The following is a 144,179-nucleotide window of genomic DNA, read 5'->3' on the forward strand; positions in this document are numbered from 1 at the left end:
CCTCCGCTGGGTTCATATTCTTTATCTGATCGATTTTAATATGGATTTGGCAGAAGTCTGGGGCTCGCCATCTGCTCCCATACTCTCAGTGGTCACAAAGAACAGCTGGGTGGCTGCTGCGAGTTCTGTGAGATGGGCTGTAAGAATAAGTGACCGCAAAACGGCTTTTTCATGATCTGTGCAGAAAACTGTGCGACGTGCGTGCCCGATTCCAGCGTCATTAGCTGCCCGTCCGGAGAAATGGATAAGAGAGGCTCCGAGTGATAATTATTACTGGTTTACATAAGCATCTGCTTGGGCCTGAATGCCTGCGGCACTGAGGCTCATCTCTCTGCATAGCAATTCAATATTATGGAAATATACAGTATACTATACTAAGGTTTTACTTAAGGCTCATACACTAGACGATCTTTATGAATGATAACAATATCGTTCAACGATATATCGTTCAAATCGTCCAGTACCGTGTGTATGAACTGAACAATGAATGATGTGCACTCCAGCGGGTCATTAATGATATCCCCAGTCGTCTGTACACGCAGCTCCATCTGAGGATATCGTTAACGATGCCATGTTGCCGAATGCTCCCCTCCCCACCGCCTGGCTACTAAATTCGCCCGACACAGTGCAGTTACTACCCGCTACTACATCCACCTATCCACCTGACACTGCGCAGTTACTATCAGCTACTACATCCACCTGACACTGCGCAGTTACTATCGGCTACTACATCCGCCTGACACTGCGCAGTTACTATCAGCTACTAAATCCACCTGACACTGCGCAGTTACTATCAGCTACTACATCCACCTGACACTGCGCAGTTACTATCGGCTACTACATCCGCCTGACACTGCGCAGTTACTACCGACTATTACATCCACCTGACACTGCGCAGTTACTATCAGCTATTACATCCACCTGATACTACACAGTTACTATCAGCTACTACATCCACCTCTCACTGCGCAGTTACTATCAGCTATTACATCCACCTGACACTGCGCAGTTACTATCAACTACTACATCCACCTAACACAGCGCAGTTACTACCGGCTATTACATCCACCTGACACTGCGCAGTTACTATCGGCTACTACATCCACCTGACACTGCGCAGTTACTATCAGCTACTACATCCACCTAACACTGCGCAGTTACTATCAGCTACTACATCCACCTGACACTGCGCAGTTACTATCAGCTACTACATCCACCTGACACTGCGCAGTTACTATCAGCTACTACCTCCACCTGACACTGCGCAGTTACTATCAGCTACTACATCCACCTGACACTGCGCAGTTACTATCAGCTACTACATCCACCTGACACTGCGCAGTTACTATCAGCTACTACATCCACCTGACAATGCGCAGTTACTATCAGCTACTACATCCACCTGACACTGCGCAGTTACTATCAGCTACTACATCCACCTGACACTGCGCAGTTACTATCAGCTACTACATCCACCTGACACTGCGCAGTTACTATCAGCTACTACATCCACCTGACACTGCGCAGTTACTATCAGCTACTACATCCACCTGACACTGCGCAGTTACTATCAGCTACTACATCCACCTGACAATGCGCATTTACTATCAGCTACTACATCCACCTGACACTGCGCAGTTACTATCAGCTACTACATCCACCTGACACTGCGCAGTTACTATCAGCTACTACATCCACCTGACAATGCGCATTTACTATCAGCTACTACATCCACCTGACACTGCGCAGTCACTATCAGCTATTACATCCACCTGACACTGCGCAGTCACTATCAGCTACTACATCCACCTGACACTGCGCAGTTACTATCAGCTACTACATCCACCTGACACTGCGCAGTTACTATCAGCTACTACATCCACCTGACACTGCGCAGTTACTATCAGCTATTACATCCACCTGACACTGCGCAGTTACTATCAGCTATTACATCCACCTGACACTGCGCAGTTACTATCAGCTATTACATCCACCTGACACTGCGCAGTTACTATCAGCTATTACATCCACCTGACACTGCGCAGATACTATCAGCTATTACATCCGCCGGAGTCCTGACACTGAGCAGTTACTATCAGCTATTACATCCACCTGACACTGCGCAGTTACTATCAGCTATTACATCCGCCGGAGTCCTGACACTGAGCAGTTACTACCGCCTATTGCTGTTACATTGGTCAATTTCACTTTTTGACATTTAATTTCCACATTCTATAAACTCTGAATTATGAGTGGTTCGGTTATACTCGGTTATGTTCGGATCTGAACAACTGCATCTTATTGGCTATCCGAATCTCACATGTTTTGGATAGCCAATGAGAAAAATCCAAACTAATTTGGCAAAAAACCTCGTAGAACCGAACTGCTCATCTTTTCTGTAGATATTTTACTGGCAAATATATAGTCATATTACACTGGCATGCTATGTTACCTCAGGAGATCCATGCCCTCTGCTCCCTGCCCATGGTGGTTCCACATTAACAGGGGGGCGACCTTTCCTCTATCTGTGCTGCAATATATCTCTGAGGATAAACTGCCTGGAGCCCTACATGTACATACTGTATGTATGTGTATGTATAGTATAGTATGTGTATATATATTAGGGATGTGCAGGCTCGGATCTACTCGGATCTCAAAACGGCATTTTATTGGCTATCGCCTATCGTGTTTTGGATAGCCAATATAATAAATCCGAATTTGCGGTAAAGTGGCGATAAGAACCAAGCAAATCCGAGTAAATCCGAGCCTGCACATGCCTAATATATATATATATATATATATATATATATATATATATATATATATATATATATATGCATAGTGTAGTATTTGTTTATATATATGTATGTGTACGTATGCATACTGTAGTATGTGTTTATATATATGTATGTGTACATATGCATAGTATAGTATGTGTGTATAGTGTATATATGTTTGTGTAAGCATGCATGCTTGCGTGTGTGTGTAATATACAAACATATATATATATATGTGTGTGCATGTACAGTACAATACAGTACAGTATGTATGTATGGTATATATTGTCGAAGCTGAATAATTGGCTGAGACAAGTTCAGTTTAAAATGTAATCGCGGCGACGCCATCTTGCGACTGGCCGCAAGACGCCATCTTGAAAATTAGATCGCAAGACGCCATTTTAGATAAACTCACATTTTAGTACATGAGGCAATGATACTATTAGCACCATGCGATTGCATTTTTCACCATTTCTCATACACACATTAATACGCACAATTGCGCTGTTAACTAGTCGCATATTAGCGAATGCATAGGACTTTGTATGAAACCGCTGTTTTATTAGCTTTATGCGCACGCATCTGCCCCAAGTTAACTAGCGTCCTTATATCAAACCCTCAATACCCACACAATACATATTCACACATAAGGTTCAATAAGCTTTAAAGTGTATGATTTAAGTTGGTTCAGTTAGTTTAAATGCTGAGAAATAAAGGTATTTGAAAACTAAGGTATTATACATGCTAAAAAAGTCGTGTTTGGTCTTGTACTGATGCGTACTCTTTTTACAGTATTCCAGTGTTATCGGTGGGGAGGTCGCATCATGCAAACTCAAGTTATGGATCGCAGAGCCTACAAGCAACAAAATGTATATTTCATGAACAACTGTTAGAATGTTGCAGGGGGCGTGAAGAGGAAGATCCCCAGCTGTTAGAGGCAGGGAGAGTCTATTTGAACCAGCCTGTTAAATGTGTTGTAACAGATGCTTCTCCCCTGGGAACCAATGACATCAGCAACAAACTTCCCTATTGTCCTGTTTATTCTGGGGGGGGTATAAATATGTGTGCATGAACGGTGGTTCTCAGTCTTCGTGCTGAACGCTGTATGACTAGGGGTCCCTTGCTGATGCCTATCTCCGGGTCCGGAAGCGCCTGCGTATGTATACTGTACTTGGGTCTGTATAATTTTCCTTTTGCGCATAAATTGTATCGAGATCAATTGCGTGTAACTGTCTGAACTTTTACCTGAATAACACTTGTGCTTTGGAACCACAGATTCCACGTCTAAGTCTTTATTTATGGAATGACTGCGTACGCAAATTAGCGTCATCCTTAGAAGCTATAGGCAGTATATTAGAAGGTATAGGCAGGACATTAGAAGGTATAGGAAGGTGTGTATAGAGGTTCTGATCCAGTACCGTTAATATGTGTGCATATGCATATGTTGTATGGTATGTACTGTATGTGTGCATATGCATATGTTGTATGGTATGTACTGTATGTGCGCATATGTTGCATGGTATATATTGTCGAAGCTGGATAATTGGCTGAGACAAGATCAACTTAAAATTGGATCGCAGCGACACCATCTTGCGACTGGCCGCAAGACGCCATCTTGGAAATGAGAATGCAAGATGCCATTTTGCGAATGGCCGCCTAAGCGCCATTTTAGATAAACTCACACTTGTGGCGATATTACTATTAGCATCATGCAATTGCATCTTACACCATTTCTTATACACACATTAATATGCACAATAGCGCTGTTAACTAGTCGCATATTAGCGAATGCATAAGATTTTGTATGAAAAACGCTAAATATTAGCTTCATGCACACGCATCTGCCCCAAGTTAACTAGCGCCTTTATATCAAACCCCACATACTCACACATTACATATTCACATACAAGGTTCCATAAGCTTTAAGGTATAAGATTCAAGTATGCACATTTATTATAATCGTTAGGAAATAAAGATTATTTCGTAACTAAGGTTTTATACATGATAAGTAAGCCATGTTTGGTATTGTACTGATGCGTACTCTCTCAACAGTATTCCGGTAATATCGTTGGAGAGATCGCATCATGCATACAGAACTTATGGACCGCAGAGACTCCAAGCAACAAAATGTACATTATATGAACAACTGTTAGGATTTGAATGAGGCGGGAAACCAGAGACCACCAGTTGTTAGAGCCTGGATTGTGTCTATTTGAACCAACCTGTTAAATGCCTTGTAACATATGCCCTCTCCTTTAGGACCAATGGTATTAGCAACAAACTTCTCTATTGTGTTGTTTATTTCTGGGGGGTATAAATATGTGTGCTCTGACCCTGGATTCCTAGTCTTATTGCTGAATGCTGATATATGGGGGTTTCTTGCTGATGCCTACATCTGGACCAGAGAGCGCTGCGTATGTATAACTGTACTTGGGTCTGTATAATTTCTTTGTGCTAAAGATTATATGAGGATCATAGCATGTAACTGCTGTACTTTTACTTGAATAATACTTTGTGCTTTTGAACCACAGGTTCTAGGTCTGGAGTCTTTATTTAGTGTATGACTGCGTACGCTAAATAGCGTCATCCTTAGAGGTTTATAGGAAGGATATTAGAAGGTATAGGCAGGGGTATTCATATGGTTCAAAGGCAGTATTGTTAGTTGGGGGCTCGTAGTGAAGTCACTTACCTACTCACACGGCACTTACGGTAATCGATTTCTCACCAAAGGGTGGAGTGGCCACATGCAGGGTTTACCTGCAACTGCTCGGTGCTGAGAGATCGCTACCCGTTTTCGTGTGAGCCAGGGACGCTGACTAGAATCCAGGGACAACAGAGTAAAAAGTTTGTTTTCCTTTGTTGATAGAACCTAACATTTAAAGGGGTGCCGCAGTATTGAACACGCGGCTGAGTCGCAGTTTTGCGCACAGTAAAGACGCACTTTTGTGTACGCAGCTAAAGGTTGTCATACGGTTGTGTGGTAGTCGCATTATTGTGTATGCGACTGGTCGCACAATAGCGTATACGTACTTCCGGTTGTGCTGCCACGTGTTTAAACAAAGCCGTTGAGGTTTACATTCTTTTCAATTGTTGTCAATATCTGGGTTAACATGTATTTTTCTGCGCAGGAAAAAAGTGTGTAACAGTGAGTATTTGTTGGTAGGGGTAACTTGTTCCCTAAAGTTAGAGGTACCGTATGACCTTTAAGGGCTAAGTGCTTGCCGCTCGGTAAGCAGCTTACCGTTCTATAAACAGTAGCAGGTGTACATGTTGTCTTTGTTGTAGAGAGGTGTGTGGAAGTAGCCGACTTAAACTGCCATAGGTGTGGAAGTTGCCTTCTTAAATCTTATCTGGGTGTGTGGAGTAGCTTTCTTCAAATATTCACAGGTGTGTGGGCGCGGCCGTTTAAATCGTCCACAGGTAAGTGAAAGTATCTTGATTGTCTTTCACCAGTTTAAATCTTTATTGAAAAACGTAGGAGTTTTCTCAGAGTGGGGGCCATGATAACAATAGAGATGTCAGACAATGATGTGCTGCTAATGGAAGCGCCTTTTGGATCGGCCCGTCGTATTATGCATACTAAGTATGGTACTTATGCGATAAGGTATTGTGATGTATGGTTTAAAATGACGATGAAGAGTGTTAGACTGTTTCCCAGAATTGGTAGTTTTGATAAGGATGTATTAGATAATGTTCGGGATCACATCAGTTTGATGCGCTCCAGAGAGAAAAAAGGTAAAATATTATGAAGGTTTAAAGTTGTGGCAGTATGAAGGGGATGCATGGCTTAAAAATGCGCAAGTGACGCAAACTAGCATTGCGAGCGCATTGCCAGAGAATACATCCGCGATGCTGAATTGCGATGCGGGCGAGCCGCAAAATGGCGTGCACGTGCAGCAAGGTAGCGTTGCTGAAGGTATTGCCAGCAGTTCACGCGCACCACCCCCACCTTATGTGGATGGGGGTGCAAGTACAGTTATCAAAAATACCCCTAAAAATGTAACAAACAATTTATACCCTCTCTTAAGCAACTATAAAGAAAATGTTCATGATGTGGATTATGAGCCTATTGTAATGTCTGCCATTTCCCATGCTGTACAAATGGTAGATGCTACGCCACGACAATCACGAGTGGTGCCGCCATCTCCATCGGTAACAGCAAGGGAAGTGCTAACACCCTCTGCACCCGTAGAGGAAGTTGTCAATACCATACGTAGCAGCAACAGATTAAACCCCCAGCCAGGTAACAAGGTCAAAGGTAGCAGCGCTACCGGTCTGCATCCCATTCGGACAATAACTGTTCCGAATGGAAATGCAGATGCGAACGGTGTAGTGCCCACTAGGGAAGTGGTAATAAATTGTCCTTGGACAAGAGCAGAACTAAATTCCATCATAAATGATTTCCCCAATCCCAAAAAGGAACTAGCCAAATGTCAGAGATTTTTGAGGAATTTGGGTAGTTCTCATGAGCCAACTAATAAAGATTGGCGGGTGGTGTTAAGGGCCTGTCTACCACGCAATATCGACGTGACAAAATTTATCACAGATTGTGTATTGGATGGTGACGTTCCCTAAACGGACCAAGTAAACCAAGGTAACATTTCCCGCATTGTAACTCAATTGGGTATATATTTTCCGGTAGTAGTTAACTGGAACAAAATTTTCACCATAAAGCAAAAGGAGAGTGAATCTGCAGAAGAGTATTGCGACCGGGCTCTGCAGGCTATCACCCAGTACACTGGGATAGAAGATATTAAAGATAGCACTCACCACAGGGGAATGATAGTCACGGTACTCATGGACGGTCTTAAGGAAAACTTAAAGACTCGGGTTCAGACCTCACAACCTGGCTGGAGGGGATTCACAATAGATACACTCATAGAATCTGCCATAGAACATGATAAAAACATCTCAAAGAAGAGACAGACCCAGAGCGAAAAACTAATGGCTGTCAGTATTCAAGCTCTGGAATGACGGTAACATCACAGCCAACAGACACACTTGCATCTACACACACACACCTACACCTGAACAGTTATATGTCCTCACTAATCCCACGCAACAGCAAACACAGCTCTATTCTACTAACCCTACACAACCACAGGTCCCACACTACTCACAAACTTCATATCCCCCACAATACCCTTATCCTCCATATCCCTACCCATATCCACCACCTTTTCCCCCTGCTCAAACCTCACAACAACCCGTGTCTTCATCCGATCCACGAATATGTTTTAATTGTAGCCAGCCAGGACATTTAAGTAGAACCTGTAGAGTAAAAAGGGTAGGACCCCCAAACCAGAGAGTACCTGGATATCCCATAAGGGATATGCACAGAGACCAGCAAATATCCAGCAAGCACCAGCTCCAATTGTGGCCGTTAATGCTTTATTGGAGAATGGTAGCCAACGCTAGGGGTCAGGTCATACCTGTAGTCTACAGATAGTCAGGTTAACGGGAAGTACTAGGGAAGAACCGGTCATGATGGTTGATGTAGCTGGTACTGAATATCCTTTTCTTGTAGACACAGGGGCGACCAGGTCAGTGATAACATCTCACGTTAATTTACAGGTGACCAACGAGACAGTACCAACAATGGGTGTAACAGGTAAAGTGCAACATTATCCTTTAACAAAGTCCACAGAGGTTACTATTGGGCCGTTGCATACCAGGCATTCTTTCCTTCTGGCTTCTGCGGCTCCTACTAACCTGCTAGGTAGAGATTTGTTATGTAAGATGGGATGTGTCATATATTGCACCCCTGATGGTGTATTTCTAGATATCCCAGAGAGAGTTGCGCACGAGGTGCGGGATATGTTGGACACTCCCCAAAGGATAATGGGGGTCATTCAGACCCGGTCGTTAGCGCCGATGCGCTCGGACTGGGTCGATGGCCCCCCACAGAGCATGCGCACGACGGCGCCGGCATCTCTGACCATCGCGACCATCATCGGAGCGGTCATTAGAGCTGTGGGTGTTAACCCACAGCCTAACGACCGCAACAGAGGCGGGCGGTCAGGATGCAAGTGGCCGCCCAGTTTCTGAGCGACCGCTTGCATCCTCCGACCACCTCTGAATGAGGCCCAATGTATCACTCTACCAGTTTAAATGAAAATCCATCTCAGGTAGATCAAATGTTGTCCCAAATTCGAGATTCCCTTTTTACTAAGGATGGACAGGACACTGGATTAATGGCAAACGTAAGCCCCGTAATGGTAAATTTAAAAGGCGGTAGGCAAGCTCCAAAAATTCCCCAGTACCCACTAAAACAGGAGGTAGAATTAGGGTTTTTTCAAGTAATTGAGCGATTATTGCAACAGGAAATTTTAGTTCGTACAGCTAGTGTAGCCAACAGTCCCATCTTTCCGGTGAAGAAGAGTGGTGGGAGGGGTTACAGGCTGGTACAGGACCATAGAGGTGTTAATAAGGTAGTAGAGCGCCAATTCCCCGTAGTGCCAAATCCAGCTGTCATTCTTATGCAGATCCCTCCAAACGCAACCCATTTCATTGACCTCTGTTCTGCTTTCCTCTCTGTGCCTCTCCACCCTGACTGTCAATATCTATTCGCATTTACATACAGAGGTGTGCAATATACATGGACATGGTTGCCCCAAGGTTTCATAGACAGCCCGTTTTCCCAGGCATTGCACGACTGTTTACAATCTTTTCAACCTGCAAATGGATCTGTTCTAATTCAATATGTGGACGATTTATTGCTGTGTTCTAATTCGTTTATGTCATGTTTGAATGATACTAAACTTTTGTTGCTTCATCTCTCGCATACAGGACACAAGGTGGCTAAGGACAAACTACAGCCGTGCCAATCCAGAGTAAAATATTTGGGACACTGCCTAACCCAGGGGTTAAGACATCTCACAAATGATAGAATCCAGGCCATACAGAACATGACACTGCCGCAGAATCAACAGCAAATTCGTACCTTCTTGGGAATGTGTGGATACTGTAGAATGTGGATCCCAGGTTTTTCTATTTTGGCCTTGCCTTTACAGAACTTAGGACCTCATTCAGAGTCGGTCGAAGTGGCCGCACGGTCGTACGCCACCGATGTTCGCTATACTGCGCATGCTTACAGTTCGCAATGCGCGTGCGCAAACTAGCCGCTACGATCAGAAAATTCTCTTTCCTTGAACACAGCCAGGTCGGTAGTTTGAGTGACAGAATGAGGCGTTTGTGGGTGGTAACAGGGGAAGGTGCTTGAAAATGGGGGAGTGGAGATCCGAACACAGGCGTGCCTAATTATGCGGACGGCATTTTGTGGGAGTGCATACGGTTTATGGGAGTGCATAATTAACAAAGTAGCATCATGGCACATGTGTTATAGGAGGTTTTTACACTGACGTGATCGTAGAGCTTAAGAGAGGGTATGGTCAACCTTAAGCTCTACGACCAGTTTCGATGGTTGCCGAAGGTCTCAATTAATCCTTATATGCCCGGAGATGATGTGCAATGTGTACGAGAAGGGGGCATATTTTTTTGTCTTCCGACCGCTTCCTCCCCTTGGTCGGCCAACTACCGATCCGAACTTAGGGACGCAACTTGCGAGGGAATCATTTGCATATCCGGCCCCTTTTTGCGTATGACCGTGCGGCCGCTTCGACTGACTCTGAATGAGGTCCTTAATCTTTTCCTCAAAGCCTGGTCGTGTCATACACACAGAGGAATCAGAGCAGGCCTTCCTTAATCTTAAGGATAGTCTGACCAAAGCACCTGCATTGGGAATACCTGATTATGAAAAACCTTTTAATTTGTATTGTACGGAAGCCGATGGTTGTGCTGCAGGTGTCCTTACACAAAAACATGGTGATGCTAGTAGGCCCGTAGCATACTACAGTTTCCAATTGGACACTGTGGCAGGATCACTCCCCACCTGTTTGAGAAGTGTAGCAGCTTCTTTATTGGTGAGTAAAAGTGAGGACATAGTATTGGGTCATGATATGATTGTATACACTCCCCATGCTGTATCTGCTCTGCTGAACTCTGCTCAAACCAGACACGTCTCTTCGGCTAGGTCTACCAAATGGGAACTAGCTCCAATCGCACCTGCAAACATCACTGTTAAACGTTGCAGCACGCTGAACCCAGCAACGTATTTACCATATGTACAACATGATGTACAAAGGGTGGAAGGAGGCAAGTTGCTGGCGGAGGGTGAGTTCAGCGGACATAATGATAAACACGATTGTATGGAATATCTGAATCAGATCTTTACTGCTAGACCTGACATACACGACACACCTTTAGAGAATGTAGATGTGACTTTCTACACGGATGGGAGTTGTCATAGACAAACAGACACAGGTGAATTATGTACAGGTTATGCTGTTGTAAATGACACAGACATCATAGAAGCCAAACCTCTTGGTCCTCCTCACTCAGCCCAAGTGGCAGAGTTAGTAGCACTAACTAGAGCGTGTGAACTGGCAGCAGGCAAATCTGCTAACATTTACACTGACTCGAGGTACACGTTTGGGGTGGTGCACGATTTCGGGACTCTATGGCGTCTGAGAAATTTTATGACAGCAGCAGGCACACCAGTTGCACATTCCCGACACATAAAACATCTTTTAGAAGCAATCCAACTGCCCAAAGCGGTGGCAGTAATCAAGTGTAAAGCCCATACATGTGAGGATGACCCAGTGTCACTGGGCAACAACAGAGCCGATGAAGCTGCAAAATGGGCAGCAGGGTTAAAAATGTTTTCTCCCACTGAAAAAATTATGTCTTTCCAAACAATTGATATGCTGAAATTAATTGAGATGCAAAATTTGTGTTCAATTCAGGAAAAGTCCATTTGGAAGTCCATGGGATGTGGGCAAGAGTCCTCCGGGCTCTGGAGGGACGGACAAGGTAAGCCAGTAGCCCCCAAGGCATATTACCCCAGCCTGGCTGAGGCAGCACACGGTCTGACTCATCTGGGAAAACAAGGTATGTGCAAGTTGGAGAGAGCATACTGGTGCACACCAGGTTTTTCTTCACAAGCAGAAAAGACAGCAATGTCCTGTCTGACCTGCTTGAGGAAGAACATAGGGAAAGCGATCCCTACCGAACCGTCCCACATCCCACCAACTGATGGACCTTTCCAGGTGATACAAATTGATTTCATCCAATTACCACCCTGCAGGAATCTTAAGTATGTATTAGTGTGCACTGATGTATTTCTAATTGGGTTGAGGCCTACCCAGCGGCCACTAATACTGCCAAGAAAATAGTTCAGGAATTTGTATGCAGATACGGTATCCCTAAAATCATCGAGAGTGACAGGGGTACTCATTTCACAGGTGATGTTTTTCAAAATATGTGTAAGCTGATGGGTATTAATAGTCGACTTCACACCCCCTACCGACCGCAAGCCAGTGCCAAAGTAGAGAGGATGAACGGGACTATTAAAAATAAGTTAAGTAAAATCATGGCAGAGACTGGACTAGGATGGCCAGAAGCATTACCGTTGGTCCTGCATAGTATAAGGACCACTGCCAGACCCCCTCTAAATCTGTCTCCCTTTGAAATACAGTTCGGTAGATAACCTCATTTGATTATAAGTCCACAGGAAGACTTGAAAGGTAACAACGAGGTAACTGTAAGGTATCTTATATCAATGAGTAAGCAGTTAAAACAACAGCAGCAGAAACTGAAATTGTTGTCCAATGATATTCCTGAAACTAACTGTCATGGTGTTGAACCAGGAGAATATGTTATGATCAGAAATTTCTTTCATTCAGGTTGTTTGACTGATCGGTGGAAAGGTCCGTACCAGGTGCTGCTGACAAGTACTACATCTTTGAAGGTGGCTGAGAGAGATACCTGGGTCCATTCCACTCACTGCAAAAAGGTCAACCAACCAGTGGAGAAACGAGTCGGTGACAAGGCTGATAGCGTGAACCTGTCGCTCGTGAGCTTGTTCCGGGCGGATTGAAAAGGTCGTAGTGAGATACCTGAACTAAAAGAAATCTGCAGGTCTTGTTGTGGCAATGGACAGGCCTGCTGTGTTCATTTTCATATTCTCTTTTAGAGTGTTCACCATCCTGGTCGGTTCAGGAATGTCCGGTTTCTGTGAAGGGGGACCGATTGTGGAGAGGGGAGTTGATGGCAGTGCTGATGGAGTGGAGTCAGAAGGAGTGCTATGCCAATCAGGGGAGTGTCTGACCAATCTTAGTACTGTTATTGTTAAGACAGCTGTTATTCCGGATACTTGGGGACGGTGTGGAGGTTTATCGTCTGAAGATTCCTGTATTTGTGAGCTTTGTGGGTCCCTAGTTGATGAGAATTGTATCCAACGGTGCCAGCCTAAATATAACCCATACTGGGGTGGGTATCCTTTAGAGGATTATCATAGCATGGTAGGCAAAGTGTTAAATCAAACTGATTGCTGGGTGTGTTCACATGTGCCACAGGGACAGCATAATGTAGGGTTGGTGCCATTTCCGCTGAATATCACGGAAATTTTAGAATTACAGAAAGGGAAAACATTGGATGGAAAATTCCTCTCATCCAAACCACCTCATTTCAAACTCTATCAATTCCAAGTAGATTGATCACTTTTGTGTTTAAACATAACCAACCCCAATAAACCCGGGAGTTGGGAAGTGACAGGGAATAATCAGACGATGACCTTCTCACGAAGAACTGATAATGATTCCATAAACCATGATCTGTTACGCTCAATTAAATCTAGTGGGAGACATTTTAGGTACCGGTATGCATTGAGTTCCACCAAAGAAATTATTGGTAAGGTGCCAGATGGTTATTTTGCTAAAATAATACAGCCAGAAACTTGCATGCACCAGATGAAAGACCCAGAAATAGGATTGTTTGCAAGGGCAATGTGCTTAATGATAATGATGCACACCATTCCTTATGTTCTCCCTGATAATGTATATTTTATATGTGGAGGAAAAGCGTATAAGTGGCTCTCCCCGAGTTCCGAAGGTTTGTGTTACCTGAGAAGAGTAGTCCCAGAAGTTATGGCCCTCACACATGTTGAAATGCTTGGTATACATAAAAACACACTGTCACCATATCTTCACACGCAATATGAACACAGAGGCAAACGAAATATGATACCTGGTGACGTGCACAAAGCCACTCAGTTAATTAGTGAGACAACTGGCTTTCAAGTTTTAGTCGCATTGGATCCCACCAGGATCGCTCGGGGTACATTAAACTTTAGATATATTCAGGAACTTGCTAAATTGATAGATAATATCACTGAGATGTACGATGACACATTCAGGTATACAGGGAGAGAATTGCAAGCGTACAAGAAAGAACTGGTGCAACACAGGCTAGTGTTAAATTATTTAACTGCTGTTACTGGAGGGTACTGCGTAACTTTGGCCACCCAATTTGAAGTCAAATGTTGCACCTATGTCACCAATGATACCAGCGACCTCAAGGAGGTGATAGACCGAAAGATGGATGAAATTCTGCAGCTGAAATGGGAATTTCGTAGGAACCATAATGCTTCAGTGGCTGAAGTAGAGGAGAAGATAGAAGGATGGGTTTCATGGCTGAATCCAGTGAAATGGTTCTCAGGTCTAGGGGAATGGGTCCAGGAAGTGACCGCCAGCATAGGCAAATTCTTAATCCTTATACTGATTGTCATCATAATAATTGCCATATGTGTCCGGTGTGTTCCTATTGTGTTGAAGTGTGGCAATTGTAAAAATAGAGTAAAACGAAAGAACGAAATTATGATGGTGGTCAGTATGAATACTGAGGTAAATATAGAACTATATAGATTGTAAGCTTGCGAGCAGGGCCTTCCTACCTATATATCTGTCTGTTATTACCCAGTTTTGTTCTATTAATGTTTACAATTGTAAAGCGCAACGGAATATGCTGCGCTATATAAGAAACTGTTAATAAATAAATAAATAAACTGCATTACAACCCTGAACTAGGAAATACCATCATTTAATGTATTATATTTAGACCTGCATAGAATGTATTATTGAAATGTTATTTTAAAACACCTCAGATAATGTAAAGTCTCAAATTTCCCCTTCAAGACTGCCTTTATAGGACTGGTGTATCCCCACACCTTTCACATGATCTTCCAAGATCCGCGGTGTGCGTATAATAGTAGTTTTATGTCCCCACTCAGAGACACATTATTGATGGATTAAGAACCACCTTGTGCCATCCCATAATAACACTAAATAGTATATAAATGTAAGCCTAAATTATATTTTAAAAATAAGATTGTGATAGCATGTTGTTCGCTATCAAAGGGTGGACTGTCGAAGCTGGATAATTGGCTGAGACAAGATCAGTTTAAAATTGGATCGCTGCGACGCCATCTTGCGACTGGCTGCAAGACGCCATCTTGGAAATGAGATCGCAAGACGCCATTTTGCGAATGGCCGCCTAAGCGCCATTTTAGATAAACTCACACTTTAGTACATGTGGCGATATTACTATTAGCATCATGCGATTGCATCTTACACCATTTCTCATACACACATTAATATGCACAATAGCGCTGTTAACTAGTTGCATATTAGCGAATGCATAAGATTCTGTATGAAAAACGCCAAATATTAGCTTCATGCACACGCATCTGCCCCAAGTTAACTAGCGTCTTTACATCAAACCCCACACACTCACACATTTCATATTCACATACAAGGTTCCATAAGCTTTAAGGTATAAGATTCAAGTATGCACATTTATTATAATCGTTAGGAAATAAAGATTATTTCATAACTAAGGTTTTATACGTGATAAGTAAGCCATGTTTGGTATTGTACTGATGCGTACTCTGTCAACAGTATTCCGGTAATATCGATGGAGAGATCGCATCATGCATACAGAAGTTATGGACCGCAGAGACTTCAAGCAACAAAATGTACATTATATGAACTGTTAGGATTTGCATGAGGCGGGAAACAGAGACCACCAGTTGTTAGAGGCTGGATTGTGTCTATTTGAACCAACCTGTTAAATGCCTTGTAACATATGCCCTCTCCTTTAGGACCAATGGTATTAGCAACAAACTTCTCTATTGTGTTGTTTATTTCTGGGGGGTATAAATATGTGTGCTCTGACCCTGGGTTCCTAGTCTTCTTGCTGAATGATGATAGACGAGGGGTTTCTTGCTGATGCCTAAATCTGGTCCAGAGCGCTGCGTATGTATAACTGTACTTGGGTCTGTATAATTCCTTTGTGCTAAAGATTATATGAGGATCATAGCGTGTAACTGCTATACTTTTACTAGAATAATACTTTGTGCTTTGGAACCACAGGTTCTAGGTCTGGAGTCTTTATTTACTGTATGACTGCGTACGCAAAATAGCGTCATCCTTAGAGGTTTATAGGAAGGATATTAGAAGATATAGGCAGGGGTATTCATATGGTTCAAAGGCAGTATCGTTAATATATGTACTGTATGTGTGTATATGCATATGCTGTATGGTATATATGTGTACTGTATGTGTGTATATGTATATGCTGTATGGTATATATGTGTACTGTATGTGTGTATATGTATATGCTGTATGGTATATATGTGTACTGTATGTGTGTATGCATATGCTGTACGGTATACATGTGTACTGTATGTATGTATATGCTGTATGGTATATATGTGTACTGTATGTGTGTATATGCATATGCTGTATGGTATATATGTGTACTGTATGTGTATATATGTATATGCTGTATGGTATATATGTGTACTGTATGTGTGTATGCTTATGCTGTACGGTATACATGTGTACTGTATGTATGTATATGCTGTATGGTATATATGTGTACTGTATGTGTGTATATGTATATGCTGTATGGTATATATGTGTACTGTATGAGTGTATATGTATATGCTGTATGGTATATATGTGTACTGTATGTATGCATATGCTGTATAGTATATATGTGTACTGTATGAGTGTATATGTATATGCTGTATGGTATATATGTGTACTATATGTGTGTGTATGCATATGCTGTATGGCATATATGTGTACTGTATATGTGTGTGTATGCATATGCTGTATGGTATTTATGTGTACTGTATGTGTGTTTAAGCATATTCTGTATGGTATATATGTGTACTGTATGTGTGTATATGCATATGCTGTATGGTATATATGTGTACTGTATGTGTGTATATGCATATTCTGTATGGTATATGTGTATACTGTATGTGTGTATATGCTGTATGGTATATATGTGTACTGTATGTGTGTATATTGTCGAAGCTGGTTTAGTGGCTGAGACAGAATCAGTGTAAAATTAGCTTGGAGCGATGCCATCTTGCGAATGGGTACCAGACTCCATCTTAAAAATAAGAATCTGCAAGACGCCATTTTGCGACCAGCGCCATTTTAAGTTACAACTCACGAGCTAAGTACAGATGGCAATGTTTTTGATAATCTTTTTAGAAGCCATGACAGGCCCATTCTGGGGACAACCTTGCATAGAGAAATACCAAAACAAACACAGTATTAGTTAGCAACTAGAAAAACAGCTTCCTGAGAAAAGGAATTAGAAAAACACAATACACCAGAAACTGTGGGTGTTTTTGCATGTAAATGGAGAGACTCCACATGTGGACAGGTGTAGCTGTGGCAATTGTAATATGGCCCAGACACTTGAATTAAATCTGCTCTTTTAAACTCACTGTCAGACAGGCTGGCACCAGCAGGGTGGGGGTCTCCACCCTGTTTGAGAGTGAAGCTCACTGCCCATAGCACATTTGCATTGCAGTTTGAAAATGTTAGTAAGAAATGATATATATATATTAAATCCATCATAAATAGAATCACATGATGCACATTAGCGAATGCACAATATCCTGCATGCGAACGCTGTTTATTAGCTGCATGCGTACACATCTGCCCCAAATCAGATAACCCTAACTAACCTCTTTTCCCAAACCCCTAATACTTACATAATGCACACTCACATAAAAGGTTCCATAACTTTTTAAGTATAAGATCCAAGATTTATTCATTTATTACAAATGCTGTGAAATAAAGGCTATTTTGGTATCTAAGGTTTAATACGTGATAAGTAAGCCATGTTTGGTATTATACTGATCTGCACTTTCTCAACAGCTTTCCGGTATCATCGGTGTGAAGATCGCAACATGCATTCTCAACTTATGGACCGTAGAGATATAAAGCACCAAAATGTATTTTGTGAAACTAACAGCTTAGATTTGCAGGGGGAATAGAGGAGACAATAGGCTGTTGGAGGCTGACCTGTGTCCATTTGAATCAACCTGTTAAATATCCTGTAACAGATGCACCCGCACTGGGAACCAATGGGATCATCAACAAACCTCTCTATTGTGTTGTCTGTTTCTGTAAGGGTATAAATGTGTGTGTTGTGACCCCAGTCTGGAGTCTTCTTGCTGATTGCTGATTGCCGGAGGTTTGTGAGCTGGTGAGAAGGTGGACGAAATCAACTGGAAAACAAAGGGTACTTTGCTGCCCCCTAGCGGTTGAAACGTAGTCAAAAAGGGATTTCTGCGTGGGAGCAGCTTTTCTCCCATAGGTGTGTGGAGGCGTCTTGAGGTCCTCCATAGGGTTCGTGGATACGTCCTTTCTCAAAGGCGTCCACAGGTAAGTGAAAGTATCTTGATTGTCTTTCACCAGTTTAAAGTTTTATTGAAAAATGTATGAGTTGTCCCAAGATGGGAGCCACGCAAACAATAGAGATGTTAGACAATGATGTGCTGCTAATGGAAGCGCCGCTTGGATCAGCCCGTCGTATTATGCATACTAAGTACGGTGCTTATGCAATAAGGTATTGTGACGTATGGTTTAAAATAACGATGAAGAGTGTTAGACCGTTTCCCAGAATTGGTAGTTTTGATAAAGATGTATTGGAAAATGTCCGAGACCACATCAGTCTGATGCGTTCTCAAGGGAAAAAGGTAAAATATTATGAATGTTTAAAATTGTGGCAGCATGAAGGGGATGCGTGGCTTAAAAATGTGCAAACGACGCAAACTAGCGTTGCGAACGCATTGCCAGCAAATACACCCGTGGTGCTGGATTGCAATGCGTGCGAGCCGCAAAATGGTGTGCACGTGCGGCAAGGTAGCATTGCGGAAGGTATTGCCAGCAGTTCACATGCACCACCACCACCTTTTTTTTTTTTTTTTTACAATTTCTTTTATTGAGACACTGCACATAAATACAATCAGATACATCATAATAACAATCACGTGATATGTAAATATACATAAAGTACATTAGACATATAGATCATATTTGTTATGAGCATAATATAGTAACAGTGTGGCTATCAGGGAAGAAAAGAAAAACCAAAAAACAAATCAAAAACCACATAGACGTATATATAGCTCATGATAACAGTTCTCCATCATATAAACACTGCATCTGTCCTTGTTATCAGAACACATTTTATATCAGATAATATTTAACACTTTCATCATCTGACTAATACTACCAAAAACCAGTAAATAATACTATATCAAAAACAAAAACAAAAAGAGCTCTCTTCCGTTCTCCCCCCCCCCACCCCCAAAGGACCCCCCACCGTCCGTGCCTGATGAAAGCACATTAGGTCGTGGCAGAATTGATGTCTATTGGCGCATTATTTCCAACAGTCTGGAGTAAAAACCAAGATGTATCCTTTACACTACAATATATTTGGCGCCGCACGTCAAGGGATAATGTGGATATATATGATTCCCACATATCAAAAAATGTCTCCACTTTCTTTTCCTTCTCCAAGACTACCTCTACCCAATCCATTCGAAATATATTATATAACTTTGTCTTAAATAACACAAAAGATGGGGAGGAGGTCGAAATCCACTCCTGCAATAATGTTTTACGAGCAGCCGCGCTAATTGCCAATAACGGTTTTCTGCTTCCTTTACTAGCTCTTGTGTCTGTAGGTATAATGCCAAAAATAGCCCACTCTGGAATGAAAGGGACATAATTGAGTAAAGCTGACTCCGCATATCGTTTGATCCGTAACCAAAATCCTCTAACTATTGGGCACGACCAAAAGCAATGATATAAGTCCGCATTATCTTCTCCGCACCTATAACAGGAATGAGAAGCCGAACGTCCCATTAAAAAACTTCTATGCGGAGACAAATAAGCTCTGTGAAAAATATTTAAAAACATCTCCACATATATTGTTGATGTTAAAGATTTACAGGAATAATTAAGGGCAGTCAATAACTCTTCCGTTGTATACAGAGGAAATTTTTGAACCCACTGCGAAAGTCCCCTAGCATTGGACGCGTGATCCAAAGATATTTTAAAATACTGATAGTAATTAGAGATAGCTTTCTTGAGTATTGGAGGCCTGGAAAGAAGGTCATCTACTGGATTATTCCAATCTTCCGCCACAAACACCTGTATTACTGAGTTGATATAATGCTGTGCCTGTAGGAATGCCACGGGGAATCCCAACAAAGCATTATACTTTTCTACAGCTTCTCTAAAAAACAAAACCCGACACGCTTCTTTATCTACCAAACAGCCTATTCTCTGAATGCCGCCCACTCGCCATATTGTGAATGGATATGTCGCCTGTCCCGATTGAAAGTGTGGATTTCTTACTAGAGGAAGAAATAATGATTTGTGCGAGTTAAGGCCCGCCTCTTGTCTTATCATGTGCCATACCCGTTTAGTATTCCATAATAATGGATTATTTTTAATTGCAATTGGTAGCTCCTGGTCTCGGGAGTGAAGAAACGTAATCAAATCGCCCTGATCTAAAAATTCTCGCTCAAGTGAGGTATTGGCATAATTCTCTGATCCATTTATCCAATCCGACAAATAACGGATCATAGCTGCTTTATTATATAATCTGATGTCTGGAAAGCTTATTCCTCCATTCAATTTGGTTTGTTGTAATTTTAACAAACTAATCTTAGGCCGCTTGCCATTCCATATAAAGGACTTAAATATCTTATTTAATAGACGCAGATCCTTTACTGTAATGAGCAAAGGTAGGATTTGAAGCGCCATGCCCCCCTGCTCTGTAAGCCCGACAGCTCCCTCCTGGAAGGAGGGAGCTAAATGTCGGCAAGTCTGTTTTATGTGTGTGTATACACAGAGCCATAACTAGACTTTTTGGTGCCCTGTGCCAGAGAGAGCATTGGTGCCCCCCCCCACACATTTTTTAAATAGGGACATAATATAGTGCACCTGAGAGAGGGCCATGGCCTCATGGGGAAGGGCCAGGGAAGAGATAGGGGAGGCCAGGAGATGCTGGGGATAAATAGGGACATAATATAGTGCACCTGAGAGAGGGCCATGGCCTCATGGGGAAGGGCCAGGGAAGAGATAGGGGAGGCCAGGAGATGCTGGGGATAAATAGGGACATAATATAGTGCACCTGAGAGAGGGCCATGGCCTCATGGGGAAGGGCCAGGGAAGAGATAGGGGAGGCCAGGAGATGCTGGGGATAAATAGGGACATAATATAGTGCACCTGAGAGAGGGCCATGGCCTCATGGGGAAGGGCCAGGGAAGAGATAGGGGAGGCCAGGAGATGCTGGGGATAAAAGAAGAGGAAGCTACAAGTGAGAGTGATAATAAACAGGAAAATTAACAGGCCCAAACAGCGCCCCCTGCCCTGCGGTGCCCTGTGCCATGGCACAGGTCACACTACCCTAGTTGCGGGCCTTTGGGCCTGATTCAGAGCCGGACGCTCTGACCAGAGCGCTCGCTCTGAATCAGTGCCCTCCTACCTGAAAATGGAGCGGCCTCCTGGCCGCTCGCATAGCTGTGAGTTACCACCCACAGCATATGCGAGCGTCCATGATGATGGACGCGATGGTCAAGACCATCGCGACCATCGGGCTTGCGATGAGACCCTGCGGTAGGGTCTCGGTGACCGCAAGCCCTGGAGTGATTTTGGCTCTATCAGAGCCAAAATCACTCCCACTGACATCACTAGTGATGTCAGTGGGGCCGGACCCAGACGGTAGGCGTTCCCATGGGAACGCCTCCGTCTGGCAGCCACGCCCCCAGCACGCCCACCAAAGGGGGCGTGATGTCAGTCACCATCGACAGCACGCCCCCTTTGGTGCGAGACCAGGAGCGACAGCTTGGCTGGCGCTGTCCGGGTCTCGCGCATGCGCCCGACGGAGCTCCCTTGGGGTAACATCGCATTGGGGTAACATCGACCCGCTTGCGAGCGTCCTGCGCTCGCAAGCGGGTCTGAATGACCCCCTGTGTACACAGGGCGTAACTTACGGCCCTGTGTATATACAATATGTGTACTACTGGTTGTGTCTTGTGTGTGTATATACAATATTTGGAATGGTTATGTGTGTATATACAATATGTGTACTACTGGTTGTGGCTTGTGTGTGTATATACAATATGTGTACTGGTTGTGTGTGTACATACAATATGTGTACTACTGGTTGTGTCTTGTGTGTGTATATACAATATGTGGACTGGTTGTGTGTGTATATACAATATGTGTACTACTGGTTCTGTCTTGCGAGCCTCGTTGTGTCTTGTGTGTGCATATACAATATGTGTACTGTATGTGTGTGTATACAATATGTGTACTGGTTGTGTGTGTATATACAATATGTGTACAACTGGTTGTGTCTTGCGAGCCTCTATGTGTCTTGTGTGTGTGTATATACAATATGTGTACTGTATGTGTGTGTGTATACAATATGTGTACTGTATGTGTGTATATATGTGTACTGTACACACTGTGTATATACAATATGTGTACTGTATGTGTGTGTATATACAATATGTGTACTCTATGTGTGTATATATGTGTACTGTATGTGTGTGTGTGTATATGCAATATGTGTACTGTATGTGTGTGTATATACAATATGTGTACTGTATGTGTGTATATATGTGCACTGTATGTGTGTGTGTATATACAATATGTGTACTGTATGTGAGTGTATATACAATATGTGTACTACTGGTTGTGTCTTGTGTGTGTATATACAATATGTGTACTGTATGTGTGTGTATATACAATATGTGTACTCTATGTGTGTATATATGTGTGTGTGTGTATATACAATATGTGTACTGTATGTGTGTGTATATACAATATGTGTACTGTATGTGTGTATATATGTGTACTGTATGTGTGTGTATATACAATCTGTGTACTGTATGTGTGTATATATTGTGATAGGATCACTGGTAAAGTGGTCTGTGGCAGGTACATTTGTCCCAGATTCCTGTCTTTTGTGTTTTAAACCCCCAGGAGAAAGTCTGCAGTGTAGCAGGCTTGAGTTTCGGCTTTTTGAAAAGCCGGTTTGGGACCTGGGGGTTGTGGGTGAGAGGAGAGGGAGGGCTCCACCCACGGCCACTCCAGGTTTTGGTTCTCGCAGCCTGGTAACAGGCTTGTTAGTTTTCCACCTGAGAGTGGCCAATATAAGCCTAGTGTGTTTAGGGCTGAATGTCTCACCTGGGAGAGCAGGCAGGGAGTTTGCTCAGAGACACTTGGAAAACCTATCTGTGAGTACTGTGCTGTGCTTTGTTGCTGGCGAGGGCATTAGGCCCTGCCAGGTTCTGGTAGTGAGGGAACTACCTGTGAAGTTAGTGCCCCGACAGGGCTAGGATTTATGTTTATGTTTTCTTTATGTTATTTCTGACATTGTACAATAAAGACTGGCGCCGACCAGCTTGTACTTGCATCCAGACTGGTGTGCTGCTTCCCTGCTGCTGTGTGTGTGTGTAAGGAAGGAGTCCTCTACCCAGGAGAGGGACCCCCTAACCTAACTGTGTCACAATATGGTGGAGAATGCGGGCACCCACACACACTGAAGTTGCAGCGAGAGGAAAACTTTCCATTTAAAAATTAAAGGGACAGACGCCCAATTTGTGAGTGTGGAAATAACACTGTGTCCTTGGAGTCCCATAGAGGAGGCGTCAGCCAATGCTCAGAGAGGCAAGGTTCAGCTTCCAACCTACACCCCAGGACAAAATGGAGGACATTATTAAGGCCTTGCTTCAAGCTACAGCAGCTCAGCAGGAGACAAACAAAATTCAGCAGGAATCTAACAGACTTCAACAGGTCGCCATCGAGGAAACCCGCCAGGCCTTAGCTGAAAACCGCCAGGCCTTAGCGGAAAACAGCCAGGCCATAAAGGAGGTGGTACAACACCTGGTCGCCCGGCCCAGAGATGTTAATACTGGTCCTCCCACCACCACTCACTCCGTACGAGCCAGTCACTTCCTCCAAAATATGACTTTGGGCGATGATGTGGAGGCCTATCTCGCCGCATTTGAAAGAACGGCCGAAAGGGAGAGTTGGCCCCAGGAGCAGTGGGCAAGTCTGGTGGCACCTTTTTTGTCTGGGGAGCCACAAAAAGCATATTTTTCGACTTATGCCTGGCTGATGCCAAGGACTATAAAAAACTAAAACAGGAGGTCCTAACTCGCTTGGGAGTCACCACCTTTGTTCGTGCCCAACGGGTCCACCGCTGGGAGTTCCATAAGGACAAGCCTCCACGTTCACAGATGCATGACCTCGTCCATCTGTCCTCAAAATGGCTACAGCCCAAGACGCTGACGGGACCACAGATCGTGGAAAGGGTCGGGATGGACCGGTACCTGCGATCGTTACCTGTGACTCTGCGCAAGTGGGTGAGCCATGCAGACCCTAAGTCCGTGGACCAGTTGGTCGAGCTGGTGGAGAGGTACGTGGCGGCTGAGGAGCTGATGAGTATGCCCCACCGAGCCCCGATGATGCACCGGCGAACTCCCAGAGACACTGGTAAGACTGTTCCAGGTGAGAAGGGTGCTGGGCGGTGGAATGTACCTAAGACTGAGGGTGTAGAATCTGGAGACAGGCCTGCCAGGCCGGGAAGGTTCTTGCCCCGTAAACGACTAGACATTAATATGACTCAGTGTTTCCGATGTGGTGGCTTCGGCCATATTGCCGCTAATTGTGCACTTACAACTGAACCTATGCAATATGATACTGCTCATGTCTACCGCAGGGGGTCTTTCTTTGCACAGATAGCCTGTACGGCTGACCGGCAGGCTGAGACTGATAAGCACATGTGTGTACTCACTGCAGATGGCAACCGAGTAGAGGCACTGTTAGACTCTGGTAGCTTGGTGACACTTATAAAAGCTGAGCTGGTGAACCCCTTGAGGCGTACAGGGAAAACTGTTGGTGTGACCTGCATACATGGGGATACTCGATATTATGTTACGGCCGAGGTGAACATCGAGACACCATGTGGCTCTGCTATAGTTTCTGTGGGTTTGGTGCATGGTCTGGTGTACGATGCAATATTGGGGAGAGACATTGCTCACTTCTGGAAGTTGTGGGAAAGCCGTTTTGTTCCAGAGGTGAACAACCCCGATCCATTTGAGAAGGTTGTCGATGTAGTGGAGGAGGGAGTTTCTTCTGAGTCAGAGTTATTCCCTTTTTCTACTATGGTTGGCGAACTAGAGAATGCGGAACGTGACGGTGGCCCGCCAACTGATGTGCCTCCCATTGAGGTGGGAAGTGTTGTTGGACCAGGTGATCGTCTGCCTGATTTAGAGGTCAGAAGAGAGGTCTTTGCTGTGGAGCAGTTGAATGACCCTTCTTTGGTAAAAGCCAGGGAGAATGTAAAAGTAGTTGATGGTAAACCCGTAGACCCTGATAGTCCTTTGTCCTATCCCCACATGGCAATGTGTCAGGACTTGTTATATCAGGTGACTAAGAAGGGGGAAGATGTTGTGGAACAACTAATAGTTCCCAAAGCCTACAGAAGAACAGTGTTGGATCTGGCCCATGGTCATATAACGGCAGGCCATCTAGGGGTAGAGAAAACCACTGAGCGAATAATGCAGAGGTTTTTCTGGCCCGGGCTTCATAAAGAGGTATCTGACTTTTGCGCATCCTGCCCTGAGTGTCAGTATCATGCTCCCAGGCCACATTTTAAGGGTCCACTAGTTCCATTGCCTATCATAGAGGTGCCATTTGAAAGAATAGCGATGGATTTGGTTGGACCCTTAATGAAGTCTGCCAGGGGACACCAGTATATTCTGGTCATAATGGATTACGCTACCAGGTACCCGGAAGCGATCCCGTTGCGCAATACGTCAACCAAGACCATTGCCAGAGAGCTAGGAGATACTAACTGACCAGGGTACACCGTTTATGTCCAAAGTCATGAAAGAGTTATGCCGCCTGTTCAAAATCGAACAGTTAAGAACTTCGGTTTATCACCCCCAAACCGATGGGCTGGTCGAGAGGTTTAATAAGACGTTAAAACACATGCTTAGGAAAGTGGTCGACAAGGATGGTAGGGATTGGGACTACTTATTGCCGTATTTATTGTTGGCCATAAGAGAAGTTCCCCAGTCCTCCACTGGGTTTTCACCCTTCGACTTGTTGTATGGGAGACACCCAAGGGGGTTACTAGACATTACCAAAGAGACATGGGAGGGGCAGTCTAGTCCTTACAAAACGGTGATTGAGTATGTTTCTCAAATGCAGGAGAGAATTGCTGCGGTAGTGCCGATAGTGAGAGAGCACCTGGAACAGGCTCAACAGGCACAGCAGAGGGTATACAACCGCAATGCTCGGTTACGCAGCTTTGCTCCTGGGGACAGAGTGTTAGTATTGGTTCCCACTGTGGAAAATAAACTTTTGGCTAAATGGCAAGGGCCCTTTGAAATCTTAGAAAGAGTGGGGCAGGTCAATTACAAAGTTTACCAGCCGGGGAAAAGAAAGCCGGAACAGATATACCATATAAATCTGTTAAAGCCCTGGAAAGATAGAACGGTACTGTCGGCCGTCCGAGACCCTCCAGTAAGTCCAGGGCCCTTAGTTCCCGAAGTGACAGTGGCAAAAACCCTGTCGGCAATTCAACAACAAGAGGTCAAGGAGTTTCTGATTAGAAATAAGGTGCTGTTCTCTGACGTACCTGGGAAAACCTCGGTCATTAAACATGACATCATCACTGACCCAGGGGTTAAAGTTAATCTAAAGCCCTATAGGTTACCAGAAGCACAAAGAGAATCGGTGTCGAAAGAAATTAAAAATTTGCTAGAGTTAGGGGTTATTGAAGAATCACATAGTGAATGGTCAAGTCCCATTGTGTTAATTCCAAAGCCCGACGGGAGTGTGCGTTTCTGCAATGACTTCCGAAAGTTGAACAGTGTTTCAAAATTCGATGCCTACCCGATGCCAAGAGTGGATGAATTGATTGAGAGACTAGGGACGGCAAGGTATTTAACCACTCTTGACCTAACCAAAGGGTATTGGCAAGTACCGTTAACCGAGAGCGCCAAACAAAAGACAGCTTTTTCAGCGCCAGAGGGCTTGTTTCAGTACAAGATGTTGCCCTTCGGGCTACATGGGGCACCTGCTACCTTCCAAAGAATGATGGACAGGATTCTAAGGCCCCATAGACGGTATGCGGCTGCTTATCTGCATGACGTGGTCGTTCATAGTCCTGATTGGCAGTCTCACTTACCCAGGGTACAAGCAGTGTTGGACTCCATCTATAAGGCAGGTTTGACAGCCAACCCAAAAAAGTGTTGTCTAGGCATGGAGGAAGTAAAATATCTGGGATACACCATTGGCAGAGGCCTGATAAAGTCTCAGCTCAATAAAGTTGATGCCATACAAAACTGGCCACGGCCTCTGAATAAGAAGCAGGTGAGAGCCTTCTTGGGAATTACGGGGTACTACAGGAGGTTTATACCCAACTTTGCCACCATGGCAGTCCCACTGACTGACCTGACCAAAGGCAAACAAAAAGTCATGGTAGAATGGAGTCCTGAGGCAGAGAAAGCTTTTCAGGAGTTGAAAGTAGCGTTGTGTTCCCAACCAGTCCTGATGACTCCTAATTTTGAAAGGGAATTCATAGTACAAACCGATGCATCAGAAGTAGGTATAGGAGCGGTCCTGTCCCAGAACAAGGAGGGTGAGGAACACCCTATTTTCTATCTTAGCAGAAAGTTGAATGTACATGAGAGAAACTATGCCACAGTGGAGAAGGAGGCGTTGGCCATAAAGTGGGCGTTAGAGGCTCTCAGGAACTACTTGGTCGGAAGAAAGTTCAAATTGATCACTGACCATGCCCCTCTGAAGTGGATGTCTGAAAATAAGGACAGTAATGCGAGAATTACAAGATGGTTCTTTAGTGTTCATTCTAGCACCCTGCACCTGTCACAATCCGTGCAGTTCCTCTTTTCTGCCTGGGGTGTCACTATTTGCTCTGATGCTTCTAGAACACTCTGATCTGTATTACACCAGTGTGATTCAATAGCAGAGTGAGCTAGTAGCATCAGAGAAGAGAGCGACACCTCAGGCAGGAAAGAGGAACTGCACAGGTTGTGACAGGTGCAGGGTGCTAGAATGAACACTAGTTCTTGGCGTTACAAACTTTTAAATTTTCAGTGGAACACAGGCCAGGAAGCCAGCTGGCCAATGCTGACGCGTTGTCACGCGTTCATTGTTTGGGGGCTTCAGTTGTTCCGCCCCACAGGTCGAAACAAAGGGGGGGGATATGTGATAAGATCACTGGTAAAGTGGTCTGTGGCAGGTACATTTGTCCCAGATTCCTGTCTTTTGTGTTTTAAACCCCCAGGAGAAAGTCTGCAGTGTAGCAGGCTTGAGTTTCGGCTTTTTGAAAAGCCGGTTTGGGACCTGGGGGTTGTGGGTGAGAGGAGAGGGAGGGCTCCACCCACGGCCACTCCAGGTTTTGGTTCTCGCAGCCTGGTAACAGGCTTGTTAGTTTTCCACTTGAGAGTGGCCAATATAAGCCTAGTGTGTTTAGGGCTGAGTGTCTCACCTGGGAGAGCAGGCAGGGAGTTTGCTCAGAGACACTTGAAAAACCTATTTGTGAGTACTGTGCTGTGCTTTGTTGCTGGCGAGGGCATTAGGCCCTGCCAGGTTCTGGTAGTGAGGGAACTACCTGTGAAGTTAGTGCCCCGACAGGGCTAGGATTTATGTTTATGTTTTCTTTATGTTATTTCTGACATTGTACAATAAAGACTGGCGCCGACCAGCTTGTACTTGCATCCAGACTGGTGTGCTGCTTCCCTGCTGCTGTGTGTGTGTGTGTAAGGAAGGAGTCCTCTACCCAGGAGAGGGACCCCCTAACCTAACTGTGTCACAATATGTGTACTGTATGTGTGTGTATATACAATATGTGTACTGTATGTGTGTGTATATACAATATGTGTACTGTATGTGTGTATATATGTGTACTGTATGTGTGTGTATATTCAATATGTGTACTGTATGTGTGTGTATATACAATATGTGTACTGTATGTGTGTATATATGTGTACTGTATGTGTGTGTATATACAATATGTGTACTGTATGTGAGTGTATATACAATATGTGTACTACTGGTTGTGTCTTGTGTGTGTATATACAATATGTGTATTGGTTGTGTGTGTATATGCAATATGTATACTACTGGTTGTGTCTTGTGTGTGTATATACAATATATATACTACTGGTTGTGTCGTGTGTGTATATACAATATGTGTACTGTATGTGTGTGTATATACAATATGTGTACTGTATGTGTGTATATATGTGTACTGTATGTGTGTGTATATACAATATGTGTACTGTATGTGTGTATATATGTGTACTGTATGTGTGTGTGTATATACAATATGTGTACTGTATGTGTGTATATATGTGTACTGTATGTGTGTGTATATACAATATGTGTACTGTATGTGTGTGTATATGTGTATTGTATGTGTGTGTATATACAATATGTGTACTGTATGTGTGTGTATATACAATATGTGTACTGTATGTGTGTGTATATGTGTATTGTATGTGTGTGTATATACAATATGTGTACTGTATGTGTGTGTATATGTGTATTGTATGTGTGTGTATATACAATATGTGTACTGTATGTGTGTGTATATACAATATGTGTACTGTATGTGTGTATATATGTGTACTGTATGTGTGTGTATATACAATATGTGTACTGTATGTGTGTATATGTGTACTGTATGTGTGTGTATATACAATATGTGTACTGTATGTGTGTGTATATACAATATGTGTACTGTATGTGTGTATATATGTGTACTGTATGTGTGTGTGTATATACAATATGTGTACTGTATGTGTGTATATATGTGTACTGTATGTGTGTGTATATACAATATGTGTACTGTATGTGTGTGTATATGTGTATTGTATGTGTGTGTATATACAATATGTGTACTGTATGTGTGTGTATATACAATATGTGTACTGTATGTGTGTGTATATGTGTATTGTATGTGTGTGTATATACAATATGTGTACTGTATGTGTGTGTATATGTGTATTGTATGTGTGTGTATATACAATATGTGTACTGTATGTGTGTGTATATACAATATGTGTACTGTATGTGTGTATATATGTGTACTGTATGTGTGTGTATATACAATATGTGTACTGTATGTGTGTATATGTGTACTGTATGTGTGTGTATATACAATATGTGTACTGTATGTGTGTGTATATACAATATGTGTACTGTATGTGTGTATATATGTGTACTGTATGTGTGTGTGTATATACAATATGTGTACTGTATGTGTGTATATATGTGTACTGTATGTGTGTGTATATACAATATGTGTACTGTATGTGTGTGTATATGTGTATTGTATGTGTGTGTATATACAATATGTGTACTGTATGTGTGTGTATATACAATATGTGTACTGTATGTGTGTGTATATGTGTATTGTATGTGTGTGTATATACAATATGTGTACTGTATGTGTGTGTATATGTGTATTGTATGTGTGTGTATATACAATATGTGTACTGTATGTGTGTGTATATACAATATGTGTACTGTATGTGTGTGACAGTGTGTATATGTGTACTGTATGTGTATACAGTAGGTAGCGGGTCTGTGCTGTGTGAGAGGTGTAATTCCCGGCAGCCGGCACTAGGTGGCAGCACGGAGCACACACACTGATACTATCTGCATTAGGCTGAGCCAGTCCTGAGGTGTTTTGCTGCTCGCCGCGCCCCGTACTCCAGCGGCAGCTGCTCCGGTAGTTACACTTTGTACCGGCTCTGGCCGTTCATTCTCCCTGGACGGTCTGTCTTCTCACTGACCACCCAGCATGGCCTCCAGCAGCTCTATCCAGATCCCCCGCCGCCTGCCCCTGCTGCTCACCCAGGACGGGGTGCTGCTGCCCGGTTCCAGCATACGCTGCAGTGTGGACTCTCCCGGGAACATGGAGCTGGTGCGGAGCCGCTTGCTGCGGGGGACCACCCTGAAGAGCACCATCATCGGGGTCATCCCCAATACCAGGGACCCGACCTCTGACAGCGAGGATATGCCCACCATGCACAGGTGTGACAGTCCCTGGTGCTAACCCCCTGCTGGGACCTGTCCCCGGTGCTGACCCCCCCTGCTGGGACCTGTCCCCGGTGCTGACCCCCCCTGCTGGGACCTGTCCCCGGTGCTGACCCCCCTGCTGGGACCTGTCCCCGGTGCTGACCCCCCCTGCTGGGACCTGTCCCCGGTGCTGACCCCCCCTGCTGGGACCTGTCCCCGGTGCTGACCCCCCCCCCCCTGCTGGGACCTGTCCCCGGTGCTGACCCCCCCTGCTGGGACCTGTCCCCGGTGCTGACCCCCCTGCTGGGACCTGTCCCCGGTGCTGACCCCCCCTGCTGGGACCTGTCCCCGGTGCTGACCCCCCCTGCTGGGACCTGTCCCCGGTGCTGACCCCCCCTGCTGGGACCTGTCCCCGGTGCTGACCCCCCCTGCTGGGACCTGTCCCCGGTGCTGACCCCCCCTGCTGGGACCTGTCCCCGGTGCTGACCCCCCCTGCTGGGACCTGTCCCCGGTGCTGACCCCCCCTGCTGGGACCTGTCCCCGGTGCTGACCCCCCCCTGCTGGGACCTGTCCCCGGTGCTGACCCCCCCCTGCTGGGACCTGTCCCCGGTGCTGACCTCCCCCTGCTGGGACCTGTCCCCGGTGCTGACCCCCCCCTGCTGGGACCTGTCCCCGGTGCTGACCCCCCCCTGCTGGGACCTGTCCCCGGTGCTGACCCCCCCCTGCTGGGACCTGTCCCCGGTGCTGACCCCCCCCTGCTGGGACCTGTCCCCGGTGCTGACCCCCCCCTGCTGGGACCTGTCCCCGGTGCTGACCCCCCCCTGCTGGGACCTGTCCCCGGTGCTGACCCCCCCCTGCTGGGACCTGTCCCCGCTGCTGACCCCCTGCTGGGACCTGTCCCCGCTGCTGACCCCCTGCTGGGACCTGTCCCCGCTGCTGACCACCTGCTGGGACCTGTCCCCGCTGCTGACCACCTGCTGGGACCTGTCCCCACTGCTGACCCCCTGCTGGGACCTGTCCCCGGTGCTGACCCCCCCCTGCTGGGACCTGTCCCCGCTGCTATCTCTCAGCCCAGTACCAACATCAAAAAATGCCATGTCTATCATTTATACCAGTGGCCGTGCATGCACAATGTGTGTCTGTACATTCACATCCAGCTGTAACATGACCAATCCCAGCAGGGTTAGGACTAGACTATACAGCGCAGATGGACCTGTGACGTCACACCCACGTGACCCGGCCTGAAAGGGGGAGGGGCGGGGATGCTAACGGGGGACCAAAAGTGTCCCCTTGCGGGCTTGCTGCGCTCGTCACGCTTTGGGCACGGTGGCTCGCTGCGCTCGCCACAAGTATTTATTCCCCCTCTATGCCCTAGTGGATGGTAATGCAGGAGCGGTCCAGCTTCCTGCAGCGGTTACGTGGTGGATACGTCACAGAGGTCCTTTCTCCAAATAGGAAATAGCAGCAACCATCCCAGCAGTGATAGAGCCGGGGATGGTCCTAGTGCCAGTGGTGATATCTCAGTGACTGTTACATGAGTTCTTGCAATGAAAGGTCATATAGGAACTTGCTCAGTATTTGGGTCCTGCACTGCCCCTTGTGTGTAATAATGGAGCCATTGGTTGGGTGGAGGGGGTTAATAAGTTAGTACTTTGTGATGGCATTTATACATTTTAGGAGTGTTCGCTGCTAAGTACTGCCCGGGCACATGAATAATTATAATTATGCACCCACATGCAAACGCCAGTTTTCTGCTGGGCAGAATTATTTAAATAAAAGGGGAGGGAGGGGGTCGTCAGTCCAATCTTTCAATGGACACTTTCCGAAAAGTTTTCATACAGGCGAGCTAATTTCAAGGCACAAGTGTGTAACATTCAAAGGTCAGCCCCAATCTGCTGGTAAACTGGTTGCTGTGGATTATAGCCCCTTTTGTGGCACTGGTTGCTCTGCACCATGTCCATAAATGTTCCCCATTGTGTTCAGGCTGCAAGTCCTATTCCTTAAGGATGACCGTATATGCACACATCAGGGCTTGTACACGCATGATTCCTCGCATTAGCTGAATGGATACTCTTACGGTAGTAAATCGGGCTTCCGCGGCTGCCTCCAGCCCAGCCATTGTGCATGTGAGTGTAATGTGCGCTATACGTCACTGATATTTCCCTTACTGACCGGCGTAGCATAGCACCACCTTCAGGTGTGATTTTGTTTTCCAATGCTTCCCCTTTTATATCTTCCATCCATAATAACTACACTATGTAGGTAAAAGTGATTGGACACCCCCTGTTTCAGCTGGCTTTGCCTGGGTCCACTAGCTGTAATGCGCGGTCACATTAACTCTGAGAAGTATAGAGATGTTCTCGATAACTCTGTGCTTCCTACATTGCGGCAGTTCTACGGAAACATCTAATGTATTTATCAGGACGACAATGCCACCTGTCATGTTTCTAGGGCGACGCTGGACTGGTATACAGAAAATACGGTATAGCGAATGGACTGGCCAGCTCAGAGTCCAGATCTTAACCCCACTGAGATTCTCTGGGAAGAATTGGAGTGATGGTGTTTTCTAGGCCGACTCGACCTTCTTCAGTATCACAGTTGGTCACTGTACTAATGGCAAAACATACCGCCGGCTGCTGTCCAGGAACTTGTGGACAGTTTACCAAGAAGGGGGTCTGCACGTGGTGACCTACAAAGTACTGACAGCAGTAACATCTCCCTGATCTATTTGCTGTCAGTGTCCAATCACTTGTCTATGTAGTGTATTATAGATGCCCCCCACACACACACACACGCACATTCTGAAGTCTTCTCTTGCCATTCGTATCTATATCGGCCTTTGGACTGTTATTTTCACCCTTACACCTGTACTTATCAGGTATAGAGGTTACTGGGGCAGAATGTGCCTTTATCAATGTAGAAATCAGGCTATAGGTCGTGTTATCTGCTGTTCAAGACCATATTCCAGTTATTTTATAGGGACACCATCATCAGTAAAAGTGATACGTATTTAAACATGTACAGTAGTTTTATGTGCGTGTATGTATGATATATAATATACAAAGTGAATAGAAGTAAGCAAGTTATGTTAGAACAAGATAATTACAATACTTTTAATAAATGACAGGATATAGGATCTCCAGAATAGACCTTTTGTAACCAGCCCATTGGACAGAGGGGGTTTAAATTGGAGCCGTGCTTGCAGAGAGGTAAAGCATTGTCTGTACTAAAGACTGCAGGATACTAGATTAGGGAATATGCCCCCATATACCGGTCGCATTGTTCCTCTTGCTCAGGAATTAGCGCTGTGGGTACTGACCTAGGTCCATCTTCTTTTAGAATCATCATCTGCCTTTGACAAACTTTTCTATGGAGCGGATTAAACATTGGAAACTCAAAAACAATTCCATTTTCCGCGTACGTGTTTGAGAAAGAGGGGTACAGCGAGTCTGTTCTTACATGCGAGTGACCTTCCTGCGCTGTGTATATATTGCAGCACTAGGGTCAGAATTAGGCAGATGATGCTGATGCGTGGGGCGCAGGACGGCCACGGGACACCCGCCAAGCTTTCGGCAAACTCCTCTTTGCTGCGAGTTCCCTGCGCTGTCACCAGCAGTACGTAAGAAAGCAGTAATGTGGGATCACGTGGCTGGCACATCTGGAGGCGTCTGAGGATTGGCCGCTAAAAGAAATGTCGTTATTAGTCCGTCTTCCAGATTAACACCTTTATTGTGCAATAGGTGTAAATGAATATAGAATTATTCCATCGCTGCCAGCCCGGATAGTGCGATCTTTTCTGCTTCTATAATGTCAGACGTGATAAAGTGCTACTAGTGAGTGCAGCAAGCAATTGGGCATCGGGGGATATATTTACTGAAAGGCGGATTTTCAAAGCTGTCGATCGTCGGAGGTTATTTCCGCAGTATGATAATAAGTGGAAATCAGACGTGTTTTGCATTTAATATTATTGCCATTTTAAAGTCTGCACCCAAATCCGCCTGCAGTCGTTGCCGTCGCCTAGAACACCATTTTTTTTCTCCCCTTGAGTCTTGCAGTGCCTGCCCCCAGTGTATTGCTGATAGGTCCCTAGTAAGTGTTAGATCTGCCTATGTATGTACTTATGGATCTCTTCTCTGTAGGATTGGAACAGCAGCTCTGGCCGTGCAGGTTGTTGGGAGTAACTGGCCTAAACCCCACTACACCCTGCTGGTGACCGGCCTGTGCCGATTTCAGATTGTGGAGATCCTGACGGAGCGGCCTTATCCCATAGCGGAGGTGGAGCAGCTGGATCGCCTGGAGGAACTCAGCAGGAAAACCGAATTCAAGGAGGCGCTGGGCGAACTTTCCGAGCAGTTCTACAATTACGCGGTGCAGGTAGGTGCTGCGCAGAGGAGGAAGGTGTCACCTCGTGCCCCTTGTACCGCCTTCCACATGGGACCATTCATTTTACTGTATTACAAAAAAATAAACATATTTCTGCCCTTATGCAAAGCTCGGTAGATAGGCGACCACCGGTGACGTGATCCGGCCGTTCCGCACACGCTCTCGTCCCCGATTCGTCCAGCCTTGGGCATATTACCGGCTGAGGACTTAGGCACTGATTCAGAGCCGGACGCTCTGACCAGAGCGCTCGCTCTGAATCAGGGCCCACCTCCATAAATACGAGCGTCCAGGAGCATCCTCCTGGACACTCATATAGCTGTGGGTCACCATCCACAGCATATACGAGCGTGCAGTATGATGCCATCGCGACCATCGCCACTGCGAGCAGAAGCCTGCGGTTGAGTTTTTCAACCGCAGGGCCAGGAGTGATTTTGGCTCTATCAGAGCCAAAATCACTCCCACTGACATCACTAGTGATGTCAGTGGGGCCGGCTTCTGACGGTAGGCGTTCCCTTGGGAACGCCTCCGTCTGGCAGGCACGCCCACCAAAGGGGGCATGCTGTCAATCAACATCGACAGCACGCCCCCTTTGATCAGACACAACGAGCGAAGGAAAGTCCTTCGCTCGTCGCGTCTCGCGCACGACGGAGCTCCCTCCGTCGTGCGCATGCGCAGTGCACAACATCGACCCACTTGCGAGCGGACAGCCGCTCGCAAGTGGGTCTGAATCCAGGCCCTTAGACTCTGCATTCAGCAATATATCGGCAATACCTTTCTAAATTGTACAAATGAGTAATATTGGTACATCTGGCATATCTCATACAAAGGTTCTCACACCAGTTACTGATCGTATGACAGTATAATATTTACTTATCTTCCCTGAGACGGATCATGTGCACTATACATAACAGGAGTGTAAATATCCCACAGGTTGGAGGGCACTCACCATTGCAGCAGCAGACCTGGTAGATCATAGCTGTGGCTTCTTGCAACACTTATCTACCTTGACAAAGGTCTGTCATCAGTCCGAAACATCGGAACATGTGCTATAACACTGGTGGTATGTAACAAATAAAGGATATTTTTATTGCTGCAATGGTGAGTGCCTCCAGCCTATAATTTTGCATTTGTGAACCTCAAATTGTGGTTGCACCCCAGTCTGCTGGACATGCTGCTGTGAGTGCGTGCTTTATATGGAATATATAGGTATAGCAAATCCAAACAGCGGCACTCGAATGAAAAGTACAGTAACCAGCAGGTAAAATAGCTCCAACGTTTCGGAGTCCTTCTTTAATACTCCATCTTCAAGGATATAATACAATAATACAAAATAATACATGCAACACTTACTTATATAACACCAGCACCACACCTCGTGTAGACGCGGTCTCCGGGAATCAACCGCTTACGGCCCAGCGGCGCCCCCATATGACGTCACTGTCCAGTTCTTGTTGTCACGGAAACCAACTATAAACAAATCGCATACATGGCTAAGAAGGCTGCAAGGCGTAAACCACATAATAAATAAAAACATTACATGTACAAAGACAGAGCTTACAGCTTTTTTACATTTTGTAATAAACAAATCCAACAGGCAATTCGCTGTTATACGAATAGTATCAGGATCCATGCAGATAGATGTTATTGATCTATATAGTATATAAATACTACTCAATCACATATCTCCAATTATATGAATTATCATTCCGTAGGTTTATACCCAAAAATGTTGTCCAAATCTAATAGAACAAGATTATACATACAGACATAATTAAATAAATGTGCTAGTTCCCACTAAGGTCCGCAGATCACATAAAGCAGTGTAATCCCAAATACTCATTAAGTCCCCTTGGTGCTTGTGTGCCCAATCTATAAATCCATCTGGATTCACACTGTAACAGTAATAATCGATCACCACCTCTCTTAAGCTTGGGGATATGATCAATAATAGTATAGCGCATAGCTGCTACACTGTGTCCTGCTTGACTAAAGTGTCGCGCCACTGGTTGGTCACTACTGCCCGATGTAATGGCAGCACGGATGGCCGATCGGTGTACTGCCATTCTCTCCCCGAGCGTCCTATCCGTCTTACCTACATAGGCCAAACCACATGGACATGTGAGTAAGTACACTATGTAATTTGCAGTACATGTAACACGATGCTTAATGCTATCCCTCTTCCCACTGAATGGGTGACTGAAACTGTCACCTGTGTTAAGATATCTGCTTGTTAGACAGTTCAAACCTCTAAAACACCCGTTTTTGGGACGTAGAAAGTGACCTCCCGTCTCAATGCTACATTGAGAGACATCGGTGTTAACCAGCCAATCTCCTATGTTACGTCCTCGTGTGTAACAAGGCAATATCCTGGTGTCACCTAACCGTAACGCCTGGTCTGATGTTACTATCGGCCAATGTTTTCTAATAGCTTTTTCGATGGCTCCGCTATGGTTATTATAATGTTTGACCCAGGGTATCTGGTTACCCTGCTGGTGATCATCCATAGCATTAGATAACAACAATTGTTCTCTAGTTTGTTTTAGAGCTTTACTCATGGCAGATTCTAAGGTTGGCAGAGCATAGCCACATTCCAAAAATTTTTGTTTGATAATATTCATATGTGCACGTGCCTCCATATCATCACTACAAATGCGTCTAGCCCTAATAAATTGGGAGTATGGTAAACCCAATTTAGAAGGCCAAGGATGAAAACTATCAAAGTGAAGAATAGAATTCCTGTCTGTAGTCTTGGTAAACAAACTAGTAGTAATTCTCCCATTTTGAATTCTGACCTGAACATCCAAATAATTAACGCTCTCTGAACTTGCACAAAATGAAAATTTCACAGGACTATCAGAAACATTATGCGATACCAGGTACTCGCTCAAATCATTCTGTGGGCTCTTCCAGATTAGAAATATATCGTCTATGTATCTGACAAAAAAATGGATCCTGTCAGACAACGTAGACGATCCAAAGAAAATGTCCTCCTCCATCATAAACATGTACGCATTTGCGTACGATGGGGCCACATTGGAACCCATCGCACAGCCCACCAGTTGTAAATAGATACTATCATCAAATAGGAAGAAATTATGCGTGAGAATCAGTTCCAATAAATCAATAACCAATTGTACATCCGGCCCCACATAAACCTCACTTGAGGAAATTCATGTACGTACTGCTCTAAGGCCATCCTCAGTGGGGATAATAGTGTAAAGGCTATTGATGTCAATGCTGTACAAAGTGCAATTGGTTGGTAACACTCCCATTTCATTGATTTTATTCAAAAACATGGTAGTATCCAATAAAAATCTAGAATGATTTTTAACACATGGCTGAAGCAAAGAATCAAGGTAAACAGATGTCGCCTGGAAAAATGACCCCCGGGCAGAAATAATGGGTCTCCCCGGGGGGTTGTCCAGACATTTATGCACCTTGGGCACCGTATACATGATAGGTAAAATTGGATAGTCAGGAATTAGTGCCGTACTTAATTCTTTAGAGATTCTGATTCTCTCCGTCAACATTTGTTGAAACGACATAGTGGGATCTATATCCAATTTACGATAAACCTGTGTGTTATGTTCTGGGTTGTTTGTGGACCCGGGGTGGTAGCAAGAGCGATCACAGAAGCAGATTGGAAAATAAAACTAGGATTTTTAATAAGTGCTTGAGTAGACATATAATGTGGCAGTAAATAAAAAGTCCAGGAATATATAAATGTGCACAAGAGTTCTGTGGTGGGAGTAAAAGGGTTAATGTCCAAGTAGAAACAATTAGAGCTGTGCAGGTAGTGGACTGAAAATAATCAAGCCAGGTATGCAGGTAGTGAACTGAAAATAATCAAGCCAGGTATGCAGGTAGTGAACTGAAGCGCAGGATGTCAGCAGGCTCAGGCAAGGGTGATGGAGGAAGCGGGATAGTCCAGTGGGAGCTAGGAGCTGACAGGCAGACTGGCAGACAGCGAATTTACAGGAACAGGATAAGCACAGAGAACTCCCTCTCAGCTAGGCTGAGATACACTTTGCACTGGCAAAGAAGGAAGGCACTGACCCTTCCTAAATACCCCATTCCGTGCTGTTACTGGCCGGAGGGAACATGTGACTCACCAGGATTGGCTAGCCGCATCACATGGCCAGAAGGCAAGATGGCGGCGCCCATGCCAAACGGAATGGAGACGCCGCCAGGCCTTACCAGCGCAGAGTGACAACAGGCCCGCACAACAACGCGCGCAGCCAAAGCCCCCCGCCAGACACCAGCTCCGCCACCAGACAGTCCGCCCCACAATGACCTCACAGGTATCACTCGCCTAGCGCCATGCTGAAATACCCTGGGCGTGACACTGTGTATTGGACAGTTGCCTCATAATCTCTGACTTATACTGAGTGAGATCCTGTAACACTATTGCGCCCCCCTTATCTGCGGGGCGTATGATGATGATAGAATTAGATGCCAGACTTTTAAGGGCCTTCCACTCACCTAAGGTGAAATTACTATGTTTATAAGGGGTATACATCTCGAGTGCAAGCATCCCTATCTACCATACGCACAAAAGTTTTTATGGCAGCATTACTAGAGGGAGGATCAAATTGTGATTTAGCCATAACTTTCTTTAATTGAATTGTTATATCAGAAGCCTGATGTTTGACGGAAGGAGGTGGGGATTTGGAACCATGAAAAAATTCATGCAGTTTTAATTTGCGATATAATTGATATTTTTCCACTTCCCGGCGCAGTCCGTCAAACTTGGTGCTAGGTACAAACATAAGACCCCAATTCAAAACTGCCTTTTCACAATCAGTAAGCACATGACTAGACAGATTAAAGATTATCGGTATAAAATATACACACAAAATAGACATATGTGCTTATCTAAGCAGTATCTCTATATATGTCTATTTTGTATGTCTATTATTAAATTGTGATATATATTTTTTTCATACATATATACTGTGTGTATCATGTTTTGTTGGTTGAATTGCACATTTTACTAATTATTGCACAGATATACGTCAGTCGCTCATCACCTAATACACTTATATATATATATATATGAAAAGCACTAATCCACGGCACTCACCATTCCTAGATTTGGGGTGCAACATGGTATGTGACCACATTGTTTAAATAGAAATCACAGGGGCTATGCACTCACCATAATAACTAATAATAATAATAAAAAAACATAGGAATGGTGAGTGCCGTGGATTAGTGCTTTTTGTTTATTTTGATTAATTTTTATAATCATTTTTGTGATCACATTTTCTTATGCACCCCTATTAACTAGTTATCTAACTTGTGTCCGCTGTTTTCCTAGGTGCTTTGCAACAGGTGTGCTTGGCAACTGTCTCACGTTTAAAAGCAAAGTTGCTGTGAGTTTTAAACCTTGATAGTATACCCTGAGGGTAACACTAATGTGATGGCTATGTCCATGTTATAATCCTGAGCAATACAGTAGGGACTTGCAGTAAAGTGGGGTCCCGTGACGATGGGCTGCAAGCTTAAATGCATTGATCAATTCATGAACTAAAACCCCACTGTTTATTATTATTATTAGTTATTATGGTGAGTGCAGAGCCCCTGTGATTTATTTATTTATTTATTTATTTTTTTATATATATATATATATATATATATATATATATATATATAATTTTAGTGTGTGTTCATTCTAGGTGCAGTGTGGGGCCGGACGGTGCAGAGGGCACTCTTGTGCACCCAAAAAGGGGGCGTAGCCATGAGAAGAGGTGCATGTCTTTAGACGCACCCCATTTTGATCACTCTTGGGGGTATGCCCAGCACTTGCGGACATGATGGGCTGCCCCCAAGCTCTCCTTTCACTGTGAGCGATGCACCGCAATTTCCCCCACCCCCGTGGGACTCTTCGGCCCGAGTGCGGGGACGGCACCCGGCAGATTGTTTTAGCGGGGTGCTGCTATAAGGAGCAGGGAGCATTCTGCCATTTTGAAAGCTTGCCCTACTGTAGTGCTGTGCAAGCCCTCTCCTGATCTGTCCTGTCTCCGGTACGGAAGTGAGAGCTGTTGGCGGCGCTTGTCCAACCTCAGGTCATTCCTTATGGGATTATTATATAAATTATACTTGATTCACCTTTTTTTCCAGTACAGAGTGGTTTTTGTTTGTTTTTCCTGTATGTGGCCTTTGCACCCCTGTCTGCCTTTTTACTTTCCTCCATACTGCTCCACGTTTTTGGTTGTGGATAATATTGTGACATCGTTAGTGCATGATTGTATCATTAGTGTCTGTGATGTGCAAGTATGGGGAATAACAGAAGTGTTTGTAAACTGTAGATGTGTTATATGCTGGAATTCTCTGGAAGTGACATCACTGACACTGGTGGGAGGGGTCAGGTCAGACCACCTGATGACATCATATTAATTCTCTCGCTCTCTCTCGCTTTTATTTTTATCCTTTCTTTACCCTCTCCACTACACACTCTCTCTCTCTCCCCTTCCCCCCCCATTGCCTGACTCTCTCCTGTTTATCGCTGACTCTGGTAGGAGGGGCCAGAGGTCAGACCAACTGTCTTTGTGATGACACAACTTTTAGCAGCTTTCGATTTTATTATATAGATAAATGTCAGTGCTCGCTAGCAGGATTTCAGCATCATTTTGGGACTGATTTTATTTTTATTTTTTATTTTTTTTAGCTGGTTGACATGTTGGATAATTCTGTGCCTGCCGTCGTTAAACTGAAGCGGTTATTGAATAATCTTCCCAGAGAACTACTGCCTGACGTTCTGACGTCCATAATTCGGACAACCAATGAGGAAAAACTACAGGTAAGGACTGAAGACTATTTCTCTGTAAATACAGCACCCCTGGGGGGTCGATGTTTCGAGCAGTGAAAAGCATTAAGGAGTGACGAAGTTGCTCATGTGATGTACTGGCTGGTTTGTACAGTGCTGCACCACTAGCACCAGGTTCAGGTGTGTTCGGATTGCTTCGGTGGCCGATTTCCCCTGTTCAGATAGGACACACCGTGACAGAGAGGCAAGCCTGAATTCCCCTTTTGCAGACACAATGACCAGTCAGGAGGGAAGGTGCAACGCAATTTTATTATTTGTTAATAATTAACAACAAATGACAGGAGATATTTACCATTTACAGATGGAATGAAATTAATTACACTATTCAATGACAAGGTATTTATTTATTACCTCCCCGTCATCAACCGGTGACCCCAGCTGGCAAGCAATGTGACACCAACAAGAACCACAATTCCTGCAGAACTTTACTTTACCATAAAAACAAATGAGAGACCTAAATATGAAACCTGCTGGTCTTGCTTGAATCAATGGTGCGCCGGCAGTCTATAGCTGTGAAATACAGTCTGTGTTAACACTCCCTTTTTGCTGAGAAAAACGTGGGAAAACACCTGCAGGTTGGATAGGTTCTTGTAGTGCACCAGCTGTAACAACAAATAGTCTATGCAAAATAATTAGCTGCAAGCAGGGTTATGCACCTGCCGGTTGGATAGGTTCTTGTAGTGCGCCAGCTGTAACAACAAATAGTCTATGCAAAATAATTAGCTGCAAGCAGGGTTATGCACCTGCAGGTTGGATAGGTTCTTTTTGTGCACCAGCTGTACCAGCAAATAGCCCTTGAGCCTTGAGAAAATAGGGACAACAGTCTTCCTAATAGCCTATGCCACAAATTACTATCACCAGAATTGCCAGCCGGGGTTACACAGGACTAAATAAACAAGCAATATACATTATATCAGCATGAATGGACTTTGAAATGGTTACCGGGCCAAATAGTGTATAAGAAACAATTTACATCAACACCAATATGGGTAAATACTCAAACATTTCATGCAAGCAAAATATTAATCAGCATTGACAATAATAACACAGCAAGCAGTGAACAGCTTTACAGAGTATTATAACAGATAAAGGGCCACGGAGGGCCACTATCATTCCTTTAGCCAACACATGAATCAAACAGTAAACAGAGCCATATACATATCACATGGCATTACATTTACTTTAAAGCTAGACATAAAATACTTTGTACATCACCCGGACATGAGCCGACACCCATAAGGCACGTCCCCTCCTGGACATGAGCCAGAGGTTCACAGGAAAGAAAATGACCACCAATACAATATTTGGGGAAAAGAGGGGATGACCTATCTTTTACTTCCCCCCTATTTCATCACTACACACACACTTTACCTAATTTAAAACACTATGACCCCTTTCTACACCCAGTTGTGTGAGAGACTAACCCCCCTGGTCCCAGGTTTTACACACAACCTAGTCTCCCAGCCTAATCATGGTTAGCCACAAGGTAAAGGATAATGTAATAGACCCAGGGGACTCAGATAGGATAGGTGTACAGAGGGGCAGGGCCTTAATGGAGGGAAGATAGGAGCTATGGAGGGACAGAGTATAGGAAGGTTCTGCTATGATCTCACCCCTGGCAGTGGCTGTTCAGCCTCCTCCGATGTCAAGGGCAACTCCGGGATGCACAGCACCGCACCAGAGCTCCCAGCTGCAGACTCCGGGATGCACAGCACCGCACCAGAGCCCCCAGCTGCAGACTCCGGGATGCACAGCACCGCACCAGAGCTCCCAGCTGCAGACTCCGGGATGCACAGCACCGCACCAGAGCTCCCAGCTGCAGACTCCGGGATGCACAGCACCGCACCAGAGCTCCCAGCTGCAGACTCCGGGATGCACAGCACCTCACCAGAGCTCCCAGCTGCAGACTCCGGGATGCACAGCACCGCACCAGAGCTCCCAGCTGCAGACTCCGGGATGCACAGCACCGCACCAGAGGTCCCAGCTGCAGACTCCGGGATGCACAGCACCGCACCAGAGGTCCCAGCTGCAGACTCCGGGATGCACAGCACCGCACCAGAGCTCCCAGCTGCAGACTCCGGGATGCACAGCACCGCACCAGAGCTCCCAGCTGCAGACTCCGGGATGCACAGCACCGCACCAGAGCTCCCAGCTGCAGACCTCCGGCAGGTATTTTACAAGGAGCAACAAGTGCAAAATCCCTTTCCACAGGGGCTCTGTCCAGCAAACACAGCAGCAGGAGGGGTCCTGAAGCACTCTTCCTCTGGGGCTGTCTTTTCTTCTGCCCGTGCGGGTGCCAGCAGGATTTTCGTCACTGGCGGGACCTTTTCCTCAGCTGGGGCTTCATCTGCAACAATCGAGCGATGAGACCTCCTTCCCAGGCAGCTCCTCTTCTCTCCCAGCATGCGCAGATTTACAAATGTGGCTCCTCCTGATAACAGGCACTTAGGAAGGCAGTCCTTTATTCAGAGGGGGCTTCTTCCAAAGCAGGGTGCTCTATGCAAATCTCCAGGCAAGCTTCCTCCAGGGACTCACATCCAGCATCAAAGCACCTCCCCTGGCAGATTGGATCGGTAACCTTCCGGGCTAATGTGAACTCTGGTAATTGTAATCCAGGGCAAACATAAAAGTTATAGCATCCTTATTTTTACAGCTCCAAGGACACTCCACAGCAACTCATTACAGACAGCACACCAGGTGCAGTATTTTAATCCAGGATAAATGAGAGGGGTTACTGCACCCCTATTTGTACAGATCCAGGGACACTCCACAGCAACTCATTACAGACAGCATACCAGGTGCAGTATTTGTAATCCAGGGTAAATGAGAGGGGTTACTGCACCCCTATTTGTACAGATCCAGGGACACTCCACAGCAACTCATTACAGACAGCACCAGGTGCAGTATTTGTAATCCAGGGTAAATGAGAGGGGTTACTGCACCCCTATTTGTACAGATCCAGGGACACTCCACAGGAACTCCTTACAGACAGCACCAGGTGCAGTATTTGTAATCCAGGGTAAATGAGAGTGGTTACTGCTCCCCTATTTGTACAGATCCAGGGACACTCCACAGCAACTCATTACAGACAGCACCAGGTGCAGTATTTGTAATCCAGGGTAAATGAGAGGGGTTACTGCACCCCTATTTGTACAGATCCAGGGACACTCCACAGAAGCACCTCACAGACAATCCTTTTACAGAAATTGTTCCCCAGACTCTTTCTACAGAAATTGTTCCCCAGACTTTTTCTACAGAAATTGTTCCCCAGACTTTCTACAGAAATTGTTCCCCAGACTCTTTCTACAGAAATTGTTCCCCAGACTCTTTCTACAGAAATTGTTCCCCAGACTCTTTCTACAGAAATTGTTCCCCAGACTCTTTCTACAGAAATTGTTCCCCAGACTCTTTCTACAGAAATTGTTCCCCAGACTCTTTCTACAGAAATTGTTCCCCAGACTCTTTCTACAGAAATTGTTCCCCAGACTCTTTCTACAGAAATTGTTCCCCAGACTCTTTCTACAGAGATTGTTCCCCAGACTCTTTCTACAGAGATTCTTCCCCAGACTCTTTCTACAGAGATTCTTCCCCAGACTCTTTCTACAGAGATTCTTCCCCAGACTCTTTCTACAGAGATTCTTCCCCAGACTCTTTCTACAGAGATTCTTCCCCAGACTCTTTCTACAGAGATTCTTCCCCAGACTCTTTCTACAGAGATTCTTCCCCAGACTCTTTCTACAGAGATTCTTCCCCAGACTCTTTCTACAGAGATTCTTCCCCAGACTCTTTCTACAGAGATTCTTCCCCAGACTCTTTCTACAGAGATTCTTCCCCAGACTCTTTCTACAGAGATTCTTCCCCAGACTCTTTCTACAGAGATTCAGGCCGCCTACAGGGATCTCTGCCTGGACACCCAGGCTACCAATCAATGGGGCAGGATTTTCCCTCCTAAAATGGGTCGCTGACCAAGGGGCACTTTCTACCTTCCTGTCTGCACATGCTCAGTGTGGTTCAGGGAGAGCAAGGTCAGACAAAGGCCCTCATTCAGAGCCGTACGCTCTGAGCAGAGCGCACGCTCTGAATGAGGGCCGGGCTCCATTTTCATGGAGCGTCCTCCTGGACGCTCGTATAGCTGTGGGTCACCACCCACAGGCTATACGAGCGTGCTTTGTGATGGCCGCGATGGTCGAGACCATCGCGACCATCGAAATTGCGAGCCGGAGCCTGCGGTTGAGGTTTTCAACCGCAAGCTCCGGAGTGATTTTGGCTCTATCAGAGCCAAAATCACTCCCACTGACATCACTAGTGATGTCAGTGGGCCGGCTTCTGACGGGAGGCGTTCCCGTGGGAACGCCCCCGTCAGGGAGGCACGCCCCCGGCACGCCCACCAAAGGGGGCGTGCTGTCAATCAACATTGACAGCACGCCCCCTTTGATCGGACACAACGAGCGAAGGACTTTCCTTCGCTCGTCGCGTCTGGCGCATGCGCACGACGGAGCTCCCTCCGTCGTGCGCATGCTCAGTCCATAATATCGACCCACTTGCGAGCGGACAGCCGCTCGCGAGTGGGTCTGAATCAGGCCCAAAGTTCACTGTACTATGTGAATGGGGCTGTTAACTCTATATATAAAAAAAATTGGGGGACCCCTATTTGGGAACAAACTTGGGTACCACACTCATATCGACCAATCAGCTTTGAGGTAACATTTATCAAGTACATTTTATAAATGATAGGTAGAAGCTGATTTGTTGCTATAGGTGATTTCTTCTCCACTGTTTTCACTGCTTGATACATCCTGGTCCTTACAGCTCCGTCCTCGCTTACTCCGTATGTGCTGTATAACGCCACCCTCACTATAAATATTGTCTGCCTGGTTGTCTTATTATAAATACGGATTATTGTTCATTTTACATTGATAGATTTGCTTTACGTGTCAGTACGTACAAATGAATGTCAAGGCGGCGCCAACAGGTGTCCAACCTCTGCGACCAGAGGAGAACTAGTGCATTTCCCAACTAAACCCAAAGGGAATGGATTTGAAAACAGGAGAAGTGTCTCCGGCGCTGAGACGGGAACTTTATAGATCAAAGCTTCATTGTGACACTTCCGCTATGCACAACTAGTCCCGTACTCTCCATAAATGGGAGGCGAGCAATATAGGACTGTTACAGGAGCATCAGCACTTTAGCTATAAGTGGTCACACACCCTCTTACACACACATGACATTTGGCAAACGAGGGATGACCCAACAAAAAATGGTAGTCAATGATCAAATGATTTTTTTAGATTAGTGAAATCAGCGCCCCCTGGGTGCTTCCCCACAGTCCCCCTGGGCACCTTCCCCACCGTCCCCCTGGGCGCCTTCCCCACAGTCCCCCTGGGCACCTTCCCCACAGTCCCCCTGGGCGCCTTCCCCACAGTCCCCCTGGGCGCCTTCCCCACAGTCCCCCTGGGCGCCTTCCCCACAGTCCCCCTGGGCGCCTTCCCCACAGTCCCCCCGGGCGCCTTCCCCACAGACCCCCCGGGCGCCTTCCCCACAGTCCCCCCGGGCGCCTTCCCCACATATATAGGCTCAATAGTTAATTGAATAATGATGGACGTATAAATGATTGCAGAGAAATGTTACATAAACATGTAATTAGTACCAGAACCCATGTTCAAAAGTTTAGTACAACCAGTATATAAAGTTGAAAAACAAATTGAGATATAAATTACAACATTAATGTTTAATGAAGGAGAGAGTAGAGGGGGGGGGGGAAACATAATAAAATCAGGACTATATAGGCTCAATGGTTCACTTAACAATTCAGGAAGTTTAAATGATTGCAGAGAAATGTCACATAAACATGGAACTAGTACCAGAATTCATATTACACAGTTAGTGAAACCAGGATGACCGATGGCAGAGCTCTCTCCGCGGGCGCCTCTGGCCGATGGCAGAGCTCTCTCCGCGGGCGCCTCTGGCCGATGGCAGAGCTCTCTCCGCGGGCGCCTCTGGCCGATGGCAGAGCTCTCTCCGCGGGCGCCTCTGGCCGATGGCAGAGCCCTCTCCGCGGGCGCCTCTGGCCGATGGCAGAGCCCTCTCCGCGGGCGCCTCTGGCCGATGGCAGAGCCCTCTCCGCGGGCGCCTCTGGCCGATGGCAGAGCCCTCTCCGCGGGCGCCCCTGGCCGATGGCAGAGCCCTCTCCGCGGGCGCCCCTGGCCGATGGCAGAGCCCTCTCCGCGGGCGCCCCTGGCCGATGGCAGAGCCCTCTCCGCGGGCGCCCCTGGCCGATGGCAGAGCTCTCTCCGCGGGCGCCCCTGGCCGATGGCAGAGCCCTCTCCGCGGGCGCCCCTGGCCGATGGCAGAGCCCTCTCCGCGGGCGCCTCTGGCCGATGGCAGAGCCCTCTCCGCGGGCGCCCCTGGCCGATGGCAGAGCCCTCTCCGCGGGCGCCCCTGGCCGATGGCAGAGCCCTCTCCGCGGGCGCCCCTGGCCGATGGCAGAGCCCTCTCCGCGGGCGCCCCTGGCCGATGGCAGAGCCCTCTCCGCGGGCGCCCCTGGCCGATGGCAGAGCCCTCTCCGCGGGCGCCCCTGGCCGATGGCAGAGCCCTCTCCGCGGGCGCCCCTGGCCGATGGCAGAGCCCTCTCCGCGGGCGCCCCTGGCCGATGGCAGAGCCCTCTCCGCGGGCGCCCCTGGCCGATGGCAGAGCCCTCTCCGCGGGCGCCTCTGGCCGATGGCAGAGCTCTCTCCGCGGGCGCCCCTGGCCGATGGCAGAGCTCTCTCCGCGGGCGCCCCTGGCCGATGGCAGAGCTCTCTCCGCGGGCGCCCCTGGCCGATGGCAGAGCTCTCTCCGCGGGCGCCCCTGGCCGATGGCAGAGCTCTCTCCGCGGGCGCCCCTGGCCGATGGCAGAGCTCTCTCCGCGGGCGCCTCTGGCCGATGGCAGAGCTCTCTCCACGGGCACCTCTGACCGCTGTTCTCTCCTGTGTTTGTTCTTCTCAGATTCTGGACGCTATCGGGCTGGAGGAAAGGTTTAAAGTGACCATCCCACTGTTACTGAGGCAGATCGAAGGGTTAAAGCTGCTACACAAAACCCGGAACCCCAAACAAGACGATGACAAAAGGGTATGTCAGTGCCACCAGCATGGATCCTCAGACTCTTGTGTTACTTGTGATACTTTTGTATATACATTAGGTCAAGAAATGGGGAAATCGTGTGACTTGCGTGATCTAATATGAAGTAACCTTGTTTCTAGTTTAAATGTCATAGACTTCATAATCACTGGGATATCACTGCTTCTCCATGAACGGTTATGCTCCGAGAACATGGCTGCCCCCTGGGTGTAGTGTCCAGATTCTATAACATTTAAAGGAAAAATGTTTTTTTTTTTTTTTTTTAGTATTTTAGTTTCAAATCTTCCAATTACATTGTAAAGGTCTATTTTGATATGCTGGATATACTCTCTAGTATAGTGTGTGTATATAGCATTTACCTTTCCTGTAGATGCTGGCGGGAGGCTTGGTAACGCATTTCTCTGACCCTACCTGCACATCACAAACCTGACGCCATCGGATGTGGTTACGGCTGTTTTGCATCACTGGTGACTTCTGTCTGCGCTCGTGGAAATGAAGAATCGCTGTGATAAGCGCTAGATACGCTCTTTAGCAGCATGTGTCTAGCAACTGTCTTAGGCTGGGGGTTATACAGTCAGGTGCATAAATATTGGGACATTGACAGAATTTTCATATTTTGGCCTCTATTCACCACCACAATGGCTTTGAAATGAAACAAACAAGATGTGCTTTACCTGCAGACTTTCAGATTTAATTTGAGGGTAATTACATCCAAATCAGGTGAACGGTGTAGGAATTACAACGGTTTCTATATGTGCCTCCCACTTTTTAAGGGGCCAAAAGTAATGGGACAAACTAAACAATCCTAAATCTAACTTTCACTTTTTAATACTTTGTTGCAAATCCTTTGCAGGCAATTACAGCCTGAAGTCTGGAACGCATAGACATCACCAGACGCTGGGTTTCATCCCTGGTGATGCTCCGCCAGGCCTCTACTGCAAATGTCTTCAGTTCCTGCTAATTGCATATTGTATATTGAAATGAGGCCACAGGGACCCACCTGCATCATGGAGACCGATGTGATGCTTTACAGCACACTCTGATATCTTGTTAAACCTTTTACACTCACCAGTATGACCATTGCCAGGCTCCTTTTCAAATGGTCTCCACTCGTAGATGCCCTGTAAGCGCTAAGTTTCCACCTTCTCTCCTAGGTGGTGGCCATTCGCCCCCTCAGGCGGCTCGGCGGGATCTCCGGCAAAGCGTTTCCTCTGGAGAGCGCAGAGGATGATGACGATGACTCGGATGATATGATTATGCTGGAGAGGAAGATCAAGTCCTGTAACATGCCCGAGCCGGCGCTGAAGGTCTGCCTAAAGGAGATGAAGAGGTGAGGCGCCCGCGTGGCGTTTTATCATCGGTTCTTTGACCATCCGTCTGTCCTCAGTATGACGTGTTCTCCTCTCCTCCTGCAGGCTGAAGAAAATGCCACAGTCAATGCCCGAGTACGCCTTAACCAGGAACTACCTGGAGCTGATGTCTGAGCTGCCGTGGAATAAAAGTACTACAGGTAATCGCTAGAGCAAAGCATGCTGGGAATTGTAGTCAAACAGCAGCTGTAGATACCAAGCAAGGAGATTGTGGGGCGCTGGTAGAGAGACTTTGAGCCTGAGAAGAGAGGGCTAGTAAGACAGCAGTCAGAGAGAGCACATGTAGGCTGTGGGAATCGGTATGATTTACCGCTGGACCCATGCCCGGCGGTTGGAATCCCGACAGTGGCATTCCGGCAGAGAAGGAATGAAATCCCGATCGTCCAAGATAAGTATCGTCTAACCTAATTCTACCCCCTAACCCTCCCTTAGAGGTGCCTAAATCTAACCCCCGCGTGCCTAACCCAAATCGCCCCTCTAAGTGCCTAAACCTAACCCCCCCCCCCTTCCCCGCCGCCTAACCCTGAGTCCCCTCCCGGGGGGGTGCCTATCCCCAAGTCTCCCCCCCCCCCCCCCCCCCAGGAACTATAAACCTAACCACCCCCCCCCCCCCCACCTGGCTATCCGCGCTCGGCGCCCGGCGTACCTTGGATCGGGATGCCGGGCGCCCCTCTCTTGGCGTCGGTCTAGATGTAGATGCCTGTCATTTAACCCTCGCCGGGATTAAGCAGTCAGGATTATGTCCGCCGGCTTCCCGACTGCATACCAGGCAGCGATGGGGAGAGCTGTACGTCAGGAGGATCAACGCTGGGGAGTGGGATCGGAGGGGAGGCACAGGAAATCCAAAGAGAAGTGATGTACGAAATTAGAAGGTCAAGGCTGTGGAGCTCAACTAAAGCTGCCGGAGGCACAATACACAGAATGTCCCAATATTCCAACATATAAACTATATATAGAGAAGGTGGTAACGTGCCCGACGCGCTAAGTGAAGGTAATAGGTTAAATACTTTCCTTTGTGAGTTTTTTTGTTTCAATGCAGCTGACAACAGATTAAAAGAAAAAGTCAACGTTGGTCCCAGATACACCCTGAATGTCTCGCTGACCGATGTTCACTGGAAGGGGGTATTTTGTAGAGGAAGCATGCGGCAGTGTCCCTATGCGTTTCGAGCTGTAGTCCAACTCCTTTTTTTTTTTTTTTTATCAAGGCAGTCTGGGCCTGCGGCTGTTCAGCTGTGTGTAACTTGTAGTTCCCCGGACAGAGCGGCTCAGATTACAGAAGTGTTTTGATTTGTGTTAAAATTTTGGGTTTTTAGTTAAAAAAATAAATAAATAAATGTAGCGATGAGATTGTATTCTACAGCTGCTACGATACAGGCGTGTCCTCATTCACCTGGACGCTTGGCGTGACTTAGACGCTCCGCCACGGGTAGCATTTCCCAGACCCCCGTACTTTTTTTGATAAATGTTGTGGCTTAGTCGCATCATAGCTGCATACAAAGTCACTCACGGTGTAAAAGACACACTAGGTTAGCATTTCTGTCACAAATTGGTATAAAGTCAAAGAATAAATATAAAAATACGTGGCGCAAGGCATGGCGCAGTTGCCTGTCTCTTTTTACCCAGATTAGCGCCCAAGGGCCTTATTCACAGATGGACGCTTCAGCAACAGCCATTGCGTCCTTGTTCGCAGCGGCCATGTCGCATCTATTTGGCGTGATTTGAGCAAAGGTCTATGTGGACACATCTGTACGTGTTTGTACTGCTCACACGTGCGCGTGGGCGACCGCGTCTGCTTCCCACGGTGGTGAGGTCTGTGAACGCCAGGAGACGACTGCTTGTCTGGGTGTTCTGTGAAAGCTTATTCCGTACTGTCAGTGGGCTCATTGGCGCTTGCTCCTCGCTGTTCTTACAATGCATACCACGTGAGAAATTATTCCGTATTCCGAACTTGCCGTCCAGCTATCTTGTGTCAGCCATCGGAGCAGTTGTTATTTCAGGAACGTGCCCGGCTCTGGCAGTCCTGTAACTCAGCATGAACTTCGGACTGAGACAATGTCTGCTTCCCATGGGAAACCTGCTGGGCCCGCGCATTCTCAGATGACTGTAGCAAGACGCAGTGCAAATGTTCCAAGATAATGCTGACATTGTCTTTCTAATACTGACTTGATATTATCCAGTATTTAGACACATTTCGCTTGCATGTAAACACCTTATTTTTGGCAATAATGTCAGTATATAAGTTAAAACTGATTTGAGAGCATTCACAGTGCGAACCTAACCTGTAGCCGATCAGAGCTTTAGTGCATTCACAGGACCAAACTCATTTGTAGCCAATCAGAAATTTAGAATATTAACAGCGGTACACCAACCTGTAGCCAATCAGAGCATTAGAGCATTCACAGTACACCAGTCTGTAGCCAATCAGCTTTAGAGCATTCCCAGGAGTAGACCGACATGTAACCAGTTAGAGCAGGGCTCTTCAACCTTTAAGACAGTGTGGGCCACATTAAAAAATTCAGCGGAGCCCGAGGGCCACTAAGCTATACTGCGGTATTTAGACTCTGCCCCCTCCTCACACGATTATGTCCCTTAAATGCCCCCTCCTACAATTTTAATTAGGTCACAGAACGAGCCCCTCCTCCCACAATTATAATTATGTCCCATAACTGTCCCTCCTCCTCCTACCTTAATTGTTCTCATTGGATTGCGGGACACAACCGTTCACCCTACTTACCTTATAACCAGCGCTGCTGAAATCACCAGGTAAATGGCGCCAACTCCATTTCCCTAGAATTATGCACAGTAGACTCTGGCACAGTACAGGCGTGAGGAGGAGGGGGGGTCCGCACAGAGACTGCACATAGCCCCCCTATCAGATACATGCTGTAGTGAGGCACAGTGGTTAGCATTGGTGTCTCACAGTGCTGGAGTCATGGGTTTGATTCCAAACTGGTATCATTCTACGGTTCAACGCGTGTGTGTGTGTGTGTGTTAGAGAATTTACACTATTAACTCCAATGTTGCAGTGACTGTTGTTAATGATTAAATAATCTACAGCGTTGAGAAATATGGTGACGCGAAAAGCGCTATATAAATAAAATGATTATTATTAAGAATAGTAATGCACTCGATGCAGGGAGCGTGATTAGCCAGCAGGTGGCGGCAGAGGACAGATTGTGACTATTACATAACCTGTTTACGCTATAAAACGCAGCACTTAAGACTTTCGCTGCTCTCGGTTACACTTTTCTCTGGGGCTAAATGTGCCAATGTTATTTTGTTTTTGTTTTTTGTAAAACTTTTTATTTTATTTGCAATTTGATTGTTTTCAGAGATGATATTGTTCCCTCCAGAACACATGACTATGTTGCTGTGCAGTTCAGCCACTGAAGAAGAATATTGTATATGTAATTTTAGCATCCCTCATCCGTGTTTGCCTGATGTTTTGTACAGGCAGAAGTGGCAGACCGCTTTGCGTTACATCTGAATGGGGGTCTCGTCTCAAGACCCCCCATTCAGAGACTCGCCAAGACTAGCGAACTTTTGCAGCTGTTATGGGACTACAAGTCCCAGCATGCACCGTCAACTTGGTGTTTTAGTTACACTAATGCTGGATAGCCATTGGAAGACTGACTGCGATATGGAGTATATCAACCCCTTTCCTCTCCAAAATGTTGGGCTCCTTCCCTTGGGATACTTATTAGGAGAGTCAGAAAGCATAGGCAGGCATGATCCTAGCCCTGTGCCATGTATACACCAATCTATAGCCTGTGCAGAACATTTGTGACTTTGGAAACAGCCAATCACACGGGACTCCAGGTTTGCGGTGCTGCCAGGTAGAGAATCACCACCTTCCTCAGTGTATAGTTTCATGGCTATAAACGTATCCCTTATCGCTTGCACATCACTTAGTGCCGTATTATAAAGGCTCTCGTATGTTAATGGTAAAACGGCAGCTCTACTTGTTCTGCAATCTGCCTCGCCCTTTAATAAGAGCGTGTGAGATTAAAGCCGGTTACAGGAACATAGTGTCGTTCTATCCTATTAGGACAAGATGTCCTCCCTGATCTAATTATCTGTGACCCACATACTACAATCCAGATCTCAAGTTCTTGTCGTCTGTCTGAGGCTCGCAGATTGTGTTCAGTATTGTGTTATTGTTTATTGTCTCACTGAAACCCACCACCCTAAATTCCTGAGCTGGTTGTGGCTGTGGGACGATGATTGTGGGCTCTGTAGTAGCATCTTGTATCCAGGGTCAGCTCCATATGGCTTGGTGTTTTGTTAGACTGACTGAATAGAGATCAGTTTACCTGCTACGCTATAGGTTCCAAAGGTTCGAATACAAATAAAATAATACCATTAATATTCAGCCCCCTGTCAGATTGGCCTCCGCTCCGGTGCGATTAGGAAACTGCAAACTGCGTGTGTTTTAATGTGAGGTTTGAAATCTTTATTTTTGTTGTTGCGTACATTTAAATGTCCTCCCTCTCGCGCCTCTCGCTCGCTAATCTCTGCCGGGACCCGGCGTGAGAAGTACACGACTCGGAATGGTCAGTGACCTCTGCCTGCCAGCGATGTTTGCCCGGTTCCTTATTGGCACGATATTAGTGAAAACTCTCCAGCCACAAAGAAAACATTCCCAGAGTCGCTGATTTTTTTTCTTTTTCTTTTTTCTGTGTTGTTGTTTTCTTTCCACGGAGGTCTGTGCTTCGCCGTCATGATTTCAGGAAAAAGAAAAGAAAACGCGGAGAAGAGCGGAAAGACCAGAACTTGGGGACGCGCCAGCAGATGGTTTATGTAGTGCAACCTTTTAACCAGGCAGAGAGAGGCTTATTCCACACTGCTCGGACTGAGCCAAACAATGCCCCGTCCCCGAGGGACTGCCTGACATTCCAGCTGTGTGACGCGGATCTAAAGTCGGCCTGAATGTTATCATCCGCTGTGGCGCGCCGACCCTCCTCTTACCAGCAACTCGTGCCTTAATATAATGGGTAACATATTTATGTAGCATGTAGAAGTGCCTGTCATAGCTAGCAGCCAGTTGGAGTTTGTATTGATGACATTAATAAAACATGAAAGCCTGTTAAACCCATGACCAACGGTGTTTGTATGGCTGATTCAAGTGAGGACGCCAATGATGCTACTCGCGCATATTCACGATTATTGGGAATCTGCGCATGTGCAGGCCCCGTTCTGTGCCGGTACAGAAAGGCTCCTGCAAGATCGCTTGCGGCACGCGTTATGCTCAGTCAGGCAGAGGCGGTGCGGGACTGGCCTGCGTTCCTGGAAGTGGGGGCGTGTCGTCCTCATTTTCCGTGACTGTTGAGGCCAGGGTCTGCATCGACGGACGCAGACTTCCTGGCCTCACAAGCTGCCAGGACCCGGGCAGGCTGCGGTAAGGCTTCAGCAAGCGCTCGCAAGCGGCCCGATGGTTTGCGCATGCGCACGCTTCGTTCTGCGCGTGCGCAAACTACTCTGTGCGATCGCAGCCCGCTTGCTCGCCCAACAAAAGCAGCCCAGTGTAATGAGTGACAGGAGAGGCCGTTTGTGGGTGGTAACGGGCAGGACACTAATAACGGGGGAGTGGAGATGCGAACGCAGGCGTGCCTGAGTGTTTCAACGCCGTTTTTAAGGCGTGCATAATTAATAGGCAGCGTCATAGTACACGTCACATGCTTATTTTTTACACTGAAGTCCTCGCAGTAGGGTAAGGCAACCACAAGCGCTTCGATCGCTACCGATGGTCCTCGATGTACCAATGTTTTAATACACTTCCTGGAGATGACGTGCGCTAGTGGGTGTGTCTACATACGCTAATGGGTGTCAGCATACACAGAGCGATCGCTCGCACAGACAAAGTGGGTGTGCTTATGCCTTGGCGAGCGATCACTTCCCATGACGTCAATTTGAAAAATTTGCATACGCTGGATGCGAGCGACTCTGAATGAGGTCCACAGTCCCTACACGATTTCTCCCACCATACCGGTATGTTGTCCTCTACCTTCATATGTTATTTCTCTCCTCTTGAATCACACCCAACATCGTCTCCTGGGCCCGCTTGAAGGAGGAAAGCACTACTAGCCCCTCTTGTTTCAGTACTATCAAATACTCTGGATTAAGCCGATTTTCTAAATTAGAATTACAGAACTGATATGCCATTGTTTGGATAATTGGAGCATTGGTGTCAGGAACCAGGCTGTGGGATCACAGCGGAGGGTCCGGACAGTCGCGCCATGGCTGACCAAGTCCTGGCTTACTGCTCTGCGTGTCCGCCTTACCCGCAGTTGTAAGCGGCATCCGCCTCATGGAGCTTTCTAGCACTGGTGGGAAGGTTATCGCTCAGCCCCATTGCTACCCACTGGACACGCTCCATTCACCTGAGGTTGTCTACACGGCATGACGCTGCTTCACTGTGTCCACTCTGGCTTTTCTGGACCATGGGCGCAGCCACCTTGGCTTGGTCACGTGATTCCGCACCAGCCAATCCTGCTCTGTGCTCGGGTCAGCTGTGAGTAATTGTCCAACCAGCAGCAGACACTGGGAATATAAACCCTTCCTGGACTCTCGGTCAGTGTCTGTGCAACATCTCCTATAGTTCCGTTTTTGGCTCCTGTTGGATCTAAGTTTGTTCCTGACCTGGAGAATTGTTGCTATCGTGTTACACTGAGCTCGGCTCAGTACTCTCAAGCAAACTCCTAAGCCATTGTTTACTGAGCACTGCTCAGCACTCTAATCTAGAACTTTTTGTTACTTTACACTACTGACTCCTACTCGGTAGTATTGTTCTAAGGATTCTGACTATCAGTGACCTGGGCTCAACTCAGTGTATCAACGTGAAGTCTTCAGTGATTACCAAGCCTCAAGAACTCCTTTCCTCGTCCTTCCGGATACAGCTCTTAGTTTTGCTTTCGCTCCTCTGTATGAAGTTCGGACTTCCTATTACTAAAGATCAACTTATGTTCAAATAAAGTTCTGTGCTTTATTTCAGTCATAGTCTTCCTAGTCCCTGCTTCACTACTGGTCTGCCTTTGTCTACTTACCCTCTGATTACCTAAGCGTGGTGCTATCCTATAAGGAAGACCTATCTTAGACCTCCTCAGTTCCTGCTGACAGTATCCCAGCCAGCAGACCCTGTTCCATCACAGGAGGTCAATTTCCCTAGAGTCGTGGCAATTGGTACATTAACAGGTGATGAAGTCATCAGCAGATTTTGTTGCAAGACCCTGAATTAAAAGATCCAAGTAATGTCAATTATAAACCGAGCATCGTTTAGAACTAACTGGATGTAATATTCCGCAAAAGACCCCACCTAATCCCGGCCCGGGGGTGGGGGTGCGGGGTGACCCATTGTTTTGGACGTGACAGTGTCTGCTGGCAAAAGATCCGTTTTAAGAGATCAAAGCGTAGTGTTTTTAAATGATCCCAGAAAATAAAATGAACATGAAAGGACTGAAGGATACAGCAAATCCCAGGTTCTGCCGCTTCTAATCCAACAGCAGCAGAATCAAAAGCAAATCAGAATCCTACTCACCACAGGTAGCCCGTATGGGAGGGGGGCGCGGACTTTCTGCAAATAATAGTAACTTTGCCCCTCTGTATTCCTCGCACACATTGGAGATCTATATTTATTTTTTTCCAGCTGCGTCCTAGGTTGCCCTTATAGTGAGTGTTTTCCACACCCACACGTGTCCTAATTGCAACTGTCCCTTTTTAATTTAAAGAGCCTACGCATGGAGTCGGCAGCCATTTTGTGTCCTGACCAATATTCATGACCGTGCAGCCGATTAAATCACTAGGAACTTGCGCCTCCCGTACAGTGGGCCTGATTCAGACCCACTCGCGAGCGGCTGTCCGCTCGCAAGTGGGTCGATGGTGTGCACTGAGGGATCTCCGTCGTGCGCATGCGCGAGACGCGACGAGCGAAGGACTTTCCTTTGCTCGTTGTGTCTGATCAAAGGGGGCGTGCTGTTGATGTTGATTGACAGCACGCCCCCTTTGGTGGGCGTGCCTGCCAGACGGAGGCGTTCCCAAGGGAACGCCTCCCGTCAGAAGCCGGCCCCACTGACATCACTAGTGATGTCAGTGGGAGTGATTTTGGCTCTGATAGAGCCAAAATCACTCCTGGCCTTGCGGTTGAGAAACTCAACCGCAGGCTTCAGCTCGCACTGGCGATGGTCGCGATGGTCAAGACCATCGCGACCATCATCTTGCACGCTCGTATAGGCTGTGGGTGGTGACCCACAGCTATACGAGCGTCCAGGAGGACGCTCCATATTTATGGAGGTGGGCCCTGATTCAGAGCGAGCGCTCTGGTCAGAGCGTCCGGCTCTGAATCAGGGCCAGTGGCCACTAAATGGCTGCAGCATCGTGAATATTGGCCCCCACATGCGATCTTCCGCAGGCGCTCTGTATACATTGTATACGTTATAGGTGTAATTAGTGTTTGGCTGTGCACAATAGGAATTTCTCGCACCAATGTTTCTATATAAGAGTTTTCCCCATAGGTAATGTCCCTTTGCCGGAGCGGTTTAAGGTCTTATGTAGTGCTGCCCTCTCCTGGTGGCCATCGGTCAGTAGCGTTCTACTCTTGTGTCCCCTCAGACCTCAGAGCCAGTCTCCTTCTTGTGGGTATTGTTCCGCACAGTAAATTGTTACCTCCTTTGCCTGGTAACTTGCACTTAAGAGGAATTAACTGTCTGAAAACATGGAAATAAATAATTGAGGTGGTTCAGCCAGCGTAATAATCAGACCTGTTCTTCTTTTCTGGGTCTGTGGAGAGTTAGGGCTGGTAGGATAACGCCTGCGTCCTCGTGGCTTATTAAACTGGAAAGGCTGCGAGGCGGGGAGAGCCAGGTACAGGACCAGAAAGGAGAGAGTACAAAGGACAGTAGCTTTTGCGTACCTCGCTGGCAGGGCAGGCTGGCATTTGTAGTTATTATCAAGACACGCTGAGACTTGTAATTCCTAGGCTTTCTGTATATATACTGTACAATGATATAGTGGTATTCTAGCATTATAAACCCACTGTGACACTTCCTTTCAGATCGCCTGGATATTCGGGCTGCCAGGATCCTGCTGGATAATGACCACTACGCCATGGCAAAACTGAAAAAGCGGGTCCTAGAGTACCTGGCCGTCCGCCAGCTGAAGAACAACTTGAAAGGCCCCATCCTTTGCTTTGTGGGACCTCCAGGAGTGGGCAAAACCAGCGTGGGAAGATCCATCGCCAAGACCTTGGGCAGAGAGTTCCACAGGATCGCACTAGGAGGCGTGTGCGATCAGTCTGACATCCGCGGACACAGGTACAGTGAGGCGTGTGTGATTAGTCTGATCTACGCGGGCACAGGTACAGTGAGGCGTGTGTGATTAGTCTGATCTACGCGGGCACAGGTACAGTGAGGCGTGTGTGATTAGTCTGATCTACGCGGGCACAGGTACAGTGAGGCGTGTGTGATTAGTCTGATCTACGCGGGCACAGGTACAGTGAGGCGTGTGCGATCAGTCTGACATCCGCGGACACAGGTACAGTGAGGCACGTGCGATCAGTCTGATCTCCGTGGACACATGCAGAGTGAGGCGTGTGTGATTAGTCTGATGTCCGCGGACACATGTAGAGTGAGGCGTGTGTGTTTAGTCTGATCTACGCGGGCACAGGTACAGTGAGGCGTGTGCGATCAGTCTGACATCCGCGGACACAGGTACAGTGAGGCGTGTGTGATTAGTCTGATGTCTGCGGACACAGGTACAGTGAGGCGTGTGTGATTAGTCTGATATACGCGGACACAGGTACAGTGAGGCGTGTGTGATAGTCTGATCTCCGCGGACACAGGTACAGTGAGGCGTGTGAGATCAGTCTGACATCCGCGGACACAGGTACAGTGAGGCGTGTGTGATTAGTCTGATGTCTGCGGACACAGGTACAGTGAGGCGTGTGTGATAGTCTGATGTCCGCGGACACAGGTACAGTGAGGCGTGTGTGATTAGTCTGATGTCCGCGGACACAGGTACAGTTAGGCGTGTGTGATTAGTCTGATGTCCGCGGACACAGGTACAGTGAGGCGTGTGTGATTAGTCTGATGTCCGCGGACACATGTAGAGTGAGGCGTGTGTGTTTAGTCTGATCTCCGCGGACACAGGTACAGTGAGGCGTGTGTGATTAGTCTGATGTCCGCGGACACATGTAGAGTGAGGCGTGTGTGTTTAGTCTGATATACGCGGACACAGGTACAGTGAGGCGTGTGTGATTAGTCTGATGTCCGCGGACACAGGTACAGTGAGGCGTGTGTGATTAGTCTGATGTCCGCGGACACAGGTACAGTGAGGCGTGTGTGATTAGTCTGATATACGCGGACACAGGTACAGTGAGGCGTGTGTGATTAGTCTGATGTCCGCGGACACAGGTACAGTGAGGCGTGTGTGATTAGTCTGATGTCCGCGGACACATGTAGAGTGAGGCGTGTGTGATTAGTCTGATGTCCGCGGACACATGTAGAGTGAGGCGTGTGTGTTTAGTCTGATCTCCGCGGACACAGGTACAGTGAGGCGTGTGTGATTAGTCTGATCTCCGCGGACACATGTACAGTGAGATGTGTGTGATTAGTCTGATGTCCGCGGACACATGTAGAGTGAGGAGTGTGTGTTTAGTCTGATCTCCGCGGACACAGGTACAGTGAGGTGTGTGTGATTAGTCTGATGTCCGCGGACACATGTAGAGTGAGGCGTGTGTGATTAGTCTGATGTCCGCGGACACAGGTACAGTGAGGCGTGTGTGATTAGTCTGATGTCCGCGGACACATGTAGAGTGAGGCGTGTGTGATTAGTCTGATGTCCGCGGACACATGTAGAGTGAGGCGTGTGTGTTTAGTCTGATCTCCGCGGACACAGGTACAGTGAGGCGTGTGTGATTAGTCTGATCTCCGCGGACACATGTACAGTGAGGTGTGTGTGATTAGTCTGATGTCCGCGGACACATGTAGAGTGAGGCGTGTGTGTTTAGTCTGATCTCCGCGGACACAGGTACAGTGAGGCGTGTGTGATTAGTCTGATCTCCGCGGACACATGTACAGTGAGGTGTGTGTGATTAGTCTGATGTCCGCGGACACATGTAGAGTGAGGCGTGTGTGTTTAGTCTGATCTCCGCGGACACAGGTACAGTGAGGTGTGTGTGATTAGTCTGATGTCCGCGGACACATGTAGAGTGAGGCGTGTGTGATTAGTCTGATGTCCGCGGACACATGTAGAGTGAGGCGTGTGTGTTTAGTCTGATCTCCGCGGACACAGGTACAGTGAGGCATGTGTGATTAGTCTGATGTCCGCGGACACAGGTACAGTGAGGCGTGTGTGATTAGTCTGATGTCCGCGGACACAGGTACAGTGAGGCGTGTGTGATTAGTCTGATATACGCTGACACATGTACAGTGAGGCGCGTGTGATTAGTCTGATGTCCGCGGACACATGTAGAGTGAGGCGTGTGTGATTAGTCTGATGTCCGCGGACACATGTAGAGTGAGGCGTGTGTGTTTAGTCTGATCTCCGCGGACACAGGTACAGTGAGGCGTGTGTGATTAGTCTGATCTCCGCGGACACATGTACAGTGAGGTGTGTGTGATTAGTCTGATGTCCGCGGACACATGTAGAGTGAGGCGTGTGTGTTTAGTCTGATCTCCGCGGACACAGGTACAGTGAGGCGTGTGTGATTAGTCTGATCTCCGCGGACACATGTACAGTGAGGTGTGTGTGATTAGTCTGATGTCCGCGGACACATGTAGAGTGAGGCGTGTGTGTTTAGTCTGATCTCCGCGGACACAGGTACAGTGAGGTGTGTGTGATTAGTCTGATGTCCGCGGACACATGTAGAGTGAGGCGTGTGTGATTAGTCTGATGTCCGCGGACACATGTAGAGTGAGGCGTGTGTGTTTAGTCTGATCTCCGCGGACACAGGTACAGTGAGGCATGTGTGATTAGTCTGATGTCCGCGGACACAGGTACAGTGAGGCGTGTGTGATTAGTCTGATGTCCGCGGACACAGGTACAGTGAGGCGTGTGTGATTAGTCTGATATACGCTGACACATGTACAGTGAGGCGCGTGTGATCAGTGATATACGCGGACACATGTACAGTGAGGCGTGTGCGATTAGTCTGATGTCCGCGGACACATGTACAGTGAGGGCTGTGCAGACTGGGAGGTGTAGCGTCAGCTCCTATCTCTCTGTGTCTGTCATGTAGTCGCATTACTGGGGGTTGTAGGAGGGCGGCCCTATAGATTACTGAGGGGGAGAAGGAGGTGTCGCCTATAGTAACCAATCAGATGCTGCCATTTTTATTGTACTATTTAGAAAGCAGCACCATCTTTTCTTCACATTGGTTGCTACGGGCAGCACTATCTTTTCTTCACATTGGTTGCTAGGGGCAGCACCGTCTTTCTTCACATTGGTTGCTACGGGCAGCACAGTCTTCACATTAGTTGCTAGGGGCAGCACTATCTTTTCTTCACATTGGTTGCTAGGGGCAGCACTGTCTTTTCTTCACGTTGGTTGCTAGGGGCAGCACCATCTTTTCTTCACATTGGTTGCTAGGGGCAGCACAGTCTTTTCTTCATATTGGTTGCTAGGGGCAGCACAGTCTTTTCTTCACATTGGTTGCTAGGGGCAGCACAATCTTTTCTTCACATTGGTTGCTAGGGGCAGCATCATCTTTTCGTCACACTGGTTGCTAGGGGCAGCACCATCTTTTCGTCACACTGGTTGCTAGGAGCAGCACCATCTTTTCTTCACATTGGTTGCTAGGGGCAGCACCATCTTTTCTTCACATTGGTTGCTAGGGGCAGCACCATCTTTTCTTCACATTGGTTGCTAGGGGCAGCACCATCTTTTCTTCACATTGGTTGCTAGGGGCAGCACCATCTTTTCGTCACACTGGTTGCTATTAATTATTTCTTTATTTTAAATGAGGAACCTGTCCTGGTGGTGCGCAGACCTGATTGTGTCAGCGCGTCTTTTTATACATTTGTCAACATTCACTCAGGGACGCACATTTTCATATAAAGCCGGCCACACACTAGACCAACTTACATCCAACCAGCCAACTAGTTGATTGGTTGGAATGAGAATCTGGTAACGTATGGGAGTAACTGATGATCAGCAATTTGCTCCTAAATGCCAGAAAACAGATGAAAATGGCGTCAGACAAGTTTGTTAAATGTTTGATCTAAACAATTTGTTCTAACAACAGTTTTTGTCCATTTTCCGGCGTTTGGGAGCAAATTGCTGATTGTCAGTTACTCCCATACATTACCAGATTTTCATTCCATCCAATCAACTAGTTGGCTGGTTGGATGTAAGTTGGTCTAGTGTGTGGCCAGCTCAAGTGTGTGACGCCCATATGAGAAGCGTCCGTGCCACTCACGGCGGGTGACATCCGATTGCTGGAAGTGGATGCGGGCACAGACATCTGTAGAAAATTCTATTTTCTAAAAAAGATTAGTTTTAGCTAGGGGTGTAGCTGCTTCCATTGCACCTTATAGTAGTCACTTAATGCCGGCGTAATGGCTTAAATTAAAAAGAAAATAAAAAGTAGCCCCTCGGCCGCTTTGCTTCCATTATTTCCAGCTCTGTGGCGTGATGATGGCTGGTGAAATGCTGACAGTGTTGTCTCATGTCAGACGACGCGCAGCCGTTACAGAAGATCTCTGCGTGAGCCAAGTCCTAGTGCCAGAGTGGGGTAATGGCTTATCACATGGCCCCGTCAGTCTGCTGCTTATATGAATAGTCCTCTGTTCTGCATTAAAATAGACCGCAAACAAATACACTGTTGAGCTGCACGGGTTCCAGCCGCCTTCCCTGACCTTTGTGTGGCGGATCTCCTGTTATTGGCCTCTCCCCAGCGGTGTCATGGCCACAAGCGGCCATGGTGGGGCAGTAATGAGAATGCACCTTATCTGGGGCGGGCAGATAGCAACTGTGGTGCCCTATGACAGCAAATCACATATTCACTTATTTATCTATACTTTCTACTACACATAGGATGGACAAGAACATATAATGTATGTGTGTTTGTACTATTTAGCATATGGTTACTAAGGGTAACTGCACATTTCTGCTGCTCTATATTAAATACGCTTATTGGTGCTTGTGTATAGTGGTAACAATGCCACATTGTTTGTTCTCATATTCCACCAGTAACCCGTCTTATTTTTGTGTGACTTTCTACTACGTTACCATTTCACTGATTAATTTGTTTGATTATTATTCCAAAAAGGCCCTCAAAAATTTGTAATATTTTTTTTATTTAATTCAAGAACATATTTATATATATATAAAAAAAAAAGTGTTCAAATATTTTATTGAAAAAAAAAAAAAAAATGATAGCCCCCCCCATTGTAACATTACCTCCAACCAGTGTCAATAGATCCCCAGTGGCATCAACCCCCACTCCCCTTGTTTTAGATACTCAATAGATCCCCATTGGCATCACCCACCAGTGCCATGTGTCAAAACATAAGTACTGTACACATCCCAGGACTAATATACCTTTATAAGGCATCCCCCCCCCCCTTCCCCCTGTACCAATATCCCTCGCCCACATGCTGAGTGCAGGAGAGTGTGTGTGTGTCACTGGAGACTGATCATCAGCTTATCCATTCACTAGGAGCCAGTGACATCACTGAGAATGCAGCCTATCCAGTCACTAGGAGCCAGTGACATCACTGAGAATGCAGCCTATCCATTCACTAGGAGCCAGTGACAGCACTGAGAATGCAGCTTATCCATTCACTAGGAGCCAGTGACATCACTGAGAATGCAGCTTATCCATTTACTAGGAGCCAGTGACATCACTGAGTATGCAGCCTATCCAGTCACTAGGAGCCAGTGACATCACTGAGAATGCAGCCTATCCATTCACTAGGAGCCAGTGACAGCACTGAGAATGCAGCTTATCCATTCACTAGGAGCCAGTGACATCACTGAGAGTGCAGCCTATCCAGTCACTAGAAGCCAGTGACATCACTGAGAATGCAGCCTATCCATTCACTAGGAGCCAGTGACAGCACTGAGAATGCAGCTTATCCATTCACTAGGAGCCAGTGACATCACTGAGAATGCAGCCTATCCATTCACTAGGAGCTAGTGACAGCACTGAGAATGCAGCTTATCCATTCACTAGGAGCCAGTGACAGCACTGAGAATGCAGCTTATCCATTCACTAGGAGCCAGTGACATCACTGAGAGTGCAGCCTATCCAGTCACTAGAAGCCAGTGACATCACTGAGAATGCAGCCTATCCATTCACTAGGAGCCAGTGACAGCACTGAGAATGCAGCTTATCCATTCACTAGGAGCCAGTGACATCACTGAGAATGCAGCCTATCCATTCACTAGGAGCTAGTGACAGCACTGAGAATGCAGCTTATCCATTCACTAGGAACCAGTGACATCACTGAGAATGCAGCCTATCCATTCACTAGGAGCCAGTGACAGCACTGAGAATGCAGCTTATCCATTTACTAGGAGCCAGTGACATCACTGAGTATGCAGCCTATCCATTCACTAGGAGCCAGTGACAGCACTGAGAATGTAGCCTATCCATTCACTAGGAGCCAGTGACAGCACTGAGAATGCAGCCTATCCATTTACTAGGAGCCAGTGACATCACTGAGAATGCAGCCTATCCATTCACTAGGAGCCAGTGACATCACTGAGAGTGCAGCTTATCCATTTACTAGGAGCCATTGACATCACTGAGAGTGCAGCCTATCCATTCACTAGGAACTAGTGACATCACTGAGAATGTAGCCTATCCATTCACTAGGAGCCAGTGACATCACTGAGAGTGCAGCTTATCCATTTACTAGGAACCAGTGATATCACTGAGACTGCAGCCTATCCATTCACTAGGAACCAGTGACATCACTGAGAATGTAGCCTATCCATTCACTAGGAACCAGTGACATCACTGAGACTGCAGCCTATCCATTCACTAGGAGCCAGTGACATCACTGAGAGTGCAGCTTATCCATTTACTAGGAACCAGTGATATCACTGAGACTGCAGCCTATCTATTCACTAGGAGCCAGTGACAGCACTGAGAATGCAGCTTATCCATTCACTAGGAGCTAGTGACAGCACTGAGACTGCAGCCTATCCATTCACTAGGAACCAGTGACATCACTGAGACTGCAGCCTATCCATTCACTAGGAGCCAGTGACATCACTGAGAGTGTAGCCTATCCATTCACTAGGAGCCAGTGACATCACTGAGACTGCAGCCTATCCATTCACTAGGAGCCAGTGACATCACTGAGAATGCAGCCTATCCATTCACTAGGAGCCAGTGACATCACTGAGAGTGCAGCTTATCCATTTACTAGGAACCAGTGACATCACTGAGAATGTAGCCTATCCATTCACTAGGAGCCAGTGACAGCACTGAGAATGCAGCTTATCCATTCACTAGGAGCTAGTGACAGCACTGAGACTGCAGCCTATCCATTCACTAGGAACCAGTGACATCACTGAGACTGCAGCCTATCCATTCACTAGGAGCCAGTGACATCACTGAGAGTGTAGCCTATCCATTCACTAGGAGCCAGTGACATCACTGAGACTGCAGCCTATCCATTCACTAGGAGCCAGTGACATCACTGAGACTGCAGCCTATCCATTCACTAGGAGCCAGTGACATCACTGAGAGTGCAGCTTATCCATTTACTAGGAACCAGTGATATCACTGAGACTGCAGCCTATCTATTCACTAGGAGCCAGTGACAGCACTGAGAATGCAGCCTATCCATTCACTAGGAGCTAGTGACAGCACTGAGACTGCAGCCTATCCATTCACTAGGAACCAGTGACATCACTGAGACTGCAGCCTATCCATTCACTAGGAGCCAGTGACATCACTGAGAGTGTAGCCTATCCATTCACTAGGAGCCAGTGACATCACTGAGACTGCAGCCTATCCATTCACTAGGAACCAGTGACATCACTGAGAGTGCAGCCTATCCAGTCACTAGGAGCCAGTGACAGCACTGAGAATGCAGCTTATCCATTCACTAGGAACCAGTGACATCACTGAGAGTGCAGCCTATCCAGTCACTAGGAGCCAGTGACATCACTGAGAATGCAGCCTATCCATTCACTAGGAACCAGTGACATCACTGAGACTGCAGCCTATCCATTCACTAGGAGCCAGTGACATCACTGAGAGTGTAGCCTATCCATTCACTAGGAGCCAGTGACATCACTGAGACTGCAGCCTATCCATTCACTAGGAACCAGTGACATCACTGAGAGTGCAGCCTATCCAGTCACTAGGAGCCAGTGACAGCACTGAGAATGCAGCTTATCCATTCACTAGGAACCAGTGACATCACTGAGAGTGCAGCCTATCCAGTCACTAGGAGCCAGTGACATCACTGAGAATGCAGCCTATCCATTCACTAGGAACCAGTGACATCACTGAGACTGCAGCCTATCCATTCACTAGGAGCCAGTGACATCACTGATCACTAGATGACATGGTAACCGTCACATGCGGTCTCCTTTATCTTGCAGACGCACCTATGTGGGCAGCATGCCTGGACGTATAATCAACGGTCTAAAGACTGTTAGTGTGAACAACCCGGTCTTTCTCCTGGATGAGGTTGACAAATTGGGGAAGAGCTTCCAGGGTGACCCGGCAGCTGCACTATTGGAGGTACGATTCCCAGTACAGATCTGTAATTTTCCTGTGTTGTCGGGGGAGACATTCAGATAAGAAATGTCCAACACGAGCAATAAATTGACATTACTTACAACTCACAGCCCATCTATCAACATCCCAGAGCAGGAGTTGTGATCAAATTGTTCTGTTCTTTTATTAGATGTCCTTTCAGCAGTTAACCAGTAGGTGGTTGCACAGAGGTTAGCATTGCTGCCTTTCAGCTTGGGTTTGATTCTGACCAACTGTCCATCTATGGGGAGTTAGGATGTTCTCCATATGTTAGCGTTGGTTTCCTCCCACAATACACACCTATACTCTAATGTAAATTAGCTCTTGTACTGTACATGTTTGCATTGATGTGTCTGTAGTAGGGAAATTGGATTGTAAGCTCTGTGGCCTATATAGTGGCTGAGCGATGTGCTCAGGTGAAAACAGTAGTTGAAGCCAAGAAGCCTTAATTTCCCTCCTAGTTTCAGGTTGGTCAGTAACTGTAATTGGAGGAGTATTTAGGAGGTGTATAATCAGGGTTGCCTACCTTTAATATTCTCTTCCCGGGAGAAGCCCGGGTACAAGAAGCAGCAGGAGGGGCTTGATTATGCGCGTCATTAAGCCCCGCCCCCTCGCGGTAAAATTGCCGCGATTGTGCACAATTTTCATAGGGGGCGGGGCCAAATGCTGTGATTCATGCAGAATCACAGCTTAAGCCCCGCCCCCTTCACGGAGACCCGCGATTGCCGCGGGTATTCTCCTAATTGTGCCCACTTCATGCGGGAATGCGGGAGAAATGCCTACCCTTCCGGGGGTGCGGGGGGTTACCCGAAAAATCGGGAGCCTCCCGCGAAAACCGGGAGGGTAGGCATGTATGTGTATAATATGGGGCGCACCTTTGCATTTGCGGTGAAATAAGAGCGCCAATATCAACCGTTTTACGGTTTCACTGCACATTTCCGCCTTCCTGTCCCTCGTTGTCGGAGCGATGTTCTGTCTCGTCACAGACAGCTGTGCCCCAATTTACCAAAGTGTTTTAGTGTACGCTATTCCTCCCGGGACACACATTATGGAGTATGTGTGGAAGCCGCGTGCAGTTTGCCTTGCAGAAAGCTCACAAAGCCGGCCTTAAGCATCGACCTACAACACTTTAGCACCTGCAGCTGAGTATGGGAGTTTTCATACATTTTGTTTTTTTTAGCAACTTTTGAACGGAGACAAAACTAAAGAAAACATGAGGAAAAAACCCTCTGCCAAGGTACACATGGATTTCATTAGCCATTCCCGGGACAAGACGGGGGAAATATTCCGCTTTTTATGGCTCCGTTTAAGAGTAGTCATAAAGCGAAAGAAAATGATGAGGTGCAGGAATAACACACAAAAAATTATATATGTATAAGTAAAACGATTCGTACCAAGTTAAAAAAAAAAAAAACTACAAATCCCATGTACAGTAGATGGTCTCATTATAAAATGAGAAGCGGATGAAATAAGCCTTTTACGTACTGCAGTTTTCAGCTTGTCCGAATTCATCTGCAATGATGAGCATCATAGGACCTGTACCAAGATTAAACTTACAGAAGGGAAGAAATATATTTAGGTGTCTTAAGTTTCAAAAACTTTTTTTTTTTTTTTTTTATAACTCTCCAGCTCCTCTTTTTTTTAATAACTTTTTTATGTTTGTTTCAAATTAAATACTACAGAAATTTTTGATATACAGCTGCAGTTATTTGTGTAAAGTAAGAATGATAATAATGTGTATATATATATATATATATCTGGACTCCGGCACTTGGAGACTTTAAGGAACTTTAATGAAACGTGTCACACAGAAGGACCACCTTGACAAAGGAGCAAGTGGGCCCCGAAACGTTGGGCCTTCTATGTGACGTGTTTCATTAAAATTCCTTAAAGTCTCCAAGTGCCGCAGTCCAGTAGTGTATCGGTGGCCAGTGATCCTGAGTGCACTGGAGCATGGAATAACATTTATTTATTTATATATATATATATATATATATATATATATATATATATATATATATATATATATATATATATATATATATACATAATACGCACTGTGCCCCTTTATAATCAGGCTAGTGGGAACACATTTATTTGTGTGTGTGTATATGTATGTATGTATGTGTGTGTATGTGTATATATATGTGTGTATATATATATATATTAGGGGTGAGCGGGTTCGGTTTTACCCGGATCTTTTTATTGGCTATCGCCGAACATGTGTTTTGGATAGCGAATAAAATCGAGCCAAATTTGCGGTAAAGTGGCGATAAGAACCGAGTAAAACCGTGTAAGACCGAACCCGCTCACCCCTAATATATATATATATATATATATATATATATATTTTATGTGATGTCATCCAAATCCGTCCAGTAGAAGGCCAAGACCAGGCTCCCTGGGTCAAAGTTGTGCCCGGCGCACTCCACCTTGAGGTACAACCGAGACCCCAACCAGTCCATTAGGCACCCCAGATCAATTGCCACCCCTCTGTGAAGTTTTCATACAAAGTTCTGCCCAACGTAAACCAACTGTAGGTCCAACCTAAAACCTGGCCAGGATCCAACGGGACCACCTCGCGTTGGTTTCATCCCAATCGGTGCAGGGGTGTCTGAATGCATAACCGGACAACCAAACAAACAAACAACTAACCAAGGAAAACCAACAAATGAATTTAATAAATAAGATATATACATACACACACAGACCTGTATCTGTCCCTCGCAGCTCACACATGAATCAGCCCTGTGTGACTGGTAGCCTGAATGCACATAGAAAGCAGCTGGTTCTATAATGAAACCAGTATTGCTTTCTCAATAGGAATCTCAGTTTTTACTCCTCAAACCAGTTTCGCTGTCTCACCGAGCCGCCACAAGCTGTGATCTGTGAATTGAAACTGTTGTGGTCTAATAGCAGCCTCCAATATACAAACCTTGTGACCACATGTAAGGCTGTGATTAGACCCCTGACTTATTCAAACACCGGCATCACAGAGGAAAACAATTGTTATAATCAGCGCTTCAAAAAGATTTTGATGCACAGGGGATACTAGATTGGTCTCAGTCACTCTAAACTTAAGTACCTAAAAATAGACAGATGTATCCCCCTTGTGCACCCAAATGGGAAACAATTTATGATTATCAGAATTAAAATGAATATATACTCCAAAATTGCACAAAGATATTTCACATAGTCCAATATGTAAGTTTACTTGACCACAAAAACTCCTCCACAAATCTTCTCCTTTTTTCACCTTCCCCTCTGGTTAATGAAGTTTTCAAACTTATGATTCCAATTAACACAAATAAAATGTAGAATATAAAACACTTCCTCCATCAAATTACAAATGAGAAGGCGTACCAGATGCCAAGGGTGCAGTTGCCCGACACCCATATGTTAAATATCCACAAGGGTCTCCCGGGATTTGATCGGACCAAAGGACTCACGGCTACTTGGTTTATTCTCTGGTCTTACTGCCATCTCAAATGCAGCTTCACCGACGCGTTTCTACTCAATATAGCACAATGAAGTGTCATATAGATTGTGTACCTCCCATATACATTCTGTGTACCTCCCATATACATCCTGACATACTGTGCCCCTCCCATGTACATCCTGACATACTGTGCCCCTCCCATGTACATCCTAACATACTGTGCCCCTCCCATGTACATCCTGACATACTGTGCCCCTCCCATATACATCCTGCCACACTGTGCCCCTCCCATGTACATCCTGACATACTGTGACCACCAATGTACATCCTGACATACTGTGCCCCTCCCATGTACATCCTGACATACTGTGCCCCTCCCATATACATCCTGCCACACTGTGCCCCTCCCATGTACATCCTGACATACTGTGTACCACCAATGTACATCCTGACATACTGTGTACCTCCCATGTACATCCTGACATACTGTGCCCCTCCCATGTACATCCTGACATACTGTGCCCCTCCCATGTACATCCTGACATACTGTGCCCCTCCCATGTACATCCTGACATACTGTGTCCCTCCCATGTACATCCTGACATACTGTGCCCCTCGCATGTACATCCTGACATACTGTGCCCCTCGCATATACATTCTGTGTACCTCCCATGTACATCGTGACATACTGTGCCCCTCCCATGTACATCCTGACATACTGTGTACCTCCCATGTACATCCTGACATACTGTGTACCTCCCATGTACATCCTGACATACTGTGTACCTCCCATGTACATCCTGACATATTGTGCACCTCCCATGTACATCCTGACATATTGTGCACCTCTCGTGTACATCCTGACATACTGTGCACCTCCCGTGTACATCCTGACATACTGTGCACCTCCCGTGTACATCCTGACACACTGTGCCCCTCCCGTGTACATCCTGACACACTGTGACCCTCCAGTGTACATCATGACACACTGTGCCGCTCCAGTGTACATCCTGACACACTTTGCCTCTCCAGTGTACATCCTGACACACTGCGCCCCTCCCGTGTACATCCTGACACACTGCGCCCCTCCCGTGTACATCCTGACACACTGCGCCCCTCCCGTGTACATCCTGAGGCCCTATAGTGATAGTGAGGCAGGATAGCTGTAACCTAGGAGTATCAGTTCCTATGTGATAATGAGGTAGGGTAGCTGTAACCTAGGAGTATCAGTACTTCTGTGATAGTGAGGCAGGGTAGCTGTAACCTAGGAGTATCTGTACCTCTGTGTTAGTGAGGCAGGGTAGCTGTAACCTAGGAGTATCAGTTCCCCTGTGATAGTGAGGTAGGGTAGCTGTAACCTAGGAGTATCTGTACCTCTGTGATAGTGAGGCAGGATAGCTGTGACCTAGGAGTATCAGTTCCTCTGTGATAGTGAGGCAGGGTAGCTGTAACCTAGGAGTATCTGTACCTCTGTGATAGTGAGGCAGGATAGCTGTAACCTAGGAGTATCAGTTCCTCTGTGATAGTGAGGCAGGGTAGCTGTAACCTAGGAGTATCTGTACCTCTGTGATAGTGAGGCAGGGTAGCTGTAACCTAGGAGTATCTGTACCTCTGTGATAGTGAGGCAGGGTAGCTATAACCTAGGAGTATCAGTTCCTCTGTGATAGTGAGGCAGGGTAGCTGTAACCTAGGAGTATCTGTACCTCTGTGATAGTGAGGCAGGATAGCTGTGACCTAGGAGTATCAGTTCCTCTGTGATAGTGAGGCAGGGTAGCTGTGACCTAGGAGTATCAGTTCCTCTGTGATAGTGAGGCAGGGTAGCTGTGACCTAGGAGTATCTGTACCTCTGTGATAGTGAGGCAGGGTAGCTGTGACCTAGGAGTATCTGTACCTCTGTGATAGTGAGGCAGGATAGCTGTGACCTATGAGTATTAGTTACTCTGTGATAGTGAGGCAGGGTAGCTGTAACCTAGGAGTATCTGTACCTCTGTGATAGTGAGGCAGGGTAGCTGTGACCTAGGAGTATTAGTTGCTCTGTGATAGTGAGGCAGGGTAGCTGTGACCTAGGAGTATCAGTTCCTCTGTGATAGTGAGGCAGGGTAGCTGTAACCTAGGAGTATCAGTTCCTCTGTGATAGTGAGGCAGGGTAGCTGTAACCTAGGAGTATCAGTTCCTCTGTGATAGTGAGGTAGGGTAGCTGTAACCTAGGAGTATTAGTTCCTCTGTGATAGTGAGGCAGGGTAGCTGTAACCTAGGAGTATTAGTTCCTCTGTGATAGTGAGCCAGGGTAGCTGTGACCTAGGAGTATCAGTTCCTCCTTGATAGTGAGGTAGGGTAGCTGTAACCTAGGAATATTAGTTCCTCTGTGATAGTGAGGCAGGGTAGATCTAACCTAGGAGTATCAGTTCCTCTGTGATAGTGAGGCAGGGTAGCTGTGACCTAGGAGTATCAGTTCCTCTGTGATAGTGAGGTAGGGTAGCTGTAACCTAGGAGTATCAGTTCCTCTGTGATAGTGAGGCAGGGTAGCTGTGACCTAGGAGTATCAGTTCCTCTGTGATAGTGAGGCAGGGTAGCTGTGACCTAGGAGTCTCAGTTCCTCTGTGATAGTGAGGCAGGGTAGCTATAACCTAGGAGTATCAGTTCCCCTGTGATAGTGAGGCAGGGTAGCTGTGACCTAGGAGTATCTGTACCTCTGTGATAGTGAGGCAGGATAGCTGTGACCTAGGAGTATCTGTTCCTCTGTGATAGTGAGGCAGGGTAGCTGTAACCTAGGAGTATCAGTACCTCTGTGATAGTGAGGCAGGGTAGCTGTGACCTAGGAGTATCAGTTCCTCTGTGAGTGAGGTAGGGTAGCTGTGACCTAGGAGTATCAGTTCCTCTGTGATAGTGAGGCAGGGTAGCTGTGACCTAGGAGTCTCAGTTCCTTTGTGATAGTGAGGCAGGGTAGCTATAACCTAGGAGTATCAGTTCCCCTGTGATAGTGAGGCAGGGTAGCTGTGACCTAGGAGTATCTGTACCTCTGTGATAGTGAGGCAGGATAGCTGTGACCTAGGAGTATCAGTTCCTCTGTGATAGTGAGGCAGGGTAGCTGTAACCTAGGAGTATCAGTACCTCTGTGATAGTGAGGCAGGGTAGCTGTAACCTAGGAGTATCAGTTACTCTGTGATAGTGAGGCAGGGTAGCTGTGACCTAGGAGTATCAGTTCCTCTGTGATAGTGAGGCTACAGAGTATCAGTTCCTCTGTGATAGTAAGGCAGGGTAGCTGTAACCTAGGAGTATCAGTTCCTCTGTGATAGTGAGGCAGGGTAGCTGTAACCTAGGAGTATCTGTACCTCTGTGATAGTGAGGCAGGGTAGCTGTGACCTAGGAGTATTAGTTCCTCTGTGATAGTGAGGCAGGGTAGCTGTGACCTAGGAGTATCTGTACCTCTGTGATAGTGAGGCAGGGTAGCTGTGACCTAGGAGTATCTGTACCTCTGTGATAGTGAGGCAGGGTAGCTGTGACCTAGGAGTATCAGTTCCTCTGTGATAGTGAGGCAGGGTAGCTGTAACCTAGGAGTATCAGTTACTCTGTGATAGTGAGGCAGGGTAGCTGTGACCTAGGAGTATCAGTTACTCTGTGATAGTGAGGCAGGGTAGCTGTGACCTAGGAGTATCTGTACCTCTGTGATAGTGAGGCAGGGTAGCTGTAACGTAGGAGTATCAGTTACTCTGTGATAGTGAGGCAGGGTAGCTGTGACCTAGGAGTATCAGTTACTCTGTGATAGTGAGGCAGGGTAGCTGTGACCTAGGAGTATCTGTACCTCTGTGATAGTGAGGCAGGGTAGCTGTGACGTAGGAGTATCAGTTACTCTGTGATAGTGAGGCAGGGTAGCTGTGACCTAGGAGTATCAGTTACTCTGTGATAGTGAGGCAGGGTAGCTGTGACCTAGGAGTATTAGTTACTCTGTGATAGTGAGGCAGGGTAGCTGTGACCTAGGAGTATTAGTTACTCTGTGATACTGAGGCAGGGTAGCTGTGACCTAGGAGTATCAGTTACTCTGTGATAGTGAGGCAGGGTAGCTGTGACCTAGGAGTATCAGTTCCTCTGTGATAGTGAGGCAGGGTAGCTGTGACCTTGGAGTATTAGTTACTCTGTGATAGTGAGGCAGGGTAGCTGTGACCTAGGAGTATTAGTTACTCTGTGATAGTGAGGCAGGGTAGCTGTAACATGGGAGTATCAGTTCCTCTGTGATATTGAGGCAGGGTAGCTGTAACCTAGGAGTATCAGTTACTCTGTGATAGTGAGGCAGGGTAGCTGTGACCTAGGAGTATCAGTTCCTCTGTGATAGTGAGGCTACAGAGTATCAGTTCCTCTGTGATAGTAAGGCAGGGTAGCTGTAACCTAGGAGTATCAGTTCCTCTGTGATAGTGAGGCAGGGTAGCTGTAACCTAGGAGTATCTGTATCTCTGTGATAGTGAGGCAGGGTAGCTGTGACCTAGGAGTATTAGTTCCTCTGTGATAGTGAGGCAGGGTAGCTGTGACCTAGGAGTATCTGTACCTCTGTGATAGTGAGGCAGGGTAGCTGTGACCTAGGAGTATCTGTACCTCTGATAGTGAGGCAGGGTAGCTGTGACCTAGGAGTATCAGTTCCTCTGTGATAGTGAGGCAGGGTAGCTGTAACCTAGGAGTATCAGTTACTCTGTGATAGTGAGGCAGGGTAGCTGTGACCTAGGAGTATCAGTTACTCTGTGATAGTGAGGCAGGGTAGCTGTGACCTAGGAGTATCTGTACCTCTGTGAAAGTGAGGCAGGGTAGCTGTAACGTAGGAGTATCAGTTACTCTGTGATAGTGAGGCAGGGTAGCTGTGACCTAGGAGTATCAGTTACTCTGTGATAGTGAGGCAGGGTAGCTGTGACCTAGGAGTATCTGTACCTCTGTGATAGTGAGGCAGGGTAGCTGTGACGTAGGAGTATCAGTTACTCTGTGATAGTGAGGCAGGGTAGCTGTGACCTAGGAGTATCAGTTCCTCTGTGATAGTGAGGCAGGGTAGCTGTGACCTAGGAGTAAGCTACTCTGTGATACTGAGGCAGGGTAGCTGTGACCTAGGAGTATCAGTTCCTCTGTGATAGTGAGGCAGGGTAGCTGTGACCTAGGAGTATCAGTTCCTCTGTGATAGTGAGGCAGGGTAGCTGTGACCTTGGAGTATTAGTTACTCTGTGATAGTGAGGCAGGGTAGCTGTGACCTAGGAGTATTAGTTACTCTGTGATAGTGAGGCAGGGTAGCTGTAACATGGGAGTATCTGTACCTCTGTGATAGTGAGGCAGGGTAGCTGTAACCTAGGAGTATCTGTACCTCTGTGATAGTGAGGCAGGGTAGCTGTGACCTAGGAGTATTAGTTGCTCTGTGATAGTGAGGCAGGGTAGCTGTGACCTAGGAGTATCAGTTCCTCTGTGATAGTGAGGCAGGGTAGCTGTAACCTAGGAGTATTAGTTCCTCTGTGATAGTGAGGCAGGGTAGCTGTAACCTAGGAGTATCAGTTCCTCTGTGACAGTGAGGCAGGGTAGCTGTAACCTAGGAGTATCAGTTCCTCTGTGATAGTGAGGCAGGGTAGCTGTAACCTAGGAGTATCAGTTCCTCTGTGATAGTGAGGCAGGGTAGCTGTAACCTAGGAGTATCAGTTCCTCTGTGATAGTGAGGTAGGGTAGCTGTAACCTAGGAGTATCAGTTCCTCTGTGATAGTGAGGCAGGGTAGCTGTGACCTAGGAGTATCAGTTCCTCTGTGATAGTGAGGCAGGGTAGCTGTGACCTAGGAATCTCAGTTCCTCTGTGATAGTGAGGCAGGGTAGCTATAACCTAGGAGTATCAGTTCCCCTGTGATAGTGAGGCAGGGTAGCTGTGACCTAGGAGTATCTGTACCTCTGTGATAGTGAGGCAGGATAGCTGTGACCTAGGAGTATCTGTTCCTCTGTGATAGTGAGGCAGGGTAGCTGTAACCTAGGAGTATCAGTACCTCTGTGATAGTGAGGCAGGGTAGCTGTGACCTAGGAGTATCAGTTCCTCTGTGATAGTGAGGTAGGGTAGCTGTGACCTAGGAGTATCAGTTCCTCTGTGATAGTGAGGCAGGGTAGCTGTGACCTAGGAGTCTCAGTTCCTCTGTGATAGTGAGGCAGGGTAGCTATAACCTAGGAGTATCAGTTCCCCTGTGATAGTGAGGCAGGGTAGCTGTGACCTAGGAGTATCTGTACCTCTGTGATAGTGAGGCAGGATAGCTGTGACCTAGGAGTATCAGTTCCTCTGTGATAGTGAGGCAGGGTAGCTGTAACCTAGGAGTATCAGTACCTCTGTGATAGTGAGGCAGGGTAGCTGTAACCTAGGAGTATCAGTTACTCTGTGATAGTGAGGCAGGGTAGCTGTGACCTAGGAGTATCAGTTCCTCTGTGATAGTGAGGCAGGGTAGCTGTGACCTAGGAGTATCAGTTCCTCTGTGATAGTGAGGCAGGGTAGCTGTAGCCTAGTAGTATCAGTTCCTCTGTGATAGTGAGGCAGGGTAGCTGTGACCTAGGAGTATCTGTACCTCTGTGATAGTGAGGCAGGATAGCTGTGACCTAGGAGTATCAGTTCCTCTGTGATAGTGAGGCAGGGTAGCTGTGACCTAGGAGTATCTGTACCTCTGTGATAGTGAGGCAGGGTAGCTGTAACCTAGGAGTATCAGTTCCTCTGTGATAGTGAGGCAGGGTAGCTGTGACCTAGGAGTATCAGTTCCTCTGTGATAGTGAGGCAGGGTAGCTGTGACCTAGGAGTATCAGTTCCTCTGTGATAGTGAGGCAGGGTAGCTGTGACCTAGGAGTATCAGTTCCTCTGTGATAGTGAGGCAGGGTAGCTGTGACCTAGGAGTATCAGTTACTCTGTGATAGTGAGGCAGGGTAGCTGTGACCTAGGAGTATCAGTTCCTCTGTGATAGTGAGGCATGGTAGCTGTAACCTAGGAGTATCTGTACCTCTGTGATAGTGAGGCAGGGTAGCTGTAACCTAGGAGTATCAGTTCCTCTGTGATAGTGAGGCAGGGTAGCTGTGACCTAGGAGTATCTGTACCTCTATGATAGTGAGGCAGGGTAGCTGTGACCTAGGAGTATTAGTTCCTCTGTGATAGTGAGGCAGGGTAGCTCTAACCTAGGAGTATCAGTTCCTCTGTGATAGTGAGGCAGGGTAGCTGTGACCTAGGAGTATCAGTTCCTCTGTGATAGTGAGGCAGGGTAGCTGTGACCTAGGAGTATCAGTTCCTCTGTGATAGTGAGGTAGGGTAGCTGTAACCTAGGAGTATCAGTTCCTCTGTGATAGTGAGGCAGGGTAGCTGTGACCTAGGAGTATCAGTTCCTCTGTGATAGTGTGGCAGGGTAGCTGTGACCTAGGAGTCTCAGTTCCTCTGTGATAGTGAGGCAGGGTAGCTATAACCTAGGAGTATCAGTTCCCCTGTGATAGTGAGGCAGGGTAGCTGTGACCTAGGAGTATCTGTACCTCTGTGATAGTGAGGCAGGATAGCTGTGACCTAGGAGTATCAGATCCTCTGTGATAGTGAGGCAGGGTAGCTGTAACCTAGGAGTCAGTTCCTCTGTGATAGTGAGGCAGGGTAGCTGTAACCTAGGAGTATCAGTACCTCTGTGATAGTGAGGCAGGGTAGCTGTGACCTAGGAGTATCAGTTCCCCTGTGATAGTGAGGCAGGGTAGCTGTGACCTAGGAGTATCAGTTCCTCTGTGATAGTGAGGCAGGGTAGCTTTGACCTAGGAGTATCTGTACCTCTGTGATAGTGAGGCAGGGTAGCTGTGACCTAGGAGTATCTGTTCCTCTGTGATAGTGAGGCAGGGTAGCTGTGACCTAGGAGTATCTGTACCTCTGTGATAGTGAGGCAGGGTAGCTGTGACCTAGGAGTATCAGTTCCTCTGTGATAGTGAGGCAGGGTAGCTGTGACCTAGGAGTATCAGTTCCTCTGTGATAGTGAGGCAGGGTAGCTGTGACCTAGGAGTATCAGTTCCTCTGTGATAGTGAGGCAGGGTAGCTGTGACCTAGGAGTATCAGTTCCTCTGTGATAGTGAGGCAGGGTAGCTGTGACCTAGGAGTCTCAGTTCCTCTGTGATAGTGAGGCAGGGTAGCTGTAACCTAGGAGTATCTGTACCTCTGTGATAGTGAGGCAGGGTAGCTGTGACCTAGGAGTATCTGTACCTCTGTGATAGTGAGGCAGGGTAGTTGTAACCTAGGAGTATCAGTTCCCCTGTGATAGTGAGGCAGGGTAGCTGTAACCTAGGAGTATCAGTTCCTCTGTGATAGTGAGGCAGGGTAGCTGTGACCTAGGAGTATCTGTACCTCTGTGATAGTGAGTTAGGGTAGCTGTGACCTAGGAGTATTAGTTCCTCTGTGATAGTGAGGCAGGGTAGCTCTAACCTAGGAGTATCAGTTCCTCTGTGATAGTGAGGCAGGGTAGCTGTGACCTAGGAGTATCAGTTCTTCTGTGATAGTGAGGTAGGGTAGCTGTAACCTAGGAGTATCAGTTCCTCTGTGATACTGAGGCAGGGTTGCTGTGACCTATGAGTATCAGTTCCTCTGTGATAGTGAGGCAGGGTAGCTGTGACCTAGGAGTCTCAGTTCCTCTGTGATAGTGAGTCAGGGTAGCTATAACCTAGGAGTATCAGTTCCCCTGTGATAGTGAGGCAGGGTAACTGTGACCTAGGAGTATCTGTACCTCTGTGATAGTGAGGCAGGATAGCTGTGACCTAGGAGTATCAGTTCCTCTGTGATAGTGAGGCAGGGTAGCTGTAACCTAGGAGTATCAGTACCTCTGTGATAGTGAGGCAGGGTAGCTGTAACCTAGGAGTATCAGTTGCTCTGTGATAGTGAGGCAGGGTAGCTGTGTCCTAGGAGTATCAGTTCCCCTGTGATAGTGAGGCAGGGTAGCTGTGACCTAGGAGTATATGTACCTCTGTGATAGTGAGGCAGGGTAGCTGTGACCTAGGAGTATCTGTTTCTCTGTGATAGTGAGGCAGGGTAGCTGTGACCTAGGAGTATCTGTACCTTTGTGATAGTGAGGCAGGGTAGCTGTGACCTAGGAGTATTAGTTACTCTGTGATAGTGAGGCAGGGTAGCTGTGACCTAGGAGTATCTGTACCTCTGTGATAGTGAGGCAGGGTAGCTGTGACCTAGGGGTATAAGTTCCTCTGTGATAGTGAGGCAGGGTAGCTGTAACCTAGGAGTATCAGTTACTCTGTGATAGTGAGGCAGGGTAGCTGTGACCTAGGAGTATCTGTACCTCTGTGATAGTGAGGCAGGGTAGCTGTGACCTAGGAGTATCAGTACCTCTGTGATAGTGAGGCAGGGTAGCTGTGACCTAGGAGTATTAGTTACTCTGTGATAGTGAGGCAGGGTAGTTGTGACCTAGGAGTATCAGTTCCCCTGTGATAGTGAGGCAGGGTAGCTGTGACCTAGGAGTATCAGTTCCTCTGTGATAGTGAGGCAGGGTAGCTGTGACCTAGGAGTATCTGTACCTCTGTGATAGTGAGGCAGGGTAGCTGTGACCTAGGAGTATCTGTTCCTCTGTGATAGTGAGGCAGGGTAGCTGTGACCTAGGAGTATCTGTACCTCTGTGATAGTGAGGCAGGGTAGCTGTAACCTAGGAGTATCAGTTCCTCTGTGATAGTGAGGCAGGGTAGCTGTGACCTAGGAGTATCTGTACCTCTGTGATAGTGAGGCAGGGTAGCTGTGACCTAGGAGTATTAGTTACTCTGTGATAGTGAGGCAGGGTAGCTGTGACCTAGGAGTATCTGTACCTCTGTGATAGTGAGGCAGGATAGCTGTGACCTAGGAGTATCAGTTCCTCTGTGATAGTGAGGCAGGGTAGCTGTGACCTAGGAGTATCAGTTCCTCTGTGATAGTGAGGCAGGGTAGCTGTAACCTAGGAGTATCAGTACCTCTGTGATAGTGAGGCAGGGTAGCTGTAACCTAGGAGTATCAGTTACTCTGTGATAGTGAGGCAGGGTAGCTGTGACCTAGGAGTATCAGTTCCCCTGTGATAGTGAGGCAGGGTAGCTGTGACCTAGGAGTATCAGTTCCTCTGTGATAGTGAGGCAGGGTAGCTGTGACCTAGGAGTATCTGTACCTCTGTGATAGTGAGGCAGGGTAGCTGTGACCTAGGAGTATCTGTTCCTCTGTGATAGTGAGGCAGGGTAGCTGTGACCTAGGAGTATCTGTACCTCTGTGATAGTGAGGCAGGGTAGCTGTGACCTAGGAGTATTAGTTCCTCTGTGATAGTGAGGCAGGGTAGCTGTGACCTAGGAGTATCTGTACCTCTGTGATAGTGAGGCAGGGTAGCTGTAACCTAGGAGTATCTGTACCTCTGTGTTAGTGAGGCAGGGTAGCTGTAACCTAGGAGTATCAGTTACTCTGTGATAGTGAGGCAGGGTAGCTTTAACCTAGGAGTATCAGTTACTCTGTGATAGTGAGGCAGGGTAGCTGTAACCTAGGAGTATCAGTTCCCCTGTGATAGTGAGGCAGGGTAGCTGTGACCTAGGAGTATCTGTACCTCTGTGATAGTGAGGCAGGGTAACTGTGACCTAGGAGTATTAGTTACTCTGTGATAGTGAGGCAGGGTAGCTGTAACCTAGGAGTATCAGTACCTCTGTGATAGTGAGGCAGGGTAGCTGTAACCTAGGAGTATCAGTTACTCTGTGATAGTGAGGCAGGGTAGCTGTGACCTAGGAGTATCAGTTCCCCTGTGATAGTGAGGCAGGGTAGCTGTGACCTAGGAGTATCAGTTCCTCTGTGATAGTGAGGCAGGGTAGCTGTGACCTAGGAGTATCTGTACCTCTGTGATAGTGAGGCAGGGTAGCTGTGACCTAGGAGTATCTGTTCCTCTGTGATAGTGAGGCAGGGTAGCTGTGACCTAGGAGTATCTGTACCTCTGTGATAGTGAGGCAGGGTAGCTGTGACCTAGGAGTATTAGTTCCTCTGTGATAGTGAGGCAGGGTAGCTGTGACCTAGGAGTATCTGTACCTCTGTGATAGTGAGGCAGGGTAGCTGTAACCTAGGAGTATCTGTACCTCTGTGTTAGTGAGGCAGGGTAGCTGTAACCTAGGAGTATCAGTTACTCTGTGATAGTGAGGCAGGGTAGCTTTAACCTAGGAGTATCAGTTACTCTGTGATAGTGAGGCAGGGTAGCTGTAACCTAGGAGTATCAGTTCCCCTGTGATAGTGAGGCAGGGTAGCTGTGACCTAGGAGTATCTGTACCTCTGTGATAGTGAGGCAGGGTAACTGTGACCTAGGAGTATTAGTTACTCTGTGATAGTGAGGCAGGGTAGCTGTAACCTAGGAGTATCAGTACCTCTGTGATAGTGAGGCAGGGTAGCTGTGACCTAGGAGTTTCTGTACCTCTGTGATAGTGAGGCAGGATAGCTGTGACCTAGGAGTATCAGTTACTCTGTGATAGTGAGGCAGGGTAGCTGTGACCTAGGAGTATCAGTTCCTCTGTGATAGTGAGGCAGGGTAGCTGTGACCTAGGAGTATCAGTTCCTCTGTGATAGTGAGGCAGGGTAGCTGTGACCTAGGAGTATTAGTTACTCTGTGATAGTTAGGCAGGGTAGCTGTGACCTAGGAGTATTAGTTACTCTGTGATAGTAAGGCAGGGTAGCTGTGACCTAGGAGTATCAGTTACTCTGTGATAGTGAGGCAGGGTAGCTGTAACCTAGGAGTATCAGTTACTCTGTGATAGTGAGGCAGGGTAGCTGTGACCTAGGAGTATCAGTTACTCTGTGATAGTGAGGCAGGGTAGCTGTAACCTAGGAGTATCAGTTACTCTGTGATAGTGAGGCAGGGTAGCTGTGACCTAGGAGTATCAGTTACTCTGTGATAGTGAGGCAGGGTAGCTGTGACCTAGGAGTATCAGTTACTCTGTGATAGTGAGGTAGGGTAGCTGTGACCTAGGAGTATCAGTTCCTCTGTGATAGTGAGGCAGGGTAGCTGTGACCTAGGAGTATTAGTTACTTTGTGATAGTGAGGCAGGGTAGCTGTAACCTAGGAGTATCAGTACCTCTGTGATAGTGAGGCAGGGTAGCTGTGACCTAGGAGTATCTGTACCTCTGTGATAGTGAGGCAGGATAGCTGTGACCTAGGAGTATCAGTTACTCTGTGATAGTGAGGCAGGGTAGCTGTGACCTAGGAGTATCAGTTACTCTGTGATAGTGAGGCAGGGTAGCTGTGACCTAGGAGTATCAGTTACTCTGTGATAGTGAGGCAGGGTAGCTGTGACCTAGGAGTATCAGTTCCTCTGTGATAGTGAGGCAGGGTAGCTGTGACCTAGGAGTATCAGTTCCTCTGTGATAGTGAGGCAGGGTAGCTGTGACCTAGGAGTATTAGTTACTCTGTGATAGTTAGGCAGGGTAGCTGTGACCTAGGAGTATCAGTTCCTCTGTGATAGTGAGGCAGGGTAGCTGTGACCTAGGAGTATCTGTACCTCTGTGATAGTGAGGCAGGGTAGCTGTGACCTAGGAGTATTAGTTACTCTGTGATAGTGAGGCAGGGTAGCTGTGACCTAGGAGTATCAGTTACTCTGTGATAGTGAGGCAGGGTAGCTGTAACCTAGGAGTATCAGTTACTCTGTGATAGTGAGGCAGGGTAGCTGTGACCTAGGAGTATTAGTTACTCTCTGATAGTGAGGCAGGGTAGCTGTGACCTAGGAGTATTAGTTACTCTGTGATAGTGAGGCAGGGTAGCTGTGACCTAGGAGTATCAGTTCCTCTGTGATAGTGAGGCAGGGTAGCTGTGACCTAGGAGTATCAGTACCTCTGTGATAGTGAGGCAGGGTAGCTGTGACCTAGGAGTATCTGTACCTCTGTGATAGTGAGGCAGGATAGCTGTGACCTAGGAGTATCAGTTACTCTGTGATAGTGAGGCAGGGTAGCTGTGACCTAGGAGTATCAGTTACTCTGTGATAGTGAGGCAGGGTAGCTGTGACCTAGGAGTATCAGTTCCTCTGTGATAGTGAGGCAGGGCAGCTGTGACCTAGGAGTATCAGTTCCTCTGTGATAGTGAGGCAGGGTAGCTGTGACCTAGGAGTATTAGTTACTCTGTGATAGTGAGGCAGGGTAGCTGTGACCTAGGAGTATCTGTACCTCTGTGATAGTGAGGCAGGGTAGCTGTGACCTAGGAGTATCTGTACCTCTGTGATAGTGAGGCAGGGTAGCTGTGACCTAGGAGTATCTGTACCTCTGTGATAGTGAGGCAGGGTAGCTGTGACCTAGGAGTATTAGTTACTCTGTGATAGTGAGGCAGGGTAGCTGTGACCTAGGAGTATCAGTTACTCTGTGATAGTGAGGCAGGGTAGCTGTGACCTAGGAGTATTAGTTACTCTGTGATAGTGAGGCAGGGTAGCTGTGACCTAGGAGTATTAGTTCCTCTGTGATAGTGAGGCAGGGTAGCTGTGACCTAGGAGTATCAGTTCCTCTGTGATAGTGAGGCAGGGTAGCTGTGACCTAGGAGTATTAGTTACTCTGTGATAGTGAGGCAGGGTAGCTGTGACCTAGGAGTATCTGTACCTCTGTGATAGTGAGGCAGGATAGCTGTGACCTAGGAGTATCAGTTACTCTGTGATAGTGAGGCAGGGTAGCTGTGACCTAGGAGTATCAGTTACTCTGTGATAGTGAGGCAGGGTAGCTGTGACCTAGGAGTATCAGTTCCTCTGTGATAGTGAGGCAGGGTAGCTGTGACCTAGGAGTATCAGTTCCTCTGTGATAGTGAGGCAGGGTAGCTGTGACCTAGGAGTATTAGTTACTCTGTGATAGTGAGGCAGGGTAGCTGTGACCTAGGAGTATCTGTACCTCTGTGATAGTGAGGCAGGGTAGCTGTGACCTAGGAGTATCTGTACCTCTGTGATAGTGAGGCAGGGTAGCTGTGACCTAGGAGTATCTGTACCTCTGTGATAGTGAGGCAGGGTAGCTGTGACCTAGGAGTATTAGTTACTCTGTGATAGTGAGGCAGGGTAGCTGTGACCTAGGAGTATCAGTTACTCTGTGATAGTGAGGCAGGGTAGCTGTGACCTAGGAGTATCAGTTACTCTGTGATAGTGAGGCAGGGTAGCTGTGACCTAGGAGTATTAGTTACTCTGTGATAGTGAGGCAGGGTAGCTGTGACCTAGGAGTATTAGTTACTCTGTGATAGTGAGGCAGGGTAGCTGTGACCAAGGAGTATCAGTTACTCTGTGATAGTGAGGCAGGGTAGCTGTGACCTAGGAGTATTAGTTACTCTGTGATAGTGAGGCAGGGTAGCTGTGACCTAGGAGTATTAGTTACTCTGTGATAGTGAGGCAGGGTAGCTGTGACCTAGGAGTATCAGTCTCAATACAAAGATGGTTTCTCAGTGTGATACTTTGCTGCGTTACAGAACATTTAGAGGATTAGTGCGTTTTCCCTGGATTGTGACTCCGCTAGTCAGGCCTGCGCCACAATTACTAAGCGTGAACCATTGGTCTGTATCTACAGTATCAGATCTCTTTCTACTTTGCAAAATATAACTTTGTTTTACGTCTCTTTTTTTTCTTCCTAATTAGTTCATTAATCATTTTACTTCAGTTTCTGCTTAATACGGCCGTATTCAATTGCCGGCGAAAATTCGTTCTTGGCGAAAAGTTTTAGCCGATGTCATTACGCCTGTTGGAATCTTTCCGCCATATACAATTGGAAAGACTTTTCGCCGATGCGAAAAGTCCGCGCCTTTTAACCAGCGGCAAAGATTCGCCTGTGAATGGAGGCAGAAAAAAGTGCAGAATTGGGGGTTTGGGGTGCAAAGTTGCGGGAACACACCTGCATCCTTGGGACAGTCCCCCAAAGGTAAACTGCGTCAAAAAAAGTAAAACAAAATACTTTACAACACCCCAAAAAAGTTCTTTCGTTTTGGGGGCAAAAAAAAAAAAACAAAGTTGGGGGACAAAATTAAAAACTAGCGAAATCGACTCCAGGGAGTCCCCCAAGTATGCCAAAGCTTTTTTTTTTTTTTTATTGCAGGTGTTTGCTTTTTTAAAAACGCACTTTAGCGAATTTTAACCATGCTTGCTCCCATTTTCATGTACCCCAAATTTGCTGGGACTTCTTATTTTTGCCAAAAAACCCTCCTAAATGCTATTCATCACCACTTATGCAAAGATGCAAAATAGCACCTATTGAGGCCATTTAAGTACCCCAAATACCTTCAGCAGGGCTATTTGGGGGTGTCCGTAGTAATCCCCCATGTCAGTGCATCTTTTGGGGGGTGTCAGGATGATTTCCCCAAATCTGACAAGACTTTTCACCGATTTGAGTTTCGCCAGGACGCGTTTTCGCGTCCTTTGGAATTGAATCGCGGTGACGAGCGCGATACTTTTCCAGAGGCAAAACAAGCAATGACACCAAAAATTCCGGCAGGCGAAAAGTCCGGGACTTTTCGCCGGTAAATGAATGCAGCCCATAGACTAACCTGTATCCCCTTCATTACATAAGGTATGCCATTAATAGGGGTATTCAATATGAAACGTTAACTTCACTGTCGACATTAACGTTTCATATCGGAGTTTTTACCTGCGATAAAGTATCGGGCACGCTCCCGCTTATCCCCGTATTCAATATAAAATTAACGAAAACGGGAAACTCCGAAGTTGGATTTGCGTAAAGTTACGAATTTTTCCTTAAAAAAATTGTAAGACCCCCCCAAAGTTCTAAAAACATGTGGGAACACTATGGGTACCCCCGTTTTAGCCTTTAATTGAAAGTTGGGGATTTAAATAGCCGCAGCAGGTGTTTTTTTCCCGACATTGAAGAAGTGATGCAGAAGAGCACTTTGGTTATTTTTTTTGTTTTTTTAAGTGGTCCCATCAATTTGGGGTACATGAAAATGGGTACTAGCATATTTTTAAGTCCCTAAAGTAATTTTTTAAAATTCTGCAATTGTGCACCTGCCGCTATAATTCTATTCTAGAAAACACGTGCCGCATACTTGCCGAATAGCCCTGAACCTATTTCCCTATTGTTATACAGTTTTTTCCCAATTTTTATTTTTCACCCCAATTTTTTAAATACATTTTTTGGGGTGTCCCTATTTTTTGTTTAAACTTTTATTGACACAGTTCTTTTTTAAATGTCAGTCCCAGGGGTGCAGGCTATTTTTTTTTAAGCCCGCACCCCTAAACCCCAGTTCTGCACTTTTTTTCGACACCTATTCAATGGTGAAAGGTTATCCCCGTTTTTTATCAAAGACTTTTCAAAACTGCGATAAGTCTTTGAAATTGAATACGGTGTAAAAGTAAAACCTGCGATAATGACGTCATACCTCCGATATTAACGCAAAAACGATGTTTTCGCTCCCATATTGAATACCCCTGTAAATGTACATTTTTTTTTTTTTTCTTTTTTTCTAAAAAGTAAAGATTAATAGAAGGATTGTGTGTACACCCGTAGCTCCTCTGGATTGTAAGCTCTTTTGAGCAGGGCAGTTGATATCTTCTCTACATAATTATGCTGACCGCTCACTGTCATTATGTATCTGTGTGATTTTATTTACTTGTGTATTATTGTGTATTATTCTGTACTGATGGTTCTTGTTCGTTATGCCCTTCTGGCGCCTTAGAAATAAAATATATATTACATTCAGATCCCATTATAGAATACTTAAGCCACGTACCACATCTTCAACACCATGGTCCAAATGTTGCCACAATGCTAATTGCCACTTCAGATTTAGCCGCACTTGCGCCAGAGGCCGCACATTGCGTGCCGTTACACTTGAGGCCCTCGTCATAATGGGATCTCGTACACGTCAAAAGTTTGCTATTTCGGTCCATTCCGTTTCTGTGACATCACTGGCCCCACCCCTGTGAATAACTCCGCCCATCCACACAGAGCAAGTCTGCAAGCCTGTCACTCACCGGATAGTGAAGCACCTATTCAGGGAAACGCTGCAGAGGATCACTGCTATGTCCGAGCACTTCAGTAACTGCATGTGCATTATGGAGCTCAGTAATAAACATGCTTTTATCTTATTAATGTGACCCAGGGCTTGTACCTGCTCCCAAAGGCTCCGGCATGAGACACGTAAGAGTATTGCTGCGTCCCAGGTCATATTTCCCATTTTGTGGCCGGCAATGGAACCTGATCTGAGAAGGGGAGTCATATGACTTGTCCCTGTCGTCGGAATGTCCGATCTCCAAAGTTTCCTGTCCTCAAAGTCATTAAGGAAAATAGAAAATTCCTTCCTGTTTCCAATCGTTACTTAACAACAGGGCTCCATTTGTTCTAATTATACATGACCTTTCATAATGCTTTGAGAAGAAAGTCTTTATTATACAGGGCTAAACGGGCGAGCAGCATTTTCTCTCCATACGGCTTTATTACTCGGCATCACAGTGCGGCGAGCACTTAGCCAGGGACTGCAAAGTATTCATTTTGTGCCAGACAGACACTTTGGCGTAATGCTTCTGAATTACGCTCTGCATGGACAGGCTTCAGATGCTGTACGGCAGAGCGGTTATTTCATGTATTTGTTTGGGACGTACCGCGCCCCTCTTCCTCTGTTGGAGTTTTAGCTGCACACTGTGAATTTTGCGGCCGATAAAGACACCCCCAAGACCAGTGTGTATGTACGAGGGTCCTGCTACCCCCCGCTCGCTACAGTGATCCTGTCTTCATAACTGACGCATTACCCATCAGTGTGTATCTACCAGGGTCCTGCTACCTCCCGCTCGCTACAGTGATCCTGTCTTTATAACTGACGCATTACCCATCAGTGTGTATGTACCAGGGTCCTGCCCCCCTCCGCTCGCTACAGTGATCCTGTCTTCATAACTGACACATTACCCACCAGTGTGTATCTACCAGGGTCCTGCTACCCCCCGCTCGCTGCAGTGATCCTGTCTTCATAACTGACGCATTACCCATCAGTGTGTATGTACGAGGGTCCTGCTACCCCCCGCTCGCTACAGTGATCCTGTCTTCATAATTGACGCATTACTCACCATTGTGTATGTACGAGGGTCCTGCCACCCCCCCGCTTGCTACAGTGATCCTGTTTTCATTACTGACGCATTACCCACCTGTGTGTATGTACGAGGGTCCTGCCACCCCCCGCTCGCTACAGTGATCCTGTCTTTGTAACTGACGCATTACCCACCAGTGTGTAAGTACGAGGGCCCTGCCACCCTCCCACTCGCTACAGTGATCCTGTTTTCATTACTGAAGCATTACCCACCAGTGTGTATGTACCAGATTCCTGCCCCCCCCCCCTCCTCGCTCGTTACAGTGATCCTGTCTTCATAACTGACGCATTACCCATCAGTGTCTGTCTACCAGGGTCCTGCCACCCCCCGCTCGCTACAGTGATCCTGTCTTTGTAACTGACGCATTACCCACCAGTGTGTAAGTACGAGGGCCCTGCCACCCTCCCACTCGCTACAGTGATCCTGTTTACATTACTGAAGTATTACCCACCAGTGTGTATGAACCAGGGTCCTGCTACCTCCCCGCTTGCTACATTGATCTTGTATTCATAATTGACGCATTACTCACCAGTGTGTATGTACGAGGGTCCTGCTACCCCCCGCTCGCTACAGTGATCCTGTTTTCATAATTGACGCATTACTCAGCAGTGTGTATGTACGAGGGTCCTGCCACCCCCCCACTCGCTACAGTGATCCTGTTTTCAATACTGACGCATTACCCACCAGTGTGTATGTACGAAGGCTCTGCCACCTCCCGCTCGCTACAGTGATCCTGTCTTCAAAACTGACGCATTACTCACCAGTGTGTATCTACCAGGGTCCTGCTACCTCCCGCTCGCTACAGTGATCCTGTCTTTATAACTGACGCATTACTCACCAGTGTGTATCTACCAGGGTCCTGCTACCTCCCGCTCGCTACAGTGATCCTGTCTTTATAACTGACGCATTACCCACCTGTGTGTATGTACCGGGGTCCTGCCACCTCCCGCTCGCTACAGTGATCCTGTCTTCATAACTGAGGCATTACCCATCAGTGTGTATCTACCAGGGTCCTGCCACCCCCCGCTCGCTACAGTGATCCTGTTTTCATTACTGAAGTATTACCCACCAGTGTGTATGTACCAGGGTCCTGCCACCTCCCGCTCGCTACATTGATCCTGTCTTCATAACTGACACATTACCCACCAGTGTGTATGTACGAGGGTCCTGCTACCCCCCCGCTCGCTACAGTGATCCTGTCTTCATAATTGACGCATTACTCACCATTGTGTATGTACGAGGGTCCTGCCACCCCCCCCCCGCTTGCTACAGTGATCCTGTTTTCATTACTGACGCATTACCCACCTGTGTGTATGTACCAGGGTCCTGCTACCCCCCGCTCGCTACAGTGATCCTGTTTTCATTACTGACGCACTACCCACCTGTGTGTATGTACGAGGGTCCTGACACCTCCCGCTCGCTACAGTGATCCTGTCTTCATAACTGACGCATTACCCACCAGTGTGTATGTACGAGGGTCCTGCCACCTCCCGCTCGCTACAGTGATCCTGTCTTCATAACTGACGCATTACCCACTTGTGTGTAAGTACGAGGGCCCTGCCACCCTCCCACTCGCTACAGTGATCCTGTTTTCATTACTGAAGCATTACCCACTTGTGTGTATGCACCAGATTCCTGCCCCCCCCCCCCCCGCTCGTTACAGTGATCCTGTCTTCATAACTGACGCATTACCCATCAGTGTCTGTCTACCAGGGTCCTGCCACCCCCCGCTCGCTACAGTGATCCTGTTTACATTACTGAAATATTACCCACCAGTGTGTATGAACCAGGGTCCTGCTACCTCCCCGCTTGCTACATTGATCTTGTATTCATAATTGACGCATTACTCACCAGTGTGTATGTACGAGGGTCCTGCTACCCCCCCGCTCGCTACAGTGATCCTGTTTTCATAATTGACGCATTACTCAGCAGTGTGTATGTACGAGGGTCCTGCCACCCCCCCACTCGCTACAGTGATCCTGTTTTCAATACTGACGCATTACCCACCAGTGTGTATGTACGAAGGCCCTGCCACCTCCCGCTCGCTACAGTGATCCTGTCTTCAAAACTGACGCATTACTCACCAGTGTGTATCTACCAGGGTCCTGCTACCTCCCGCTCGCTACAGTGATCCTGTCTTTATAACTGACGCATTACTCACCAGTGTGTATGTACCGGGGTCCTGCCACCTCCCGCTCGCTACAGTGATCCTGTCTTCATAACTGAGGCATTACCCATCAGTGTGTATCTACCAGGGTCCTGCCACCCCCCGCTCGCTACAGTGATCCTGTTTTCATTACTGAAGTATTACCCACCAGTGTGTATGTACCAGGGTCCTGCCACCTCCCGCTCGCTACATTGATCCTGTCTTCATAACTGACACATTACCCACCAGTGTGTATGTACGAGGGTCCTGCTACCCCCCCCGCTCGCTACAGTGATCCTGTCTTCATAATTGACGCATTACTCACCATTGTGTATGTACGAGGGTCCTGCCACCCCCCCCCCCCGCTCGCTACAGTGATCCTGTTTTCATAATTGACGCATTACTCAGCAGTGTGTATGTACGAGGGTCCTGCCACCCCCCCACTCGCTACAGTGATCCTGTTTTCAATACTGACGCATTACCCACCAGTGTGTATGTACGAAGGCCCTGCCACCTCCCGCTCGCTACAGTGATCCTGTCTTCAAAACTGACGCATTACTCACCAGTGTGTATCTACCAGGGTCCTGCTACCTCCCGCTCGCTACAGTGATCCTGTCTTTATAACTGACGCATTACTCACCTGTGTGTATGTACCGGGGTCCTGCCACCTCCCGCTCGCTACAGTGATCCTGTTTTCATTACTGAAGTATTACCCACCAGTGTGTATGTACCAGGGTCCTGCCACCTCCCGCTCGCTACATTGATCCTGTCTTCATAACTGACACATTACCCACCAGTGTGTATGTACGAGGGTCCTGCTACCCCCCCCCGCTCGCTACATTGATCCTGTCTTCATAACTGACACATTACCCACCAGTGTGTATGTACGAGGGTCCTGCTACCCCCCCGCTCGCTACATTGATCCTGTCTTCATAACTGACACATTACCCACCAGTGTGTATGTACGAGGGTCCTGCCACCCCCCGCTCGCTACAGTGATCCTGTCTTCATAACTGAGGCATTACCCATCAGTGTGTATCTACCAGGGTCCTGCCACCCCCCGCTCGCTACAGTGATCCTGTCTTCATAACTGAGGCATTACCCATCAGTGTGTATCTACCAGGGTCCTGCTACCCCCCCGCTCGCTACATTGATCCTGTCTTCATAACTGACACATTACCCACCTGTGTGTATGTATGAGGGTCCTGCTACCCCCCGCTCGCTACAGTGATCCTGTCTTCATAACTGATGCACAGTGTGCAGAGATAGTGAAGACTGCCCCAGGCTTATTTGTTGTACCGTGTGACGCTTATTTAAAATGCCTCTGATATACTATTACAGATAGGCGTCTATTTCTGTGGTTCAATGTATTGTTTTGACCTATTACTGATATAAAGGATAATGGTCCCGATTCTAAGGCAAGCGCATGTCCGGATGTGAATAATCCTTTTCGCAGGCTGCATCTTTATGCATCTGGTGGTTATCATTACCGCCTCACAGCACTGAGGTCCTGAGTTCAGCTCCCGGTCACGGCCCTACCTGTGTGGCGTTTGTATGTTCTCCCTGTGTTTGCATGTGTTTCCTACCAGAGGCCAAAAACACACTGGTAGGTTACTTGGCTTCTGACATAAAAAAAAGAAAATGAACCCTTGTGTCTGTGTGTGAGCATGTGGTAGGGAATATAGAGTGTAAGCTGCCCTGTGGCAGGGACTGATGTGTATGGCCAAATATTCTCTGTACTGTGCTGTGGAATATATGTGTGCGCTATATAAATAACTGGTAGTAATAATATATCTCAGCCAATTCTCTGTTGCCGCTAAATGGGCGTTGCTAGGTGATAACTGGGCGGCAACAACTCAAGGGCGCAGTCACGTGATCTGTGGGTATTGTAAGTAATGATGATGGCAGTTCTCGCAGAGTGAGGAGTGTGGCGGTGCGGCCCACAGTCATATTAGCATTCAGATCACCATGGCCGTCTAGAATTGCGTTCACGTTACGTTTGAGTCATAACCAGGCTCAATCTGCGTCAATATTGAAGGTTAGAGGACCACACCTGCGGCCATATACAGTATCTACAGGAAACCTTTATATTGCACTCCTGTCTGTCTGTCAGTCCTCAGAACCTGTCTGCTGGTACTTGCACAAAATGTTCATTCTGCAACTTGACTGTCTCCGAGAAGCAGCTTGTGTTGTATTATATCAGTGAGCCTGATGCCGCCTGTGAGCACAAACATTCAGGGAAGAGGAAGCGTGTGTGGGGAACAGACGTAGCTTTCTCTGCTATATTTGGAATGGTTTTCCCTTCCCACGCAACATCTAATTGAATTGCTGAGACTCTGTGAGGTTGGAATTGCTGCCTGTGACATGTCTGGGGAAACAGCCGAAACATCTCCTCGCATTCCGCCCATGTCTGTCATCGGCTCTTTGTCCCGAGCTTCCCATGGTTTAGCAGTGTCCATCGCAGTCCAGCTACTCACCGTGCTTCACGTGTCTGTCTGCTGGCTTGGAATCATTCTTCATTAGTCTAATCCATGCAATAGACCTCTCAGTTGTAAAATAATCATCACTGGCCAAGTACAGAGTCCTAAAATAAGTAAACAAATGAATGCTCTGTGGTTACTCTAAATCACTGGTCATTGTAGGAGTTCGAGCTTTCGAGCTGTTTGGAACTGTACATCTGCAATAAGGGGACCAGACATTGGCCTATGTGTCACCCCCAGGTGGCTGTAATCTCCCCTTGCCATCATACTCTCTCGGTTTTCTCCCTGTACCCTGCATAAATTGTGGGCTTATTGTCCTTGCGTTACATTGTGTTCTGTTTTAGACTAGTGTGCGGCAATTGTTGTTCCTCCATTTTCTTTTTTGTATTTTATTTGTTTTTTAGCATCATATTCGTAAATGTTCAGCTACTTTCCTTTCCAAGGTGTGGGCACGTCTCATTCTCAGGAATCTGTGTCCAAGAATAGAGGCATCCAGTCCTCACCCATGGTGGTCCACAGTAACGTCTGTGCCAAATTCCTGACTAAATCTGTGCCACCTGCTGCACAGTCTCGTATAAAATTCCCAGGGAATGGTGGAACTTGTAGTCCCACAATACATTGCTGTTGCATGTGTCTGTTGCCTATACTGTGTAATTATGGTGTAATGCAGGAGATTACCCATAATCCACGGCAGCAGAGGCCATGCAGTATCCTCATATGATAACTAGGTGAGGCAGGAGATTACCCAGAATCCTCTGCTGTTGCATATACTGATTTTTTTGTGTGACCATTAGTTAAAGCAGGACATTGCCCCAAATCTTTACCTCAGTGATGTTGGTTGTATAGGCTGAATATTGCTCCAACCCGCTAAATATTGTACTTTTTTTTTTCTTCTCCTGGTTTGGTTTAAGACTATTTCTGTGGGTTAATCTGATTTTATTTTTATTTTTTTATGTAATTATTAATTTTGGAACTACGCGAATGTAATAAACTTGCGCTAGTTATTATATGGGTCGTGCACCAGTTATTATATGGGTGAAGCGGATTGGTTAGCAGGCTGCACCTTGGACCTTGTTTGCTGGTTTATTATCCCTTTGATGACCTAGTGTGAGACATTATCAGGCTTGTGATTAATTTGTATAGTATTATTATCGTCTGCTAATTGCACTGTGCGTCTCCTGTGCAGGTTCTGGATCCAGAGCAGAATCACAGCTTCACAGACCACTATCTGAATGTGGCCTTCGACCTCTCCCAGGTCCTGTTCATTGCCACCGCTAACAGCACAGCCTCTATTCCAGCCGCTCTCCTGGATCGCATGGAGGTTCTCGAGGTTCCAGGTAAGGGTAGAAGTGCAGTCTAATTAAAAGTTATTGCTGGTTCCTGGGAACCGATTGTTTATTTGATCAGTAGAAAAAAAGACCCGTTGCCTAAGTACTGCAGCCATTCCCAAGGCTTGAGCTCCGGCCACTCTCTGTATTAGACTGTGCCCTCCATCATGATTGTCCCTGGGCTCTTTACAGGATACAGCCAGGAGGAGAAGATTGAGATCGCGCACAGGCATCTCATTGCTAAACAGCTGTCGCAGCACGGCCTGACCCCTCAGCAGGTCCAGATTCCCCCCGAAACTACGCAGGACATAATCACCAGGTGAGCTATTCACTTACTGTGACTGACTGGTGCAATGACCGTATCGGGCCTGTCAGCGGATGCGGGCCAGCGCTTCCACAGCAAATTACCGACACTGCTCTGTAAGGAGGCCATGACCAAGTTTGGATCCTCTTACTAGCAACACTGCTGGGGACCCCGGCCCATTAAACCTTAAAAAATAGCTTATATTCTAAACCTATGGGGGTGGATCATTAGGTCTACAGTAAGAAGGTAGACAATGGAAGTTAGACAGGCAATAGGTCGACATAGTCTGAAGGTCGACACACTAAAGGTCGACTGGTACAGATGGTCGACAGGGTCATTAGGTTGACACACAAATATTATTTTTTTTATTTTCTAGCCCTTATTTTCACCCTAACCCTCCCCTTGGTGCCTAACCCTAACTGTCGGAGTAGGTGCCTGACCCAAATCATCACTTCTAGTGCCTAATCTTCCGGTAAGTGCCTAGTCCTAACCATCTGGGTAAGTGCCTTACCCTAACCGTCACTTCTAGTGCCTAATCTTCCGGTAAGTGCCTAGTCCTAACCATCGGGGTAAGTGCCTAACCCTAACCCTCCTGGTGCCTAATCCTAACCCTCCGGTAAGTGCCCAACCCTAATAAAATAAAAGTCGACCATTTGTGTGCTGACCTTCTGTACCTGTCAACCTTCTTACTAGTCGACCTTTAGTGTGTCGACCATCAGACCCCTTCGACCTATTGCCTGCCTAACTTCCATTGTCTATCTTTTTACTGTAGATCTAATGACCATATACCATTTAGTGTATATATAGCTATACCACATCACTGTACTCATTAACAATATACTTTCAGTCCCGTATAGGCCTCTCTTCCTTCCACCAGACTCGTAACAAGCTGTTAAATTTAAATGAAAGGGCCCCCATATTCCGAGACCCCCCCCCCCCCCTGTACGAGCAGGTCATGCTTATAATGATCATTTGCTGTCTGCATCTTGGATACAATCTGAATAATTGGGAACATTTATTTCCCTGAGAATCTGCAGATGTTCAGTAATGAATCCAGTTATGAGCACTTACTGATGAGTTTCTGATGTTTGATGATGAGACGCTCAGCAGAATATACAGCGTTTTCCGTAGGTCATTAGGATGATTGGTTATTTGTATTGGGAGTACGGTGCTCCTTTTGTCTTACAGCGACCGGGCTGTGCTAGCGATGTCCTCGTGTATCTGAATATGTAGCGCAGTCTTCTATAGGCCTAGTTCTCACCCAGATGCTGCTGTCATTCCCCGGCAGGTACACACGAGAGGCCGGGGTCCGTTCCCTGGAGAGGAAACTGGGAGCCATTTGCAGAGCCGTGGCCGTGAAAGTCGCCGAAGGCCAACACCGGGAGGCAAAACCGGGGACCTCGGATGTGACCTATGTTAATGGTTAGTGGTTTGATTACGCTTCGATTGCGGGTACTTGTACATTGAGAAACGCCAGCTCCAGGGATTCATAAGTCCCCATGTTCTATAAACAGAGTTTTACCGTTATCAGTCCATGTTCATAGTGTAAGATGTACCTGGGACCTTTACATTTATTCTCTGATTGTTGAATTCCGGATCACATGCCTTCATATCCCCAACTAGGTGTCAGGGTCGTAGTGAGCTTTGCTGGGCCCGAGTAAAAGGGGGCAAATCCTTGGGGAGGGAGAGGGGGCGCAATCAGTGAGCTTGTTCCCACCCCTCCCTCCATAGGAGACACAGGCTGCTGCCAGTGACAGGTAAAGGAGGTGGGGCCCTGGGAATTAGTACCCTCCCCTCCATAGGAGACGCAGGCTGCTGCCAGTGACAGGTAAAGGAGGTGGGGCCCTGGGAATTAGTACCCTCCCCTCCATAGGAGACGCAGGCTGTTGCCAGTGACAGGTAAAGAAGGTGGGGCCCTGGGAATTAGTACCCGCCCCTCCAGAGGAGACACAGGCTGCTACCAATGACAGGTAAAGGAGGTGGGGCCCTGGGAATTAGTACCCTCCTCTCCAGAGGGGAGACAGGCTGCTACCAGTGACAGGTAAAGGAGGTGGGGCCCTGGGAATTAGTACCCTCCCCTCCAGAGGACACACAGGCTACCAGTGACAGGTAAAGGAGGTGGGGCCCTGGGAATTAGTACCCTCCCCTCCAGAGGACACACAGGCTGCTACCAGTGACAGGTAAAGGAGGTGGGGCCCTGGGAATTAGTACCCACCCCTTCCCTCCAGAGGACACACAGGCTGCTACCAGTGACAGGTAAAGGAGGTGGGGCCCTGGGAATTAGTACCCACTCCTCCCCTCTCTGCGCCCCTGGTTGTTGCATTACAGAGTGTAACCCACCCGCATAATAGCAGACGTTCAGTGTAGAGTCTAGCACTCTGTAGTGTGATATTGTGAGCCGGCCAGCACTGATCACTGCCCGTAGGAAGAACATGGTGGAAGTAGTGTGGTACATCCGTCACATGTGTCGCGTGTTATCTGGTTGTTCAGCCCAACACATTACTGGTGTAACCACATTACTCACGGATCTGGGCACTGTATTGCCACCCTGGTGACTGGCGTTGAGCTCACTTACGTAGTTTGTGTGAAGAGTGGCCGGTCCTAACTTGTAGACAAAATACTGTAAAGTGGTGATGTCCACCCAAAACATTTTATTAAATATAAAGCGCCCTTCCACAAGTATCAAACCCACAATGGCAGGATGCCCATCAAAGGTGGACATCAAAATGCCGACATTTAGCAAATGCGTAAGCTCCTGTCATGTCCAGCACTGACCAATCGGTGCTCTCCACACATCATGACCTACGGAGTTTCAATAATGCCCTGTCGTAGGCGACCATTAGAGAGGTGCCAGGAGTCCTTGGTGTAGGATACATGGGGGCGTGGGCACATTTTTAGGTGGCCATCCTTGAGGTTCTCCCTAGAAGGTCATGTCTGTAGGATCTCTCTCAATGTGTCCATGCAAAATAACTGCCACCCCTGCATTAAGACACCTGGCACAATTTGGAACTCCCCAAAGTCTGACCTGTTGTGGGTAGCTGCGTACTGAAGCCCTTTGGTAGGGACTATTGGGCATTTTCAGTGTGTGGGGTCAGTGAAACCTATTCTGGGTACAAGCAGCCTCCAGTAGACGTAAATGCACCTTGTAATTATTGGCATCATGTGAACTCCTGTACTTAGCTGAGTGCCTGGCTCTGGTTCAGCTGGTTTTATTATTTTTGGGGGGCGAGGGGGGGCACGCCAGGTGTCACCACTAACAATACCAGGTGAGAGGACAGATTTATGTTAGTCATTTCCTGTTGAGCTCATTGGTGGCGTTTGGGGTCTGTTGCTCATTCAGTAGCACAAGGAATTACTGTCACACTCCCAGCTCGTTTAACGGCCCTGCGACGTCACACACGTGAGTTATCGCCTCTCCCTCTCCCAGCAAGCTGCTCACCTGCTGGAAGCCGCCACTAATCAGCCTCCTGTATGGCCGGAATGTCGTTCTGCGGGAGGTTTGTGGAGTGGGGGTGAGGGCTCCGCACTGTCTTCTGACAGCAGAACACTTTGCACCTCTGCACTGCAGGAAAAGGCCCCTGTTCATGCTTTATAGAACGCCTTCTCCGCAGTCACAGCTGTAATGGGGAGAGACCCAGCTTTATTATTACACGCTAATAGTTCCTAGGAAATGAAGTGTGAGACAAGAACCTGTAGGATCACACATACTGGTGAGACGTGTATAAGAAGAATTGTGATTCGAGGCCTAGAGAGGTGATTCAGAGGTCGACGCTACCGCGTCTATATTCTAATTCTAATGCTGAGGCTGTTGGGCATTCTATAGAAATGCCGACCGCCTGCCATGCACCATTGGACCCCCATCGGGTCATTGCGCCTACCCTGCCAGAATGTCCGACTAAACACGGCCACCGGTGTCAACGCAGTCGCTGACACACTCGTGACGCGCTTGCGTCTGATAGCCACAACCCCCCACCCAGAAACGCCCATTGAAATTGCATTTATCTGCGTCTCTGTGCGGTCTGGACGCAGTGCGGGTAGTACGCATGTACAGAGGGAAACCATCGTCTACTTGCGCCCGATGGCTTCCCTGCATCCACCACTGAATCACCCGCCTAGTGTGCTGCAGGAATAGGCAGTCAGCCCCTCTTCTACTGGCCGCTCGGCTGTACGTACGGCTCCAGCAATATTGTTGTCATTAAACATGCACAGGACACGCACACATGTAAGAGCTGTAGTCCGTGTTCTGTCATCCTTCCTAATATGTATCCTGTTACAGCTGTGCAACATGTTTTATCCTTTCGTAAGAAAAGAGCATTCATTCTGAATGTATTGTACCTAAAGGAGCATTAAACCCCTCAAATTAACACATTGCTATGTGAACTATGAAGGTAAGAGACATTGCTGATTGGTGAACGGAAATTTTACTGAGGCTAAATAGTAAAGTATCACTTTCCCCCTAGTGCCATAGCTATAGTGAGTGCCAGTGACTATATAGGATGTGGGAAGAGTTAGAGAGCTGAGATTGCAGTCACTTGAGCTGCTGCAACATAACTGGGCCCGCCCCTATTTTAGAACCTACCAATCCAGACGATGCAATTCTGCAAGGCAAGTTTGCCAAAGTGTCAGTAACTGTTTGTCTGCTCTTAGATATGCACCTCTCTGGCAATATGAAAAACTGCAAAAATGGCAGTAGACCTAATTAGCTAATTAGTATAAACACGTGTTTATGTACCCATGTATTTAAGTATGTTAATCACTGTTGTGACTTTCCCTTATTTATTTGGAAATTGCGAAAAGAAATCTATATATATATTCTTTAATATGTGCTGTTACAGTCAGGTCCATAAATATTGGGACATTGACAGAATTTTGATATTTTGTCCTCTATTCACCACCACAATGGCTTTGAAATGAAACAAACAAGATGTGATATAACTGCAGACTTTCAGATTTAATTTGAGGGTAATTACATCCAAATCAGGTGAACGGTGTAGAAATTACAACGGTTTCTATATGTGCCTCCCACTTTTTAAGGGGCCAAAAGTAATGGGACAAACTAAACAATCCTAAATCTAACTTTCACTTTTTAATACTTTGTTGCAAATCCTTTGCAGGCAATTACAGCCTGAAGTCTGGAACGAATAGACCTCACCAGACGCTGGGTTTCATCCCTGGTGATGCTCTGCCAGGCCTCTACTGCAAATGTCTTCAGTTCCTGCTTGTTCTTGGGGCATTTTCCCTTCAGTTTTGTCTTCATCAAGTGAAATGCATGCTCAATCGGATTCAGGTCAAGGTATTGACTTGGCCATTGCATAACATTCCAATTTTTAGCCTTAAAAAACTCTTTGGTTGCTTTTGCAGTATGCTTCGGGTCATTGTCCATCTGCACTGTGAAGCGCCGTCCAATGAGTTCTGAAGCATTTGACTGAATATGAGCATATAATATTGCCCGAAACACTTCAGAATTCATTCTGCTGCTTTTGTCAGTAGTCACATCATCAATAAATACAAGGGAACCAGTTCCATTGGCAGCCATACATGCCCACGCCATGACACTACCACCACCGTGCTTCACTGATGAGGTGGTATGTTTTGGATCATGAGCAGTTCCTTTCCTTCTCCATACTCCTCTTCCCATCACTCTGGTACAAGTTGATCTTTGTCTCATCTGTCCATAGGATGTTGTTCCAGAACTGTAATGGCTTTTTTAGATGTTGTTTGGCAATCTCTAATCTGGTCTTCCTGTTTTTATGGCTCACCAATGGTTTACATCTTGTGTTGAACCCTCTATATTCACTATTGTGAAGTCTTCTCTTGATTGTTGACTTTGACACATATACATCTACCTCCTGGAGAGTGTTCTTGATTTGGCCAACTGTTGCGAAGGGGTTTTTCTTCACCAGGGAAATAATTCTTCTGTCATCCACCACAGTTGTTTTCCGTGGTCTTCCGGGTCTTTTGCTGTTGCTGAGCTCTCCAGTGCGTTCTTTCTTTTTAAGAATGTTCCAAACAGTTGATATGGCCACACCTAATGTTTTTGCTATCTCTCTGATGGGTTTGTTTTGATTTTTCAGCCTAATGATGGCTTGCTTCACTGATAGTGACAGCTCTTTGGATCTCATATTGAGAGTGTCAGCAACTGATTCCAAATGCAAATGTCACACCTAGAATCAACTCCAGACCTTTTACCTGCTTAATTGATAATGAAATAACGAGGGAATAGCCCACACCTGTCCATGAAATAGCTTTTGAGTTGATAGTCCCATTACTTTTGGCCCCTTAAAAAGTGGGAGGCACATATAGAAACCGTTGTAATTCCTACACCGTCCACCCGATTTGGATGTAATTACCCTCAAATTAAATCTGAAAGTCTGCAGATAAAGCACATCTTGTTTGTTTCATTTCAAAGCCATTGTGGTGGTGAATAGAGGCCAAAATCTGAAAATTCTGTCAATGTCCCAATATTTATGGACCTGACTGTATATTCACTGCAATGTGGATATACAAGGACAGTTATCAGTGTCTGATTATTTAAATAGCCTGTTATAGAAAAGTACAATACACTTGTAAAATTGCCAGTGTCCCTGGGGGCCAGGAGATAGCAACATACCAGTTCACTAGCAACTCGAAACATCATTGAGGTTTGAGGCACTTAGCTAAGCCTCACGCCTCATTAGAGTGACTATTAGTGAATTGATGGGCTGCTGGGTCATGAATATGACCTCCGTCTACACGGCGGCCGCTTCCGCTAAATGCGCACTTAAAGAGAGACTTCAGCAAACGTAATATTTGTTTGAAATAAGTGACATTTAAATATAGTTGATGCCGCAGCTGGCAGGGGAGCTCCTTTCCCATTCAGTTACCGGATAATAGCCCTACTGTGCGAGGTGATCATACACAAAACCGGGGGTAATATATGGGTATTTGGGTTGACAGCTCTGCATCTTATACTAAGCTAAAACTAATAATGTCCTCATTCCTTCAGCCAGGGCAGAGAAATCCGTACAAGGATTCATTGACTGACGCTTTCCAGGTTTATTACCGCTACAAGTCGCCAGAACGGCTGCGTAGACACAATATAGGACATGCTGTGCTCATTAGCCCTAATCCTAACCTTGGACAGACCCCTGGCAATCGCATCCAAATGAAACAAATTATTACGTGTTTAATTTATTTAATATGGTTCAACCCGTGTGGCCGCCATCTGCACCTACTGGTCTTATTCAGTTGAACGAAAGCAGAACGTTCAGCGTATTATTCCAAGGTAAAGAGCAAGTTGCTTCTGTTCTGCCGATGTAGAAGCTTTATCCGGTTTTCCTCTCGTGTCCCGTCGCCGTGGAGCCGCCGCGTTCTTTAGAATACTCGCCGATTCTGAATCTCAGGACCGTAAAAGTGGAATAATGCTACAAATTTCTGCGTCATTCACAATACGTTAATAAAGATATTTATATAATGTAATGGACTGTAAGTAAAAAAATGACAAAAGTGTAAAATGGTCGGGGGTTACCTGAAACGCAAGCATAACATCTGATCTTCAATAAGGTGAATGGAGCACTTAAGCCGTACAACGACATCGGTTAATGATTTTATCGTTTTCTATAATGCCATTTAACGGGATGCATTGTAAGCTTGGCCGCACGTATTCACTTTACCCAAATTGGTAATTGGTAATATTTCTTCTTCAGGGTCCATAGTGCTCCACAGGGGAGACAATGGGGTGTATGTGGGACTTGGAGGATCAGACACCAAGAGCAAAGCTTTTCTATCCCAGGATGCCCCGGACCTTCCCCCTACTCCCCGCCCACAACCCGAGGGCAACCCAGTTTCGTTGGTGTCTGGCAGGAGCTAGATCAGCGTTTTAACAGTGGGGATGCTATTAAGCACCTCAAGCTTATTTTTATGATTTAATTTTCATTTATTCTACTAATGAGCAGTAGCACGAGACAGTCCTTTGGACGTCTGCACTGCTGCTCCATCACCCCTCTGCGGTGCCGTGACACCAGCCCTCGGCTAGGTACTCTCGGTGGGGCTCTGAGGGGGACCTAGCTAGCGAGGCTCCCCAGACCCCATACTGCAGGGACCCGGTCCTTAGAGACAGACCGGAGGTGCTGATGTGGGCACCGGTTCGTCCGGGACTCCACTAGATCACCAGGGCATTACAAGCACTGGCGCAGGGCATAAGTATGGCCAGGGGACCCGGTGGTTAAAGTCAGCGGGTTCCGGACTATAGACAGACAGTAATTAGTTAGACAGTGTCATCACACAACTGACAAATGACTGCACGATTACAATGTCGTAATCGTGCAGTCGTTTTCAGATCTGGTAGTGGATACCCCCACTTAGACAGTTCATAGTTAGACAAGGATAAAAGTTTGACACAGACAAAAGTAAGATACACTAAAGGTAGACATGTAAAAAGTTCGACCGGTACAAAAGATCGACAGGTTCAAAAGTTCGACGTGAAAAAGATCGATACAAAAATGATCGACACTTTTTAAAAAAAATTTTTTTAAGGTTAGGCACTTACTGGAGGGTTAGGGTTAGGCACTTACCCCATGGTTAGGGCTAGGCACTTACCCAGACGGTTAGGGTTAGGCACCAGGAGGACACTAAAGGCTTTGGAGTCTCTGCCTTATTCAGGGGATATCCTGTTTGGCCCGGAATTGGACAAAATTGTGACTACATTGGCAGCTTACAACACTTGGATGTCATCCTGTCGGTGCTTTCATCCTCCAGGAAAAATTAAAGGTCAGTCCTATGCAAGGCATCAGGCATCAACTAAGGCTTTCAAACCTAGGCCCAAACAGACCTGGGCTACTAGATGTCCACCTACCAATTCTGAGGACAAGCCTTCAGCCTCACGGGGCGGGTCTCTCCCTGGGGGCTCCAATTCGCCCAGTTCCAGCGTCAGACCACAACAGACGCCTGGGTAAGAGAAGTGGTCTCCCACGGATATGCCCTCTCCTTCCTGAGGCGACCCCAGCAGTTCTTATGCACAGGCCCTCCATCGGACAGAAAGCAAGGCCCTGCTGCTCCAAAAGGCCATTCAGTCCTTACTGCTCTCAGGAGTAATAATTCCTGTCCCCTCCGCACAGCGAGGGAAGGACTATTATTCTACTCTTTTCTTAATTCAGAAGCCCAACGGGTCTCATCGGCCTATCCTCAACCTCAAGCCTCTGAGCAAGTTTATTAGGGTGCCCAGGTTTCGTATGGAAACCCTCCACTCTATACTGGCTGTGGAGTCTGGGGACTTTATGGTGTCTCTGGACATTCAGGACGCTTACCTACTTGTACCGATAGCGCCTTCTCATCAACAGTATCACAGTTTTGCTATACTACAGCAACATTACCAGTTCCAGTTTCAGGCTCTGCCTTTTGGCCTTTCAACAGCTCCTCGGATCTTTGCCAAGATCATGGCAGTTATGGCAGCCTATCTTTGTTGTCAAGAGATCAGACTGCTCCCATATTTAGATGATCTCTTGCTGTTGGCCAGCTCCCCAGAAATTCTTCACCGCCATCTATAGATAACCATTGCCTTTCTACAAATGCACTGTAAGCTGATCAACTGGAAAAAGAGTTCCTTGACACCATCTCAAAGATTGGTACATCTGGGAGCCCTCCTGGACTCTCAGGTTCAGAGAATCTTCCTAACGGCAGACAAAATCTCAGTATTACAGCACCGGGTGCGCAGACTACTACACAGTCGCCGAGTGTCAATTCAATCTGCAATGCAGACCATGAGATCCATGGTGTCCACCTTCAACCTGGTGGAGTTCGCTCAGTTTCATTCCAGGCCCATACAACACCTGATCCTCTCCAGATGGAACGGTCTGTCTCATCTGCTCAGATCCCAGATGATGAGCCTCTCCCCGGAGGTTCGCCTGTCCCTGGCCTGGTGGCTACAGACATCCTACTTCAACAAGAGACGCCCCTTTGGATCCCGGACTGGGTACTCCTAACCACGGACACAAGTCTCCATGGATGGGGCGCGGTGACCGGCCAGCACTCCTTCCAGGACCGTTGGACTCCAGACGAGGCGGTCTTACCAATCAACGTCCTAAAACCCTGAGCTGAGAGGAGATTGAAAGGCCAGATAGCTCAGGATATCCTTCAGAACAGGCCAGTACAAGTACAGCCCGAAAGGGCCACGGCAGTGGCCTACCTCAATCACCGAGGAGGCACTCAAAGTCGGGCAGTAATGGCAGAAGTATCCCGTATTCTCACATGGACCGAATGCCATCTCCACAGTATTCATCCCAGGAATTCTAAATTGGGAAGTGGATTTCCTAAACCATCACAACATGCATGCAGGAGATTGGTCTCTACATCCAGAAGTCTTTCAGCTTCTGGTGGAAAAATGGGGTATACCAGATGTGGATCTCATGGCCACAAGACACAACCACAAACTTCCAGTGTATGGAGCCAGGACAAGGGACCCCAACGCGGCCTTCGTGGGCGCATTATCTATGAGGTGGACCTTCCATTTGGCATACTTCTACCCTCAAATATCCCTCCTTCCTCGAGTTCTTCAGAAGTTCAAACAGGAAAGGGGCACAGTCCTGTTTGTAGCTCTGGCTTGGCCCAGACGCCATATGTACTCTGGTGTTCAAAGTCTCTCCATAGATGTTCCTCTTAAACTTCCTCTATGACCAGACCTGTTGTCTCTGGGTCCCTGTCTACATCCGGACCTGGCCCGTCTGTCTTTAGCGGCTTTGCTTTTGAGACATCCCTCTTAAGGTCTAAGGGATGTTCTAGCTCTTTGGTCCAGATCATGATCAGAGCTCATAAACCGGCCTCTGCCAGGATTTATTACCGGGTATAGCATACATATATCCAGTGATGTGCTCCTAGAAACTATGACCCTCAAGTTTTTAAGGTTTCTAGAATACTTGCTTTCTTCAGGCTGGATTGGATCACCTAGCATCTCTGAAAGTGAACGTCTCTGCTCTGTCCATCTGGTTCCAGCGCAGAATTGCTCCTCTACCGGATGTTCACACCTTCCTGCAGGGTGTTCTACATATACAACCTTCTTTTGTCCCTCCTGTGGATTCGTGGGATTTGTTAGTTGTTCTCCACGCACTTCAGGAACCTCCATTTGAACCCTTGGAATCAGTGGATGTCAAGCGGCTCATTGCGAAGACTCTCTCTTCTGGCTATAGCATCTGCCCGTAGGGTATCAGCTTTAGGGGAGCTTTCATGGCGCTCCCCCTTTTCAATCTTTTCATCAGGACAGGGCTGTTCTTAGAACGCGTCCGGGCTTCCTTCCCAAAGTGTTTCTCGTTTCCACATTAATGAGGAAATTGTGCTTCCGGCCTTTCAATCACCAGACCTCTCAGCTGGTGAGGCCTCTTTGGATGTGGTCCGTGCTCTGAAGATCTACGTGTACCGCACTAGTTCCATCAGGAAATCAGACTCCCATTTTATATGGATTCCATAAGAAGAGATGGCCAGATAACAAACAGACTCTGGTCACATGGATTTGCATGACTATGTCACAGGCTTACACGCAGTCTGGCCTTCCTGTGCCAGCTACAATCTCTGCTCATTCTACTCGCTCTGTGGGTCCATAGTGGGCAGTCCGGCGTGGCGCCTCTGGTGAACAGCCTTGCGAGGCGGCTACGTGGTCTTCTGTCCACACCTTTCTTAGTTTCTATGCCTTTAATGCATTTGCCTCTCAGGATGCTTCCTTTGGGCGCCGGGTTCTCCGCTCAGTTCAGGATCGTCCCCGCCCTTGAACAACTGCTTTGGGACATCCTCAATGTCTCCCTTTGGAGCCCTATGGACCCCGAAGAAGAAAAAAGGAGAGTTATGGTAAAACTTAAAAGAAACAAAACAAACACTGCTCTGTAGTCACGACTAACAATTACTCAATCAGGCATAAGAATGTGTCAATACACTGATGTTATGGTAAATATAAAATATTTTTTACTTCTATCAATGTATAGCATAAAAGGATAAACCGACATTAGAACAGTACACAAAATATATAAAATTGTGAATACAATGTTATATGTAGCGGATATATCTGGATGTATTCTTGTAAAGGAATGCCAAGAGCATTTATGGATAAAGCGCTTTATACATCTATGTGTAAGAAGGTAAATGTAGCCGATTTCTTTATTCGTGCCTGTAAAGAGGTTGAGTTCCCGTGAGAGTGTGCAACCGCCGGCACAGATGATGGTATAAGTTGTGAGCTGTTAGTCTCACGTCAGACATCACCTGCTGTTTTATCCTCTTGCTGTAGCCTGAAAACCTATTGGTCCGGAGAAGCCTAATAGTGAACCGACCGTTGATATACAGACAGCTGAGCTACATACAAACTGAGTTATACTGTACATCTCCGCTCTGCATAGCGGCAATACACTCTTTCCAATTACATCTTAACGAGAGAGAGTGAGACTACCAGCTCACCGCTTATACCAGCATCTGTGCCGGCGGTTGCACAGACTCACGGGAACACTTCAAAGCCTATCCGGAGGTCCCGCCATCTGCTTGTGCAGTCGAACGGAGCTCAATACCTGCGCCGGGATGCCAGCGCAGTCTATTAAGACTCAACCTCTTTACAGGTATTAATAAAGAAGTCGGCTAAAATTACTTTTTTACAAATATAGGGCGGTATTCAATTGTTATAGCGCGCCCGTTCTCCCGTCTAAAGTGGCGCTATTCAATTGTTGCAGTTCTTCGCACTGGTCGCGCCCAAAGTGGTCAGGTTTAGCCGCGTAAAGCTGCTACCCCCGACCAAAGTGCTGGGCGCGACCACGAAAAGTGATGTTTGGGCGCGCAAACATGTCACTCTTCGCCCATTTCATCTGTCACCCCGCTGGGGCTGCGAGCTGAAATGTTGCGCCGGCAGCTGATCGCGCCCGACTGCAGAAACAATTGAATAGCTCCTGTTGGACGCGTACAGGGACGCAACAATTGAATACTGCCCTTGGATGTATAAAGCGCTTGCTCCATAAATGCTCTTGGCATTCCTTTACAAGAATACATCCAGATATATCCGCTACATATAACATTGCAATTGCATCTATACTGCTCAGCAGAGGATTTAATTTTGTGCCTTTGTGTCAATTTTATATATTTTGTGTACTGTTCTATTGTCTGTGTTTTATTCTTTTATGCTATACATTGATAGAAGTAAAAAAATATTTTATATTGCTGGGCACAGGGGTGTTCATTGCAGGAAAGACTGAGGCCCATGTAGCTTCCTTTGTATTGTGCAGTTAGTAAATCCCTTTTATCTCCGATAGCCTCGGGCGCTAACATCTCACTTGTAAGCACGACGACGCCGTGTTTCCCCCTCGCTGGAGATCCACGCAGAGCGCCACAAAAACAATCCTAATAGACAGCAAATCACTGTGTTACCTATGAACACGTCTCTGGATATAATAAAGCACCTGCCCTCTGCCCTCCCCATGCAATGAGGCATAAGGGGTATACGCACCCATGGCATAGCTGGACCAATAATCACACAGTTACCAGTCCGTAGTGTTATTTATGTACAAACGTACAACAACCAGCCTGACGGCCCAAACTCATAAAGAGCCTGATCAGAACCGAATCTGGCCCCAGTGCTGTGAGGCAGCAATGCTAACCACTGTGCCATGCTAAGAATTGCAGGTTACCAACTGTCCTGAACCGATCTATCACCTTGCCACATGGACGAGATTCCGTTTTAGAAATTGAGTTTTCCTTGTGCCAGTCTTCGGCGTCGTGTTCCCTCTGACCTTACTGAGTGTTCCTCACCCCTCTTTCTGGAACTCTGTGTTGAGCGCACAGCTGAAACCTGGCATATACCCGCATAACCTGAGGCTGTATTCCTCGCCACATGCCTGGCATTTCTGGCTGGCAGCGTGAGTACTGTAATGTCTGAACCTGGCTACAGCATGTTCTATCTGTATTAGCGGTTCTTAAAGCTCCAGTGGCATCGGTCTCTAGCTTTTTATTGGCCCTCCTGTGTCTGTAAAAAAGTTTTTAATCTTTCTTGAACACGTCTGTGTGTTTCATCAAAGCCTTTATATCATCCGAGCATTGTTTATTTTTTTTTGCTGCCGTTGCATATGTCAGAATTGTTCTGTGGATAGAAGTTTGTCCATGGGTCATAGATAAGTTGTCTCAAACCCCTAGGGATATAGGGCCTGATTCAGAGCCGGTCGCTATTTGCACTCGCTCGTCCAGAAAATAGGGGTGGCTATTCAAATGAACCGTTCGCTGTTTGCGGTCTGTTCACGCCTCTAGGTCTGAACGAAGCGAACAAAACTTGCGGTCGTTTTTTTGGGAAAACTACGCCCCCTGTCCGCTCGCATCCTACGTCATGTCCGCTATTTATTAGATTAATCGAGTACATCGAACAGGGTATGAACTGCTCGCTATTCTTGTGGTTGGTTTTTGCTACCACAATTTTGCGAGCAGTTCTGGCTATAAAATAACCCAGTGACGTGGTCAATGACACTGCTGTTTTAAATATGCACACCCATAAAACGCCCGTTTTGACCTTTAAGCACGCCTGCGATCGGATCTCCACTCCCCGTTTTCAAGCATTTTCCCCTGTTACCACCCACATACGCCTCATCCTGTCACTCAAATTAGCAGGCATTCGCTATTTTGCGAGCACATGAATTTCGGCCGCACTGACTGGTTCGCTCATGCGTATAACAATCCGTACGCATGCGCAGTTGGGCAAACATCGCTCGGAGCAAACGAGCTGCCACTTACGAGTGGCTCTGAATCAGGCCCATAGATATATATACATCGCGTGCACCGTACACACTGCACAATCCGGTGTACGATGGCGTGATGTGTCACTACTTGCTGCATGTAATAGCACTGCGCCATTCATTGCATCTGCCCATCTGATGTGCAGAACAGCAGATTGGACGATGCGATGAGCGACAGATCGATCGTACAACACCATACGATATATCGTCCCGATCCGCGTCGGAACAATATATCATACAATACATCGTATAGTGTGTACCATGCTTATTACTTGGCAGGTTTCGTGACCTATTCAATGAGGGGTTAAACCCAATGAGAGAGCACTGAGAGATATCTGTAACCTGTAACAGAGACATCCCGTCTATAGTTACACATTTCGGGTTTCAGAATCCTAATTAACGTTCCGGAGAGTGAAAGAGGCCGTAAGACAAGTCCGCGGGAGGGTGATGGATTTATTGGTAGCGGTAAAATTAGTACAAGCTGGTGGCCAGTGCCAATGCACAAAGATCGTGCCACGGGGCTCAGAGTGGGGAAGGATTGTCAAATATGCTGACGACAGAAGTTTTGAAGTCATTCCAGGAACTCGGCCGCAGAGAATGTGCTTTAATGTTTGTGATTTTTGGAGCAGTGAAGCTGAGAGGGTCTACTCTGTGCCATGCTAATACTGCCTGGTACACAATCCGACTCTGGCAGGGAGGGGTACAGGCCATATAGCCCAGCAGAAATATGAAGGGTTTAATCACCACCCTCCCCCCTAATACAAGTGGGAACAACAAATAGTATTGTTTTGGTTTTTTTTTACTTTTCAAACTATATTCTGCCAAACGGCCTGATGCAACGAGACACTCGCATTTTTCAGGCTGAGCGCAGGACTGGAGCCAATTCCGGACGTAACGTCTATATAGCAGAATGGTAACAATCGGGGCGAACGCATACTTCTGTGTGCGCCATTCCACCATTACTGTTCCTCAATGACCACATCACGTTTCTAAGGTGTGTTGATTGGGTCTGCAGTGCCTTATTGCATTCAGTCTTTATCTCCTGCTCATCTGAGCTCTCCTAAGTTTTGAAGTAAGCCTGTCAGAGCTTTGAAATGTTCACAGCAGCACAAAGTGTTTCAGGTGCCCACTCATGTAGCAGGGACATGATGAGGTGAGGAGGAAAATGGGGGCAGCAGGAAGTCAGACTGAGAAATATATCAAATATATAGTGGGAGGAGCAGGGTCCCCAGCAGCACAGAGTATATAAGGAGATGAGTGATGCAGTGTCGTATCTAGGGGTTACGGAGCAGGTCCGTGTCCTCCATGTGACGTCATACAGAGGGGGAGGGACCACAATCGCTGGGAATTACAGCAATTCCCGGAGCGTCCTCAGAAGGCTCCAGGGGGCTGTAAGGGCAGGTACATTTCTAGGCACTCTGCTAGCCAGATGCAGGGGTCGTGAGTGAGCGGTGGTGCCACCCACAGGGTGGGCGGTAGCACTGATCGCACACCCCTAGTCATGGCCCTAGAGTGATGCGTCCCTGAGAACAGGGGCAGTGACATGATGTGAGTAGGGGAATGGAGGCAGCAGGGAGCCACAGACTGAGAGTTATATAGCGGAAGGAGCAGGATCCCCCAGCAGCACAGAGTATATCAGGAGATGAGTGATGTGTTAGTGAGGACAGGGCTGCATGTGACAGGGGCAGTGACATGATGTGAGGAGGGGAATGGAGGCAGCAGGAAGTCACAGACTGAGAGTTATATAGTGGAAGGAGCAGGGTCCCCAGCAGCAAATTGGGAAACAAGTTCTGTTAGCAGGAACATAATGTGAGAGTAGAACGGAGGCAGCAGAATATCAGTGCCAGTCTGTAACCATGCCCCCCATTATGCCTTGACCATTCTCTCTCTACACGCACCCCATAAGATCTTATGACATGACTGGGCGTAGCTGCAACCCCTCCAGTGACCCCGCCCCCAGATGTCCCGCAGCCCTGCCCCCAGCAGTACAGAGTAGCGAGATGTGGAGCTCATAGTACACTGACTCCTCATCGCCCACTGGCGTCATAAGTGTAATTGCAGTTTGTAAGGAATTTGGTTCTCTAAATATTTAGCAGGTTTGGGCAATATTTCTTCTCTTTGCAGCAGGATCACAGCTGCTTAGATACCCAAACACCCCAGTTTCAGATGAACAAGTTTTGTTTCACTTACCCCATGACACAAGTATATTTGATGTCTAGTAATAAAATATACCCAGGTCTGTAACTACTATGAGGATATGAGGAAATCTAACGTAGTTATATCAGGCACAGGAGCAGCTCTGATCCGATACCCCCCCCCCTTCCACCTCCCCTTTGACCTTATCCCTTCTCGCCTCCTCCACTGCCTTTCTCCCTCTGCCTGTTTCCATCTTGCCCACCTTCTCAATTTCTCCCTCTCATCTAGCAATGTATCTTCTGCATTCAAACATGCCCTTGTCTTGATTCTAACACTCTCTCCAACTACCGCCCCATCTCTCCCCACTTGTCTCCAAACTCCTTGAGCATATTTTTTTACAGCCGCCTTACTGCCTTTATTTCCTCCCACTCCCTCCTTGACCCTTTGTAGTCTGGCTTCCGTTCTCTCCACTCCACTGGAGCTATCCTCACGAAAGTCAGCAATGACCTCCTTGCTGCCAAATCCAAAGGTCACTACTCTCTGCTCATTCTCCTTGACCTCTCTGCTGCTTTCACCACTGTGGACCACCCTCTCCTGCTGCATATCCTTCACTCCCTTGGTCTACATGGCAGTGCCTTCTGGCTGTCCTCCTACCTCTCTGACCATTCCTTCTCTGTCTCTTCTCATGACTCCTCTTCCCCCCCCCCCCCCACAGCCTCTTACAGTAGGTGTTCCCCAAGGTTCTGTTCTTGTACTTCTCCTATTCTCCCTCTATACGTCCTCTTTAGGTGAACTCATCGGCTCCTATAACATCCAATATCCTCTCTATGATGATGATACTCAGATCTACGTTTCCTCCCCTGACCTCTCTCCTCACTCGCATCTCCAACTGTCTCTCTGCCATCTCTTCCTGGATGTCCCAGCACTTCCCTTACACTTAATATGTCTAAAGCCATATTGGGGGGGGTTGGGGGCTAGCGGCGCCACTCAGCAGCATGGCATAGTTAACGATATCCCCAGATTGGACTGCATGTACAGACGACTGGGGATATCGTTACCGACCCGCGGGAGCGCGCATCTTTCGTCGGTAAGTGCATACACACTGGCCTATTTGAACAATATATCGTTCAAAGTTTTTTGTTATCGTTCATATCGTTGAAATTGATCGTCCAGTGTGTACAGGGCTTAAGACTGAGCTGATCGTCTTCCAACCCTCCCACATAACCTCACTTCCCACAATTTCATTATCAATTGATGGCACAACTATCTCATCTAGCCCCATAGTGCGCTGTCTTGGAGTTATCCTGGACTCATCCCTCTCCTTCAAACCACACCTTCAGCACCTCTCGCAGTCCTGTCGTTTCCATCTCAGAAATATTTCCAAGGTCAGACCCTTTCTCACCCTAGATGCTACTAAAACCCTCATAGACTCACTGGTCATCTCCAGATTAGACTACTGTAACCTCCTCCTATCTGGCCTCCCCGACTCCCATCTCTCTCCTCTCCAGTCTGTCCTCAATACTGCTGCTCAGCTCATCTACATCTGCCTTCCCCCTCCTACAAGCCCCCCGCTGGCTCCCCTTCCCCTTCAGAGCCCGATTCAAGCTTCTTACACTCACTTACAAAGCCCTCACACACTCCTCTCCCATTTACATCTCCCTTCACACTCCCATCCGCCTTCTTCGCTCAACAAATGCACGCCGCCTCTCCTGCCAACTGATTACTTCCTCCCACTCCCGCCTCCCAAGATTTTGCCCGCACTGCTCCCTACCTCTGGAACTCTCTCCCTCTCCCCATCAGACTCTCCACCTCTCTACTAATCTTCAAACGGGCTCTCAAGACCCACTACTTCATCAAAGCCTTCGAGCTCTCATCCTAACCCGCTGCTTCACTGTCTACCCCATCTATGTCATCCCTATCTGTCTACCCCTCCCCTTTAGAATGTAAACTCTCACGAGCAGGGCCCTCTACCCTCTTGTGCTTCTCCCTACTTATACTGTTATCTACTCCTCACTCTGGGCCTAACACCAGGTTTCTTACGCCCTGTTGCTTATTTGAGTGTTATGATCACTAATACATCATTGTAGATAATCCTTGTCTTGTATTGTACTGTAAGTTACTTGTCGCTTGTTCACTTATTTGTCTATGTCCTCTGTAAGGCGCTGCGGAACCCTTGTGGCACCATATAAATAAATGATGATAATAATAAGGAAATGTCATTTGATGTGTTACAGTGCAAATTGCTAAAAAATTTGTATTTTAGCTCAGCACACCCTCAAATAAATCTGTATTAACGTAAGGCATGCTGTGACTTGTAGTGTAGTAAAGGTTGCTGAGTACTGTTGGTTAGGTTACCTTTAGATCCCTACTGTCATCACATGGAGTGGAGCCGGCAACATCTGGTTTTACACCCGCCTTCTCCCCCCTGTAGAGCGACAAATGGTCCATTCCCCATCATTGCGCTCTTACTGCTCATTCATGTCCCATGTGGCTCTGGATTTACCACTGCCTCTTCAGGGGTGTTAGATAAATATTTGTACAGAGAATATTGCTCCTGTATTTACACAGAAAGACCTTACACTTAATTTTTTTAATGCCTATGTGGCACAAGTGAATTAATAGGTCACAATCTCCTGTTTAATTGCTTATTCAATCCACAAAATTGAACTTTGCCATGTATTGAATAGGAAAAAAAAAACATAGTTGTATTATACTATGGTATATGTGTTTGTGCTGTACAGCTGGGATTGTGATACTGTATCTGTGATTGCCGTTTATTTAGGCAACAAAGGAGCTGGGAAAACAAGGGATACAAAACCTTCTGCCAGCGTAATATCATTGGCACGGTAAAAGGTCTGTGCAATTCAGTGGTGTGTCTGAAGTCGCAGACATGTGTACCGATGGTCACCGCTGAAGGACGCAGAACGGATTTAGACGCAGAGAGCGGCAATTCCAGGGGGCGTTTCTGGGTGGTAACGGGCGTGGCTAGGCCGACGCAGGCGTGTCAGGGCCAATGATTGCATCTTATAATAGATACTTCTCCCAGATGTGCCATGGTGTTCCAGGTCTGTTAGGTTGGTCACAGTAATATAGTTACCGGACTTGTGACCTGTTTTCACTTTTGATAACTATGAGCCGTCTCTAAATGGCAATGATGAAATTAGTCCATGTCAATAGAAGAGGAACGACAATAGCTGGAGTGTATTGTACGGCGGCATCGCGTTTCATGCATGCCACTCACGTCTGAAATATGCCAGGGGAAAAGCCCTGGTCCTAGCACCTTCTCAATGTAAATAAAAGGCTCCGAGTCACGTCTTATTTAGCCAGGCGAGGCCTCGCTCCTCAGTGACACAGGCAGCCTGTATATTAAATAGAGGGTGTATCCCGGGTTTATGTTTATAAATGTACAAATGGACTTTTCCAGCTCCACCCAGAGGCGATTAACCAGTTCAGTGATCTCTGCTATTTTGGTGTCATTTAAAGAGCCATATAAATATATTATCCCTGTTATTCCAGACAGGTGACCATAACCAGCAACACAGGCTGCATTGGTGGCATTTAAAGAGCCATATAAACATATTACCCCTGTTATTCCAGACAGGTGACTTTACCCAGCAACAGGCTCCCGCTCCAAACACCAAAACTATACAGCATTTTATGGATAATGGAAGAAGACGTTGTATAAAAGGCGATGTTTAATAGATGTGGCGTAATACAATTATAAAAACGTACTTCTATAACAAGTTACAAAAAAAAATATACAGGGGCAGCGATATATACCAAAGACCTCCGCGTACTATGTAGAAATGTTATAAGTGTGCAAACCTGCGCTCACCATTTCCAGGCGTGGGGTGCAAAGGGGCTTGTGACCACATTGCTTAAATAAATAAAAGCGCAAAACTCAGCACTTACCATAATACATAAAGAATTGATTCATGGACTGATCAATGCATTTAAGCCTGCAGCCCACATCACGGAACCCAATTTACTGGCAGAGAAGTGGGGTCCCGTGATGTGGGCTGCAGTCTTAAATGCATTGATCAGTCCATGAACCAAAATCCCATTTTTTATGTATTATGGTGAGTGATTTTACAGTGGCGGTGCTGAGTTTTGAGTTTTTATATATATATATATATATATATATATATATATATACATACATACATACATACATACATACATACATACACACACACACACACGTAGGGTCCTGCCCCAGTGACATCACTCTCCTGGTGGACGGCAAGGGGCAGGTCGTTTACTCACATGTCTGGATATAACTTGCTACTTGTACTTGTTCACTTTTACCTTTGTTGTTGATAAAAGTTGGTGAGACTGAAACGTCGATGTTAAACCTGTTGGAGTCTGGAGTCTTCTTTACAACGTCCCTCGAGTTCCGCAGTTTGCCTTTCTACACATTTTTGTTTCTTCAAACACCTGAGGGCGCCTGGACAAGTACAACCCTTCGCTGTGGAGTGCTGGCATTCCACTGTTTTTTATTTATATATATATATAGTTCAGGAACTGTGGGTGGAGCTATAGAAATACAAATCTGTACATATATATATATATATATATATATATATATATATAGTATTTAGAAACTAAGGCGTTCAAAGGGGACTTTAAGATAATTACTTATTTAATGGAAAATACATTTTGGCCCAGGACATTACGTCATAGTTAATGAGAGGTTCCTGCTGAGAAATATATATATATATATTCCTTTCTGTGGTCAGGAGGATCTGATGTAAAGTTGAGTGGAGGTCGGCCATAATTGTTCCCGCATTACATGCACAGAACTAAATGCGTGTATTCGCCCATGCGCAGAGCACCGTTCCCATCCGCAGGCCTGGTCACAGCCGTCTTCATTATCAGCGAGCACTTATGGCCGCTATTCCTGGTGTAAGAGATCCGCCTGTATATTTAGGCATTTGCACATCTCTGCATAGACCCGTATATGTTGTTACTAGAACACTTTTAACTAGAAAAAAAAAAGTGTAAGCTCTGCAGGATACACTACAGGAGTGGGAGAAGATTAAACATCTGTGGTCTCTCAATTCTACCATAGGGCCTGATTCCACAGGGACATCTTAGTGCAGGCTTCAAGCACCGCTGTGTTTGGTGAGGTATTGTACTGACTGACAGCTGTTCATTAATAGTGCCAATATCTGTACAGAGGTAGTATATACTGTATATATTGTATGGAATGTTTTCCAGTAATTACAGTGTCTGCCCTTAATCCCAGCGTCCTCTAATGCTCCCAAATCCCCCGGTATTTAATATTGAGAGGAAAGCAGGTGCAGATGGTGGGATCAGGGTCAGCACAACGTAGTTCCTAAATATGTTCCGTCTACATTCGCTCTCAGGAGACCCCCGAGTAATGGACAATTACACACACAGCCCGCTGTATATAACACGCACACAATGTGCAGCATCCTTCATGTGACACCGCGCAGCTCTCTGATAGGTCGGCTTTGCATGCAGTGACGACGTTATGAAATGAAAGCACCAAGTTTATTATTATTCTGCAATCTCGTGCTCGAGTGTTCTCCGGACCTCTTAGATTGTAAGCTCACGTCTTGTATGTAGTTTGTTTGCGTCACATGAATGAACAGCGCTGCATAATATATAGTTTATTTATAAATAAAAGATGACAAAAAAATAAATAATTCCAGTTTCACCGGAGGCGGTTAGGATGACCAAACGCACATCAGTAACGGTCGTCTTCAGACAAGCCTTTAAAAATATGCGCAATGACAATCCTGTTGACTTCTGTAGAATCGCGTTCTGGCATTGCGCTCATTTTTTCACAACATAACAGCGCAATGTCAGGACAACAGCATATGTGGGCAGTATTATGTAGTGCAGCTATGTACTACTCTGCAGGGCCATGTAGAAACGCAAAATACGTTTCCTAAAAATGCTTAAAAAAATAAAAAAATAATGTGGCCCGTACATCTCCGGGGCGAGTCCCCGTTCTGCCAATCCAATCAGCAATTGACACGTGTAAACAGTGATTTGTTGGGGAGGGGGTGGGGGGGCTTCAGCAAAATGTTACAAGTTAAAATTGCTAACTTGTCGATTCCAATAATTTTTGGGTCAGAATCGGCGAATCGAGATTGCCCAACATGTTGGATTTTCCTCATCCCCCGACCCAGGCATTGGAAGGAATTGCCCCGATAGCTGTCTGATGTATGGGCCCTATAACTTTATAGTTAAAAAATAAAAACACAAACCTAATTGTGTAATATTGATACCAGGGCAGAGTATAAACAGCGCTCAGTGGCTTATAGTGCGCCAGCGGCGAGATTCAATGTATGAAGCGTGGAGTAATGGGTTCCCGCTATTGGGTATACATACAGATTGCCTTAAAAGGAAGACCATCCCCTTTTTTAATGCAAAAATATTAGTTTTGATTATATTTTACAGTCATCTGCACAGAAAATGTTCTAATGACCATATATGCGGGGTTATAATACATTTCTGTCTATGTAAGTGCGCCCAGGTTATAACCAGGATCTTACACACATTTTGGCTCTTGGAAATGCCCCGATATAAGATGATAAATCGCCGGTGGCATAGGCTAGGGTAGAGGGTGCTTTGCGTGGCAGTAACATGATTGTAACGTACACTTTGCTCATCGCTGCAGTAATCTAGAAGATAAATCACTTTAGAATGGCATTCAGGAGAGTACACAACGTACATTCCATATGCTCCTTAAAAGTCGATGAGGGTAAAATGCAAAGCATATTCCATTGATACATACAACTTGCTGCTATAAATGATTAGGCTTTGGGAGCGTTTCAGACCTCCAGGATTTTTCTCATACAGCTTTAACCTTGGGGAAGCTTTTTATTTCCTGTCCACAGCATTGAAGGGACACAACTTCAAAAACCAATGTTTTCTACTTCAGGGTCCATAGGGTATCAAACTCTCCAACACCTACCTGCATGTCCCTATTATCTTAGCACACCAGCAATTCCTCAGGTTTGCAGTGCTCGACCAACATTTTCAGTTCCAGGCACTGCCCTTTGGTCTGGCCACAGTGCCTCGAGTCTATACCAAAGTCATGGCAGTCATGGCAGCCCACCTGCGGATGCAGGTGGTCCACTTTTTGCCTTATCTGGACGACCTTCTGTTAGCAGGGTCTCCAGAGATCCTCCAGCGCCATCTGCAACTGACAATATCTATGTTGCAGAATCACGGCTGGTTGATAAACTGGAAGAAATCCACCCTGGTTCCCTCACAGAGGATGCTCCATCTCCGGACCCTATTGGACTCTCAACAACAGAGGATCGTTGTGACGGAGGAAAAGATCTCTGCATTACAGGCAAAGGTACGCAGTTGCCTTCAGAGCCGCCGAGTGTCTGTTCACTCGGCGATGAGGTTCCTGGGCTCCATGGTGTCGATGTTCGACATGGTGGAATATGCCCAGTTTCACTCCAGATCTCTGCAGAAATTGATCCTCTCCAGATGGAATGAGTTGCCCCATCGAATAAAGACACAGACCATGATGCTTTCTCCAGAAGAACGTCTGTCTCTGGCCTGGTGGCTGCAGATGACTCACCTGAACAAGGGACGCCACTTTTGGGTGGCAAACTGGGTCCTTCTGACGACGGACGCCAGTCTCCGAGGCTGGGGAGCAGTGACGGGTCCACACTTGTTCCAGGGCAGGTGTACTCCAGCAGAATCTGCGCTTCCAATAAACATCTTGGAACTTCGGGCGGTATTCAAAGCTCTCCAGCAAGCAAAACATGTTCTCCACGGAAAACCCATGCAGGTACAATCAGACAACGCCACCACGGTGGCTTACATAAACCGCCAAGGAGGATCCCGAAGTCAGGCGGCACTGATAGAGGTGTCCCGCATCCTGACTTGGGTGGAGGGCAATCTCACTGCCATCTCGGCGGTGTTCATACCGGGAGTCCTCAACTGGGAAGCAGACTTTCTCAGCCGTCAAGACGTGCATCCAGGAAAATGGTCTCTTCACCAGGAGGTGTTTCAACTCCTGGTGGACAAGTGGGGCCTTCCAGAGATAGACCTCATGGCCTCCCGACACAACAACAAGCTGCCTGTGTACGGGTCAAGAACAAGAGACATGGAGGCTCTTCTGGTGGACGCTCTGTCGGTCCGGTGGACCTTCCAGTTTGCGTATCTGTTCCCTCCGTTCTCCCTTCTTCCTCAAGTGGTACGAAAATTCAAGCAAGAAGGCGGCATGCTCCTGTTGATAGCTCCAGCGTTGCCCAGACGTCACTGGTACTCAGATCTTCGGAGTCTCTCCGTAGACACTACGACGCTGTTGCCTCAACGTCCAGACCTGTTGTCTCCGGGTCCTTGCCATTACTCGGACCTGAGTCGGCTGTCTTTGACGGCGTGGCCGTTGAGACATCCCTCTTAAGGTCCAGGGGTTTTTCCAGCCCTGTAGTTGACACCATGCTCAGAGCTCGGAAGCCTGCGTCTGCAAGAATTTACCACCGAGTATGGCATACTTTCTTTGAATGGTGTCGCCTTAGAGGCTATGATTCTCAGGTGTTCAGGATATCCAGGGTGTTGGCTTTCCTACAGGCATGGTCTTCACCTTGCTTTTCTGAAGGTGCAAGTTTCTGCCCTGTCAGTGTGGTTTCAGCGTAGGATTGCTACTCTTCCTGATGTCCGCACCGTTCTGCAAGGTGTACTTCATATTCAGCCTCCCTTTGTTCCACCAGTGGTTCCTTGGGATTTGGCTGTGGTACTGAGAGCTCTCCAACAACCACCATTTGAACCACTGGGCTCAGTGGATTTAAAATGGCTTACAGCTAAGACTGTGTTTCTTCTGGCCATTGCTTCGGCCAGAAAGGTCTCAGAATTGGGGGCTCTCTCATGTCGACCTCCCTTTCTAATTTTTTATAGGGACAGGGCGGTGCTTCCACATTAACGAGGAAATCATTGTGCCGGCCTTTAATTCTCCAGACCTCTCGGCTGGTGAGGCCTCCTTGGATGTGGTACGTGCTCTAAGGATTTATGTTTACCGTACCAATTAATTTAGGAAGTTGGACTCCTTGTTTGTCCTCTATGGCTTCCGTAAGAAGGGTTGGCCTGCCACTAAGCAAACTTTGGCAGGATGTATTCGCATGGCAATTTCTACGGCTAACATTCATGAAGGCCTTCTTGTTCCATCCTCTGTTAAAGCTCATTCCACTAGGTCTGTGGGTCCTTCGTGGGCAGCTCGACGTAGTGCCTCTGCTGTTCAGGTTTGCAAGGCAGCCACGTGGTCTTCTGTCCATACCTTTGTGAGGTATTATGCATTTGACACCTTCGCCTCTCAGGATGCTTCCTTCGGGCGGCGGATTCTCCTTACAGCACAGGAGCGTCCCCACCCTTAAAGGATACTGCTTTGGGACATCCCCAAGGTATCCTGCGGCTACTCTATGGACCCTGAAGTAGAAAATGAGATATGGTAAGAACTTACCCTTGTTATCTCTATTTCTACGAAGTCCATAGGGTTCCACAGGACTCCCGCCTTGTCACACCTGTACTGCAGATGGGCTTTGCTCTGGTCACCGGTTTTTCCGCCTCCTTCTGGTGAGAATGTGATTCTTGTGTGTTCCAGAACTTTCTTCTCTCTTTCCTCTCCTCCGGCCTGAGGCTTGTGACGTAACTGATTTGCCTTGGCTCGTGGGTGGGGTATAGGAGAGGGACCCTAGTGCATCCTGGGAGGCTGAAAACTTTAACTCTGAGGTGCCCGATGTCTGCCGCCATCTCCTATACCCCAAGGTATCCTGTGGAACCCTATGGACTTAGAGATAAGAAGAGTAAGTTCTTACCATATCTCATATTTTCAGTAGTCTATTAATGCTATATATAGGTGAGTGCTCTGTAATCCATATTTAATAAATGTAAGACTTTCTTATCGATTTGTTATTCCCGTGCGACAATCTGCCGCTGCCTGTCTCCAGCAACTTTGCACAGCAGACAAGTCTCACACAGGGGCCTATGTATCAAAGTTTGATGAGAGATACAATTGTGTGATATAAATCACCAACCAATCAGCTTCTAACTTACATTTTATAGGCTGTGTTTGAAAAATGACAGGAGCTGATTGGTTAATACTTTTTCTCTCACTATTTTATCTCTCATCAAGATTTGATACATAGGCCCCTCAGGGAGAACTTTTGCACATTGAAAATTGGAGAATTGATCTATTCATGAATGCACATGAAACTAGCGCAGTAACTGAGGCAAGTATTCCTAGACAGTGCCTCATACCTCAGTGATGACTCTAGTGATTGTAAAGCACAATGAAATATGTTGGCGCTATAGTGGTAATCTGCACCTTGTCCAAGCGCACATTATGGCAGCCTCCATATAGGTAATTTTTTTTTTAAAAAGGGCATATCTGGGAGCCACACAGCACCTAAAATGGCTGACAGTGCACAGCAGTACATCACTGTGAGATATAGAAGAGGTGGGTGCATACAATTTGAATGTTTTCTGTCATAGCATAAAGGAACTTATACATATATGTCTGTTAATGTCACAAACTGTGATGTTAAATTGGAACATCCATTACTTTAGGTTCGGTGGACATTTATCGGAGATTTTCACATGACTGGTCACCGTCTTAATTCCTAAATTCCCTGTGTGCCGTCGGGCTCGTCACAAATGGCATGGTGCGGGCGTGGAGACAGACGGCGTAGGCCGTGCAGGAAAACATTTGCCTCATAAGCAAATCTAACACCTGGGGTTTTTTTACACGCCGTCCATAAAACAGAATGTGCTTACCGCTCACAGAGAAACAACATTGCTAAGCAAACTCCTGGGCAGCGAGTTTAGGAGGAATACATCTGCCGTATTCACCGGAGTAGGTGATAGAGGCCCACACGGACTACAAATATATCAATGGCCCTTTTCTGGCTCTGACATAGGATAAAATTACCATATCTAAGTCCGTCTTCTCCCATAACAATATCATAGCCGACCAGGTTCAGTACAAACGCTTCATGGGCTTAGCATTACTGCCTCGCAGGCCATGGGTTCGACTCCCGACCAGGGCACCATCTGTGTTTAGAGTTTGTATGTCCTCCCCGTGTTTACGTGGGTGTGGTCTAGTTTCCTTCCACACTTCAAATATACACTGGCTGATTAATTAGCTTCTGACGACATGGATGCTAGCGTATATCTGTGTGGTAGAGAATATAGATTGTAAGCTCTCGTGTCATTTCTACAGCACTGTGTTGGAGGCCGTTCCCTTTGGCAACACAAGCTTTACAGGAGATCTCCTCCCAAATAAGGTGGTTATTGGGCAATGGTGGTAATTGTGGTTGGAAAATGGGCACAAGCCAGTGGTGCGCTGGGGTCACATCCCAACCATAGTAACGGACCTCAGGGTTGCAGGAAGATGTCCAGGTTCACAACCCGTGTGCCCTACACCCGGGTCTCGTCTGTGTTTGCGCCATACTAGATACGGGCCCTAATGAAACTCAGCGGTTGCCTGAATGTGCGCCCAGACAGCTCTTTATCTTCTCATCTAGGTGGTCTGGGAGGGTTTCATACCAAGGATTTGAGCAATTTGGGAATCTCTCCCTCCAGTACTTTGACTTCTAGGTTTCCCCGGCTGACTGAATTGCATTCACTGTAGATTTGTTGATGGCGGTGAATTGGGGGACTGCGGCGCGACGTTAGATGGGGGATTGCTGTAAGAGACGGCATCGCACTCGGATAACAAAATCTTATGTCAGGTTGGTCTGTTCTTTCTGTCCGTGTATTTGGTTCTATATCGGGGATGGGTCAGCTGGGCCTGTACTTGGGGATGAGGAGCTAAAACATGACCCGCCATTTTATCCTGTGTGGCCCAATGATTCGCCGTTTGTAATAAGCTAATTATTCACCTGCTTCATTAATGTTTTGTACAATTTAAATTTATATGTAACAATATATTTTTTGTCCATCATTTGCGTATTAGGGTATTAGAAGTCAGATTTCTATTTGTAATGGTAAAATTCATGGTTGGTATAGACTATGGGGTAAATTTACTAAAGTGGGAGTTTTTAGAAGTGAAAGTGATGTTGCCCATAGCAACCAATCAGATTCTAGCTATTACCTTCTAGAAGGTGCTAGTTAAATGTTAAGTAGAATCCGATTGGTTGCTTTGGGCAACATCACTTTTAAAACTCACTTCTAAAAACTCTCACTTTAGTAAATTTACCCCCTAGTCTATACCAACCATCAATTTTACCATTACAAATAGAAATGTGACTTCTAATACCCTAATAGGGGGCCACAGACACATTGGGAATAAATTGTTAGTTTTAAGGGTTATCAAACATTTACTTATTAATAATGTAGCTTAGTGCTATTATTTAACTGAAACCACAAGCCATTATCGGACCTACCAGACCTATTGTAATGTAACGGTAGGATGTCTTCTGAATGGGACAGAGATCGGTGTCAAAGGTTGATTTGATTGATGCTGTCCAAACTGACTGAAGGAGAACCCTGCACCCTAACAAATACAATGAGTGTAAATATATACAGTATTATATAGGAGTATATACACTTGCAGATCAATGACTTTGCAGTCTGTGAGGCAGAGGACATCTGTCACATCTCTCCGCTGTTAGACATACTGATCTCAGATGCTATCTAGGTTGGGGCTGGAGGTAATTGAAGATGTTGAATTGAATTATCTTCTCTCTCACAGCTGCTGTATTGATTGCTCATCTCCTGGCAGTTGTAGTTCAGGGAGCCAATATTACAGTGTGTCCGATCTAGTACCCTCACTGTACCTCAGCAGCAGCCGGTTACTGTATTTATGTACCAGTAATGTCTACACCCAGGCCTGGCATTGTGTCTGATCTATTGTACCCTCATTGTACCCAGCAGCAGCCGGTTACTGTACTTATGTACAAGTAATGCCTACACCCAGGCCTGGCATTGTGTCTGATCTATTGTACCCTCACTGTACCCAGCAGCAGCCGGTTACTGTACTTATGTACCAGTAATGCCTACACCCAGGCCTGGCATTGTGTCTGATCTGTTGTACCCTCACTGTACCTCAGCAGCAGCTGGTTACTGTACTTATGTACCAGTAATGCCTACACCCAGGCCTGGCATTGTGTCTGATCTGTTGTACCCTCACTGTACCTCAGCAGCAGCTGGTTACTGTACTTATGTACCAGTAATGCCTACACCCAGGCCTGGCATTGTGTCTGATCCTATTGTACCCTCACTGTACCTCAGCAGCAGCCGGTTACTGTATTTATGTACAAGTAATGCCTACACCCAGGCCTGGAATTGTGTCTGATCCTATTGTACCCTCACTGTACCTCAGCAGCAGCCGGTTACTGTATTTATGTACAAGTAATGCCTACACCCAGGCCTGGCATTGTGTCTGATCTATTGTACCCTCATTGTACCCAGCAGCAGCCGGTTACTGTACTTATGTACAAGTAATGCCTACACCCAGGCCTGGCATTGTGTCTGATCCTATTGTACCCTCTCTGTACCTCAGCAGCAGCCGGTTACTGTATTTATGTACCAGTAATGCCTACACCCAGGCCTGGCATTGTGTCTGATCTATTGTACCCTCATTGTACCCAGCAGCAGCCGGTTACTGTACTTATGTACAAGTAATGCCTACACCCAGGCCTGGCATTGTGTCTGATCTATTGTACCCTCACTGTACCTCAGCAGCAGCCGGTTACTGTACTTATGTACCAGTAATGCCTACACCCAGGCCTGGCATTGTGTCTGATCTGTTGTACCCTCACTGTACCTCAGCAGCAGCTGGTTACTGTACTTATGTACCAGTACTGCCTACACCCAGGCCTGGCATTGTGTCTGATCTATCGTACCCTCACTGTACCCAGCAGCAGCCGGTTACTGTACTTATGTACAAGTAATGCCTACACCCAGGCCTGGCATTGTGTCTGATCTATTGTACCCTCATTGTACCTCAGCAGCAGCCGGTTACTGTACTTATGTACCAGTAATGCCTACACCCAGGCCTGGCATTGTGTCTGATCCTATTGTACCCTCACTGTACCTCAGCAGCAGCCGGTTACTGTACTTATGTACCAGTACTGCCTACACCCAGGCCTGGCATTGTGTCTGATCTATCGTACCCTCACTGTACCCAGCAGCAGCCGGTTACTGTACTTATGTACAAGTAATGCCTACACCCAGGCCTGGCATTGTGTCTGATCTATTGTACCCTCATTGTACCTCAGCAGCAGCCGGTTACTGTACTTATGTACCAGTAATGTCTACACCCAGGCCTGGCATTGTGTCTGATCTATTGTACCCTCACTGTACCTCAGCAGCAGCCGGTTACTGTACTTATGTACCAGTAATGTCTACACCCAGGCCTGGCATTGTGTCTGATCTATTGTACCCTCATTGTACCCAGCAGCAGCCGGTTACTGTATTTATGTACAAGTAATGCCTACACCCAGGCCTGGCATTGTGTCTGATCTATTGTACCCTCACTGTACCTCAGCAGCAGCCGGTTACTGTACTTATGTACCAGTAATGCCTACACCCAGGCCTGGCATTGTGTCTGATCTATTGTACCCTCATTGTACCCAGCAGCAGCCGGTTACTGTATTTATGTACAAGTAATGCCTACACCCAGGCCTGGCATTGTGTCTGATCTATTGTACCCTCATTGTACCTCAGCAGCAGCCGGTTACTGTACTTATGTACCAGTAATGCCTACACCCAGGCCTGGCATTGTGTCTGATCTATTGTACCCTCACTGTACCTCAGCAGCAGCCGGTTACTGTACTTATGTACCAGTAATGCCTACACCCAAGCCTGGCATTGTGTCTGATCTATTGTACCCTCACTGTACCTCAGCAGCAGCCGGTTACTGTACTTATGTACCAGTAATGCCTACACCCAGGCCTGGCATTGTGTCTGATCTATTGTACCCTCATTGTACCCAGCAGCAGCCGGTTACTGTACTTATGTACAAGTAATGCCTACACCCAGGCCTGGCATTGTGTCTGATCCTATTGTACCCTCTCTGTACCTCAGCAGCAGCCGGTTACTGTATTTATGTACCAGTAATGCCTACACCCAGGCCTGGCATTGTGTCTGATCTATTGTACCCTCATTGTACCCAGCAGCAGCCGGTTACTGTACTTATGTACAAGTAATGCCTACACCCAGGCCTGGCATTGTGTCTGATCTATTGTACCCTCACTGTACCTCAGCAGCAGCCGGTTACTGTACTTATGTACCAGTAATGCCTACACCCAGGCCTGGCATTGTGTCTGATCTGTTGTACCCTCACTGTACCTCAGCAGCAGCTGGTTACTGTACTTATGTACCAGTACTGCCTACACCCAGGCCTGGCATTGTGTCTGATCTATCGTACCCTCACTGTACCCAGCAGCAGCCGGTTACTGTACTTATGTACAAGTAATGCCTACACCCAGGCCTGGCATTGTGTCTGATCTATTGTACCCTCATTGTACCTCAGCAGCAGCCGGTTACTGTACTTATGTACCAGTAATGCCTACACCCAGGCCTGGCATTGTGTCTGATCCTATTGTACCCTCACTGTACCTCAGCAGCAGCCGGTTACTGTACTTATGTACCAGTAATGTCTACACCCAGGCCTGGCATTGTGTCTGATCTATTGTACCCTCATTGTACCCAGCAGCAGCCGGTTACTGTATTTATGTACAAGTAATGCCTACACCCAGGCCTGGCATTGTGTCTGATCTATTGTACCCTCACTGTACCTCAGCAGCAGCCGGTTACTTTACTTATGTACCAGTAATGCCTACACCCAGGCCTGGCATTGTGTCTGATCTATTGTACCCTCATTGTACCCAGCAGCAGCCGGTTACTGTATTTATGTACAAGTAATGCCTACACCCAGGCCTGGCATTGTGTCTGATCTATTGTACCCTCATTGTACCTCAGCAGCAGCCGGTTACTGTACTTATGTACCAGTAATGCCTACACCCAGGCCTGGCATTGTGTCTGATCTATTGTACCCTCACTGTACCTCAGCAGCAGCCGGTTACTGTACTTATGTACCAGTAATGCCTACACCCAAGCCTGGCATTGTGTCTGATCTATTGTACCCTCACTGTACCTCAGCAGCAGCCGGTTACTGTACTTATGTACCAGTAATGCCTACACCCAGGCCTGGCATTGTGTCTGATCTATTGTACCCTCATTGTACCCAGCAGCAGCCGGTTACTGTATTTATGTACAAGTAATGCCTACACCCAGGCCTGGCATTGTGTCTGATCTATTGTACCCTCACTGTACCTCAGCAGCAGCCGGTTACTGTACTTATGTACCAGTAATGCCTACACCCAGGCCTGGCATTGTGTCTGATCTATTGTACCCTCACTGTACCTCAGCAGCAGCCGGTTACTGTACTTATGTACCAGTAATGTCTACACCCAGGCCTGGCATTGTGTCTGATCTATTGTATCCTCACTGTACCTCAGCAGCAGCCGGTTACTGTACTTATTTACCAGTAATGCCTACACCCAGGCCTGGCATTGTGTCTGATCTTATTGTACCCTCACTGTACCTCAGCAGCAGCCGGTTACTGTATTTATGTACCAGTAATTCCTACACCCAGGCCTGGCATTGTGTCTGATCCTATTGTACCCTCACTGTACCTCAGCAGCAGCCGGTTACTGTACTTATGTACCAGTAATGCCTACACCCAGGCCTGGCATTGTGTCTGATCTATTGTACCCTCATTGTACCCAGCAGCAGCCGGTTACTGTATTTATGTACAAGTAATGCCTACACCCAGGCCTGGCATTGTGTCTGATCTATTGTACCCTCATTGTACCTCAGCAGCAGCCGGTTACTGTACTTATGTACCAGTAATGCCTACACCCAGGCCTGGCATTGTGTCTGATCTATTGTACCCTCACTGTACCTCAGCAGCAGCCGGTTACTGTACTTATGTACCAGTAATGCCTACACCCAAGCCTGGCATTGTGTCTGATCTATTGTACCCTCACTGTACCTCAGCAGCAGCCGGTTACTGTACTTATGTACCAGTAATGCCTACACCCAGGCCTGGCATTGTGTCTGATCTATTGTACCCTCATTGTACCCAGCAGCAGCCGGTTACTGTACTTATGTACAAGTAATGCCTACACCCAGGCCTGGCATTGTGTCTGATCCTATTGTACCCTCTCTGTACCTCAGCAGCAGCCGGTTACTGTATTTATGTACCAGTAATGCCTACACCCAGGCCTGGCATTGTGTCTGATCTATTGTACCCTCATTGTACCCAGCAGCAGCCGGTTACTGTACTTATGTACAAGTAATGCCTACACCCAGGCCTGGCATTGTGTCTGATCTATTGTACCCTCACTGTACCTCAGCAGCAGCCGGTTACTGTACTTATGTACCAGTAATGCCTACACCCAGGCCTGGCATTGTGTCTGATCTGTTGTACCCTCACTGTACCTCAGCAGCAGCTGGTTACTGTACTTATGTACCAGTACTGCCTACACCCAGGCCTGGCATTGTGTCTGATCTATCGTACCCTCACTGTACCCAGCAGCAGCCGGTTACTGTACTTATGTACAAGTAATGCCTACACCCAGGCCTGGCATTGTGTCTGATCTATTGTACCCTCATTGTACCTCAGCAGCAGCCGGTTACTGTACTTATGTACCAGTAATGCCTACACCCAGGCCTGGCATTGTGTCTGATCCTATTGTACCCTCACTGTACCTCAGCAGCAGCCGGTTACTGTACTTATGTACCAGTACTGCCTACACCCAGGCCTGGCATTGTGTCTGATCTATCGTACCCTCACTGTACCCAGCAGCAGCCGGTTACTGTACTTATGTACAAGTAATGCCTACACCCAGGCCTGGCATTGTGTCTGATCTATTGTACCCTCATTGTACCTCAGCAGCAGCCGGTTACTGTACTTATGTACCAGTAATGTCTACACCCAGGCCTGGCATTGTGTCTGATCTATTGTACCCTCACTGTACCTCAGCAGCAGCCGGTTACTGTACTTATGTACCAGTAATGTCTACACCCAGGCCTGGCATTGTGTCTGATCTATTGTACCCTCATTGTACCCAGCAGCAGCCGGTTACTGTATTTATGTACAAGTAATGCCTACACCCAGGCCTGGCATTGTGTCTGATCTATTGTACCCTCACTGTACCTCAGCAGCAGCCGGTTACTTTACTTATGTACCAGTAATGCCTACACCCAGGCCTGGCATTGTGTCTGATCTATTGTACCCTCATTGTACCCAGCAGCAGCCGGTTACTGTATTTATGTACAAGTAATGCCTACACCCAGGCCTGGCATTGTGTCTGATCTATTGTACCCTCATTGTACCTCAGCAGCAGCCGGTTACTGTACTTATGTACCAGTAATGCCTACACCCAGGCCTGGCATTGTGTCTGATCTATTGTACCCTCACTGTACCTCAGCAGCAGCCGGTTACTGTACTTATGTACCAGTAATGCCTACACCCAAGCCTGGCATTGTGTCTGATCTATTGTACCCTCACTGTACCTCAGCAGCAGCCGGTTACTGTACTTATGTACCAGTAATGCCTACACCCAGGCCTGGCATTGTGTCTGATCTATTGTACCCTCATTGTACCCAGCAGCAGCCGGTTACTGTATTTATGTACAAGTAATGCCTACACCCAGGCCTGGCATTGTGTCTGATCTATTGTACCCTCACTGTACCTCAGCAGCAGCCGGTTACTGTACTTATGTACCAGTAATGCCTACACCCAGGCCTGGCATTGTGTCTGATCTATTGTACCCTCACTGCACCTCAGCAGCAGCCGGTTACTGTACTTATGTACCAGTAATGTCTACACCCAGGCCTGGCATTGTGTCTGATCTATTGTATCCTCACTGTACCTCAGCAGCAGCCGGTTACTGTACTTATTTACCAGTAATGCCTACACCCAGGCCTGGCATTGTGTCTGATCTTATTGTACCCTCACTGTACCTCAGCAGCAGCCGGTTACTGTATTTATGTACCAGTAATTCCTACACCCAGGCCTGGCATTGTGTCTGATCCTATTGTACCCTCACTGTACCTCAGCAGCAGCCGGTTACTGTACTTATGTACAAGTAATGCCTACACCCAGGCCTGGCATTGTGTCTGATCTATTGTACCCTCATTGTACCCAGCAGCAGCCGGTTACTGTATTTATGTACAAGTAATGCCTACACCCAGGCCTGGCATTGTGTCTGATCTATTGTACCCTCACTGTACCTCAGCAGCAGCCGGTTACTGTACTTATGTACCAGTAATGCCTACACCCAGGCCTGGCATTGTGTCTGATCTATTGTACCCTCATTGTACCTCAGCAGCAGCCGGTTACTGTACTTATGTACCAGTAATGCCTACACCCAGGCCTGGCATTGTGTCTGATCTATTGTACCCTCACTGTACCTCAGCAGCAGCCGGTTACTGTACTTATGTACCAGTAATGCCTACACCCAAGCCTGGCATTGTGTCTGATCTATTTTACCCTCACTGTACCTCAGCAGCAGCCGGTTACTGTACTTATGTACCAGTAATGCCTACACCCAGGCCTGGCATTGTGTCTGATCTATTGTACCCTCATTGTACCCAGCAGCAGCCGGTTACTGTACTTATGTACAAGTAATGCCTACACCCAGGCCTGGCATTGTGTCTGATCCTATTGTTCCCTCTCTGTACCTCAGCAGCAGCCGGTTACTGTATTTATGTACCAGTAATGCCTACACCCAGGCCTGGCATTGTGTCTGATCTATTGTACCCTCATTGTACCCAGCAGCAGCCGGTTACTGTACTTATGTACAAGTAATGCCTACACCCAGGCCTGGCATTGTGTCTGATCTATTGTACCCTCACTGTACCTCAGCAGCAGCCGGTTACTGTACTTATGTACCAGTAATGCCTACACCCAGGCCTGGCATTGTGTCTGATCTGTTGTACCCTCACTGTACCTCAGCAGCAGCTGGTTACTGTACTTATGTACCAGTACTGCCTACACCCAGGCCTGGCATTGTGTCTGATCTATCGTACCCTCACTGTACCCAGCAGCAGCCGGTTACTGTACTTATGTACAAGTAATGCCTACACCCAGGCCTGGCATTGTGTCTGATCTATTGTACCCTCATTGTACCTCAGCAGCAGCCGGTTACTGTACTTATGTACCAGTAATGCCTACACCCAGGCCTGGCATTGTGTCTGATCCTATTGTACCCTCACTGTACCTCAGCAGCAGCCGGTTACTGTACTTATGTACCAGTACTGCCTACACCCAGGCCTGGCATTGTGTCTGATCTATCGTACCCTCACTGTACCCAGCAGCAGCCGGTTACTGTACTTATGTACAAGTAATGCCTACACCCAGGCCTGGCATTGTGTCTGATCTATTGTACCCTCATTGTACCTCAGCAGCAGCCGGTTACTGTACTTATGTACCAGTAATGTCTACACCCAGGCCTGGCATTGTGTCTGATCTATTGTACCCTCACTGTACCTCAGCAGCAGCCGGTTACTGTACTTATGTACCAGTAATGTCTACACCCAGGCCTGGCATTGTGTCTGATCTATTGTACCCTCATTGTACCCAGCAGCAGCCGGTTACTGTATTTATGTACAAGTAATGCCTACACCCAGGCCTGGCATTGTGTCTGATCTATTGTACCCTCACTGTACCTCAGCAGCAGCCGGTTACTGTACTTATGTACCAGTAATGCCTACACCCAGGCCTGGCATTGTGTCTGATCTATTGTACCCTCATTGTACCCAGCAGCAGGCGGTTACTGTATTTATGTACAAGTAATGCCTACACCCAGGCCTGGCATTGTGTCTGATCTATTGTACCCTCATTGTACCTCAGCAGCAGCCGGTTACTGTACTTATGTACCAGTAATGCCTACACCCAGGCCTGGCATTGTGTCTGATCTATTGTACCCTCACTGTACCTCAGCAGCAGCCGGTTACTGTACTTATGTACCAGTAATGCCTACACCCAAGCCTGGCATTGTGTCTGATCTATTGTACCCTCACTGTACCTCAGCAGCAGCCGGTTACTGTACTTATGTACCAGTAATGCCTACACCCAGGCCTGGCATTGTGTCTGATCTATTGTACCCTCATTGTACCCAGCAGCAGCCGGTTACTGTATTTATGTACAAGTAATGCCTACACCCAGGCCTGGCATTGTGTCTGATCTATTGTACCCTCACTGTACCTCAGCAGCAGCCGGTTACTGTACTTATGTACCAGTAATGCCTACACCCAGGCCTGGCATTGTGTCTGATCTATTGTACCCTCACTGTACCTCAGCAGCAGCCGGTTACTGTACTTATGTACCAGTAATGTCTACACCCAGGCCTGGCATTGTGTCTGATCTATTGTATCCTCACTGTACCTCAGCAGCAGCCGGTTACTGTACTTATTTACCAGTAATGCCTACACCCAGGCCTGGCATTGTGTCTGATCTTATTGTACCCTCACTGTACCTCAGCAGCAGCCGGTTACTGTATTTATGTACCAGTAATTCCTACACCCAGGCCTGGCATTGTGTCTGATCCTATTGTACCCTCACTGTACCTCAGCAGCAGCCGGTTACTGTACTTATGTACAAGTAATGCCTACACCCAGGCCTGGCATTGTGTCTGATCTATTGTACCCTCATTGTACCCAGCAGCAGCCGGTTACTGTATTTATGTACAAGTAATGCCTACACCCAGGCCTGGCATTGTGTCTGATCTATTGTACCCTCACTGTACCTCAGCAGCAGCCGGTTACTGTACTTATGTACCAGTAATGCCTACACCCAAGCCTGGCATTGTGTCTGATCTATTGTACCCTCACTGTACCTCAGCAGCAGCCGGTTACTGTACTTATGTACCAGTAATGCCTACACCCAGGCCTGGCATTGTGTCTGATCTATTGTACCCTCATTGTACCCAGCAGCAGCCGGTTACTGTATTTATGTACAAGTAATGCCTACACCCAGGCCTGGCATTGTGTCTGATCTATTGTACCCTCACTGTACCTCAGCAGCAGCCGGTTACTGTACTTATGTACCAGTAATGCCTACACCCAGGCCTGGCATTGTGTCTGATCTATTGTACCCTCACTGTACCTCAGCAGCAGCCGGTTACTGTACTTATGTACAAGTAATGCCTACACCCAGGCCTGGCATTGTGTCTGATCTATTGTACCCTCATTGTACCTCAGCAGCAGCCGGTTACTGTACTTATGTACCAGTAATGTCTACACCCAGGCCTGGCATTGTGTCTGATCTATTGTACCCTCACTGTACCTCAGCAGCAGCCGGTTACTGTACTTATGTACCAGTAATGTCTACACCCAGGCCTGGCATTGTGTCTGATCTATTGTACCCTCATTGTACCCAGCAGCAGCCGGTTACTGTATTTATGTACAAGTAATGCCTACACCCAGGCCTGGCATTGTGTCTGATCTATTGTACCCTCACTGTACCTCAGCAGCAGCCGGTTACTGTACTTATGTACCAGTAATGCCTACACCCAGGCCTGGCATTGTGTCTGATCTATTGTACCCTCATTGTACCCAGCAGCAGCCGGTTACTGTATTTATGTACAAGTAATGCCTACACCCAGGCCTGGCATTGTGTCTGATCTATTGTACCCTCATTGTACCTCAGCAGCAGCCGGTTACTGTACTTATGTACCAGTAATGCCTACACCCAGGCCTGGCATTGTGTCTGATCTATTGTACCCTCACTGTACCTCAGCAGCAGCCGGTTACTGTACTTATGTACCAGTAATGCCTACACCCAAGCCTGGCATTGTGTCTGATCTATTGTACCCTCACTGTACCTCAGCAGCAGCCGGTTACTGTACTTATGTACCAGTAATGCCTACACCCAGGCCTGGCATTGTGTCTGATCTATTGTACCCTCATTGTACCCAGCAGCAGCCGGTTACTGTATTTATGTACAAGTAATGCCTACACCCAGGCCTGGCATTGTGTCTGATCTATTGTACCCTCACTGTACCTCAGCAGCAGCCGGTTACTGTACTTATGTACCAGTAATGCCTACACCCAGGCCTGGCATTGTGTCTGATCTATTGTACCCTCACTGTACCTCAGCAGCAGCCGGTTACTGTACTTATGTACCAGTAATGTCTACACCCAGGCCTGGCATTGTGTCTGATCTATTGTATCCTCACTGTACCTCAGCAGCAGCCGGTTACTGTACTTATTTACCAGTAATGCCTACACCCAGGCCTGGCATTGTGTCTGATCTTATTGTACCCTCACTGTACCTCAGCAGCAGCCGGTTACTGTATTTATGTACCAGTAATTCCTACACCCAGGCCTGGCATTGTGTCTGATCCTATTGTACCCTCACTGTACCTCAGCAGCAGCCGGTTACTGTACTTATGTACAAGTAATGCCTACACCCAGGCCTGGCATTGTGTCTGATCTATTGTACCCTCATTGTACCCAGCAGCAGCCGGTTACTGTATTTATGTACAAGTAATGCCTACACCCAGGCCTGGCATTGTGTCTGATCTATTGTACCCTCACTGTACCTCAGCAGCAGCCGGTTACTGTACTTATGTACCAGTAATGCCTACACCCAGGCCTGGCATTGTGTCTGATCTATTGTACCCTCATTGTACCTCAGCAGCAGCCGGTTACTGTACTTATGTACCAGTAATGCCTACACCCAGGCCTGGCATTGTGTCTGATCTATTGTACCCTCACTGTACCTCAGCAGCAGCCGGTTACTGTACTTATGTACCAGTAATGCCTACACCCAAGCCTGGCATTGTGTCTGATCTATTGTACCCTCACTGTACCTCAGCAGCAGCCGGTTACTGTACTTATGTACCAGTAATGCCTACACCCAGGCCTGGCATTGTGTCTGATCTATTGTACCCTCATTGTACCCAGCAGCAGCCGGTTACTGTACTTATGTACAAGTAATGCCTACACCCAGGCCTGGCATTGTGTCTGATCCTATTGTACCCTCTCTGTACCTCAGCAGCAGCCGGTTACTGTATTTATGTACCAGTAATGCCTACACCCAGGCCTGGCATTGTGTCTGATCTATTGTACCCTCATTGTACCCAGCAGCAGCCGGTTACTGTACTTATGTACAAGTAATGCCTACACCCAGGCCTGGCATTGTGTCTGATCTATTGTACCCTCACTGTACCTCAGCAGCAGCCGGTTACTGTACTTATGTACCAGTAATGCCTACACCCAGGCCTGGCATTGTGTCTGATCTGTTGTACCCTCACTGTACCTCAGCAGCAGCTGGTTACTGTACTTATGTACCAGTACTGCCTACACCCAGGCCTGGCATTGTGTCTGATCTATCGTACCCTCACTGTACCCAGCAGCAGCCGGTTACTGTACTTATGTACAAGTAATGCCTACACCCAGGCCTGTCATTGTGTCTGATCTATTGTAACCTCATTGTACCTCAGCAGCAGCCGGTTACTGTACTTATGTACCAGTAATGCCTACACCCAGGCCTGGCATTGTGTCTGATCCTATTGTACCCTCACTGTACCTCAGCAGCAGCCGGTTACTGTACTTATGTACCAGTACTGCCTACACCCAGGCCTGGCATTGTGTCTGATCTATCGTACCCTCACTGTACCCAGCAGCAGCCGGTTACTGTACTTATGTACAAGTAATGCCTACACCCAGGCCTGGCATTGTGTCTGATCTATTGTACCCTCATTGTACCTCAGCAGCAGCCGGTTACTGTACTTATGTACCAGTAATGTCTACACCCAGGCCTGGCATTGTGTCTGATCTATTGTACCCTCACTGTACCTCAGCAGCAGCCGGTTACTGTACTTATGTACCAGTAATGTCTACACCCAGGCCTGGCATTGTGTCTTATCTATTGTACCCTCATTGTACCCAGCAGCAGCCGGTTACTGTATTTATGTACAAGTAATGCCTACACCCAGGCCTGGCATTGTGTCTGATCTATTGTACCCTCACTGTACCTCAGCAGCAGCCGGTTACTGTACTTATGTACCAGTAATGCCTACACCCAGGCCTGGCATTGTGTCTGATCTATTGTACCCTCATTGTACCCAGCAGCAGCCGGTTACTGTATTTATGTACAAGTAATGCCTACACCCAGGCCTGGCATTGTGTCTGATCTATTGTACCCTCATTGTACCTCAGCAGCAGCCGGTTACTGTACTTATGTACCAGTAATGCCTACACCCAGGCCTGGCATTGTGTCTGATCTATTGTACCCTCACTGTACCTCAGCAGCAGCCGGTTACTGTACTTATGTACCAGTAATGCCTACACCCAAGCCTGGCATTGTGTCTGATCTATTGTACCCTCACTGTACCTCAGCAGCAGCCGGTTACTGTACTTATGTACCAGTAATGCCTACACCCAGGCCTGGCATTGTGTCTGATCTATTGTACCCTCATTGTACCCAGCAGCAGCCGGTTACTGTATTTATGTACAAGTAATGCCTACACCCAGGCCTGGCATTGTGTCTGATCTATTGTACCCTCACTGTACCTCAGCAGCAGCCGGTTACTGTACTTATGTACCAGTAATGCCTACACCCAGGCCTGGCATTGTGTCTGATCTATTGTACCCTCACTGTACCTCAGCAGCAGCCGGTTACTGTACTTATGTACCAGTAATGCCTACACCCAAGCCTGGCATTGTGTCTGATCTATTGTACCCTCACTGTACCTCAGCAGCAGCCGGTTACTGTACTTATGTACCAGTAATGCCTACACCCAGGCCTGGCATTGTGTCTGATCTATTGTACCCTCATTGTACCCAGCAGCAGCCGGTTACTGTATTTATGTACAAGTAATGCCTACACCCAGGCCTGGCATTGTGTCTGATCTATTGTACCCTCACTGTACCTCAGCAGCAGCCGGTTACTGTACTTATGTACCAGTAATGCCTACACCCAGGCCTGGCATTGTGTCTGATCTATTGTACCCTCACTGTACCTCAGCAGCAGCCGGTTACTGTACTTATGTACCAGTAATGTCTACACCCAGGCCTGGCATTGTGTCTGATCTATTGTATCCTCACTGTACCTCAGCAGCAGCCGGTTACTGTACTTATTTACCAGTAATGCCTACACCCAGGCCTGGCATTGTGTCTGATCTTATTGTACCCTCACTGTACCTCAGCAGCAGCCGGTTACTGTATTTATGTACCAGTAATGCCTACACCCAGGCCTGGCATTGTGTCTGATCCTATTGTACCCTCACTGTACCTCAGCAGCAGCCGGTTACTGTACTTATGTACAAGTAATGCCTACACCCAGGCCTGGCATTGTGTCTGATCTATTGTACCCTCACTGTACCTCAGCAGCAGCCGGTTACTGTACTTATGTACCAGTAATGCCTACACCCAGGCCTGGCATTGTGTCTGATCTATTGTACCCTCACTGTACCTCAGCAGCAGCCGGTTACTGTACTTATGTACCAGTAATGTCTACACCCAGGCCTGGCATTGTGTCTGATCTATTGTACCCTCATTGTACCCAGCAGCAGCCGGTTACTGTATTTATGTACAAGTAATGCCTACACCCAGGCCTGGCATTGTGTCTGATCTATTGTACCCTCATTGTACCTCAGCAGCAGCCGGTTACTGTACTTATGTACCAGTAATGCCTACACCCAGGCCTGGCATTGTGTCTGATCTATTGTACCCTCACTGTACCTCAGCAGCAGCCGGTTACTGTACTTATGTACCAGTAATGCCTACACCCAAGCCTGGCATTGTGTCTGATCTATTGTACCCTCACTGTACCTCAGCAGCAGCCGCTTACTGTACTTATGTACCAGTAATGCCTACACCCAGGCCTGGCATTGTGTCTGATCTATTGTACCCTCATTGTACCCAGCAGCAGCCGGTTACTGTATTTATGTACAAGTAATGCCTACACCCAGGCCTGGCATTGTGTCTGATCTATTGTACCCTCACTGTACCTCAGCAGCAGCCGGTTACTGTACTTATGTACCAGTAATGCCTACACCCAGGCCTGGCATTGTGTCTGATCTATTGTACCCTCACTGTACCTCAGCAGCAGCCGGTTACTGTACTTATGTACCAGTAATGTCTACACCCAGGCCTGGCATTGTGTCTGATCTATTGTATCCTCACTGTACCTCAGCAGCAGCCGGTTACTGTACTTATTTACCAGTAATGCCTACACCCAGGCCTGGCATTGTGTCTGATCCTATTGTACCCTCACTGTACCTCAGCAGCAGCCGGTTACTGTATTTATGTACCAGTAATGCCTACACCCAGGCCTGGCATTGTGTCTGATCCTATTGTACCCTCACTGTACCTCAGCAGCAGCCGGTTACTGTACTTATGTACAAGTAATGCCTACACCCAGGCCTGGCATTGTGTCTGATCTATTGTACCCTCACTGTACCTCAGCAGCAGCCGGTTACTGTACTTATGTACCAGTAATGCCTACACCCAGGCCTGGCATTGTGTCTGATCTATTGTACCCTCACTGTACCTCAGCAGCAGCCGGTTACTGTACTTATGTACCAGTAATGTCTACACCCAGGCCTGGCATTGTGTCTGATCTATTGTACCCTCATTGTACCCAGCAGCAGCCGGTTACTGTATTTATGTACAAGTAATGCCTACACCCAGGCCTGGCATTGTGTCTGATCTATTGTACCCTCATTGTACCTCAGCAGCAGCCGGTTACTGTACTTATGTACCAGTAATGCCTACACCCAGGCCTGGCATTGTGTCTGATCCTATTGTACCCTCACTGTACGTCAGCAGCAGCCGGTTACTGTACTTATGTACCAGTAATGCCTACACCCAGGCCTGGCATTGTGTCTGATCTATTGTACCCTCATTGTACCTCAGCAGCAGCCGGTTACTGTACTTATGTACCAGTAATGCCTACACCCAGGCCTGGCATTGTGTCTGATCTATTGTACCCTCACTGTACCTCAGCAGCAGCCGGTTACTGTACTTATGTACCAGTAATGCCTACACCCAAGCCTGGCATTGTGTCTGATCTATTGTACCCTCACTGTACCTCAGCAGCAGCCGGTTACTGTACTTATGTACCAGTAATGCCTACACCCAGGCCTGGCATTGTGTCTGATCTATTGTACCCTCATTGTACCCAGCAGCAGCCGGTTACTGTATTTATGTACAAGTAATGCCTACACCCAGGCCTGGCATTGTGTCTGATCTATTGTACCCTCACTGTACCTCAGCAGCAGCCGGTTACTGTACTTATGTACCAGTAATGCCTACACCCAGGCCTGGCATTGTGTCTGATCTATTGTACCCTCACTGTACCTCAGCAGCAGCCGGTTACTGTACTTATGTACCAGTAATGCCTACACCCAGGCCTGGCATTGTGTCTGATCTATTGTACCCTCACTGTACCTCAGCAGCAGCCGGTTACTGTACTTATGTACCAGTAATGCCTACACCCAAGCCTGGCATTGTGTCTGATCTATTGTACCCTCACTGTACCTCAGCAGCAGCCGGTTACTGTACTTATGTACCAGTAATGCCTACACCCAGGCCTGGCATTGTGTCTGATCTATTGTACCCTCATTGTACCCAGCAGCAGCCGGTTACTGTATTTATGTACAAGTAATGCCTACACCCAGGCCTGGCATTGTGTCTGATCTATTGTACCCTCACTGTACCTCAGCAGCAGCCGGTTACTGTACTTATGTACCAGTAATGCCTACACCCAGGCCTGGCATTGTGTCTGATCTATTGTACCCTCACTGTACCTCAGCAGCAGCCGGTTACTGTACTTATGTACCAGTAATGCCTACACCCAGGCCTGGCATTGTGTCTGATCTATTGTATCCTCACTGTACCTCAGCAGCAGCCGGTTACTGTACTTATTTACCAGTAATGCCTACACCCAGGCCTGGCATTGTGTCTGATCTTATTGTACCCTCACTGTACCTCAGCAGCAGCCGGTTACTGTATTTATGTACCAGTAATTCCTACACCCAGGCCTGGCATTGTGTCTGATCCTATTGTACCCTCACTGTACCTCAGCAGCAGCCGGTTACTGTACTTATGTACAAGTAATGCCTACACCCAGGCCTGGCATTGTGTCTGATCTATTGTACCCTCATTGTACCCAGCAGCAGCCGGTTACTGTATTTATGTACAAGTAATGCCTACACCCAGGCCTGGCATTGTGTCTGATCTATTGTACCCTCACTGTACCTCAGCAGCAGCCGGTTACTGTACTTATGTACCAGTAATGCCTACACCCAGGCCTGGCATTGTGTCTGATCTATTGTACCCTCACTGTACCTCAGCAGCAGCCGGTTACTGTACTTATGTACCAGTAATGCCTACACCCAGGCCTGGCATTGTGTCTGATCTATTGTACCCTCACTGTACCTCAGCAGCAGCCGGTTACTGTACTTATGTACCAGTAATGCCTACACCCAAGCCTGGCATTGTGTCTGATCTATTGTACCCTCACTGTACCTCAGCAGCAGCCGGTTACTGTACTTATGTACCAGTAATGCCTACACCCAGGCCTGGCATTGTGTCTGATCTATTGTACCCTCATTGTACCCAGCAGCAGCCGGTTACTGTATTTATGTACAAGTAATGCCTACACCCAGGCCTGGCATTGTGTCTGATCTATTGTACCCTCACTGTACCTCAGCAGCAGCCGGTTACTGTACTTATGTACCAGTAATGCCTACACCCAGGCCTGGCATTGTGTCTGATCTATTGTACCCTCACTGTACCTCAGCAGCAGCCGGTTACTGTACTTATGTACCAGTAATGCCTACACCCAGGCCTGGCATTGTGTCTGATCTATTGTATCCTCACTGTACCTCAGCAGCAGCCGGTTACTGTACTTATTTACCAGTAATGCCTACACCCAGGCCTGGCATTGTGTCTGATCTTATTGTACCCTCACTGTACCTCAGCAGCAGCCGGTTACTGTATTTATGTACCAGTAATTCCTACACCCAGGCCTGGCATTGTGTCTGATCCTATTGTACCCTCACTGTACCTCAGCAGCAGCCGGTTACTGTACTTATGTACAAGTAATGCCTACACCCAGGCCTGGCATTGTGTCTGATCTATTGTACCCTCACTGTACCTCAGCAGCAGCCGGTTACTGTACTTATGTACCAGTAATGCCTACACCCAGGCCTGGCATTGTGTCTGATCTATTGTACCCTCACTGTACCTCAGCAGCAGCCGGTTACTGTACTTATGTACCAGTAATGTCTACACCCAGGCCTGGCATTGTGTCTGATCTATTGTACCCTCATTGTACCCAGCAGCAGCCGGTTACTGTATTTATGTACAAGTAATGCCTACACCCAGGCCTGGCATTGTGTCTGATCTATTGTACCCTCATTGTACCTCAGCAGCAGCCAGTTACTGTACTTATGTACCAGTAATGCCTACACCCAGGCCTGGCATTGTGTCTGATCTATTGTACCCTCACTGTACCTCAGCAGCAGCCGGTTACTGTACTTATGTACCAGTAATGCCTACACCCAAGCCTGGCATTGTGTCTGATCTATTGTACCCTCACTGTACCTCAGCAGCAGCCGGTTACTGTACTTATGTACCAGTAATGCCTACACCCAGGCCTGGCATTGTGTCTGATCTATTGTACCCTCATTGTACCCAGCAGCAGCCGGTTACTGTATTTATGTACAAGTAATGCCTACACCCAGGCCTGGCATTGTGTCTGATCTATTGTACCCTCACTGTACCTCAGCAGCAGCCGGTTACTGTACTTATGTACCAGTAATGCCTACACCCAGGCCTGGCATTGTGTCTGATCTATTGTACCCTCACTGTACCTCAGCAGCAGCCGGTTACTGTACTTATGTACCAGTAATGTCTACACCCAGGCCTGGCATTGTGTCTGATCTATTGTATCCTCACTGTACCTCAGCAGCAGCCGGTTACTGTACTTATTTACCAGTAATGCCTACACCCAGGCCTGGCATTGTGTCTGATCCTATTGTACCCTCACTGTACCTCAGCAGCAGCCGGTTACTGTATTTATGTACCAGTAATGCCTACACCCAGGCCTGGCATTGTGTCTGATCCTATTGTACCCTCACTGTACCTCAGCAGCAGCCGGTTACTGTA

At 47.0% G+C, this 144,179-nt stretch overlaps 1 protein-coding gene across 1 annotated transcript; it reads left to right on the forward strand.

Moving 5' to 3' along the window:
- Nucleotides 1-30,696: 30,696 nt before the first annotated feature.
- Nucleotides 30,697-97,620, forward strand: LONP2 (lon peptidase 2, peroxisomal; the record flags this gene model as incomplete). The annotated part of the gene is made up of 11 exons (XM_088458981.1): nt 30,697-31,084; nt 35,209-35,443; nt 42,123-42,254; nt 49,266-49,388; nt 50,552-50,727; nt 50,813-50,907; nt 59,814-60,072; nt 68,324-68,465; nt 95,753-95,903; nt 96,087-96,213; nt 97,487-97,620. Coding segments are annotated over exons 1-11 (1,807 nt in total), but the record flags the coding sequence as incomplete, so codon positions are not given.
- Nucleotides 97,621-144,179: the final 46,559 nt, after the last annotated feature.

This window comes from Taudactylus pleione, unplaced genomic scaffold (genome assembly GCF_031769625.1).
Source record: "Taudactylus pleione unplaced genomic scaffold, aTauple2 ptg000885l, whole genome shotgun sequence".
In the NCBI taxonomy this organism is placed as follows: domain Eukaryota; kingdom Metazoa; phylum Chordata; class Amphibia; order Anura; family Myobatrachidae; genus Taudactylus; species Taudactylus pleione.